At 38.2% G+C, this 144179-nt stretch overlaps 1 protein-coding gene and 1 non-coding gene across 4 annotated transcripts; both read right to left on the bottom strand.

Moving 5' to 3' along the window:
• Nucleotides 1-2605: 2605 nt before the first annotated feature.
• Trnav-cac (transfer RNA valine (anticodon CAC)) lies at nt 2606-2678 on the bottom strand. Its single transcript has one exon. It is a non-coding gene; the product is annotated as a tRNA-Val (tRNA).
• Nucleotides 2679-28637: 25959 nt separating this feature from the next.
• Nucleotides 28638-137920, bottom strand: Usp9x (ubiquitin specific peptidase 9 X-linked). Of its 3 annotated transcripts, XM_077107062.1 has the most exons (46): nt 137104-137920; nt 135047-135129; nt 113041-113294; nt 109705-109850; nt 108047-108126; nt 106885-106997; nt 104777-104995; nt 100850-100965; nt 100398-100649; nt 100183-100321; nt 99057-99209; nt 98093-98197; nt 94896-95102; nt 94092-94228; nt 92012-92160; nt 81864-81951; nt 78976-79318; nt 77236-77331; nt 76176-76387; nt 74809-75049; nt 74328-74477; nt 73235-73355; nt 67598-67728; nt 67115-67393; nt 65218-65343; nt 64348-64473; nt 63000-63166; nt 58121-58229; nt 57782-57928; nt 57074-57220; nt 56337-56559; nt 53567-53787; nt 49893-50083; nt 46783-46956; nt 44902-45043; nt 43123-43876; nt 42444-42567; nt 41713-41938; nt 40843-40972; nt 37351-37536; nt 36853-37073; nt 36677-36765; nt 35509-35665; nt 35123-35335; nt 34409-34504; nt 28638-32871 (listed from the first exon to the last, which is right to left on the bottom strand). In XM_077107062.1, exons 3-46 carry the CDS (start codon nt 113134-113136, stop codon nt 32734-32736), a joined length of 7680 nt encoding a protein of 2559 aa, XP_076963177.1. In that variant the 5' UTR covers nt 113137-113294; nt 135047-135129; nt 137104-137920; the 3' UTR covers nt 28638-32733. The 3 variants fall into 3 exon arrangements, with proteins under 3 accessions (XP_076963177.1, XP_076963176.1, XP_076963178.1); XM_077107061.1 differs by lacking the exon at nt 135047-135129; XM_077107063.1 differs by lacking the exon at nt 135047-135129 and having other exon boundaries at nt 92012-92145.
• Nucleotides 137921-144179: the final 6259 nt, after the last annotated feature.

Raw genomic sequence — 144179 nt, 5'->3', positions numbered from 1 at the left:
TGTTGGCCAGAGGCTGGCAGTGAGGGAAATGGGGAGTTAGGGCTGAATGGATACAGAATTCCAGCTTGGGAGGATGAAAATATCCTGGAAGTGGATGGTGGTGATGGTTGTATAATAATGTGAATGTGCTTTGTTAAAAGACAAAAAAAAAAAAAAATGACAACACATCTAATTTTGCAGACCTTAATTGGTTTTATTTGCAGTTCTAGAGTCAGACAGAAGTATGGACCAAAAATGGTTTAGAGCCTGGTGCAGTGGCCTACGCCTATAATCCCAGAGACTCAGGAGGCTGAGGCAGGAGGATTGCAAGTTCAAAGCCAGCCTCAGCAACTTATCAAGACCCTAAAGCTACTCAGTGAGATCCTGTCTCTAAATAAAAAAATAAATAAAAGGTTTGGGGATATGGCTCAGTGGTTAAATGCCCCTGGATTCAATCTCTGGTACAAAAAAAAAAAAGGTTTAGAATGCTCCATCCTCTATCCCATCACATGGTCAGGTTATATTTATAGTCAGACAAAAGGAAGTATTATGGGCTGGGGTTGTAGCTCAGTGGTAGAGCACTTGCCTAGCATGTGTGAGGCACTGGGTTCAATCCTCAGCGCCATATAAAAATAAATAAAATAAAGGTCCATTGATAACTAAAAGTAATAATAATACCAAAAAAAAATGAAGTGTTATAGTTTGGAAATCAGGTGTCCCCCAAAAGCTCCTGTATTAATCCAGGAATATTCGGAGGTAAGATGATTGGATTATGGGACCCTTAACCTAACCAGTTCATTCTACTTTGAATCTACTCACTGGGTGGTAGTTGTAGGCAGAAGGGGCTTGGCTGGAGGAGGTGGGTCACTGCATGAGTTCCCTGGAAGAGTCCATGTTTCCTGTGACCCCTTCCCTCTTTCTTTCTGCTTCCTGGCTATTGAGATTTGAGCAGCTGTCCTCCACCACCCACTCTGGCCATGATGTCCTGCCTCAGCTTGGGCCCAGAGCAATGAAGTCGGCCAACCATGGACTGAACATCTGAGATCATGAACTCAAATAAAGTTTTCCACTTCTCAGTCTTTCTTGTCAGGTATTTTGGTCACAGAGACAGAAAGCTGACCAATACAGGAAGTGATGTAGAGGAAAAAATGGAAGCAAGGTAGAGCCACAGCCTGTTGATTACAGGTCCAGTCTGCCTTATTCAAATGTGGTTTGAACTTTGGCTGCTTGTGGTTGGCTGAGACACCATCACTTGTTGCAAGAGCAAGTTGCATTCTGCTTAGACATCAAGTTAGGCTGCAGCTTACTACATAAGGAGAACCCTTTATGCCACATTTAAAATATGTCACAGGCTATTTTAGGTCAAACTTAATACCACTACATGGTACACTTAAAAAGGGTGAAAATATTCAAGTTTATGTTATGTATATTTTACTGAGACTAAAGAGGGGGCTCTAATGCTCCCCAAAAGGGATGACTTCTTTATTTTTCTTTTCCCATCTTTGACAGTCAGGGCTGCCCCCAGATGCTCCACAGCTGCTCAGAATCGTTTGCTTTGACCACAGTAGCTTTGGTCTCAGGATGTTCCAGATGACTCTGCCCCCACCCCCAGCCTCTCCGGATGACTCCACCCTCTGCAGCCTCTTCAGCTGTCCCCAATCAGGTTCATAAGAAGCCTCTCTAGGCCCTGGGGCTGTGGCTCAGTGGTAGAGCTTTTGCCTAGCATGTGTGAGACCCTGGGTTTGATCCTCAGCACCACATTTAAAAAAAAATAAAACAAAATAAAGGTATTGTGTCCATTTACAACTGAGGAAAAAAAAGCTTTTTAAAAAAAAATAAGAAGCAGCAACCCCTCTACCTACCCACCCATAGCTAGGCAGAAAGTCTGCAACTAGCTGGCAGGACACTGCCACATGTGTGAGCCACCTTTTATCTGCACGTCTGTTTTTTCCACGCCCCAACACATCAATCAGTGGCCTGCTCCTCCTTATGCTGCAGCATGATGCTAACAAAGCCTCTCACACAGGGATTTAATTTTGCCTGTTTTTTGTTGTTGCTGTTGTTGTTTTTGGTAACAGGGATTGAACTCAGGGGCACTCAACCACTGAGCCCCATCCCCAGCCCTTTTGGTATTTTATTTAGAGACAGGGTCTCACTGAGTTGCTCAGTGCCTCACTAAGTTGCTGAGGCTGGTTTTGAACTCGAGATCCTCCTGCCTCAGCCTCCTGAGCCGCTGGGATTACAGGTGTGGACCACCACGCCAGGCTGTGATTTCTATCTTGAGTAGGCTGAGCTGGTTGTGCTGAGGGCTGGTTATCTGAGCGTGGCTAGGTAACAGAGAACAGTAGGGAACAAGAAGAGCTGCTGGGAGCCACTAGAATGGACTGTTTGAAGAATTCTAGAAAGTTCCAGTAACTGCTGGTTTCAGCTTCCTGGAAAGCAGCAAGGAGGGCTGCTGACACCAAGAGCTGCCGGCATTCAAAGCTCAGAGTTGCTAACGCTAAGGGAGCTGCACTTTGCCCGTTGGTGATTTCTATCTGAACTGAGCAAAAGCCCCCTCAGCCAATTGGTAACATCATCACAAAAAGGATGTGAATTAAATGAAATTGAGATTGTGTGTGTGGGGCGGGGGTGCTGGGGATTGAACCCAGGGCCTTGTGCATGTGAGGCAAGCACTCTGCCAACTGAGCCATATCCCCAGCCCCTGAGATTTTTTTCTAAATTCTTACCTTTCTAAGACTAGCAAGTACATCTTCTATTTCTTTGGTGTCTATTAATTAAAAATATCCTTGGGATACTAACAACAACATGATACTGAAGAAGTGGAACGTGTGTACACAGAACTCATATTCAGATAAGTCTATATCTCTCTATAGTGTTTGCAAAAATGTATAGACACAGGGCCTGATGAGCAGTGACCAGAATTTACATGGGGATAGATGCCTTTTGCTATCACCTCTAGAGCAAATTTTTTTGGGAGGAGGGGGTACTGAGGATTGAACCCAGGGGCGTTTAACCACTGAGCCCCATCCCCAGCCCTATTTTGTATTTTATTTAGAAACAGGGTCTCCCTGAGTAGCTTAGGGCCTCACTGTTGCTGAGGCTGGCTTTGTACTCAGGATCCTCCTGCCTCAGCCTCCTGTGCTGCTGGGATTATAGGATGGGCCACTGCACCCAGCCTTAGAGCAAATTTTATAGGTTATCTGAAGGGTCAGGTGGTTTTCTATTCAGCTTCTCTCCCTATCTGCGGTAGTGAGCCTTTAAGATGACCCTCCAGTGATCTCTGTTTCCCTGAATTCATGCCTTTGTATCATCGCCTCCTGTTGAGAGTGCACTGAACTTGATGAGAAGCCAGACACAACGGTAGTGACCTGGAGAGTCGGCCATGAGGGAGTGGAGCTGGGGGGTGGCTCGGTAGTGGGGAGCCCGCACAGTGTGAATGAAACCCTGGGCTCGACCCCTGGTGATGGGGAAAAAACCAACAGTGGCTCATCTCCCCGTCCGTATCTCTCAGTCTCTCTCTGTGTGTCATTTCTCCCACTGGGGGAAGACTTATCCTAAGCCCACATGGTAAGGAACTGAGACCTCCTGCCAACAGCCACAGCTTTGATGTTGGAGGTGGATCCTGTAGCCCCAGTAGAGTCTTCAGCAGCTTGACTACAACTTTCCCCATGTGACCCCCTAAGCCAGAAGCATCCAGAGCCTAACCCTTAAAAATGATGTGAGGGGCTGGAGTTGTGGCTCAGTGGTAGAGCGCTTGCCTAGCATGCATGAGGCACTGCATTTGATCCTCAGCACCATATTAATGTAAAATAAAAATATTGTGTCCACCTAAAACTTAAGAATAAACATTTTTTTAAAATGATGTGAAAAAGCTGGGCGCCATGGTGCATGCCTATAATTGCAGCAGCTTGGGAGGCCGAGGCAGGAGAATCTCGAGTTCAAAGCCAGCCTCAGCAAAAGTGAGGCGCTAAGCAACTCAGTGAGACCCTGTCTCTAAATAAAATACAAAACAGGGCTGGGGATGGGGCTCAGTGGTCGAGTGCCCCTGAGTTCAATTGATGGTATCAAAAAAAAAAAATGTCTGGGATGATGAGTGTAGATTTTATACAAATACTATGCCATGTTATATAAGGGGCTTGAGCATTCTGAGATTTTAGGATCTGCACAGGGCCTGGAACCAGTCTCCCAGAGATACCAAGAAGTGACTGTCCATTTCCAGCTCTTTTGTTCTTGTTCTTAGGTTGAGGGAGGATGCTGCAGAGAGCGTGGGGACTAAGTGAAGGCAACCCCTGCCAACAGCATGATGATCATGACCTCCAGAGAAATAAGACGCCATGAGCATTGGCCGTTGTTCCTGAAACAGGGCCATGCCGCAGAACCAGAAGGAGCCGCGCTGCCAGGGGAGGACACACAGCCCTCAGAATGGTTCCATGGAGGCCAGGCTCCAGGGCCTGCCAGAACCTACCAGAGAAGAAGTCAAAGATGATTTTTGCTGGGCTGGGGCTGGGGCTTAGTTGTGCAGCACTCGTCTAGCCTGCGTGAGGCACTGGGTCTGATCCTCAGCACCACATAAAGCAAAATAAAGATACTGTGTCTACTTACAACTAAAAATATACATATAAAGCCTGCTTTTGCCAGGTTGGGTACAACTGAAATCAGAAATGCCGGGATCTCTAGTTTCCAGGATTCAATAAATATTATTTTCTCTTTTCTCAAAGAAAAAACAGCTGATTCTAGTTTACTCAAGGTCTAAAATAAACTTTTCCCTTAATTGGATGATGTTGTGTATTGTGTACACTAAATGAGAGAAGGGTTGGGGAAATATAAACAGGATATTCTTACCATAAAAGTCAAATGAATTGCTAAGTGAAAGGAACTAAACTGAAAAGGGTACATGGTCTGAGTTCAACGGTATGACATTTTGGAAAAGGAAAGACTATGGAGATCATTTTGGTGGGGAGGGGAGTGGGTACCAGGGATTGAACTCAGGGGCACTCGACCACTGAGCCACATCCCCAGCCCTACTTTGTATTTTATTTAGAGACAGGGTCTCACTGAGTTGCTTAGAGCCTCGCCATTGCTGAGACTGGCTTTGAACTCGAGATCCTCCTGCCTCAGCCTCTTGAGCTGCTGGGATTACAGGCAGGCACCACCACACCTGGCTCTTTTTTTTTTTTTTTTTTAATCAGTGGTTGCCAGGGGTCAGAGAGAGGGGAGAGATAAATAGGCTAGGCATAGGGATTTTGAGGAGAGTGAAACTCCTCTGTATGCATCACAAATCCATCAAATATACACTACCAAGAGCAAACCCTAATATAAACAATAGACCTGGGGTTCAATGATGTGTCAATGCAAATCCACTGATGGTAATCAATGTACCATTCGGGTGGAGGGTGTCGACAGCTGGGGAGGCCGTGGGGGGGCGCTGGGAGCATGTGGGAGATCTGTATACCTGCTGTTCCATTTTGCTGTGAATCCAAAACTGTTCTAAAAAATAGAGTGGAGGGGCTGGGGTTGTGGCTCAGTGGTAGAGTGCTCACCTCGCACCTGTAAGGCCCTGGGTTCAATGCTCAGCACCACATAAAAATAATAAATAAAATAAAGTTTTTTAAAAAAATAGAGTGAAAAGGAAAATGATAAGCTAAGCTTGGCTTTGACGGCACATAATTTAGAAGTCACAGATATTTCAAGCCCACTTAACCTCAGAAAGAAGTTAGAGATCACAGGTGCTTTGTGAACCAGAAGACAGAAAATCACTATGGATGATGGGAGGATGTTGGAGCGGGGCCTCAGCAAAGTCTGGACTCCTTCCCTGGGCCAGCATCTCTTTATTCTCATATTCTTCTCTTTTCTTCCCCCCAACTGTTCCCTCTGCCTCCTCAGGCCTTTAGCTTCCCACAGCGCCCCTATTTACATGGAACAATTTGTTTTTCCTTCAGTGTTTATTCTTTTCTGGACCAACCCTATTTTCTACAACAAGCATATATTTTTATTATCTAAATACAGCGAGGGGCACCTGTGAATCCCAGCACTTGGAAGGCTGAGGCAGGAGGGTCTCTCGAGCCCACAGGTGGCCGACCAGCGTGTGCAACAGAGTGAGATCCTTAGTGAAGTTGTTCGGCCAGCCTGGCTTTCTCTGATTTGAGACTCCTTGTAACTGGGCACATTTTGGAGGACCTCTGAGTTATCACAAGGTTATCTGGTCAGATCCAGCCAGCTCATTCTGCCCTGGTAATAGAATTTCCTCACAGCCATATTGACTGCTTGGAGTGACAACACAGAAAACCAACACAGAACATGTTTGACTCTTAGATACTGTTTCCCCATCCTCTATCCCAGTCAGTATCTTGGGGGCAAAGGTGTGTGCCCAGTCCCACAACTGTGGCCCTGAGAAAAGGGGTGCTGGGCCCTGGCACCAAGGAAGAGGCCTGGAGCTCACCATCAGGGGGAGTCGGTGGGCACCCAGGCTGCTGGGAGGGTGTGGGCTGGGGGCTCTCAGGTTGGCCTAGTTTTGTGACCCCCCAGCCAACTCTGAGCAGGGATGCCAGGGTAGCTTCCAGCTGAGCGCTGGCCCACTGTCCCGGCTGACTCCCAGCCCCTGCAGCCTGTGCTTAGGAGCCGTGGAGGAAGTTCACCGCCAACTGACCTGCAGTCGCCCTCTTATGTAACCAACAGCGACCGTGGGGATGTGTGCATTCCGCCAGTTTTCTGTCTTTTCTTTCTTTCTTTCTTTCTTTCTTTCTTTCTTTCTTTCTTTCTTTCTTTCTTTCTTTCTTTCTTTCCTTTCTTTCTTTCTTTCTTTCTTTTATTTTTCCCTGTTGCAGTAGGTTTTTTAATTTATTTTTTAATTAATAAGTGCAGAAAATATAAAGGAAGCCACAGCCCCCGCGCTGCTCTGCCCTGCGAGCTGCGGGCTCATTTTCCTGCAGCCTGGCAGCCAACCGGACAGACGGGCCCTGGGGAGGGGGCCGGGACACGGGGTGCCAGCCATCCTGAGCTGCAGAGGCGACAGACCAATGCGACTCCTTCCTTTCCGTCCCTGCCTGGAGCCCTGCGTCCCCTCCCTTCCTTGCCCTCTCCCCCGGCGGGTTCTGGGCGACCTTGCAAGGAAAGGACTTCAGAGGGTGGCTTCGAGGCCCGAGAACTCGCATCGATCATTGCAAACGTCGCTTAAAAAGCGGGTGCAGGCTCCACCAGGCGGTGGAAACTTGGGTGGCACTCGTAGAGAAGCGACAGCGCTCCCGATCTCGCAGCCAGCCGGGGACGCCCAGGCGCCTGCCTCGTTGGAAGCGCGCTCCTGGGCTTCAGGGGTGCAGGCGGGGACACCCTGGCTTTCACAAGAGTGTTTACAATGGGCCATGATCTAAGCTCAGAGGGGACTCAAAGGGGCAAGCGGCCCCCTCCCATAAGGCCACAGGCGAGCAGGAAGGGTGAGCCTTAAATCTGGTTACAGAAGCCTTCTGTCCCCTCCTGGAGGGATGTCCCTTCCCTGGAGAGGTGGAACTGGTTTGTGATTCTGCCTGACCTGCCTTTGCCGTGGTGGCAAGGTAGAAGGGCCTTGTCGCTCCTCTCAGCTCCCACGTCTGCCACCTTCAAGCAAGCTGGTCTGGGCCTTAGTTTGCACAGTGACCAACGTGAACAGCTGCACAGGGAGCTCCCGCCCTGATGGAGCAGAAGCACCTGGGGAGACCTTCCTGGATAGGGGCAGGCGGGGCTCCCCATGTCATTCCCCAGAAAAAATGTATATAAATGTCCATATTTGCACAGCTCAGGGTTGGGTGAGCAGAAGGGCATTTGGGAGGTCAAAAGTGGACCTGGTGGAGGAAGATGGGCTTGCTTTCTGCACCAGTCGCAAGCATGTACAGAAAATGCACTCAACCAGAAAAGGCGTCAGGAGCAAGTGTGCAGGTAAATTTCCTAATAAAATCTCTCCAACCTCCCCCCTCCCCCACTTTGTTCAACTCTTTGTTATGGAAAATTTCAAAAAATGATAAAAGCAGATGACTAGATAATGAATCCTCGGCGTCAGCAATGACCAGTGTAGGGCCCATTTTGTTCTGTCTCTGTCCCTCCCCACTCCCTGTCCTGGTCAACCCTCTGGAGGAGCTGGGATTATAGGTGTGCACCACCTGCGCCCAACATCCTTTCCTTCTATTTTTTTTTTGGTACTGGGGACTGAACTCAAGGGTATTTAAGCACTTAATCACTGAGCCACATCCTCACATCCCCAGCCCTTTTTTGTGTGTTTTATTTACAGACAGGGTCTCACCAAGTTCCTTAGGGCCTCGCTAAATTGCTGAGGCTGGCCTCAAACTCACAATCCTCCTGCCTCAGCCTCCCAAGCTGCTGGGGTTTCAGATGTGCATCCCTGCTCCCAGCCTCTTCTTGTTTTAATGATAGATTGAGGTTCTGTTTTAGTTAACCTTTGCTGTGTTACAAACTGTTAGCAGAAAGAGATTGGGCTGGATGCAAGCTTCATGGGTCATTTCCGCCTTTATTCAGGAGCGGGACTATAGCTACAGGATGGACCCACTTTCCCGGTGGGAAATGAGCCACTGAACAAAGGAGGGGACTGGGCTTATACAGATTGTGGGTGATTGAGTGAGCATGTCAGTCTGGGTACTCAGGAATTTGGGTCTTTGGCTTGGGGGTGAGTAAGCCGGGGTTTATTTTGGAGGCGGTCATCTTGCCTAGGTTTCATGAAGCACGTTCTCCTGGCCTGCGGCCAGCATCTGGGAAGGATTTATCTCGAAAGAGACGACAGCTATCAATGTATGGCTTTCTTTTTCACTTTCTTCTCCCAGGCCTCACTATTCTGGGGTTTTTCATTTTCCATATCCAATACAAACCAACCCCAGAACATAATCGCCCCGAATCATAGTTTTTCTTATTTCCCACCATTATGGGGAGCAGCCATCCTGGCTTCCTTTTGTCTGGGCTGACTGCAGAGCTGGGGACTCAAACCCAGGGCCTCTGGCCGGCTAGGAAGGCTCTCTACCACCAAGCTGCATCCTCAGCCGAGGTGTGCCAGCTACTGCAGGGCTGCGGCCGGCACCCACCACTCTCCCCTCCACCACAGCCACCCCCAGAAGGCTCCATAGGCTTCTGTATAGAGCAACCAGCTTCCTCCAAGAGAAGCCAGACGGAAGCCTCAAGCTTCCTGATGCGTAGGAGTCCCTTCTATTTGAGCAAAGCAAGTCACAAAACCAAGCCAGCCTGGGGTGGAGGTGGGGAGAGAACAAGACCCCCAGTTCTGGATGGGGAGGAACCAAGGGCAGAGACACTTTGCAAAGTGATGCGCATGCTAGGACGAAAGGATTTGTGGCCTTTTAATAATTGGCTGCAGTTTGTGTCCCATGAATGTCCCTTTTAATTAATTTATTTATTTTTATTTATCTATTTTTGTGGTGCTGGGGATTGAACCCAGGGCCTTGTGCATGTGAGGCAAGCACTCTACCAACCAAGCTATATCCCCAGCCCACTCAGCATCTTTTCATTTTTATTTTGAGACAGGGCCTCACTAAATTGCTGAGGCTGGCCTCCAATTTGTGATCCTCCTGCCTCAGCCTCCAGAGTTGCTGGGATTGATTACAAGCAAGTGCCACCACATCTGGTTGTAAGGCCATTTTCTTACTGTTACATCTGTCATATAGGTGATCTGGTGGTGCGAAGCTATGACCATTATTATTCATTTTCTTTTTTCTTTTTCAAAAGATATTTGAAATATAACTTTATTCTGATTCTAATTAAAACAGAATGAAAATGGTATTAACAGACAAGATTTCACAGGGTGTGGTGGTACACTCCTGTAATCCCAGTGACTCAGAAGGCTGAGACAGGAGGATCTCTAATTCAAGGACAGCCTGGACAATTTAGCAAGACATTGTCTCAAAATAAAAAAATAAAAAGTTTGAGGATGTATCTCAGTGTTGCCTAGCGTGTTTGAGGTCCTGGGTTCAATCCACAGCACTGCAAAACACAGTTTCACCATGGAATATTGTGACATGACCTTAGTAAAAATCAAGAGGGAAATAACTACATCCCAAAACATGTAGGACCAACAGGGTTTAGTGGCACACATCTATAATTCCAGAGACTTGGGAGGCTGAGGCAAGAGGATCATGAGTTTGAGGCCAGCCTTAACCCTGTCTCAACATAAAACATAGAAAGGGCTGCGGATGAAGCCCAGTGGTAGAGCATCCCTGGGTTCAATCCCCAGTACTGCAACCGATCAATAAAAATATGTAGGGCTAGCTGCATGTGGTGGTGTGCACCTGTAATCCCAGTCACTCAGGAGGCTGAGGCAGGAGGATCACAAATTCCAAGCCAGGCTTGGCAACTTAGCAAGGTTCTAAGCAACTTAATGAGAACCTGTCTCTAAATAAAATATATTTTAAAAATGGGCTTGAGATGTGGCTCGGTGGTTAAGCAATCCAGGGTTCAATCCCTAGTACCAAAATAAAATAAAGTGTGTGTGTGTGTGTGTGTGTGTGTGTGTGTGTATAGAGCTAAAACATGAAGATTTTTCTTTTTCTTTTTTTCTTCTTCTTCTTTTTTTTTTTTTTTTTTTTTTTTTTTGGTACTAGGGATTGAACCCAGGGGCAGTAAGCCACTGAGCCCCATCCCCAGCCCTTTGTGTATTTTATTTAGAGACAGGGTCTCACTGAGTTGCTTAGCCCCTTGCTAAATTGCTGAGGCTGGTTTTGAACTCGAGATCCTCCTGCCTCAGCCTCCGGAGCCGCTGGGATTACAGGCATGCGCCACTGCACCTGGCTTAAAACACAATTAATTGCCACATTCGCTCTGAAGCCCATGCATATCCTTCAGCACCCTGAAGTTGAAGCACACATCCATTAGCTGTGCAATCAAGTGGCAAACACACACACCACCAAACGCACAGCACAGTGGCCAGAATGAAGGAGGTGTGGGTGAATGAGAGTCCAGCTGAGGACTCAGTCCCATGGTGGTGGGTTATATGGAGAGGGAGGCGGAGAGGCCCACGTCAAACTGGCCTCCCAAGAAGCAAGCTTGGGGACCCTCCAGCATCTTATGCAGGCAGCCCTGCCCTGCAGAAGACAGGGTTTTCCCTGTGGGAGGGTCAGACACGCCAAGATTCATGCTAAATGTGGACACTCTTCCTCAGAGTTCAATACTAGCTTAGTTTTTAATAAACACAACACTATTTTGGTGCCATAAACCTATTTTTCACCATCTGGCATCTCCTTCTGCCTCTTCTAGGACAACCTAACTGAAAAGAAAAAAACTGTCAGGGAACCAGAAACACGCCACCAACCAGGATATCACTGTCTCTTTCGAGGGGACAGGGGACCTCTCTTCAGTTTGCATCTGCTTAACTTTGAGCAACAGATCTTTAAAAAGCTCTCTTCCTATAAGTGTCTAGAGAACAAAATAAAGAAATTTAGCTTATGAAATGTTAACGAAAAATGAAAGTTGGATTTTTTTTTTTAACATAACAGATGATGATAGTCCTAAAATACCCCTAAGACTAAAGAAGAAATCCACCCGTTCTGTCTGAGAGAATGGCGAATCATGGCCCTAAGCCATCCTCTGTGATTTCTTTGGGGGTGACACGGAAGGAATGGAAAGCACGGCGGGGGGGGGGGGGGGACCAACAGGAAAATTAGCTTAATTAGTCAAATTAGCTTAATTAGTCAAATTGGCTTAACTAGTGGAAAATCATTCTCCTTGGAATAAGCTTTTAATCCGTCTGTGGTAATGGTGTGATTCTATGAATTTTCTAGAATACGTGCCAGGTGTGTCTGTGGGAGTGGGAGTGTTTGTGCCTGTGCGTGTGTATGCACAGGTGTGTGGGGGCAGGTCCAGCTTTTGTGCTGCTTGATTGTACAATTTGAGTGGCCCTTTAAAAAAAAAAAAAGAAGAGGGGTTGGGGTTGCAGCTCAGCTGGTGGAGTGCTTGCCTTGCATGCACAAGGCCCTGGGTTCAACCCCCAGCTCTGCAAAAAAAAAAAAAAAAAAAAAAAGAAGAAGAACACAGGGTTGGGGGTGCAGCTCAGGGGTATCCCTAGGGCCTGCACCTAAGCCCTGGATTCCATCCCCACACCACTAAAGACATGCGCACACAGGCACACACAATACGAATACAAATAAGGAATGCTTATGTATATGTTTTTAAGTTTTTGGTACTGGGGATGGAAGCCAGAGACGCTTTACCACTAAGCTACATCCCCAACCCTATCTATCTATCTATGAATGACAAGGTCTCACTAAGTTGCTTAAGGTCTTGCTAAATTTCAGAAGCTGGCCTCGAATGTGTGATCCTCCTGCCCCAGCCTCCAGAATTGCTGAAATCACAAGCGTGTGCCACTGCACCAGGCAGGAAATTTATTTTTCATTATGGAGGGTTCAGAAAACTTTCAGCTTCAAAATGGGTTAAAATGGGTTAAAAGTGCTTTACCACTGTGCTATACACCCCAGGCCCTTTTTATTTTTAATTTTGAGACAGGGTCATGCTAAACTGCCAAAGCTGGCCTCAAATTTGTGACCCTCCTGCCTCAGTCTGCTGAGTTGCTGGGATTACAGCTGTATCACCTGGTCCAGCTCCACTCTGTGTACATTTTAAGGATTGTTTTCAAATTTGGGGACCCTCTATAAAGTTTTTTTCATATAAAAGCTGCAAATTTGCTGGGCACAGTGGCTCATGCCTATAATCCCAGCAGCTCAGGAAGCTGAGGCAGGAGGATCGCAAGTTCAAAGCCCACCTTAGCAACTTAGCAAGATCCTAAGCAACTTAGCGAGACGCTGTCTGAAAATAAAAAAAATAAAAAGGGCCAGAGAAAGCCAGGTGTGGTGGTACTTTCCTGTAATCCCAGTGGCTCGGGAGGCTGAGGCAGGAAGATCACGAGTTCAAAGCCAGCCTCAGCAACTGTGAGGCCCTAAGCAACTCAGTGAGACCCTGTCTCTAAATGAAATACAAAATAGGCTGGGGATGGGGCTCAGTGGTTGAGTGCTCTCTGGGTTCAATCCCTGGCACAAAAAAACAAAACAAAAAAACCCAAATTTTTTCCTTTTTTTTTTTTTTTTTTTTTTTTTTAGCGTTGCAGATTTTACAAGGTATCTTTTTATTTGTTCTAATAAATTATAAATGACAGCAGAATGCTTTTCGATTCATTGTACACAAGTGGAGCACAATTTTTCACTGGTTACAATGTATTTCTTGATGTCAGAATGGTTTCTTTTGTTACCCATAAAATTTCTGAAAAATAATTTTATTGTATTGTAAGCATGCAACTATATCCAGTGATAACTCTTTTTTTTTTTTTTTTTTTTAATGGAGATTTGGATAGTTTACCACTGAGCCACATCTGCAGTCCTTTGTCCTTTATCCTTTATTTTTTATTTTGAGACAGGGTCTCCCTAACTTGCTTAGACTGGCCTCCAATTTATCATCCTCCTGCCCTGGCCTCCCGAGTTGCTGGGATTGGAGTCTTGCACCAACACCATCTGGCTTTATTATATTATTCTTGGGAAAAACTTTCTTTTTGATCTGCTCACATGTTTTCGTATACAATGGTTGGAAGAATTTTCCACAGGACCAGCTTCTGGATCTATCACTTCAAACCTTGCTTCTCCTCCACCACCCACGTGGCAGCTGCTGTAGCTCAGTGTCATGATGCCAGGCGGGCAGCGGGATTATTCCTGGAAGTCATTCCTACCCCAGAATGGCCAGTAAAAACAGTATGTGGAAACACAGCCCATTAAATCACCCAGAATGTATCTTTGAGGCAACTTCTCCAGGTCCCAAAGTCCCTCAGCCTTTCTAATGCTGCAGGACCCCTGGGAGAGGTCACAGTGGGAAGAGATAGCAATCTTAACCAATAACAGTTCGAATTGTTGTCTTTTGCACATTTTATAAACCTTTGTGATTATGTGCATTCATTTCAGGCGTCCCCGAAGTGTCCTCTGCAAGGGAGCGACCTGATGCTTGAGCTTTATTAGTTTCATAGAGGTGTTCTGGGTATGTGTGCGTGCCTAAGGATTTTATTGTTTTCTTTTTCCAATTATTTATTTGATTTGTGGAGGTGCTGCGGATTGAACACAGGGTCTCCACACTCTAGCCCTGTGTCTTCTTTCTTTCTTTCTTTTCTTCTTCTTTTTTTTTTTTTTTTTTTTTTTTTTTTTGGTACCAGGGATTGAACTCAGGGGCACTCGACCACTGAGCCACATCCCCAGCCCTATTTTGTATTTTATTTAGAGACAGGGTCTCCCTGAGTTGCTTAGGGCCTCACTGTGCTGAGGCTGGCTTTGAACTCACCATCCTCCTGCCTCAGCCTCCCGAGGTGCTGGGATTCCAGGCGTGTGCCACTGTGCCGGGCCCTGTGTCCTTTAAAAAATAAAATAATTTAACAAGGGGCAGCAAAATGCCAAAGGGCTTGGATCTAAGTGATCCTGAATGAGTCTCTCCACGTCGCCAGACCCCTCATGGGCCAGGTAGCCCCGCGACCTCTAGAGGGCACCAAATACTAATCTTGGGCGGCTCGGAGGGCGGCGCGCGCTTGGTTGCCAAGGAGACTTCCGACCTGGCGGCTGGCCAAGCTCCCGGGCACTTCCGGCGCTTTGCGCAATCGTGCTTCACGCACGACGTCGGTGGGCGGAGAAAACGCCCACCGGGTGGGCCTGGCGCAGATCCCGCGTGATTTGGGCGGAGGGCGGCCCAGCTGCCGGGCTGCGGGGGCGGGGGCGGGGGAACCGCCTGCCCCCTGCCCCCTGCCCCCTGGGGTCCGCTGAGCCGCGGTCCGGGCCCCTTCCAGAAGGCCTTGGCCCTGTGCCAGTCAGTAAGGGCCTCTTCTTGAGGGATTTCCTTTTTTGCATTTACAATCATACAGTTATAATTTGACATAAAAATGGGGTTCATTGTGCAATATTCGTCCGTGCACGTTACGTAATTTGGTCAGCCTCATCCCCCAGCATCTTCCCTTCCTGGGTACTTTGATCACCCCTTAGACTTCTGGAGCACACAGGACACTCCTGCTCTTGATTTGTAGTGTCTGGGGCAGCAGGGGTCAGTAGGTGGCGCGGGGAGTGCTTTTGACCAGGAAGGGCCACCCCAGGGCGGGCACACAGTCCAGGCAACACGTGCAGAGCCTCACACGGGTGTTGGGGGCTTCGGATCTGATGGGGTCTGACGAGCCTCATTTGGAGGTTGGGCCATTCTCAGGGAAGGACCAATTTACAGTGGGGTCCGCTTAGGAGGGGGGCCACCTTAGGTCAGGGAGAGTTGGGGGCGCAAGAGACTGCAGAGTCCCCCCCTGCAGCCTCCTGTGGGTGGAGGGGCACAGAGGACTCTGATGATAATGATTGTTGTCACCCCTGTGCAGGTATGCCAGCATGGTGGCGGTGATCCTCTGTGAGCAGGGCCCAGGTCTGTCATTGCTTTGGGACCTAATAAAGTGCTCAGTTTTGTTTCAGATTAAGGAGTCAATAGGTACCGGGAAGGGCTGGCCAAGCACACAAGATGTAGGGGACTGTGGGTACAGGAACTAGCGCGCACCAGGCAGAGCAGGGCGTGCATGCGACAGCTCCTTACCACAACTGCAGGGAAAGTCGCATCTTTAAAATTTATGGCAAAATTCATGTAACAGGCAATTAGCCATTTTAACCATCAATTTGTTTCAACCATAAAACATATACTATAAAATTGACCATTGTAACCACTTAAAAAAAAAAAAAAAAAAAAAAAAAACACTGCAGTACTAGGAATTGAATCCATGGGTGCCCCATCATTGAGCTCCATCCCCAGCCTTTATTTCTATTTTTTATTTCAGTGTCACTAAATTGCCCAGGCTGGCCTCGAAGTTGTGATCCTCTGCCTCAATCCCAAGTACCGGGATTACAGGTGTGCTGGGATTACAGGTGTGCACCATCTTCCCTGGCTGTAACCCCTTGAAAGTATACAATTAGCCCTGAGTGGTGGCACATGCCTGTAATCCCAGAAGCTCAGGAGGCTGAGGCAGGAGGATCACGAGTTCAAAGCCAGCCTCAGCACAGTGAGGCCCTAAGCAACTCAGGGAGACCCTGTCTCTAAATAAAATACAAAATAGGGCTGGGGATGGAGCTCAGTGGTCCACTGCTCCTGAGTTCAATCCCTACTACTTCCCACCCGACCCCCCAAAAAAGAAAGTATACAATTATGTAGCATTGAGAACATTCACAATGTTGCACAACCATCACCTGTTATCTAGTTCCAGAACATTCTTGTTTCCTCAGAACACCCCCCCATTAGCAATCCTCCCCCTTTCTTTATCCCCCTTTCTTTCCTCCTCTGGCCCCGCCAGCTGTCTCTGCTTTCCATCTATGTGGATTTGCCCATTTTGCAAGCTTCATAAATGGAATCAGATAGCATGTGGTCTTTTGGCAGGTTTCCAAGGTCCATCCGTGTCGCAGCATGTGTCATCCTCATTCCTTCTTACGGCTGAATAACATTCCATTCTGTAGACATAATCCATTTTCTTTATCCATTCATCCATGGACACTTGGGCTATTTTTTTTTTTTTTTTTTTTTTTTTTAGAGAGAGAGAGAATTTTAATATTTATTTTTTAGTTATTGGTGGACACAACATCTTTGTTTGTATGTGGTGCTGAGGATCAAAACCGGGCCGCATGCATGCCAGGCGAGCGGGCTACCGCTTGAGCCACATCCCCAGCCCACACTTATGTTAGAGTCTGTAAACAAGTCTGGATGGCCCGTGGCAAAATGCTAGAGGGAGTGGTTTGTAAAGTAACAAAAGCGAGCCATTAAGTATGGAGATTCTTGATTGGTTGACTGCTGTATCTAGTTTATGCTAATTAAGATAAGCTGTGCAAAATGTATAAATACCTCTGTTGTCCTACAATAAACGGCTTCCATTCCTGCTGCATCAACGTACACAAGTTATTCGTCACCACCCGTTATTCTGCTGCAGCCGGACTGCGGCACACTTAGGCTATTTTGACCTTTTGGCAATTGTAAACAGAGGCATATGAACCTCTGTGTCTGCATCTCGCCCTCATGGGCAGGCCCCTCTGAGTCCAGTACCCTCTGCTACTGCTGGGCTTCAGTGCACCTTCCCTTAGCCCCTATCCATTCCCAGGGAACTTTTTTCTGATCTCCAGATTCATCAGGTGTTGCCTCAAGCAGAGAGTTAGAGTTACCATGTTTCAGAGGTAAGGGCCCTTTAAACTTGGATGTTAGAAACACCTCCTTTTGCTCTACTTCTGCTAATACATCCCTAAGGCAAAGAACAAGACTGGCCTGACTGACTGCTGATGAGAGGGTGAACAAGTCAGGGATTGGACATCGGGGAACAAAGGTGACAGTTTGAAAATTGGATTTCATGTATTTTCTCCTTTGGATTTTTAGATTTGTCTGAGGATTGAACCTAGCAGTGCTTAACCACTGAGCCTCATCCCCAGAGAGAGAGAGAGAGAGAGAGAGAGAGAGAGAGAGATAATTTATTTTTAATATTTATTTTTTAGTTCTCGGCAGACACAACATCTTTGTTTGTATGTGGTGCTGAGGATCGAACCCGGGCCGCACACATGCCAGGCGAGCACGCTACCGCTTGAGCCACATCCCCAGCCCCTTCATTTTTTTATTTAGAGACAGGGTCTTGCTGAATTGCTTAGCACCTAGCTTTTCCTGAGGCTGGCTTTGAACTCACAATTCTCCTGCCTCAGCCTCCCGTGCTGCTGGGATAACAGGCCACTGTGCCTCGATGGTTTTCTAACTTTTTGGTGTGTCAAGAGAAAAACAACAACAACACTGTTCTGTCATTTCATGTAAGGGTGGATATTTGAATTAAAGATGATTCAGGCCAGCACAGGAGGCTAAGGCAGGAGGATCACAAGTTTGAGGCCAGCCTCAGCAATTTATTAAGGTCCTAAGCAACTAAATGACACCTTGTCTCTAAAATATAAAAATAAAATATAAAATATAAAATGTAAAATATAAAAAGGGCTGTGGATGTGGCTCTGAGGTTATGTGCCCTGGGTTCAATCCCTGGCACCAAAGAAAGATGATCCAAAGGTACCCTCTTGTGGCATAGTATTCTAGGGTTGGTTTTCTCTGTCTGGTGGTGGTTGTTTTTGCAGTGCTACCACCAAACCTCCAAGCAAGTTCTACTGCGGAGCTAGATCCAGGGCCCTGATAGTCATTTAAATAAAGTGAATTCAGTTTATGAAAATCTTACTCCATTGTCTTGTGGGAGCATAAAATATTCCATTGAAAATATGCTTATTAGCATATTTCCAGGGGGTTACGCAGAGAAAATTCACACCACTGGCAGAGGAGAGGATAGTTCCCAAAATCTGTTTTTTTGTAAAAGAAAATTGACATCTATCTGCATTAGTGAAGTAAATAGTGAATGCAGATGGCTCTCGCTATCCTTTACCCCTTTCTGCATAGGAGAGCTTTTTTGTTTGTTTTTGGTTTTGTTTTGTTTTGTTTTTCCAAAGGAGGAAGAGATGGGGATCTTACACCTGGCCCAGACAAAGACCAAGCAGGTGGCTATTACCTGGAGAGCTCCTCTGCATCACAAAGCAACCCTGGGCTGCTGGAGCCTCCTCTCCTTAGCCTCCCCCACACTGGCCCACCCACCAGCCTTCACCCCCAAAACCAAGCCCCCCTCACCTTCATCTCTGTATAAGATGAAAAAGAAAAAAAAAAGTTATTAAGGCTCAGCGGTCTTGCCCCTCTTTGGGTCTATACCCCCATCCTTTAGGCATGGAATATGTTTTGTATATTCCTTTCCCCATTATCTGCCTACTGTCAGTGTCCTTGTAAGTGATCAAAACTTAGGACAGAAAAGAGTGCATTTAAAGCTTCCCTCCTGGGCTGAGGCTGTGGCTCAGTGGTAGAGCACTTGCCTAGCATGCATGAGGCACTGGGTCTGATCCTCAGCACCACATCAAAATAAAATACAGGTATTGTGCCCGCCTATAGCTAAAAAATAAATACATAAGAAGGTAAAACTTATTTCTAGTTCTGCATCATCCCCCCCCATTTTTTTTTTTTTAATGGTGCTGGGGATTGAACCCAGGGCCTTTTGTGTGCAAGGGAAACACTCTACCAACCGAGCTATATCCCCAGCCCATCATTCCTTTTTTAAAAATATATTGTAAGGGACCGGCGAACGATGGAGGAAGAGACCACCAAGAGACCGACTCATGCAACTGCAAAAGGGGGTTTATTGAAGTTCCAGCTAGCTGGGGCTCCGTGCTCACTCAAGAAGGGAGAGCGGCCAAGAGCCCCTGTTGAGAGCCACAGCCGAAGGGGCCCCAGCAAACTTTCAGACTGCCAGCTGATGAGCTGAAGGGGACCCAGCAAACTTTCAGACTGCCAGCTGATGATTGGCTCACAGCGGCCCCAGCAACATCTAGCTGATTGGCTCCTCTGTGGTGATGCTCATTGGGCTGTTTCCCTGCCCTTTCAGACCACGGAGCTGTTCATTGGGGGACTTTTTTGGCTCCGCCCATGCAACCCAGCCAATCGGCCTCAAGAGCAGGAGGATTGTGGGAGGAGGAGGCTGGGTTGGGGTGTGTGGCTTGTGGGAAGCCGGTGGTGGCAGTTGGGCTCTGAGGGTTTTTTCCTGAGGAGCTGTTTTGTTTGGCGTGTGTGGTTCTAAAAATAAAGTTAGTTTCTTTTGACAAGTGGCTCCTGAATTGTGCCCAGCCAGTCTTCGGCAAGCCCCGAGCAGGGGTTAGGCAGTGCTTAAGTACACTTTTTTGGGGGAGGGCGGAGGCTTTGCATACATCAGAGCAAATCATCATGAGGTGCGGGAAAATCAAACAACTCTCAAACATGATTAGTACATTCGTTGGCGGGAACAGGTCGGGCGGGGGTGATAGGTCAGTCCTAAAGCGGGGTGCACATTCAAACTGATTGGTTTAGGCCCCGGGTGCATACGTGCTGAGCTGCTCAGGGTCCGGGTTGTTAAGCAACTAGGTAGTCAAGGGGGGGGAATCCGACACACATCTAATGGGCAGTTCCGGGAATTGTCTTAACTGCCACAGGAATTTCAGGTTCTGAGTGCAGTTCAGAAACTTTACAATACCTGGTTCTTTACATCTTAACTTCAGTTTCTTTTATCCTTTCATTATATTTTTATTTTTTATTATTTTTTTTTAGTTGTCGATGGACCTTTTTTTTAACTTATTAGTTATGTATTTATTTATTTATCTTTCTGTGATGCTGAGGATGGAACCCAGTGCCTCCCATGTGCGAGGCAGGGACTCAGCCACTGAGCCACACTCTCAGCCCTAATTCTGCATTATTCTGATCATAGAAAATGCTCCAGGGTTCTGAGGTCTGGGGACCCGCTCCGGAGTTTAGAAACCACCTCCCCAGGGCACGTCCCATCTGGCTATCTTGTTTCTATCTTGAATTATTCTTCCCAGTTTCCTTCTTGAGATAGTCCTGGGGGCTTTGGCTGCTTAGAAAACGCACTGCTTCTTATATCAGAGAAAACACTCAGCATTTGGTTTTTTGGGGATTGGCATTTAATAAGATAATGCTAGAAGATAATGCTAACTTCACTTAGCATTATGTTCTCCAACTCCATCCATTCACCTGCAAATGCCATGATTTTATTCTCTTTTATTGCTGAGTAATATTCCATTGTGTATATAGGCCACGTTTTTAATCCATTCATCTACTGAAGGGCATAGTGGGGTAGGGAGGGGGAGCATGGGAGGAATAGACGAACTCTAGATAGGGCAGAGGGGTGGGAGGGGAAGGGAGGGGGCAGGGGGCTAGCAATGATGGTGGAATGTGATGGCCATCATTATCCAAAGTACATGTATTAGGGACTGGGGATCTAGCTCATTTGGTAGAGTGCTTGCCTTGCATGCATCAAGGCCCTGGGTTCAATCCCCAGCACCACAAAAAAACAACAAAACACAAAGTACATGTATGAAGACATGAATTGGTGTGAACATCCTCTATATTCAGAAATATGAAAAATTGTGCTCTACATGTGTAATAAAAATTGTGATGCATTCTGCTGTCATGTATTTAAAAAAAAGAAGAAAACACACTGCTTAAATCAGAACCTCTTGTAGCATCTAGAAACCTTTCTATTTGTGGTGAACAGCCTTTATTTTCCCCCCACAAGAGCCAATGTAGGGGGAAAACATTGCTTATGGGCTGCATTTCTTTTCCTTTCAAATGAAAATAGCTTTGGATCCCAGGGCGAGGAAATGGATTCTCTTCCAGGGCAGAATGTTTGTAGGATCAAGTGGATTTCTGCTAATCATCAAGCGCCGCTGCTGGGCAGCGGCTAAAATGTGAATATCCCCCAGCTCTGAGAATTCCTCCCAGGGAGGCAGCTTTCCAATTCTTTACCCTAAAATTAGTTGACAGACTGAAGATCGGGATAAATAGAAGAGCACAAAGCCATTTATCACCAGCCACGTGCTTCATTTCTCGCCCTTGGATCAGCCCCTTAAAGTTGTTCGGCTCCAATACAGGAAACCAGCCAATTAAGAATTCTGCTTGGTGTGAATGCATTGCAAATTGTACATCTCAGTCAGACCTCAGATGTTTGCTAAGGTTTAGTTGTAAATGCCAGTGCTCAGAACAGCTGCTCTCCCCAGGAAGCCAGGGCTTCCTAAGTCCTTAAGGGAGCCCAGAGCGAATGTACTGGAATTGCTTATTTGGAAGGTTTTTCTTTATTTATTCTTCCTTTTAATTTTTTATTTTTCTTGTTGTTGTTACTGGCGATTGAGCTGAGGGGTGATCTACCATTGAACTGCATTCCTAGCCCTCTGTATTATCTTGTGTGTGTGTGTGTGTGTGTGTGTGTGTGTGTGGTGCTGGGGATTGAACCCAGGGCCTTGTGCATGCCACGCAAGCACTCTACCAACTGAGCTGTATCCCCAGCCCCTGTATTATCTATTTTGAGACAGGGTCTCCCTAAATAGCTGAGGCTGGCCTCCAATTTGTAATCCTCCTGCCTCAGCCTCCCAAATTGCTGGGATTATAAGCAGGTACCACCGTGCTTGGCTGTAGTTGAAGGCTTTATAAGAAAATAAGTAACTGCTTATGTGTTAACAGGATTTTTTTTTTTTTTTTTTTTTTTTTGGTACCAGGGATTGAACCCAGGAGCACTTAACCACTGAACCACATCCCCAGCACCCCCACCCTTTTTTTTTTGGTATTTGATTTAGAGACAGGGTCTCACTAAATTGCTGAGGCTGGCTTTGAACTCACCATTCTCCTTCCTCAGCCTCCCAAGCTGCTTAGATTACAGGTGTACACCACCAGGCTTGGTTTAACAGGAAAATTTTTACATACAGATCATGACTCAAAGTATAAAACATCTGTTAGCTAAATCTTTCATGTCATACACCCTAGGTGACCAAGGCTATGATACAAAGAGGGATAATGTGTTTGATCCTGAGGCATCAGGTTTGTAATCTGGAGTTGAATCAGCTGGGTTCAAATCCCTGCAAAAACAGTGCCATTTAATTTACTGACTACTATGTTCTGATTCCTAGCGCAGAGGGACTTAAAAAAATAGGACTAGTGCAGTTAGCGAGTTTACAAGATCTGAAATATGGGAACCACTAGTAGTGATACTGCAAGGGAAAGACAGACACAGCATACAGAAAACTTGAAGAAATCACATGATCTAGGAGAGACTTCAAAATCTATTCCCTGACTGAAGGGGTGCGATGGAGCACACCTGTAATCCCAGTGACTAGGGAGGCTGAGACAGGAGGATTGCAAATTTGAGGCCAGCCTCAGCAACTCAAGAGAGACCCCATCACTAAATAAAAACTAAAAAGGGCTGGGGATGTAGCTCAGTGGTTAAGCGCCCCTGGATTCAATCCCTGGGACCAAAACAAACAATAATTTTTCTTTCTCTCTTCCTGCTGAGCAACCAAGTTGTGTAAGGTCTTGGAGATGAGATTTCTTGGTGTATAAAATGAGAATATTTCTCCTACCTCATAGGGTTTATGAAGATTAGAACTAACCCATTGTTTTTAGAGGACAAAATAAACCAACTTTTCACGTAGTCCTATTCCAACAGAAAAGTCAAAAGACTGTCTTTAAATGTCATTTAGCAAATCACTGCGGAAAAAAGTCACCAATAGCTAAATTCCAGGATCATCATTGCTCAAGCATTATGAGAATTCATTTGGTGGCCTAGTTCGGCAGATGCGACATAAAATTCTTACTGCTATTCTCAGCAACAAAGCTAAATCTAAACACAAAACGGCAAGCCCAGACTTGTGGCACCCCCCTTTTCTTTAAAAAGGAGAGACGCCTCTGCACTAGCACAGTCCCCGCGTTGGATGCTGTGAAGCCACCACTCATGATCAAAACATCTTGGACAAAAATAAGTCATGTTTCTTTCTGAGATGGAAATTGCTTTTGGCTGCTCACCCGACCATGGTTTTTGCTAAACTCTGGGCTTTGTTTTTTGCTTTTCGATCGAAGCAGGTTTATAAACAACAGAGGCAAAATTCACCAACTCAAACAGATGGCTTCAAGTGCTATTTCATTTGTCATTATTTGTTCAGGAAAGATTGTAGAGTTGGGCTGCTGGAATGGCAGCCTTAAAGCCAGAGGAATTGTCTTGGGCCAAATCAAAGCCCCCTTGTTACAAGGATCTACAAAGCTGAGCCGCAGCACTTTCCTTTCCTGAAATCACAACTCGACAGACACAAAAATATCCTTTTCTTTCTTCTTCTTCTTCTTCTTCTTCTTCTTCTTTTTTTTTTTTTTTTTTTTTTTTTTTGTTATCAGGATTGAATCCAGAGGCACTTAACCACTGAGCCACATCCCCAGCCCTTTTTATGTTTTATTTTGAGACAAGGTCTTGCTAAATTGCTGAGGCTGGCCTCAAACTTGTGCCTCCTGAGCCACTGGGAGTAGAGGCATGCACCATTGTACCTGGCCCTTTTTTGACTTTTAGACAGGGCCTAAGTTGCTGAGGGTCACTTCCAACTTTAGATTCTCTTGCTTGAGCCTCCCAACTTGCTGGGATTGAAGGCGTGCCCATTTCGCCTGGCTGCACACTTAACATTTATATGCCCACCCTGGCTCACAAAGTCACTCCAAGTACAGAATGCTAATAAATAATAACCAGGAAAATGTTGTGACCACCTCTGGGTTTCCTTTTTCTTTTGGGGGTTGGGTAGACCTCATTATGTGCTAGGTAAATGCTGTATTACTGAATCACACCCCAGCCCCTGCCCCTGGCTTTCTATCAAGCATTTTTCTGGCTTGCTTTCATCATGACATCTAAGATTGGGTCTTTAGAGCTACATCCCAGATCTATTTTGTATTTTATTTAGAGACAGGGTCTCACTGAGTTGCTTAGGGCCTCGCTGTTGCTGAGGCTGGCTTTGAACTCGTGATCCTCCTGCCTCAGCCTCCTAAACTGCTGGGATGACTGGTGCACACCATGGTGCGAGGCTACTTCTTTCTTTTCAGCCTCTGATTTTGTAATGACCGTCTCTCCTCACACTTCTGGGTAGCAGAATGTCAAGTAAAAGTTTACATGTGGGGCTGGAGTGTAGCTCAGTGGTACAGCACTTGCCTAGCATGCAGGGGGCCCTGGGTTCCATCCCCAACACTCTCCGCCCCCACAGCTTAAATGTGGATTACATATTGATAAAATTATTACTGCCCCCCAAAACCTGTTGCTCTTGATTTCCCACATAACCAGTTTTTCTAGAGACAAAAACACAGCATGAGAGGTACATCCTGTAGCCACTTCTATCACACTTGGTAAGATTTTTCTACTAACATTCTTCTCCAGCCTGCATTCCTTGTGTAACAATGGGCTTATGAGAATTGGATATTGGCTAACATCAGTATAAGCAGCCTATTTCTACAGTCTAATGCTGTGTTGATAATTGAAAGACAAACCTGTTTATATTTTAGTGCAAGTCTTTGTGGTTTTTGCATTTTTATTAGTTAAAAAATTCTTGGAGCCCGGAGCAGTGGTGCATACCTGTAATCCCAGCAGCACAGGAGGCTGAGGCAGGAGGATTGCAAGTTCAAAGCCAGCCTCAGCAACAGCGAGGTGCTAAGCAACTCAGTGAGGCCCTGTCTCTAATCAAATACAAAATACAAAATAGGGCTGGGGATGGGGCTCAGTGCTCAAGTTCAATCCCCAGTACCTCACTCTCATCCCCCTCAAAACAAAAAATTCTTGGAGAAATAATAGCAAAGGCGAAGGACAACCAAAGAGTTTGGTATTTAAAACTGACTTAAGGCCAGGGGTTGTGGCTCAGCGGTAGAGCTTCGATCCTCACCTCAGCACCCCATAGAAAACAAATAAATAAAGATATTTTGTCCATCTACAACTAAAAAATGTTAAAAAAAAAAAACTTGACTTTTCGCTTTAGCTTTTAAATTTCTTTCTAGTCCATTCGTACTCTTCATCTTTGAGTAAGACTTCCTAAATAAGTGATGTTTAACATTATCTCTTGGGAATCTACATAAAGCCCTGGAAGGATTCATCATAAATGCTTAAGAAAACATTCTGAAAGTAGATTCCTAATTACTAATACTACTGATTAATATTTTCAATAAAGAGGCTACTTATTCATCAAAGGTAAGTAGGTACTATATATGTTTCTTATTTTTTAAGCACAACCTGAAAACCTTGTTTCCATTATTACCCAAGAGAACATACTAATTTATACATCAAGAAATTTGTCAGGGACAATCCAAAGCATTTAGACACTTTAGGAAAATGGATTATGATGGGCTTTCGCTCAACACTGTACATGCCCTATGTTGACCTACTTCCTTGGCACCCTGGTTCCCAATGTCTCCTCTCCCTAACAGCCATTGTGCAGGCAGTACATTTAGGTGGGCAAGAAGGGAAGGGGCTTCTGAACCTTCATGAATCAAAATGCCTCCTTCTCTCTGGGTCCACCTAAACTATTGGATGCAGCCAGGCCTGGTGCAGTGGTGCATGACTGTGATCCCAAAGACTCAGGCGGCTGAAGCAGGAGGATGGCAATTTTGAGGTCAGTCTTGGCAATTTAGCAAGACCTTGCCTCCAAATAAAATATAAAGCGCTGGGGATGTAGCTCAGTAGTAAAGTGGCCCTGGGTTCAATTCTCAGTACTGGGAAAAAAAAAAAAAAAAGACCCAATGAAAGTTATCCTTACTACTGAACTCCAAAGGAATACGTATTATTCTAATGGTAGGGGGAAGAAATAGATGAGAACATGACCAAATGGCAAGCAAGTTAACCTGACTTGAGAGGCATAATTCTGTTAAGAATATATTTCCATTCCTCACGCAACACAGTCCCTTCAAAGGACTCCATAAAAACTCTTTCCCATTTCCAAAGCGCCCATTTTGAACTTTTCTCCATCTATACAATTGAAAAGAAATAGAACATAAATACAGTTCTTACTGTCTTGCAAGGTCGCCCCCTCCAGGTTTTTTGGTGAGGGATAGCAGTGTGAAGCCCAACTTATTTTTGCAGTACTGGAATTGAATCCTGCGGCACTCAAACACTGAACTGCATCCCTAGCCCTTTTTGAGACAGGGTCTCCCTAAACTTCCCAGGCTGACCTTGAACTTGCAAATTTGCCTCAGCTTCAGTCACTGGGATTACAAGCATTATGGGGTGCATCACCATGCCTAGGTATTCTCTCTCTCTCTCTCTCTCTCTCTCTCTCTCTCTCTAATCCCAGCAACTCAGGGGGGTAAGGCAGGAGGATCATAAATTTGAGGCCAGCTTTGACAATTAAGAAAGACCCTCAGCAGCTTAGTGACATCTGTTTTTTTTTTTTTAAAGTATGGCTATACCATTAAGAATTTTTCTTCATAAATTTGTGAACTGGCCAGCTTTGATAGTAACTACTCAAAAATAGCATTTATAAATTTTGCTAATAGAAAATAAGCAAAGTAAAATCTACAAAAAAATCTATTTCTAAATGTTAGATGGGGGTTGCCACCATATGGATAATTATTAGATGGATTCCCCACATTTTGATCTCTCAGTGAATTTTCTTAATGGTGCACCTCATAATAGATGACATCTTTGATTTGGTAAAACTCAACGATTCTCTAGTGTTAGTGGGGTAGAATTCGAACCTGTTGGACCCAAGTTGACAGCTAAAACCACACACACACACATATATATATATGTAATAGAAATTGAATCCAGGGGGCACTCAACCAGGATCCCCAGACTTTCATTTCTTGAGACAAGATCTCACTAAGCTGCTGAAACTGGCCTTGAAATTTGTGATCCTACTGCCTCAGCCTCTGGAGCCACTGGAATTACAGGTATATGCCACCACGCCCAGCTACCACTGATTGTTTCTGTTTGGTACATTTAAATGGAATGTCTTAAACCATTGTTTTAATTTTGCAGGGGATGGAGGGGGGAGTGGGGATTTAGCCCAGGGGCACTTTACCACTGAGCCACATCCCTGGCCCACTTAATGCACCATGGCACCCCGCAAAATAGCGAACTTTTTGATGTCTGAAATTTTAGTTTCTGGGCTGGTGTGTGGCTCAGTGGTAGAGCTTGCCCAGCATACACCAGATCCTGGGTTCCATCCCTGGCACTGGGGAAAAATGCCTAAGGTAAATCATAGGGCCACTAAGAATATTGTAGAAAATTATTCTCAGACTATGTATGATACATTATGAAACATAAGTGAATTTCGTATTTAGGTAGGGTCCAAGTTGCTGAGGCTGGCCTCAATACTTTTTTTTTTTTTTTTTTTTTTGGTACCAGGGATTGAACCAAGTGGTGTTTAACCACTGAGCCACATCCTCAGCCCTTTTTTATTAGGGTCTCACTGAGTTGCTGAGGCTGGCTTTGAACTCACGATCCTCCTGCCTCAGACTCTCCTGAGTAGCTGGGATTACAGGTTGTGCCATCATACCTGGATGGCCTTTGACAACTTTTTTGTATCAGCGACTGAACTCCAGCACTTAACCACTGAGCCACATCCCCAGCCGTTTTTTGTTTGAGACAGGGTCTCACGGAGTTGCTTAGTGCATGGCCGTTGCTGAGGCTGGCTTTGAACTCCTGTCTCAGCCTCAAAAGCCCCTGGGATTACAGGGGTGCGCCACCACATCTGGCTGCCAGCAAAGCTTTTGATCCACCTGTTCAGCTTCCCAAATCACTGGGATTACAGTGTGTACCCCCATGCCTGTCCTGCTGTTGAAAATTATCAATAAAATTAGATAAAAATTGGGATATTTCTTGAGCGGTACTCTTTGAAGTAAACCAACTTTAGGGAAACACCAACAGATGTCTGGAGAAGTCCCAGTTCCCTGAAACATGACAAGTTACTTTTTAGATACTAAGAGCAGATGGCATGTTGAGAAATGTTTCCCTCCTATTACTTGCCTCAAAATATGTGACCTGGCTTTTATTTCAGATCTGAAAGAACTCTGAGACACCCAACTATTTAAATCTTGGTTTTAGAAGAAAGGACTAGGTCAGCAATTAGATCACAACTCAATCTCAGAACTGCTTAGGTAGGAATACACTTTGATCAACCAAAACATGGCAGAGTTCCTTTAAAAAAATTCCCTTCAATGGGGTGTTGAAGTCCTGGGTCTGATCCCTAGACTTGTGGAGTGGAAGGCGGAGAATTCCCTTCTGAACTTAGAAGTTTTAATAAATAAAAGGAAAACCCAAATTTAATTTATAAAGTTTTATTTTTGTATATGTGCTAAATCTTAGGAACTGTGGACAATCTTTATGTCAGTCTGTTGGTTTGTAAAAGGCTAGGAATTGTGAGTTGGGTGGTGAAATTTCCTTTTGGGAATCTGGATTTCAAAATAAAAATTTGCACTCACGCGTGACTTTAAAATGTGGTGTACCTCTCCCCACCTTTTCTTACACCTATCAATTTGGAGGAAAAGTGCTACATTTCTGCAAGCATGAAATAACTGTTATATAAATACAATCGGCAGTTAAGTTCTTAATACATTTAGCACTTCTTGTAGTGATTCATCACACCCAAAACCTTGTTTTCAAAGGCTAAAACATGGAGGTGTAGGACCAATTCTGGTTGAGCCCTACTGCAAATCAGTACTGTTCTTTTTCTTGGTAACACAAAGTGGGGGAGTGGGTGTTGTCTTCCTATATCGGCAGCATGTATGTAGTACCTTTAAACTGGAGGCCAAAAGTGGGCACTTAAAATGAAAAGGCAATTTTCTTATCCAGTTATAATTCTAAATAAGGCAGGATATAGCCACCAAATTAACCACAAAATCCGGCAAAGTAAAACAGTTCATGGGAGAACATAAGCTGCAAAAATACTAATAAAAAACTCAAAACTATTCTGAATTCATCTGAATTATCACAAACTGTGGTTTTCATTTACAAACAATTCAAATAAAAAAGGCTCATCGATTGAACCACTGAGAGGATTAAAGACTTATCATTCACTAATAAAAGTTAATCATGAAAAAAATAGAAAACACTTTAATAATTCTAAGTTTGTATACATCATAACTAAAAGACGCAAGGCTGGGAAATGATAACCAAGAGAAATTCAACAAAAAGAAAAGTCTCCAAATATGATTATGTTATTTCTGCCTCTACCGTGTTGAACATGAAAATTTTGGTTGGTGGAGGGCTTAGAAACAGCAGCAATACGGTTCTTACCAAGTTGTACACTGAAATACTTAGATCCAGCAGGGCAAACCCCTAGTTCACATAGTTTTACAACTAAAACATCTTCAGTCTTTACGTTAACAGATTCTACTGTCTTCTATGCGAGCAATCATGCCATTTAGAGTTCCAGGAATATCTCTTTCAAAGGAAGACTAGTGATTCTGCAAGAAACATTTAAAGTAGGAAGTATATGGCTCAAAAAAATCATCTGAGGGAGAATTAAATAACCTTTAGGCACTTTTGAAAACTTGAAATTGAAAATGTGCCGTGTGTGTTCAGAAAAAGACCTCAGAAATCACCACTATGGTTGCTCTTACGATAACATGCATCTTAAAATTTGCCGTTCTACACTAATACTTAAGAGATAAATACAGAAAATAACTTGCACAAACAAAAATAACTGTTCGCGCTCCCTCATTCCTGGTCACAAAACAGGCCATTCTTCCTCAGAGAGAGGGGAAAATGACTCTCAAGCCCTCACCTGGCACCATGTGGGGAGACGGCTTGAAATTCAAAGCAAAGTTGGGATCTCCCTCCAGAGAGAAAAATTCACAGCCTATTAAAATGTCAAGTTTTTTCTCATCTAGGAAGTCATTACATTTTAAATTAAGCCCATTACATACTTTTGTTAAGGACCAGGAAATTTTAAAATCACCTCTCAGATGGTGAGATGGTATCATTAACAATAATGGGAACTTTTCCAAATAAAGTTAACCTACTTTGCTAGTTGAGAAAGCTTGTGACTAACTTTTAAGTTAAACTACCAACTGGAATCGCAAACACTGTACAACCCTTGCTCAAACAAATTCAGGCTGGGGATGTAGCTCAAAGGTAGAGCATTTGCCTAGTATGCGTGAGGCCCAGGGTTCCATCCCCAGCTCTGCAAACTACAAAGGAAAAAACACAAACTTAAATTCAGATATAACATACTTAAAGTAAAAACAAACTATCTGCTGTCAAAATTTCCTAATACTACAGAAAAACCTAGAAGCACAGATTTACTAGAGTACTGCAAATAAGATACCCAAAGCTTTATCTTAAATACCTGCCCCTTTTAATCACAAAATAATGCAATGCTGTTTGTTTCTGCTTTGTTCAGTTCCAACTATTGCCTTTTGACAAAACTTTTTCCCATTAACTGAATTGTAAAAAATACAACCTAGCTTGTGCTCATTAAATATACATGTGTATAAAAAACATACAAAAAGTACAAGAGTGATTGTTAGGAAACTTCTACAGTGTCAACATTTTTTCTCGAAGTATTTAATTTTGGGGGACTGGGGACTGAACCCGGGGGCACTCTACCGCTGAGCTGCATCCCCAGCCGTTTTGATTTTTTAATTTGGAGACAGAGTCTCCAAATTTTCCAGGCTGGCCTCCAGCATGAGTTTGGGATTCTCTCGCCTCAGCCTCCTGAGTAGCTGGGATTACAGGCGCGAGCCACTGCTCCAGGCTCTCTGCAGTCTTTAGTAAAGGGCCAAAGGTCAGATCTTTCTGTGCACAAAAATGTTAACTGAAATCCTGAATTAAGTGCCATGGCTATGCATGCTATGCACAGCATTTTAATATGCAGTCCTTAAAAAAACAAAAACAAAACCAAAAACAGGACCAAAAAAGTAACCAAAAAGCCAAACACACCACAGGACAAAAAGTTCTTCTTAAATCAAATTCTATTTGTGAATTCAGCAAAATAATTTCTATAAAATAAAACAGCAAAATATTTAAATAGAATAGGGTGGGCTGTATCTGTTTGCAGGGGTATTTGGTTTTTCGACAGGTTCCAAAAAAATTACACACATTCAAGTCACCAATTCTCTTTTAAATACAGTATTAACCGATGAGTTCCTTACTTTAATCAAATGTTTATTCTGAAATTGTGATACTTCAATTATATTAACTAACCAGTAGTTTCTTTTTAAATTAGACCCTGCTTTGAACGTTAATATTTTTGGAATAATGGAAAATGAGCTAGGACAATTCTTGCTTTCAAGTAAAATTGTGACTGAGCAGAAAAATCAGTCAGACATCTTGATGCAGAGGTACTCCAAGTACTGTGGGATTCTGACGACTTCCACATCACTGGGATCCAGAAGAAAGGTTTTAGAAGACTCACCTAATAATCTCTACCAAAGAAACAAAAACAAGCATACCAAATACAGTCTTCTATTATGCTCCAGCATCCTGGCATAGCAAATTTTTGCATATTAAAAAAAAAATCTTTCAAAATTCCCATTACTGATACTTAAGTTTTCTTTATCCCACCCAAAGACTGAACTGTCAAATATGAGAAAGAACATAAGTGCAACTGAAAACTGCCTGTCACATTTCTCCCCTCGCTTTATTTTATATTCTAGGTGTAAGAAGGAAAAGCTCTGAGCAACACAGCTGTCACTTCCGGACAACTGCAGTCGTTATGATAGTTTTTTCCTCATTGGCTACACTAACGTGGTGTGAAGCCATGCTAAATGTTACAGCATAACTATAGCCTCAAAGTGATTAACCTAATATCAGAATAAAAAGGCAATGAAAAAGATCTAGAAACAATGTTACATCACCAATTTTCCACATCAACCAAATAATTTAAAGGTTACCAGCCTTACATTGCTCATAGTTAAAATTGACTTCAGTGGCAAAGAATTAACATGAAACTATTGGTGTGGCTGACATGAATGGGCTGTTTTGTTGCTGTTGGTTTATTTTTTGTTTTTGTAAAGGAGTTGATCCAACTGCCAAGAGGCAGGCAACACTGGTTGCAAAGTGCAGTGGGTATAACAAGAAAATTAACTTTTGTAGTAGTTTTTGTAGATCTGTGAGTCCCATCAAGAAAAAAGTTTCTTGCTTAAGAATTAACAGTCAAACATTAATATACTATATACACCTTTGCCATTTACACATTAGCATCAGGCCATTTATTACAAAACACTATACACTTTCCACTGCAGGCGGGTTATATATTGACAGCAAATTTCTGCAGATAAGACAGTGAATAAACTCTCCACTCCATGTTGATTAGGAATAGTTTTCTAGTTTTAAATATTAGCCAGACACAGAAAAAGGTTGGACTGTAAGGCCTGGGTGCACAGTCTTGATGGAACCAGTTAATTATGTGCATTTCACTGATCCTTGGTCTGAGGTGGGGATACTTCTTCACTGCCTTCGTAGTTTTCTTGTGCTCGTTGGCCAGTTCTCTGAGGGTTGTTCATGTGGTGTGCTGCTGGGCCTGTATATGGCTGTCCATGCACATGGTTATTCTGGGAGGGGAGAGGAGATGTGCGTGTTAAAATTTTTCCCAGGCTAAACAAATTTTAAAATCACAAGCTCAAGTTTGTGAAAATGTAAACATTTCTTTCATTTCTGAAACTTATCCTTTAAATACATTTAAGACTAATAGTGAAAAAATTAACCTGTTTGAAAGAAAAAAAGCTAGTGTAAGTACAAAGCACAAGCCCCCCCCCCCAAAAAAGAGCGATGATTGTGTAGCTCTGTATAAATTTTGACCAAAGTTATTTTCACTTGTTTTGTTTTATTCTGGGAAGTACTGGGGATTAAACCCAGGGACACTCTGAGCTACATACTCGGCATCCTCACCCTGCCCGCTCGCCCGCCCGACCCCCGAATTTTAAAGTCACAGTCTAAGTTGCCCAAGCTGGCCTCAAACTTGAGATCCTCCTGCCTCAGTCTCCCAATATGCTGGGATTATAGGAATGCACCACTACACCCAGCCCAAAGTGACTTTTAGTGTGAAACACTAAAAGCCTAATAAGGGATTAGCCCATTATTGTTCTTGGCCAAAATCTTCACAAAGAATGATTAGTGAGTTAGAATACACAGAATTCAAATTCTTCCATATGATAAATGACTGTCCATAATATGAGATCTGCAGGCACAATAACCATTAACACAAAACAATGTTAGTGAGAACCAAACAATGTTGAAGAAGATAATAAAGCAACCAAGCGTGCTTAATATGAGCATTCTCAGGGTCAAGCAAGTAATTTTCTCCTGTGGATTTGGTTAATCTTTTGAAATGCCAGAACCCTATAGGCACTCGTTCTCCTATATATCCCCACTAGCCAAGCCAAGATTTTAAGTTTTATTTTCTATATCATTTGCATTACAAAAATAATTTGTGTTGAATATGCACTTCTTAACTATCCGGCATGCTTCTATTTATACCTTGAAGCCTAAGAAAGAATGACTTACATGTGTCTCAAACAGTTTTTTAGACCAGCAGTGGGGAATAGCACACTGTAGGGGGAGGAGACCTGAGGCTCTGGGCAGGGTCTAGCACCCTGTCCTCTAACAAGCCCTCCAGGAGACTCCAATACTTGTTCAAGTACCACTGTCCATCGCCCATTGGAAAACTGCCAAATCCTTATTTTTTTTTTTCCTCAACAATTCCCACTCACTGAAATCTAGGGTTAAGTAACCAAGGATCCCTTACTTCATCACCATACCTGAATGTCCTCAGAATCCATTTGCAGGCTTAGCCTAACAGGAAATATCATTCTAATCCTTTGTACTAAGCAATGGTTATCATTTTATGTTGACATGAATGAATACACAGATTTACCAAGTAAATTATCAGTATCAGAAGGACACCTATGTGATGAGAAATCTACCACAGGGGCCAGTTGAAATGGGCACCATGATCCCACTCTTACCATTTCTCTTCTAATCATGTCCCCTAGACAATCCCTCCATAACTTCAGTCATAAAAGATTTGGCCACTATTTAAGCCTAAGAATTGGTTCTGGAGACTAAAACCAAAATCTGACTCCTGTTTACCTGTTGATACTGAGATCCAGGTGAATGGGGGTATAATGGGGCATCTTCAGGGGGAGGTGACTCATGCTCATCTGGGGCATCTTGGTCATCTGGTTCCTAATTTAAAAAAAAAAAAAAAAAAAAAAAAAGAAAGAAATTATAAAGGCAAATTCAAGCTCATTTTTAACCTTTTCTATTTTAACTAAAATTTACGTATTTGTTTTTGTGGTACTGGGGATTGAACCCAGGAGCACTCTAGCACAGAGCCACATCACCAGTCCTATTTATTTTGAGACAGTGTCTTGCTAAATTGCTGAGGCTGGCCTCAAACTTGCAACACTCCTGTCTCAGCCTCCTAAGTAGCCAGGATTACAGGTGTGCCTCACTTTGTCCAGAATATTTTATTTTTTTTTTTGTTTGGTTTTACGGTGCTGAGGATCAAACCCAGGGCCTGTGTATACTAAGTAAGCACTCTACCACTGAGCTACATACATCCCCAGCCCTGAAATAAAATTTTAAAACCTACAAAACTAACCCATTAACAACTTCTTTTACTGCAGATAAACAAAGGAACTGGAATCAACACAACATACACTAACAAACAAAAAAAACTTCAATATAACTTTTTTTTTTTTTTTAAGCACTATTGCTAATACATAAACACTGGCCTATAAAGTAAAGAATTACTTTGCTTTCTTCCATTTCTATCTGCTGCATACTGGTGGCTTTTTTTACCTCCTCTGGACAGAGTTCACAAGCTTTTGCAAGTGTCATCCTAGCGCTATGTGATCTCTCCAAGAAATAGCCATTTGATGTTTCATTGCTTTGTACTGGGGGAGACCAATTGTTGTAAGTGTACTGAGGATTGCCAGTATATGGTCTTCTTTCAAGTTCGTCTCCAAGCCATTCCACTGCCCAGGTCCACTTTCTTTTCAGATCACCATTACCCTTCAAAAGAAAATAAAAACCACATATGTAAGAGGACTTGGAACACTTCAAACTTTAAAAAAAAAAAACAAAAAAAAAACCCCTAAATTCTCAGGACTCTCTTCTTTAAGAAGATAGAATCCTTAATTCTGAGTCAGATCTCTACAGAAAAAAAAATAAATAAAAATCTTCACCTGTAGGATTTGGTAAGCAACAGGACAATTGCTGAAGAGAGCTACCATACATTTTATACATTGGTAAGCTCTTTTCTGATAGTGATTCTTAGAGCGCTGGATTGTGTCAAACAGCCCATCTCGGTCATCTGGAATTCCCTTAAGGGCATTATGAATTCTGAAAGAGAAGCAGAATGAAAGATTAAAACTTCTAAAATCTAATATAGCAGCTTATATTTATTGCTTATTACATACCACTTATTTAATGTCTGATCTAGTCATTTAATCTAATGCTAGACTATAGGTATTGTTATTACACTCATGAACAGATGAGAAAATGTATCAAATAATTTATCCAGGCTAGCACCAAACTTGTGGTCCTCCTGCCTCAGCCTACCAAATAGCTATAGGATTATAGCTATATGCCACCATGCCTGGCTTGCAAGCTCAATGCTAGTCAATAATGTATGTTATACTGATAGGTGGATAAAAATGTAAAAAGAGGTTCAAAGAAACCAATTTCCTAGCAGAAGTAACAGTTTATTATTTATTACCTCAGTGTCTGAAACAACTTTATAGACTGCTGAGGACTACTTTTAAGTAACCAAATATTTCAAGCGACTAATTCTAAAACTAATGCGAACTAATCCTAAAAAACTTCAAGGGAATCATCAATGAACTTAAATATTTACCAAATGCTTATGCTGGAGGGAGAAAGAGAAGTATAGGGCAGTAATATTGGTCAAATTACTCTATTATGTGCATGTATAAATATGTAACAATAAATCCCATCAGTATGCATGACTATAATTTAAAAATTTGATTCAAAGAAATGATGTTAGAATGTTAAGTATGAAACTCGGGCAACGAGAAGAAAAAAACAAAACAAAAACCAACCAAACAAAAAAAACAACAAAAAACAAATGAAAAATATCATGCTGGGGGCAAGCACTATCACTGAACCACACCCCGAGCCCTTTTTAAAAATCTGAGACAGGATCACACTAAATTGCCTAGGTTGGCCTTAGCCTCCTGAGTAGCTGGGATTATAGGTACATGCCAATACACCTAGCTGTTTTTGAGTTTTTTAAGATGAAATATTCACTAGGACTCTAAAGTGGTGACTACTGCAATTATGTCTAACACCTGGGCACATATAAGCAGTCCAGTAATGAAAACAAGTATCCACCTGTGAGTCTGCCAGGAGTCCTCAATCAGTAAGATTTGTAGAAGGAGATCCAAATAAGGCCGAAGTTCGTAGGTGTAGGAATATGCAACCTAAAAACAGGCCAGAGAGAGTGAACAACTTAAAGGAATAACAAATCAAATCACAGAGATTTATCAATGTTTATATGTTCCTTTAACCTGCCAGAGAAGTTCACTGAGGACAGTAGATGAGAACTGAGGATTCTCCCAGCAGCAAAAACGAAGCAATTTGACAGTTTCCTCTGAGTTACTGCAGTCTTCAATGATTTTCTTCACATAACTTGTTCTCACAAATAAAATGTCTGCCACATTCTGCTGAATTGGCATTATAGGTTGTGATAAATTGGGATCACCAAACGGATTGGGAAGAGGAGGATTACCTAGAATGTAGATTTGGCAATGAACAACTAATAAACTTTTCTGTAATAACAATACACTGATTTCACCATAAAGGTAGCCTATGAATTTATTTTTGAAAAGTAACTTCATAAATCATGTTTCTTAAGCACAATGAATATTATGTTACCATGATTAGATATCCCAAGATGACATAATACAAAAAGTTAACTCTTTAAGTATGCCATAAACAAAGTGTCAACTTGACTAGCAAGCAGACAGAAAAGAATTCCCTGTTAAGAATGAGGCTTTCTACTTTACCATTTATTGAAGACTGCATCCTTGATGAGACATTGCAACAGCGGATCAGCTGTGACACTACTGAGTATAATTTGCCCAGTTCAGCATACTGATATTTGATTGGAGGACCTGGCCCTTCATCTAAAGAAACGAGCATAAAGGTAGCAGGTACACTTAGTTTGAGCAGCTGTGTCTTTTCTGCCACACCTACATTGAAAGAGGTGGTAGAAGGAAGAGAGGAAGAAAAGCATTAGGATAAGGGCTTTGTGAATAAAAAAGATAGTATTCAATAGGTCTATCATTCTTATGTCAGAAGTGTATCACATTTCCTTAGCATTCAGACTTAAATTGGGATAGAAAATTCACAGATTAGGTATAACTAGACTTACATATTAAAATTGATAAACAGCAACCATGACTATAACCTTCTGGTTATACTGGGCTATGTGGAACATGAGCTTTCTGGGGCCTGGAGAGCCCAAAAGGACTGACGAAGATGGCAACCTTTATCATAGGGATGATATGTAACTACTTCCTTCTTAGATTCTTAACTACCTTTTTCCTGCTCCCATCTTTTATTCTTTTCTTTTTTTGCAATACTGGTTATTGAACCCAGGTGTGCTCTATTATTGACGTACATCCCTGGCTTTTTTTTCTGGGAGGGGGGGGACCAGGGATTGAACCTAGGGGCGCTTAACACTGAGCCACATCCCTAGTCCTTTTTATTTTGACACGGGGTCTCAAACAAGTTTCTTGGGGCCTTGCTAAATTGCTGAGGCTGGCTCTGAACTTGCAATCCTCCTGCCTCAGCCTCCTGAGCCGCTGGGGTTATAGGTGGGCGCCATGGTGCACGGCGTCCCTGGCTCTTTTTTGAGACAGAGTCTCACTAAATTGCTCAGGCAACTGGGTGTCACACAGGCGCAAACTGAATCCACCCAAACTGAAATCATCCTCTTCCTCCATGCTTTTCCTCTGGAGTTTCCCCAACTCAGTGGCACTATTATCTTCTGAGTTGGTCAAACTGGAATCCTGGGCATCATTCTTCTTCTTTGTTTTATTTATTTATTTTTATATGGTGCGGAGGATCTAACCCAGGGCCTCTCATGTGCTAGGCGAGTGCTGTACTGCTGAGCCACGACCCCAGTCCCTGGGCATCACTGTTAACATCTATTTCATGCTCTCTCCCCTGAATATCCAATCACCAAATGCCACAGACTCACTTTATCAAGTACCAGAATTTACTTGCAACTTCCCCATTAAATCTTCTACCCCAAAGATACACATCCATAGTACTTTATATTTTCCCTATTATAACCATGAACATATTTAACTTAATGGCAACTACGTTTTGGTTTGCTTCCATATCCTATTAAGACAGTAGACTATTTTAACACAATAAATTCACGTCTATTAACCCTTATCTGAAATCCTGAGAAAAGTTATTATAATCAAATTTCTTTCATAAAGTTGATATCAAAAATATGTACTTGATAGGAAAACCTAGCCTGAACTGAAAACAGGCTATTTGCAGCCTTCCCCCTCCCATCCCCATTTATTTATTTTTAAATATATTTTCAGTTGTAGATGGACACAATACCTTTATTTTGCTTATTTTTATGTGGTGCCGAGATCCAACCCAGTGCCTCATGCATGCTCGGCAAGCGCTCTACCACAAAGCCACAACCCTGGCCCCCGTTTATGTTTTAATAAACATACAACTCTCATTTACATTTTACTCCAGGGATATTAATGTGTTTAGTTATAAGGAGCTGTTTAGACTCAGATACATTATATATGGCATATGCACTGTCTTATTTTTCTTAAACCCAAGCAATTTTGAATCACATAAGCATATTTTTTAAAAAAATTTTTATCTTTATGTGGTGCTAAGGATCAAATCCAGGGTCTCACATATGCTAGGCGAGTGCACTACCACTAAGCCACAATCCCAGCCCAGCATAACTGTTCTTAAGGCTTCATATTGAGGCTTATAGACCTGTATTTGCCTTTAGCAGGGAAATTTTGTTAGTGAACAATGATATGTGCTTTATGAATATGCAATATCTAAAGGGGAAGTTGAATAGAATAATATTTTTGTGAATGCCTAAATTTGGAATTTCTAAGTTTGGAATACAGATTCTAGTTAGTGTTTGTGTAATATATTTCCTCTTCTTTCTCAACTACAAATACCAAATGCCTCTGGTATGGAAAGATAAGGGAAAAGATGATCAACTACAGAGACAAACGGAAAGTAAAATGTTCCTGATGTATCAGCAGAGCGAGCTCATACAGAAAACACGGGAAATGACAGGGATGCTTGGGTACAGAACTTAATTTTGGATAGATCAGTTCCTAAACTGGCCCAATAAATATTACCATCACTAAGATTTTAACTGGAATGTCTCAATAATCATTTTGGGATCAGAACACTATCATCTCATTAGTAATTTTCATAATTTCAATAATAAGAAATTTACCTACCCTAAGTCAAAACAGAACACCCGCCCCAATTAACAATGAAAATATATTTTATGATATTCCTCACCACCCATCCATTCAGCAAACAAACATTTAACAAGGGCTACTGTGCAATCTAGTGGGGGGAGCAACAGAAAAATTTGGTTGCTATCAAAATACAATAGAAAAAGTAGAACCAAGTATAGCATAAATTTTTAGGTCAATTTCAGTAACCAATGAAAAGAAATGATCTAGTGATGTCAGAGTAGGCTACTTTGAAAAGGACAGCTGTCATATAGTGGCAATAATAGAGTAATTTAAGCAAATTCCTAAGTTTTTCTTGTGGTGCTGAAGTGGAACCCTGGGCCTTATGTAGGCTAGGCAAGAGCTCTATACCACTGAGCTACATCTAGTCCCTTAAATGAGGCAAGAGGGGAATTTTATATTTATATGAAATATATAAATAATAAATAAACAAAAATCCAGGGGTCACTCTACCATTGAATTACATTCCCAGTCATTTAAAAAAATGTTTTTTAAAATTTGAGACAGACTTTTGCTAAGTAACTGAGGCTGGCCTCGAACTTGTGATATTCCCGAGTGCTTAGCCTCCAAACTTGCTGGGATTACAGGCGTGCATCACCACATCCAGCTAAGCAAATATTTATACTATCCCTCATTTTAATTGTTTACTTCAAGAAAAAGTTATATGTAGACCTCTGTTCAAAACTTGGGAAGTACTACAATCATCTAGGGACCTTTATAAAATATAGATTCCATAAATTAACTTTGGGAATTCTGATTCAATCAGTGTGAGATTGGGGCCTAGAAATGAGTATGTTCAAAAAGCAGCCAAATCTGGCAGTGTTTTAGGAGACAAAAATGTGACGACATAAGATTCTCATCTGTGTCTAATGCAGAGCAGTAACACATGAATTACTATAAAGTATAAGGTTTCTTGTACAAAATTTCTACATTAAACTAGGTTATATGTGATCAACTGACCTAAATGATTTCACCATTTAACATACAGATTATGAAAACCTAAATTCTTACCTAAATTGGCATACATTACAAACAAGTTGAAATACTGCTGTAAATGACGTCCATGCTCTGAAACTTCCCTTCTCAAGAGATTTAGTACTGCTCGTAGTAAGTGATCGCTCAAGCTTAAGTTGTCATAAGCCTGTAAAATATAAAACATAGCTGTTTCTCAGCAACAACGTGCAGGTATAACTCTCTTCACACAAGCATAAGTTTATGGAAGAACTGATTACACAAACTATTTGAAAGGGTTGATGGTTGGGAAAGGGAATAAAGATCTGGGTAGATTTCATTATAAATCCTTCATATTATTGTACATTTTAAGTCCATTAAAAAACCCTTTAAGATAGAAAAATTTACTCAAGTTTATATTTAAGCTTCTGTATGTATCTGAATAGTAAGAGAGAGTTTATTATTATTATCCTGCCTCAGCCTCCTGAGTTGTTGGGATTATAGGTACAAGCCACCACACCCAGCTCCCTTATGTTTTAAAAGCTCAGTAATCACTATTCATTTTTTTTTTTCCTGGTACTGGGGATTGTACTCAGAGGCACTTTACCTGAGCCACATCTCCATTCCTTTTTATTTTTTTCATTTTGAGACGGGATCTAAATTCCCTAGGCTGGTCTTAAATTTATAATCCTACTGCCTTATCCTCAGTCAGTGTGATTATAGGTGTGTACCACTGTACCCAGGTCACAGCCCCTTTTAATGCATTTCCATATAGTAATTTTCACGGAACTTGAGACATTAGATTCTGTGTGTGCACACATATGAAATAAACATATCAAAAGAGATGAACATAAGCCTGTGACTACAACTTCTAGCAAACATTATTCTTTGGTAAGCATTTAATCATTAGAAAGCAAACTGTACAATTACCTGACTAGAAGGTCCAGGAGACGCAAAAGGTGAAGGACATGGCCCATCTTGCAAGGAAAAATGTGCAATAAAAACTATAAGTTTTGCAAATGCACCCCTCACTTCTGCACTTGGGCATTCCAAAAGGTATTCAGAGAAGCGATTTGAAACATTAAAAAGGACATTATGAGCAAACCAAAAACGTACATTCTTGCTGTGGCGAAGGAGAATACACAATGCATCATACCTAAAACAAACAAAAATATCTATGACTATCAATATGGCTTATACTTGACTTATTTCATATACAAAAGGGATGGCTCTCTATGAACCAAAAGAAAAAAAGTAAAGGCCTCTACTGCTGGAGAGAGAAGCAGCAACTGGTTGCTTCTAGTACTAACATTAAAAGGATAGGTGAATACGATGACTTGGTCTTTTCTCAATGACTTAAAAAAATAAGCAAAAGCTTGCACTGTACTCTGAAAAATCTACTAAATTCTAAGGTTCCATGACAAAATAGCCCCCACTTTCCTTAACATCTTACTCTTGGATGAGTAAGTAAAACTAGCCATATTTAGTCTAAGTAAGTATTTTAATATAATCTCACCACTGCTACCAAGAATTTTTTTTTTTTTTAAACTCACTTCAAAATTGGAACAAGATCCTCATGGTTTGGAAAAAGTAAAAGAAGTTCTATTAAAGAACCAAATCAAATGTCAGTATACTAGGAATGAAAAGTCAAAGCAATGTACCAATCACTGGCAGAGCCACGGACTATTTTCTTTGTGTGAAATCCTGTAGTAAAGAGGAACCTAGCAGCAAGTTGAATACTAATCATAGTGATTTCTTCTGCTTCAGGCAACAGGTGATCTTGCCCTATAAATAAAATGCAGATATATATATATATATATATATATATAAATCAAATTTCTATTTTCAAGCCCCATTTTCCAACAAGTCTGCATTTATGAGAAGTCCTAAATCTGTTAAATACCCCTTTTCCCGATACTTAGAAAACAATTTTTTAAAAAATATTTTTTATAGCAGATGGACACAAAAATGCCTTTACCTTATTTTTATGTGGTACTAAGGATCAAACCCAGTGCCCCACACATGCTAGGCAAGCGTGCTACCAAATGAGCTACGGCCCCACCCCAGGAAATAATTCTTATTCCTTGATTATGGCAGCTCATGAAAGCATTTTCAAATCAGTGAGGAAAAAAATCCTTAAAACAAACAACTTCCTGTCTCCAAACAGTTAATTTATTGCTCAAAGGTATCAGCCATCTTAAATGTGACCTTAAAATAAGCAAAAACTTAGACCCACTTAAAAATATTAATATTTCATGAACTTAAACATGTCAATGCTTAGGAAACCCTTAAAGTATGAATTATTCTTTATTATTAAGAAACCAAACTCGCAACACTTACCTGGAGGAGGGTTTAAGTAAACACCATTACATGTAAGCAGTTTTTTCATAAACTGAAAATACTCCAAACTGTACTGCATTCGGTTATGCATGAATTGTACATTCTGTTTCCGTACACTTCTCTCAATGGCTGATGGCATTATTATTTGATGGGGTCTTGTGGTGATAGCAAGCTCTGATATGTATCTTATCAACTCATCGTCTTGGTCTATTGTGTCCATTCGTTCATAGAAAAGTATATAAGCATTCCACCACCTTTTCTGGCGCCTGTATGACATGCGCTTCATCATATGATCAAACACTTCTCCCATGTATTCTCCACCAAAACACTGATTTTTCATTTCCTCATCGTCATCCATTTTACATTCGGTTACATCTCCATCATCAAATTTATACCAGCGATTTCTCTCACCATCTCCACCATTCCTTTGAATGATGTAAGAATAATAATGTCCCCCACTTGCTTGACCACTGTGTACAAGCACACCCACAAGCCTATACTTTGTGCTTCCTGCAGTCTCACTTTCAGACTGCTCATTCTGTTGTATCAGCTGACTCTCTGGGTTTACATTATCTCCTTCCAGTTTAGCAACACCTGCAACTGTGTAAGGTTCCATGTCCAGCTCACGAGGAAATTCAAAATAATCATTGAACTTGATTGCACATTCTCTTTCCCAGTCATAGTCAAATCGTTTTAGTTGGATAGCAAGAACAGGAGGTAATTTTTTAATTAGCAAGCGCTTTACGGTATCAACCTAAAAATAAAGAGAAATCTTTAAATGATATTATCAAACTCCCTTTAAGACTTACTTGGATTTTTATGTGTAAAGAAATACATGATAATGAACATAAAGTAATTCTGCCATAGTTGACTTAAATGTTAACCAAAATTAATAACGTTATTTATTGGGCAATTAGATGCCAGGTAATATTTTAAATGCTGCATGAACAGTAACGTATTTAATCCTTACAACCCTCTCAAGCAGGTACCACTGAATCTTAAAGATGAGGATAAGAAGTTCCCGAGAGGTTAAGTGACTTGTCTCATGTCACAGAGGTGTGGGAGGCAGGCAAGTAGTATGGCTTTTGCAACCTCTACACTTTAATACTTCTCTAAGTGGTTGGTAAGGCAACATAATGCAGTAATTTGTAGGTGAGAGGGCCTGGGAACCTGAAAAGATATACAATATTTACTACCTATGAAATCATCTCCCTCAAAGAACTGCTAAGTTCCCACAGATAAAAACTAATTAGATCAGTCCAAATATCTAATCCAAGTGCTAAACACAGGTGGCAAAATAAATCTTAAGTGGTTAAATAAATTAATGGTTTTCTCCAAGTAAAGGACATGAGAGGTGAAGCATTTTCCTCTATTAGCAAGAGAATGTGGTGTCAAGTTATTATGACTTCTAAAAATCATCCACAGGTTCATCACCTCCAAGGTACTTTTTAACCTTCTTTGCCCAATAAATCATTAAATCAGCTGTCCTCTTCACTATCTCTCTATTATTACTATGACAAAGTAGGGTAGATATTTTTTCAAAAGAGTGAATTTTGAGGATAAACAAAAATCATGTCATCATAACTATATATATATATATTTTTTTTTAAGAGAATTTTTTAGTATTTATTTTTTAGTTCTTGGCGGACACAACATCTTTGTTTGTATGTGGCGCTGAGGATCAAACCCGGGCTGCACGCATGCCAGGCGAGCGTGCTACTGCTTGAGCCACATCCCCAGCCCCTCATCATAACTATTTTAAAGCTGGACAATCCATACCTTTTTATTGCATTTTTCACAATGATATGCATTTGCACCTTCTAATAAATCTCCTTTGACATACTGTTCCAAGGAATCAAGAAGATTTTGGTGATTTCTAATGTCTACATTCAGAGTCGTAAAAGATTCTTCACATTCGTACCTAAAGATTATTTAAGAAACAATCAAAAAGGACTTTATGCAAACTACATTTGCAATATTTATTATGTAATAATAATGAAGCTCCTAACTCACAGAATGTTACCAATACTGATAGTTAACATTTACTGATCATTTGCTCATGCTTGTCACTATATTTGGTCGTTTAAAACACTCAACATATTAGGTTTCTTGTTTTTATGACAAACTTGCTAGAGAAATATCACCGTCTCTACTTCAGAGATGAAGAAACCAACTGGGAAAAAAGTTTTGAAGACAAATATATTTGGACTTAATAGCCTAAGCTCCTTATAGTCTACCAGTGATATGTTTAGATAGAAACTATGGGTCCTATGGTCTCTGTGGTAGCTACTTAATTCTGCTATTGTAGCAAAAAGAGTCACACAATATAAAACTGAGTATGTTCCAATAATATTACAAAAACAGGTGATGGGCTGGATTTGGCTTGTGCTATATAGTTTGTTGACCTGTTTTATTATGCAAAGTAAAGCCCTATAACAAACAGTCTTGGGACTCTCTATGTATGGTTTGGCACGCAATAATAAAAAGACTAGTTCAGATATTGATCAGGCAGTAAGGATCTGACTTCATGAACATGATCTTTTACATTTTCATTTGGCAAAGAACACGAATCATTTCCAAGTAATTTGGTAAACTGTCCAAAACAAACTGAGGACAGACTGAAAAGATGAGCAAAAAGTTGGCCATATTATCAATAATTAAAAACAAAAAATTAAGCTGAGGACAGTGGCACATGCTTGTAATTCCAGGGACTCAGGAGGCTCAGGCAGGAGTATTGCAAGTTTGAGGCCGGCCTCAGCAACTTAGAAAGACCTAGCCTACAAAAACAAACAAACAAAGAAGGCTAGAGATGGTGATGTTGTTCAGTGGTACCCTTTGTTTAACTCCTAGTGTCATATTAAAAAAAAAAAAAAAAAAAAAAAGAGGTTAAAGTGATAATCTTATTGTTTTCCTAAGGATGTAAATGGTCTTTCCAAGAAGGCCAAAAGAGTTGCCCAGGCTAAGTACATACACCAATTCAGAATGAATGGTAAAATTATAAAACCATAAAATTATTATTTATAAAGTATTCTTTACCCTCATGATTTCTCTATGTTTAAAAACTAAGTGCCTCCAACAACCATTTACAAACTCAGGTCTTGGCTATATATATGACCAATTTGACTTTTAATGAGGTTTTTCTTCGGAAATAGCATCTTGCTAGGTTACCAAACCACGTCTTGACCTTGTGATCTTCCTGCCTCAACCTCTGGAGTTGCTGGGACTATAGGGAGGCACCATCATGCCTCATTGCTATTGTTAATAGGTATCATTAATTAAACACTTTACTTCCTTCCATCCATCTGGACTGGGGATGGAACCTGGGGTACTCTACCACACAGCTATATTTCCAGCCCATTTTGAGATAGCTGGAATTATAGGTATGATACCATGCCCGGCAACAGTTTCCACTTTTTAAGTAAAAAACTAAAACACACAACAAAGTACACAAACACAATTTGTTCTCTCATTCTTGCTGTACTGTATACAAACATTTTTAAGCAAAATGATAAATGATGTTATTTTACAAATGAGAATTTCACTTTAATAGGGAATACTACTCCAAGTCCACCATCTTTTAGGTTTAATACAGCAAAAATTTTATTTTTGTTAGTATATAAATAATACTACTTACACTTCCAATCTGTAATTAGCACTTACCTATGTGGACAGCCTTGGCAAATCTTCTGATCAGCAAAGGACCCTCCTAAGACTTTACTTAGCATAGCTGGATGTCCTAAGGCTTTTAAAGCTTCATCTAAACTATCTACCAATGAATTAAAAAATTCTAAAGCATCATGTTGTTCACGCAGATTAACAGGCTCGCCCCAAAGCCTAAGAAATGAATGAAATAAAACATTTAACATATGACACAACAATATATACACTGTACATACATTGTATTTTTGAGGGGGAAAGAAAGCAATGTAACCACAAATGACAGCATATGTACACTGAAATTTTCTTCCTCAACTACATGAGGAAAGAGGAAAGTACTGGTGTGGCTGACAGATAGTATGGGTCCAAGAAAGTTGAGGTTGCTTCAGGTGATGTGACAAAACAAAGTATCACTTATGTATACCACAAAATGAGAACTGACATTGGTAAAGCCCAAGCACTGCTGGAAACTATCAATGACATCCAATTTTGTTTTTACGTAAATAAACTAATACACGGAGTATACGTATTTATTCTAAGCAAGAGCTATGCTGAATTATATTTTAGACACTTCAGAAGAACTGTCTTTTGAAAAATACTTCTATCACTTGTGAAAATAAATTTGTTGCATTATTTGAAAAACCAGTCCATTTTATTTGTTTTTGGAAATTTGAACTACACATGACTTGCTATACTTTGCAATGTGTACATAGTCTAGATGTCAACTTATTAATTATAAAAGAGAAAAGTTACCCTTTACAATGGAGAAATCTGTTAAGACACTGGGGGATCAAAGTCATTACCATCAATAATTAAACACACGGAGAGCATATGCTTCCCAACTGGACAAACTGAGAAGCATAGAACATCATCGATGTAGTTTTCCTGCTTTCCTCCCCTAAAAGCTTGACCTGAATCTAACCATGAGGAAATAATCACACAAATCAAGACAGACATTCTATACGACAACTGGCCTGTGCTGAGCACGGTGGCATATGCCTGTAATCCCATCTCAGAAGGCCGAGGCAGGAGGAGGATCACCAGTTCAAAGCCAGCCTCAGCAAGTGAGCAAGACACTGTTGCTAATTAAAATATAAAAATGGGTTGGGGATGTGGCTAAGTGCTCCTGGGTTCAATCCCTGGTTTAAAAAAAAAAAAAAAAAAAAAAAGGACAACTGGCCTGTACTCTCAAAAAATTTCAATGCCATAAAAGTCACAAATTTGGAAGCTGATTCTAGACTAAAAAAGAATAAGAAAGTGAATTAAATTCTTTTTGATTTTTTTAAAAATATTCTTTTTAGTTGTTGATGGACCTTAATATTTAATTTATTTATTTATATGTGGTGCTGAGAATCGAACCCAGTGCCTCATACATACTAGGCAAACACTCTACCACTGAGCCCCAACTCCAGCCCCTCTTTTTGATTCTTTCCTTTGTATTCCAGATTGGGATATAAAAAAACCAAAAGCTTCAGTATAAAACCATTTTGAGGAAATTGGAATATGTACTGATATTATTAGAGATGATTAACATTAAATTCATTGGGTATGAAGTGTCATGTTTTCAGATTACTATCAAATGGTTTACAAAAATAAAACAAAACCCCAAAACCAAGTATACTCACGGAAAAACAAGCAAATATGGCAAAATGCTAGCAATTAGACAGATCTAAGTAAAGAACATAAAGCAACAGTGATGACTTCCTCTTTTCTATACTTCTGAAAATTTTGAAACTAAAAAAATTGGGAGACACACACACACACACACAAACGGGAAGTTTAGTTCACATTTTCAGTAAATTAAATAGACTGGTACTGTTTCTAATAATGAAACAAATTGATTTTAACAAATAATGTCTGAAGTGTGGTAAATTGAAAAGTGCTAGCTTACATGAAGTGTGAGCTCCACTAGCTTCAGGGGGAAAAAGGTATTGTAAGAGAGAAAACTGAGTGATAAAATCCAAGCTATAAACTTGAGTCACTAGTACAGATCAAGGAGGGGCCTAGTTAGGGGAATAAAATGTGGTAGTGATGGTGAAGCCACTGTATATTAGGCAGGGGGTTCACAAGAAATCTAAATATCCTCATATGTAAAAAGGGAGCCTCACTGCCATTCCACAAAATTAAAAACATCACTTGAATCTGCTCAAGTCTCCATCTTACATCTCTTACAGATGTCGGAGAATTAGGAAAATAGGAAACACTAAAATACCCTAGGGACCCCATCAACAAAATTCTGACTGGGAAAACTTGCAGTGTTATCTACCTGTTCCCCTCCATAAACAATTGTAAAAAAAAAAAAAAAAAAAAAAAAAAAAGGCAGGGTGGGGGGGATTTTGCAACAATGACCAAAAGAAACTTAAGAGGCATTATTAACCATTTGAGGCATATGAAGCTCATCCAGATCCTGATTATTGGGGCAGTACTAGGGATTATACCAAGTGGTGCAATCCTCTGCCCCAGCCTCCCAAATTACTGGAATTATAGGTGAGTGCCATTGGGCCTGGCTCTGGATCCCAATTTTAAAAAATACCAGTGAAAATAATTTATGAGGTAAGTGGGTTAAGTTCAAACATTGATCACATTTGATAGGAAGGATTTTTTTTTTTAAAAAGACATAGTAACAGTTCTATGGTTATGTTTTAAAACAGATATTAGAGACACATATGGGTGAAACTATCTGGGATTTACCTCCAAAACAATCTGGAAAGAAGTAGATTACAGAATACAGATTAAATAAGATTGGCTATGAGTGGACAACTGTTGAAGTTGGGTGATGAATACTAAGGTTTCATACTATTTGTGTACATATCAGACATTTGCATAACAAAGTTAGACATCTCAAAACATTTATCTATTTTTGGTGCAAGAGATTTAACCCAGGGGTGCTTAACCACCTTAACCACTAACCCACATCCTCGGCCCTTTTTAATTCTGAGATAGGAACTTGCTAAGGCATACATGACCAGGCCCGGCTTCAAAACATATATCATAGAAGTTTAATATTAATGTATTGAGTATGTTCATCAAGTTTTAAGAAATATCATTACATATTTAAATATAACAAAAAGAAAACAAAAGATGATCCCTATTATTATTCATTCATAGTTTACCTGAACTGTTTCCAAAATCCTCTGGGGACGTAGTATTGTAGTCGAGAAGCAGCTAAATGACCAAAGATGACCTGAAGGTGTCTCAGGACACCAATATTGTATTCTTTTCTATCTTCTGTTTTACTTAATGCTGGTTTGTCTTCAAATTGTTGAGGATAGCCAAAAACATCATCCCTGGGATCAACATTGCTCTAGAAACCAAAAAATATCATTAATTAATGAGCTAATCTAAAATGTAAAAAATATGGTGAGACAAATGCCAGTTAGGGAACAAATGATTTGTAGTTTACTTATGTTTCTTATTTCCAAAGCACTTAAATTCCAATTTATAAATTTATAAATTTTAATTATATTCATACAGCTATTGTGGGGATTATGAGGTAACATATAGAAAGCGGAACTCTAAACATCCTAAATCGTACATATGAACAGTACTAGTAGTACTCGTTAACAAACAGTGTTGGGAAAACCAGATACATACAAAATAATGAAGTTGGATCCTTATCTAAAATTTTTTATGTTTAAAAACTTAACTCAAATGCACCCAAGTCCTAAATGTAAGAACTGAAACCCTAACTTTTAAAGACAACAAGGTAAAAGCTTCAAGATATTGAAGTTGGTAATGATTTCTTAGATACGACACCAAAAGGACAGGTGACAAAACAGACAAATTTGACCTCATGAAAAATAAAAACTTTTTTTTTTTTTGTAAATACATTGAAAGGGCAATTCATGGAATGGGAGAAAATATTTGCAAATCACTTATTTGATGAGGGATTTAATCTCGAATAGAGAATTCCTAAAACTTAACACACCACAATTTTAAAAATGGACAAAAAGTTTTAGAGAGGTATTTCTTCAAAAAAGATACGCAAATGGCCAATAAGAATAGGAAAATAGGGCTGGGGATGTGGCTCAAGCGGTAGCGCGCTCGCCTGGCATGCGTGCGGCCCGGGTTCGATCCTTAGTACCACATACAAACAAAGATGTTGTGTCCGCCGAGAACTGAAAAATAATTATTAAAAAAAAAAAAAATTCAAAAAAAAAAATAGGAAAATAAACTTAAAATCACTAGTCATTAGGGAAATTAAAATTGAAACTGTCACAGGATACTACTCATGCTCAATTAGGATGACTACTATGATAGATAGGGTTGGTGAGGATGTGGGAAATGGGAACCCTCATGTACCGATGGTGTTAATGTAAAATGGTACATTTGGGGTAGAAAAACAAATTCCTCAAAAAATAAATAAATAAATAAATAAAAATAAAAATTGAAAAGAGCTGGTGCACATGAATGAAATCAGCTATTCAGGGGGCTTAGGCAGTAGGCAGGAAGATCACAAGTTCAAGTCCAGCCCAGGCAACTTAGTAAAACCCTGTCTTTAAATTAAAATTTTAAATAGTTAAAAAATGAGGAAACAACCCAAGTATCAACACACAAATGGATAAGCAAAATGTGGTATGTACATACAATGTACTATTATTCAAATATTAAAAAGAGAAAGTTCTGGGGCTGGAGATGTGGCTCAGTGGTAGAGCTCTTGCCTAGCATGTGCGGGGCACTGGGTTCGATCCTATTTTACATTTATGGGGCACCACATAAATGTAAAATAAAGATATAGTGTCCACCTAAAACTAAAAAATAAATATTAAAAAAAAAATGAAAAAGAGAAAGTTCTATTACATTCTAACATGAATGAACCTTGAGGACATGCTAAATAATGGAAGTCAAGCTATAAAATGGCAAATACTCTTTGATTCCACTTACATAAGGCACTTGGGAGTGGTATAATTCATAAACAGAATGGTGGATGTCAGCAATTGGGGGGACAGGGGAAAAAGAGGTTGTTTAATGGGGACAGAATTTCAGTTTTGCAAGATGAAAATAAAGAATGGTGGTATACAACAATATAAATATATTGAATACCGAACTGTACACTTAAAAATGGTTAAAATGGTCAATTACGTGTATTTTACCACATTAAGAAATTTAGTTGTGGTATATGTAACATTAAGACAGAATTGTTGAGCATCATAATCTAATGACAGTAAGAACAGCTGTTTGACCTCTGATATAGAAACAGATACTATCCAATCTCTGCCCAAAAGAAACTTACAGTCTAGGGAGGGAAACAAAAGTACAAATAGAATAAGCCCCTCCACCCCTGAAATCCTTATAGTGCAGCAGGGTGAAGACAGCATGAAGCAGAGGTACCACATAAGCAAAGGCAGGACACCTTAAGTTGATTCATATTCCATGTGCCTTATCTACTATTTGCCAGTACAATTAGCTCTATGAACTTGTGTTTAACTCAGCATCCTGGGGATGTATGATGGGCCATAGAAATAGAATTTGAACTCAGACTCCCCCTCAGAGCAGTGACTTTTAACCAGATGAGTATAAACATCCCCTTGAAGTCTTTTCAAAAAGTAAAATTGCTCAGCCCCCATTCCTTGGGTCATCAGGTCCAGTGGGTCTGTGGAAGAGTTGAGGCAAGGGTTATGTTCTAGCAGCCCTGTAAGTGGTAAACTGTTTCTTCAGAACAAATCCAATTCTGGTGACTGAAGGGAAGGATTGAGGAATGAACCATTTTAAGACATTTACTACCATAAGAATACACTTTGGATTTTCTCTTCAGTTCTAACACTACAAACAAGGAAAGATAAAATAAAAACAAAGTAGCATAGGGTATGTACAAACATGACTACAATTTAGGTCTTGCCATATTCTCTTCTTTGAAAAGCCACATCATAGTTATGTCAAATCTGATCCACCCCTACAACCTAACATTGCTTTATTCTGCACTGGATATGCCAAAGGCAGTCTACACTTGCTCACAAGATCATGTAATACTATTTCAAGTGTAGAGGAGTTTATCCTTTAAGCAAGAAGAGTTATGATCTGGGGTAAATGTAAGGACAACCTAAAAGCTAGAACATATAGTAAAAGTGGCAGATACTGTCCAACTTGTCATAAACCAATGGAGATATAATTGAAAATATGAAGTAGAAAGTGAAAATATAATTCAAGCTATTATCAAAAGGAGATGGGTACATTGTTACTTTAGAGACATACTATATCAAGAAGAGTTCAACCAGGAGAGTCCATTTCTACTTTCAAACATACTTTTAACAGTATAATATAGTCGGCCCTCCATATCCACTGGTTCTGCATTTGTAGATTCACCAACCCCAGGTGGGAAACATTGGGAAAATAATTGGGTTGGTGCTGAACATGTACAGACATTTTTTCTTGTCTAAACAATACAGTATAGCAACTATTTACATGGAATTTACATTGTATTAGGTATTTAAATCTAGAGAGGGGGCTGGGGTTGTGGCTCAGTGATATAGCACTTGTGTGAGGCACTGGGTTTGATCCTCAGCACCACATAAAAAATAAAAATAGAGGTATTGTGTCTTTACAACTAAAAATTTAAAAAAAAACTAGAAATAAAAAGTGAAGTATATAGGAAAATATATATAAAGGTTATATGCAAATGCTATACCTTTTTATATAAGGAACTTGAACATCTGAGAATTGTGGTATCCTCAGGGCATCTGAACCAATCCCCTGTGGATACTGAGGGATGACTGCACTCTCTTGGAAGAGAGAATAGTATCTGATATCAGAACTTCAAACACAAAAAACAGAAATAACTAAAATTTACCTCATTGTCCTGCTTCTCATCCCCAGACATATCATCATCTACATCACTACCTGTGCCTTCAATTGCAAGAATACCGTTCCTGATGGAAGGAATCATGTAGAGTTGCTGAATCACAGAATTCATGTAACAAGTAGCACCAGCATTTTTCAGCCCCACAAATCCTTTGGGTGGGCGGGGTCCAACAGGTGGCAGATATTCCCATTCAGTAAGTGCTTCACAAGCTGAAAGAAGGGAAGAGTCTTGTAGCATGAACATAACCATTTTGTACTTTCAAGCTCTATTAAGCTGATAAAGTAACAATAATGACAATTTTACCATTCCCACAGCTACCAGAGGCAGTGAATGCTCTCACTTTGCATCCCCTCAATCTAACATAGAAGCACAGGCCATTGCAGATTCTTAACATTAATGTCCACAAAGTCATGTTTTATCTGGTATTATTTATATGGCAGTCTTAAAAGTAGTCATACAAAATGGCTCAATCCTAATCTGTGTGCTAACTTCGGTTTTATCTTTACCGTAACCATCATTATTAATTTTCTTATCATTTTATACGCTTTTTAAAAAACATATATACTTTTTAGTTGTCAATGGACCTTTATTTTATTTATATGTGGTGATGAAAATAGTGCCCCACACATGCTAGGCAAGCACTCTACCACTGAGTCACAACCCCAGCCCATTCTCTTTTTTTAAACATGCTTTCAATCTCACTGTGGCATGAAACGTTATATAAATATATCAACACATGAGGCTTTGCTCAGTTTCAAATAATTCTAAAACCACCGAGGTTCAGTCTCAGTTGGACATTTTTTTTCCACCTTCAGGTGACCTTTTGTCCACTCCTACTAAGAGTAACATTTGCTTTGCCTATATCCACAGTGCTATTTTGGGGAGTAAACCAGAAAATGGATTTAAAAATTCTGTAGGAATTGTCAATCACCAAATATATGTCCCCAACTCCCTCCACCTACCTAGTATAAACCTGAAAACAACACAATCATCTTTTCTAGGGAACCAGTTAAATAAGTTTAAGTATATTGAATTGAAAAGTATCTAAGCCAATACATGGAATTAGGTCAATACTTACATGTCAGATAGGGAAAAATGACTGATATATTATTAAGGTAGTAAGATATATTATTAAAAACGGAGTGAAGAAGACTATTTTATTTCCATTTGTGGTTAAAAAGTTGGGCAAAAAAAAAAAGGTTTTGGCAGAGTGCAGTGGTGCATACCCATAATTCCCGTGACTCAGGAGGCCGAGGCAGAAAGATCACAAGTTGGAGGCTAGCCTCAGCAACTTGGCGAGACCTGGTCTTAAAACAAAAACATTTAAAAAGGACAGGATGCATAGCTCAGTATTAAAGGGCCCTTGGGTTCAATCACCAGTACCACACACAAAGATTTTATATGCTAAGCAACTCAGTGAGACCCTGTCTCAAAATATAAAAAAAGGGCTAGAGATGTGGCTCATGGTTGAGTTTCCCTGGGTTTAATCCCTGGTATCCCCCATGCATTTATATGTAGATTCTGCATACAGACAAGTGGGAAGAGAGACATGAACTGATAATAACGATTATAGCTTTAAAAGAGGACTGGGAAAATGGATGGGCAGAAACATACTTTTCACTGTATACTCAATCTTAAGTACCTGAAGTTTTCACCACGTAAATGCACTACTTAAAAATAAGCACAAACTCCTCTCCATTAAGTTAAAAGAAATAATGGCAACAAAAATCACCTCACTAGATTTGATAGCTAAAGGTCTATTCTTCTTAAAATTTTATATTTTCAGTTGTAGATGGACAAAATACCCTTATTTAATTTATTTTTATGTGGTGCTGAGCTACAACCCCAGCCCAGGTCTAATCTCTTAAGTAGTCTGTTTAACCAGAAACACTCAAGATCTTATTTTAAAACTTCCTTATATTCTGAAACATATTAAAAACGATTTATATTTATTTGTTTTTAATGGTATATAGGGATTGAATTCAAAAATATTTAACTACTGAGCCACATCCCTAGCCCTTTTTAAATTTTTTACTGAGTTGCTTGCTTAGGGCCTCACTAAATTGCTGAAGCTGGCTTTGAACTCAATGATCCTCTAGAACCAGCCTCCCAAGCCACTGGAATTAAAAGCGTTTGCCACCATGCCCATCTATATTCTTAAGTGGTGTAGATAAACTGGTTTTCTTCTTAAAATGAAATTGCCTTGGATTTGTTTGTTTTTACAGTTATTTTATATATGCATTCAATCCCTTTGAGCTTCAGTTTCATATCTTAAGATCTAGAATCTGCAGCTACTGTCATAGGCTTAATGTGGGTTATCAAGTGAGAACATGTAAAATACACCAAAATAGTATCTTCTCACATTCTAATCTTCAAAACTCCATATTTTCTTTGATGGTCAACCTTGTTTTCATATGAATTCTCAGTGAGTACCTGAGATGTTCTCTAACCCATGCAATTTAGTTGTAAGCTGTATTTACTTTGGCTACTCTGGAATTGGAATTTTACTTCAGATTTGAAGGCTGAAACTTAATTTGTCAAATATTTATACTACTTACAACAGTTAACAAACACTTGAAAACTTTTCTATATAAGGTTCTCTGCTTGTAATGATCATAATTATATATCCATTTGCTAAAAATGTCAAGCTAGCAACTGACAGAAACATGACAGATTTTTACTGAAAGAAACTTGGCAAATAAGAAATTGAAAAATTACAACAATTAATCATCACAACTTCATATTTTAAAATACTTACTAGTTATTGCTGTCCCAATGTAATACATTTCAGTTAAAGAATCTACTATCTGTTTGAGATTCCTCACACAGCCAACAGCTAATGCTACAAGTAACTCAAAACCGGCATTAATCGTAGCTGGTGAACTACAGACTGGGATAGCCTGCTCAGCTGGGAGCTCTCCATTTCTCATATATTGCAGGTAAACATTGGATGCAGGAAAGATGAAATCGTCAATTAGTTCCTAAAAGGAGTTGACAAAATGATTACATATTAACAACAATATATTCAGGAAAAGAAAAAAAATGTCATATCTTATAAGAAAACAATTTAAAAATTACTTATCAAACTTTAAGATCTTATTACAGCTCAGAAAACTTGGATTTTCTGATGAATGTCCAACTTAGAAAAATGAGTTAGTATAATTAAGAGACACATCCAATTTCCCATATTAAAACAAAGTATTAAAGACAGAATAAACTGCATTACTTAACAAAATTAACATTAATGCTTTATAATCAGATGTCTATCAAAATAAACCGATTTTGAATAAAAATTACTAAAATGACACTTTGAGTTACCACATACAAGAAAAACTCGAAATGATACATGACTCAGTCTTACAACAAAATGGAGGTTTGCCTCTTTTAAATAGTCTGATGAAATGATTAATCCAGAGACATTGATGCTATTAGATTTGATGGTGAAACATTTAGAAGGCTATGAAATCTAGTAAGGACCAAGAATGCTGAACTCACCTTAATGAGATTAGCACCTCCTTTTTCACAACCAATATGAAACTTTTTCTCAGGAGTTTGAAAGGCCAGTAACTCTTTTGTTACCCCAAGGTGGCCTTCCAAGATAGTCTCTTCAACACCCGTGTCACCTGTTCTTTTAACATCATCCTGCCAAATTAAAAAAAGAAAATAAAACAATAAATAAATGTCTAACTTTTAAAAGGGAGGCTAAGAGGGAAGGGAAAGCCAGTGCAAGACAGAGCTGGAGGGACATAAGATAATTTCCAAAAATTGATCCATTGAAGCAAGTTTACAGAATTTCTTAGAAACCAGGCTTTATAAACTATTAGAAAAACTGTTATTTTCAAGACTACAAACATCAGAAACAAATTCTCACGCAATTATGTCCAGGAGTTATGATCAAAGTGCTAGCCTATCAGATTCATTTTTTATAAGAACAATTTAAGAATGCTTTTATTTTTTTAAAGCTAGCAATTTGTAAAAAGGCCCAAAATACTAAAATGGAAGGAGGTGAATACCAGCATTCAAAGTTTCTAGTAAGAAAGCATATTTTATACAACTAATGAGATGTTTGTTCTACATGTCATAAATATCCACCAATCCTTTGGTTTGTTTGATTACTTTGGAGCTCTCCATTTAACCGAAATGCTCAAAACTATAAACCATCTCTTTGAACAATTATATATAACAGTATTAACTGCAACTTACCCTAATTCTTTTAAGCCAATCAATTTCATTATTGAGAAGAACTTCAGCATTGGGTACATTAATATTACTGTTATAAGCATAATTAAGAAGATGCCTTAAGAGAGTGAAGTAGTCGCCTGAATGTTTAGCTCTCTCTCTGGCGGTACTCTGAAAATAAGAAGGTATGAAAATATGAATTTATATGCCCATGCTCAGAATCTACTTTTTAAATACTCAGTAAATTAGAGCAGATAACTTAAACAGGGAAATTTCCATTAAATAAAAGCTAAGACCATAAATCCCTGAACGTCCCTGGTGAAAGAGGGAATCAAATGGTAAGCATATTAAAAAATGTCTCACCCCCAAAACGGTAAAGAGCAGAGTAATGAAGAAAAGTAGAGGCCTGTGTCCCATGCAACACCTGGTGCACATTAAAAAGAACTGCTCCTGTGCCACCTGACGAACAGTTCTGAAACAGAAATGTTTCACATTTAACACATTGCTTAAAAAAAAAAAAAAAAAAATTCTAACACTGTTTTCTGGTTTTGGGGGGGGGGGTTTGAATTAACAGTAATGATAACAAGGTAATCTCCCACTTAAGCAGTCTTGGCAATACTTAATAAACAAACTGTATCCTCAGGAACGTAAGCTCAATCCCTGTCTTCTGATATCTGTCTCGGAACAAGCTGGAAATGATCTTCTAGATACAAAATGTTCTAAAGTTAGCTTAATCCATGTTTTTGGCCTTCCAGAGAATTTTCATTTGGTTGTGCTTTAATACAACTACTTTGTGGGAATTCTGCTGCAATCACCCAAGGATACTACTGCAGATGTTCCTTACGTCATACTAGTAGTTTCAAGGGTATGGTCTCCAGATTAGCAACATCAGAATCATCTTGAAAATGCCTATTTTCAGGTTCTATCCCAGAATTCCTGAATCAGAAATACTAGGGGTGGGGACTGAATTAGAACAAGATACATTCCATGCTTTTATCATCATGTCGAAAAGGATTCTACAGATGTCATGAATAACAAAAAGAAGGAAAGAAAAATACTAGGGGTGGTGAGGCCCAACAATGGTTAAAACTATTTAGGTGGTTCTGATGAGTGCCAAAGATTGAGGACTACGGTATTATGCAATATTTCCTCTATGATAATCCATGGTGAAAACATGGAGCTTGTCTCAATCCTGGGAATTTAACATGATCATTTTGAACCCAGGGCTGCTTCACCACTGAGCTATGTATCAGCCCTTCTTTATTTTTTTTTTTATTTGTTTTTAGTTGTAGATAGACACAATACCTTCATTTATTTTTATGTGGTGCTGAGGATAGAACCCAGTGCCCCACGCATGCTAGGCAAGAGCTCTACCACTGAGCATTAACCTCAGCCCCAGCCCTTCTTTATTTTGAGACAGTCTAAATTGCTAAGGCTGGCCTTCAACTTGCAATCCTCCTGCCTCAGGCTCCCGAGCTGCTGAGATTACAGAAGTGCACCATCATCCTGAGCTTGGATCTTTTTTGAAAACAAGAAACAAAAACCAAAACTCTATTATATACTATACAGATTTCGCTAGAATAAACACTCCAAGAACCTGAAACAATGCGTGGCATACAGTAGGTGTTCAAGAACCAGTTACCAAATGTACAAATACTATTTGTTTATGAAATGGTAGTCTGTCTCCATTAGAAAGTAAGCTCTTTTGGGGTGGGGGGGGGCTTTGATTTGTTGATGCCAGAGTTCCAGTGAGGACTTGCTGACTGAGTATGTGTGTATTTTGCAGTTATCACCAACTACATTTCTGTGATAACTATTTTGCTAGCTGCTGAGCTCAGAACTGACTTTTTATTTCAATTGTAAAGGATCTGACAGTATACATTTTGTGCACTCACCTCCCTTCCTGGAATTTTTAGGTTTCTGAAAACTGCCCATGGGCCCATAAACCAGAAGGACTCAGAAGTTCCTAAAATTATTGTGGGTAGAATTTGGGAGTAACCCGAGTGAAGTCAGGAGTACATAAATTTCTGGGAAGAAGCTCCATGGCTATGTCAGATTTTCAAAGGAGTGTGTGTATGTTACACCCACTGCCTGGTTTAGTTTTAAACAAGTCAGGTATATAGTCCAAACTGGGGTGGAAGGGGCTGCCCATAAAGAGTCTGTCAATTCCTTAAAAGCCCCTGAGCACTGTCACACTTTTATACTGCTTGCAAAGAAACACATTTTTGCTTGATAAATCCTGTTGCTTCCATCTTTACGATGTACCTGGAATCTGATAGTTTCTTTCCACTTTTATTAATAGAAGAGTTTAGCTGCTTTTCCTAATACTCTACAACCCACACCCAACCACAAAACACATCAGATTTCTCCGCTCAAAACCCTCCAACAGATTGCCATCTCACAGTGATCATCACAATCCTCAGGGTGACTATAAAATCCTTCCAGACTATGTATTTATCCACCCTGGTCTCAGCCCCTGCTACTGCCCTCCTTTACCCTTCTACCCTTCAACATGAAAGGAATGTTCCTGCCTCAAAGTATCTACCTCTATTGCTCCTTCTGCTTAAAACAATCCCTGGTTACCTATATGGATCATTACCTTACTCTTTCAGACTTTGGAACCCAGGGGTGCTTAAACACTGAGACACAATCCCAGGTCAGTTTATTATTTATTTTGAGACAGGGCCTTACTAAGTTACTGAGGCTGGCTCTGAACCTGTGATCCTTCTACTTGAACCTCCTGAGCTGCTGGGATGACAAGCATGCGAATACACCTGGCCCATCCTCTAAATCCTAACTAAATATGAGCTCACATGCTAAATCCAGCATAAAACCTTCACTCCTGCTTCTTCCCAGGCAAAAGGTAACCTATTCCTTTTCCAATTCCCTAAGTACTTTATCTTTTATGGGGACTAAGACTGTTGTAATTGAAATGACTGACAAGGTCAAAACAAGAATCAAGCTTTTCTTATGTGTTAAATTCTGACTTGTTTCTGCCACAGAGTTTGATTCTGGGTATAATTATAATCTACCAGTAATATGTGAATCTCTACTATGTGCTGGGCAGTTAAAATTCAAAAGTCAAATAAGGAACTTTGAGACTCACATAGTTTTTTGGTAATACTAGAAATAAAACTCAGGGCCTTAAACATGCTAACCACTGAACTACATCCCCAGCTCATAAGAGAAATTTTCATAAATGGTTGAGGGCAGAAAACATGTTTAAACCAAATTCCTTAAAATTATATATATAAGTTGTTGATGGACCTTTATTTTACTTATTTGTATGTGGTGCTGAAAATCGAACCCAGTGCCTCACACATACTAGGCAAGTGCTCTTCCACTGAGCTACACCCCAGCCCAAGTTCCTTAATTCTTTTTTCATTAAAAAAAATTTTTTTTTTAGTTGTTGATAGATTCTATTTATATGTGGTGCTGAGAATTGAACCCAGTGCCTCACACATGCCAGGCAAGTGTGCTACTGCTGAGCCCTACCTAGCCCCAGCCCCAAGTTCCTTAATTCTTACTAGGCCAAGTTCATGAAACACATTCCTTGTGAATTACAGTAGATGGGGTAGAGAGAGAAGATGGGAGCGGAGGGGGGATAGTAGAGGATAGGAAAGGCAACAGAATACAACAGTTACTAGTATGGCATTATGTAAAAATGTGGATGTGTAACCGATGTGATTCTGCAATCTGTATACGGGGTAAAAATGGGAGTTCATAACCCACTTGAATCAAATGTATGAAATATGATATGTTAAGAGCTATGTAATGTTTTGAACAACTAATAATTTAAAAAAATTCCTAATAAAAAGTTTAAAAAAAAAGAATAAGAAATCTGCTATCTCCAGGACTGACTTCAAGTCTCCTCCCACCTCTCTCCCCAACTAATATCTACCACTGAGCTATGTCCCCAGGGATTGAATTTTTATTTTGAGACAGGCTCTCCCTGTGTTGCTGAGGCAGGCCTCGAACTTGTGATCGTCTTGCCTCATTTCTTACTGTAGGTGCCCGCCACCATACCTAGTTTCAAAAAACTTCTTAAACATTCCTACTTGAGAACCTACTACACATCAATTTTAAGCACCCTTGAGAGTAGGCAAGTTGAACACACCCTATTACATACATCATGTACATTTTTTAAGCTTTATTTATCCATCACTAGATTTCATTTCAGCAAACTGCTTATTTTGACTTTATACTAACCTTTCTACAACTAATTTTGTCATTACTGAATGGCATGTATGTAAGACAGATTAATCACATATTAACAGTGACACTAAAGTTTAAAAACTTAACCTTATATATGAAGGTCAGGATCAGACTGACGGAAATGGATGAAAACCAACATTTTCTACAAATCTGATGGACTTGCACAAAAGAGTGCATTTTGAAATTATTATCACTGACTAAATGCTTTCGAAAGGAAAGGCTTTATAATTAATTGATCTTTATTCTAGTGTAAAATGCCAAAATTCGTTCAGTAACCTTGTCTCATAAATTTTATATCATATTAACTTTGACTAAAGAAAATGTGGCAAGGGAAGGGAGGAGGAATGGGAATAGGAAAGACAGAATGAATGGGACATTATTATCCTATGTGCACATATGATTACACGATAATTTTAATCCTATATCATGAATAATTAGAAGAATGAGAATATGTCAAAATACATTCTATATCATGTATAACTAATTAGGAAAAAAGAATATGAAAACTTAAAAAAAAAAAAAAAGAAAAGAAAGCTTGGCATCTAAGAATCTAAGATAGGACAATATCCTAGTTAAATCTTACAGTTCAGATTTTCAAAGATGGGCTAATCCATATTTCTTAGTTGACCCTATGTAGAAAAAAATTAGTACTTTGAGAATTAATGTTGGCTTTTCTTTGCCTTTTTTTTTTTTCGGTACTAGGGATTGAACCCAGAATTGCTTTAACCCCATCCCTTTTTGAGACAGGTACAAGTTGCTAAGTTGCTAAGGCTGGCTTTGAACTTACGATCCTTCTGCCCCAGCTTCCCGAGTCACTGGGATTACAAGGCATGTGCACCTAATGCTGGCATTTGCAGAGACAAAAAAAATCAAATGAATTCAGGTTAGGCAAAACATTATTACATAAAATTTTCCTCAACACATGCTACAGAGATTATCTGATTTAAGAGATACATTATGCCAGCATAAATCAATTTATTTCTGCTTACAAAATAAAATCAATTTTTATAAAATTAAAGACACTTACTTGCTGTGACAGTGCAAAAGCAAGTCAATAATGAATGTCTGCCAAGCCTTTTCTTTACTGAGAGCATCTAAGGCTGTTGGAATCAAGGCAAAACATAATGTCATCACTTCCAGTGCTTCACAGCAAACCTGTTCATCTTCCAAGTCCAGCTCATTGCCTGCATTGGTCTGTAAAATTAATTGGGAACAAATTACCTAGAGATGCATTTCAGAAAAATCTCATGGGATTCTAAGACTCCAAAGTAAATGCTTACAACTTATCTACTTGCTTCAACAACACAGCCTTAGTCTCCTGCAACTCTTCAGGCTCTTTTGAAATAGTCTACAAAGAATTATAATGGAAAACAAAGTCTAATTCCAGTATTTTTCTGTCTAAAAAAGGGCTGAAGGAGCATATTGAGCATGACATGTACTTCTTTGTCCTTAAGGCTCCTTCTAAGTTATATACTTTTATACCAAAAACCATGCTTTTCTAAAGAACCACTCTAGTATAGTACTTTTGACTAGTTCATCTAATTTTCCTATTGTTCCATTTCATTCAAAATCACTTGTCTTGAACAATTATCAGGAAGATTTTGAAAGCAGCCTAAAATATGCTTGGGAATTTATTCATTAAAAATAATAATAACTATAGTACATGACTGCAACAGAATAGGCATTCAGTAACTTACGGAATGAAGACCCAGGACTTTAAATATAGACAGATACTATTGGACACCAATAAAGTAATGAAAATTGAGGGTTATAGTTGCTATAAAATACAAGTTCTACTGAGCCATAAAAGTACGTATAACTCAACCTCTCCTTCTAAATATGTAGCAGTATCTATAATAGGACTAGGTACATATGACAGAAAACCAAAGAGCCAAGCATAACTTCTGTTGTGTAAATAATTTAATACAAGGTCAGATATGATACCTAACTGGTTGATATTTTTCCTACTTTTTTGACTGCTTTAAGAGACTCAGACAAAAACACTTTAATGCCATGATACCATAAGATAATTAACCACAATTCACATAGTATTAAAGGGTGATGAAAGAATGACAGAATGGGAGAATGCAATTCAATGATATGATTTTATCCGATCCCTCAAAGTAGTTAGAAATAAAAGGGTGGGGGGGGGAAACAACACCAATTTTATTTACAAAGCAGACTCAGGGCAGGATTCTTAAGTATTTTCAAAACAAGATTTTTATTAAATTCTCAAATATAGATACCAGTTGATTTTCAGTCATTAACATGCAAGCAGATAGAATTTTTAAATATAGCAAACTTAATAAAAATTTAGCCACATACACAATTAGCAACATTTATTAAAAAGAATATATTTCTGTCACAATTCTTACCTTCTCATAAATTTTAGTGATTTCTTCATTTGGGCTAAACACTAGTTGTAATGCCCCACATCCTGATGCCCAGATGATTTTTTGTATAGCTCTAATGACACAAATATCAGGCATGTATCTTGACGCCTGCAAGATAATGAGTAATTAAAACTGTTGATAGAAATAGGAATTAGTGAGAAGTAGTATCACTGTCTTTAGGTTTTCAAGTTGCCTTTATCCTTTATTTATTTAGCTTTAACAAAAGTATGCTCTACAAATTAGTACCAGAAACCACACTGTTTTTATCAGGGTCTTAAAAGGACAACCATTCTTCTCTGTTGCTTACCCAAGAGACTTGAAACTCTATATCTACACAAACACATGCACAGAATATTAAATAGCAGCTTAATAGTCAAAACAGTCCAAGTGTATGGATAAACAAAATGTGAAATATCCACAATGGGATACTATTCGGCAACAAAAAGAAATAACTACTGATCCATATAACATAATTCTCAAAGTCAATAGTCTGACTTTCACATATATATATATCACATACATATGCATGTGAAAAAAGACACAGAAGAAGACATGCTATATGATTCAGTGTTAAAAAATGGAAACTCCTCTTATAAGGACAAAAAGATCAGGGACTACCTGGGATGAGAGTTGGAGGAAAGAATGGACTGTAGAGGGGCAGAAAAGACTAACAGAAATATTTTGAGTCTTGAGTCTTCATATACAATGCCCTAGATTTGATCCCAGTGCAATAAATAAACTTTTGGGTAGTGGTTTCACATGTGTGTACTTGTCAAAATTCACCAACCTATATACTTTCTGTTATCTGTAAACAAAGATATAAAAAACTCATATAATCCTTACAATACTAACCTCATCAGATATCTGCTGAGCAAGACGAACTGACACATTTCTAAGCATGCACTCAGATGATGGGTTAGGAATGCTCTGAAGGGCACTTTGTAGCACCACTGCTTGATCATGAGTAACCTGGTTGACCTGGAAAAACACTTTATTTAAGTAATTCGTACATAAGCAGACCCAATCATTTGCACTTCATTCATCAACATCCAAGATGACCACCTCTGCACAAATATAGAGCCTGTAGTGACTTAGACAAAGCACTTGATGCTGCCAACAAGGTGTGGGTTCCCTCTCCTGCACTTTGAAGTGCTATGCGCCTGTCTGCCAACTCCATTTTAGATTAATCCACCTTATGTCTCAATATCTGGGTTCAGTGTAACTTGCAGAGGATAAATGATAAACTGAATAGACTAGGTTCAACTTTAGGGACTCAGTAAAATATTACACATCTTTAATATACTTGGCCCCAGGCAGACCCTGCTTGCATTTTCCCCTATTCATCAAATTCCACTTTGTAAAGGAGAAAAAGAATGGAAAGGGGTGGGGGGGACTAACTTATGGGAAAGATATCAGTGTCATTCCTTCACAGAATAACCAAATTTTGCAGTCTACAAAACCAGATAAATTTTATTAAGTATTTAACAACACAATTCTAGCTGCCTTTGAGTGGTAACTTCCCTTGTATGTACTATAAATATTTCTATGTCATCATTTAAAATATTTCTATATTACTAATTTTATATATTTTACATATTTTACTTCCTATAGACTATGAGCTTCTTGAGATTGGAGGCTATTATGTACTAATGGCACATTCTCTGAAAAGGTTAAAAGCATTTTTTATTTTTGGACTTCATTAAACATCCGCATTAGGAATTATGACAAGAATCTGTTCTTATATCAAAACAAGAAATTGTCTTTTAGTGCTTCCCAAAAATCCCAACAAAACGGACCCACAACAACAACAAAATAATATAAAACATAGGTCATTTTATTTTATATTGAAAATTTCTAACACATATGAAAGCAGAGAGAATAATTTAATAAACTGCCACATATTCATTACTCTGCTTTAACTCTTATAAATAATGGACCAAATTGTTGTTATTATTATTATTCCTCCTAATTTCCAATCTCAGTATTGTTTTCAGTCAAAACTAATATAATAGCATTTACAAGTATTTCAGCCACTATTACAGAAATACGGGGGGGGGGGGGGCTTTTCCTTTTAAATGAAACCATAATATTATCATATCTAAGACATAATTATCTTATCAACATTCCAATCCTCCCTAATTAAGACATAATTTCTAAAGAATAAAATCTCATCCCTGAAACTTTTATATTCTGTCAGTACCTTTGTAAAATTATCACTTACAATGTATATAATACAACTAAAAGTTTAGTTTGACCTCTCATAAGTAGGTGTCAAATTCTGGCATATTTGGAGAACTTTAGTACTATGGATCAAGGATGCCACCAAGGAAAAGGCAGTCAGATAAAAAGCTCAGAAGTGGAGGTTAAGCTGATCAAAGTGGGAAGGGAAGCTGACAATAGGCTAAATTAATTACAACTGATCTTCACACGTCTGGCAAGTACAAGTTACTAAGAGACTCATAAGGGGTTTTTCTTAGATTTAAAGTAATTTAAAGTCAAGCAGGATGTAAGCAGCAAGGAGGGAACTGCCTTCTCAAATCAGTAGCATACTCAGTGAAACATTATTTACACTTTTAACACAAATATACTCTAATAGAAGAAGCTTCTAAAACAGGTACCCAACTGGAAAAAAAAATTGCAACATTTTGAATCAACCCTGAACTCTACTTAAAAGTTGCTGAGAAGTTTTATCTTAAGAATTATTATGATAAACTATTACAAAAAGAGTATTTTTTAAAGTCTGTATTACCGATGTCATGGGATTCACGCCTTCTACACCTGGCTGACAAGCTTCTGCCACTGCCCGAACATGGCCATAGCCAATAGCAGTTAGCAACAGTTTGGCTATTTTAAGAGCATTGAGGTAGGCACCCCTTCGAGTTTCCATATCTGCATTTGGTAGGAAGTTATTTCTGGTTAGCATACTTAGGACGAGGGGTAGGCCACCACTTTTCAAGAAGTGAAACTGAAAATCAGAGGAATCATCAGCCAGAGGCGCACCAGCAGGCATTAACAAGGCATAGACTACCTAAAAAAAAAAAAAAAAAAAAAAAAAAAGAGGGGTGGGGGAAGACACTGTATTAAAAGATTTAATAACTTCAATTTCTATCATCATTGCTAAGAAATACTTGACCAATTCAAAAATATCCCACCCATGTTCTTCATATTAACAAAAGATCAAATTTAAAGAACATGAATGGAATAAATTCAAAAGGGGGAGGGGGGAACCAACCTCTGTTAGGTATAGCACTTGTGAGGCTGAAGGACCAAAGAAAAGCGAGTCGAGAGATGGACTAAGGCTGCTCTCTCCAAGTTTGGCGTGGTCTAAACAAATAGCTCTTAATTTTTCTATTGTTGTACTATCTGTAAGAAAGAGAAGACACGGTCTGAAACAAAACATAATTCACATCTTCATAATATTTCAGTTGCCACAGGCTCTTTTAAACTAGATTGATTTAACCACACACACACACCGCCACCCCAACCAGGGCCCTTTAATCAGTCATCTTAAACATAAAGGGAGCAGTAGAGGTTTCTAGTGAACATGCCCTCCTAGGCCAACGGAGACTGGGGAAAAAAAAAAACCACTTCAAAAGAAGTGGTTCTGAAGCAGCACAGTGGAACATGCCTATAATCTTAGTGGCTCCTGGGTTAAAAAACAAAACAAAGAACAAAAAAATTATAAACCCTTTCCTCCAAATTCTCTGTGTGTCCTCATGACACCACTAGCAACTTGGTAAGGCCCTGTCTCAAAATAAAAAATAAAAGGGGTGGGGGAGGTGGGGGCTGGGGTTGAGGCTCAGTGGTAGAGCATTTGCCTCACATGTGTGAGGCACTGGGTTCAATTCTCAGCACCACATATAAATAAATGAATAAAATAAAGATCCATTGACAATTAAAAAGATATATATTTTTTAAAGGGGCGGGGGTGCTAGGGATATGGCTCAGTGATTAAGTGCCCCTGGGTTCAATTCCTGGTACCAAAAAAACTAAACCAACCAAAACTAGCTTGCTTCACTGAGAAAGACATGGTGGTACACAGGAAACATTCCTAAAATTTTTAGCCACCATTAATAATGCAAATGTTTACCTTAAAATAAGAACTTTGAATTTTTTCTATACTTGTGTAATTAAAATTTTTTGAGTTTCTTCTAAATTATAGTGAAGAGAGTTAAATAAAACAATAATTCCACAATACAATTAGGCATTTGCTACCAAATTTAAGAATAATTAATCAGGGGAATTCTGTCTCTTCTCACTTGAATCCATCTTATTCTTAATGCTTGGGGGCAGAGGGAAGAAAGAAAAAATAGTTAATTACCTTTAGAAAGTACTTTGATAAAGTTCTTTCTAAGTAACTGCCCTATAATTTAAAAAATTGCTCGATAAATTACTAACTACTTTTTTCCTACAGAAAATTAATAGTAAATTAAGTAATCATAAATTAAGTAATCATTTAATATGTGTGCATATATGCATATATTTTCCCCACATTTTTATCGGTGCATTATAGTTGTACTTATTCATGGGATGTGTTACGTATTATTACATGCCGCAGCCCGGCTGGCTGGGCAAAATATCCAGGGGGTGACGAATAACTTGTGTACGTTGATGCAGCAGGAATAGGAGCCGTTTATTGTAGGACAACCGAGGTATTTATACATTTTACACAGTTTATCTAATTAGCATAAAATAGATACAGCAGTCAACCAATAAGGAATCTCCACACTTAATGGCTTGCTTTTGTTACTTTACAAACCACTCCCTCTGGCATTTGGCCAGGCGCCATCCAGACTTGTTTACAGACTCTAACATTTCTCTGGCAAAATAACAGGTGCCAATCTGACTTGTTTACAGACCTTAACAATTACATGCATTAATTAGTTCAAAGACCTTATAACAGACTTTGACATATTTTAAAATATGAGCTGCCCGAAGCTTCTATAAAAAAAGCAACTTATTCTGCCTGGTAAATAAACAATTTAATCACTCAGTATCAAGCAAGTGTCTTTTTCTGCTGCACACAAAGGACACAGGAGTTAAGTCTAGTTTAGATCATAAGACATCAAATTATAAAGAATACAGAAGCTCCAAGTTGAACAGCAAATCACAGTAGAGGCCCACTTTACTTCAGGCAATGATCTGCAAATACCTAAGACATAAAATCAATTACTAGGACATGCATGCTATGTTTATAGCAGCATAATTCACAATATCCAAGCTATTTAATCAACCTAGGTGCCATCAATGAATGGATAAAGAAAGTGTGGTATATTATACACACTGGAGTTTTATTCAGCTGTAAAGAAAAATTAAATTTATGTCATTTTCAGGAAAATTTAAATAAGTCAAACTGAGGTGGTCAAGGGTTATGTATTTTCTGTCACATGTGGAAACTAGAGAAGTAAAAGAAAAAGATGGGGATGGATCACATGAAAAATCAATGGAAGATCGTTAATTAAGGAAAGGGACTAAGTGGCTGGAGGTGGGAAGCGAGGGGGAAAGTGCTGGGGAGAGATATTGGCCAAATTATACTGTTTTACTGTGTATTGTGTGCATGTAATAATACATAACACATCCCATGAATAAGTACAACTATAATGCACCAATAAAAATGTGGGGAAAATATATGCATATATGCACACATATTAAATGATTACTTAAATGTTACACAGCTGATTATCATCTGAAAAAAGCATCTTCTCAAAATTTCTGCCTGAGACTCCTGAAAAGAGCTCACTCTCGCCATCTGGTGGCACTAAACTCAAATCACAAGACCAAGGATTCTGTTTTGTATTTTATTTTGTATTTTTGTATTTTATAATGTCAGAAGGTTGAATTTGGATATATAATGCTACAACTATTACTGAGACATTAATGAATGAAATAATACAAATTTTATACAATAAAACATATCAGGATTAAATAAAATTTAGGTAAGTTTTATCTGAGAGGCTAATTTGTGAAGTGACTTGTCTCACTAATCAGAAAGTAAGATGAGAAAGCCAGTAAGGTGGTTACTAAGGCAGTAATAGAAGCATAAGACAGTTGTAAAAACTATCATGGTCACTCAGTGGTCAACGCCCCACACCCATTTCAATCTCTAGTACCAATAAAATATAGTTGGTATATTGTCTGGAAAGCTATGGATGAATATTCCTTGTAATATCTCCCTAGAAAGGAGATCAACTTTGAACTGATGACCATTTTCTTGGCTGAAAAAAAAAAAATCCATTCATTTGAGACAAAACACCATCCTAAATTGGTGGTAATGTAGGGAGGATGATTTATATATATAGATAAACCTTCTCAAAAGTTTTGTATTTCTATTTTTTTGATTTAATAGAAAGATATAAGGGCACAGGACAGAATTATTTACAGGGTAATTATCCTAGAAAAAAGTATGATATATTTGTATGAAATAAATAAATGTATGTGTATCCATAAAAAAACTATCATGATAAATTAAATGATACATATAACTATCAGTAAAGTATCTCCAAATGCCACTAAAATAAGAATGAATATAAAAATAAACTCAGAAGGACATAAAAACGAGAGGAAGCAACACTAGAAAGCTGTTAACAAATTATTAAAGATGTAAGGATGGAAGATGGTTTAGCTGAGCCAAGAAGTGCTTATTGGGGCGAGGAGGAAGGTAAGTAGGTATCTGAAAATTTGAACGCCACTCAATCCTAGAAAGCTAAGGATTTAATAACAAGTACTTAGAAAAGTATAGATGAATCAAGAGCCTGTGCACAGAGGAGTTAAAATCTTTTTAAGAAGCAAAGTTTCCAATCCCTCTAAAACAGATCGATTATATTGGATATAACCAAATAAATGAAGTAAGAATCAATGAGTAAAGAGTGACAATATATTAACAAACTGAAGACAAAGCGCTACCTTATAATATATAATGCCAGTTAACAGATGGAAAAGGAATGATGAAGTGAAAATAATTCTGCAATCATGATAAAAACTGATTTACGTCATAATCACAGTAAATAAGTAAGGCGAAAACTTCATCAGGAAAAGATAGGCAATGTCTCAAAACTATTAACTTCAGAGGAGAAACCCAGCAACTAAGTAAATCTGGGTTAATGTAACCAAAAGGACACAGTGTCTCCTGTTGTGATGCCCTGAGATAAACAAGGCATCAATGTAAGTTGTATTGTGTGGAAAAAAAAATATACAACCTATATAAAATCATGAAGATTTCTGAGATGGTCAACACCACAATTGATCTGTACTTTTCGAACACATCAAGGTGATGAAAGAAATGCTGAGTTGCTTTTTTGAATTAAGAAACAGTGCAAGGGGAGGAGAGAGTCCATACACAGAAGTAACCCAGCATGAAGATTTAACTCAAGCGATGTCAGGACAATGACCATTGAGTGGAGTGAGGCCCAGGATTGAGAGTAGAGTCCTGCATACAGAAACGGTTGGTGGTGATGACTTGTTACATGAGGAGGATAGATTAAATAGGAAAATATGTTAAAGGACAACTACCAGACATTTCACAAATACAGAAAGATAGAAAATTAGAATGAACCTGTCACAGGTGACAACTGGAGGAACTGACATGATCCGATGGTTTTAAAATAAATATACACACACATACACTATATGTATGTGTACAAGGACCCATAGGTCCTTGGAGAAATGGCAGATTCTAGACTAGGGTTACAAAATACAGGTTGTCAGCCTGAATTACCTTGAGCCAACAAGAACACAAGTGCTCAAAAACTGATGAGAACAAATTAAAAGAAACCAGCTTGAAGAGGTTTCTACTGACCAAATTAGAGATAATTTGAGCATTCAAGTAAATGTCAAGTAACAGATTATAATCCTTTGAATGTAACAGGAAACCATGAGTTCATACAGATATAAATGCATAAAAAAAGCCCAATGAGAAAAAGTATAAACAGATTCAAGGTATCTCAAAATACTTTATTACAAAGGGAAAAGAATAATTTTTCCAGCAGAGAAGGAAAAAACTCAAGTGCTTACAGAGATCATAAAGAGTAAAGAAAGAAACTGAAATCACATAGCATCAGAAAGAACACATGGAGAAGAAAAGAACATCACTTCTGTGGTATTCCCAAAGACTCAAATTGAAAGCTGTGTATGGAAGGCAAAGAACCGCCAAATGAGGAAGATGAAGAGGAAAAGGACAACAGCAGAGTTGATGGATTATATAATGAACAATAATGGAAAATTATTTGAAAGATTCAAGAAGGTATATGGGAAGAATTAAAGAGATATTTACACAAATTGGCGAGGATGTAGGAGTAAGAATTTTCATCTACATAGTGGACAATCAGTATACATCTAAAAGTGACAAAGAACCAGTGGTAAGAGGATATTATTTACAGATATAATGGTACATACATATGTAAGAATAAAAGTTAAAGTTTAAAGTGATTGTTTCTAGGGAATAAAGAAGCAACAATACTGTTGGTGACAAATGATCTACATAACAAGATATATGAAAGCAAATGTTATCTATAAAAGGCCTCAGAGTAAATATTTGAGGCTTGTGGGTCACAATTACTAAGCTATGCTATTGCAAAACAAAAGTATCAAAAGACAGTGAGTCTTTGAGTGTGGCTATATACCAATGTAATTTTGATTATCTACGTTAAAATTTAAATTTCATGGATCACAAAATAGCACTCTTTTGCATTTTTTAAAAGAAATTAAAAAATTTAGAAACCATCTTAAGGTATTTGTTTATTTAAAAAAAGGTATTAGGTTGCATTTGGCTTGTGTTTGTCAACCCTTAAGTTGTGGTCCATTCAGAACGAATTTGCAAACATACCCCTTTTATTGTTCAGCATGAACTTCATCATCATTTAAACATTCTTACCTGGTGGCATAAGTTTCATAAGCACTCTTGCTCCATCTCTAAGAGGTGGCATGTTTAGGCTACTACCCAAGTCTGCAACTTGCCAAAGGAAAGAGATGTATCTAGGATGCAGTGACATTATCTAGAATACAAAATACATGAATTACCTGTAAATCATCCCCCACAAAAAACATAATCCAAAGAAGTTAAACTCTATAATTTGTTCATCTCATGTCTACTCTGCTATAGTTAGCTTTTGGCATCTTCTCACCTTTACAAATCCTTCCTGATACGGACTGAACACCTTATCTAAGACACTTCCAGTAACTTCTTTGTGATGGCTCTTTTACTGTTCTATTAAATTTCTCCCACATATACAACTTAAAACTCTGGACATACAAAAGGATACTATTCGCACTACTCAATTCCTAATCAAACTGCTGCTGGGAGCCAAATTCTTCTGACACTGGAATAGCTGGTGTTACTGTAGTCATTAAGATTTTTGTGGAGAGGGGACAAAGGAGATGTCAAGAAAGGGAGAAATAACTGCTTCTATGGACGATACTCTGCTGAGAATCTAAGAAGACTACAGATATTTTCCTACATAAACAGTTTTAAATAAAGGACCCATTTTATTCTGGTACTAGGGATTGAACTCAGGGGCACTAGGCCACCAAGGCACATCCCCAGCCCTATTTTGCATTTCATTTAGAGACAGGGTCTCACTGAGTTGCTTAGTGCCTTCCTTTTGCTGAGGCAGGCTTCAAACTCGTGATGCTCCTGCCTCAGCCTCCAAAGCTGCTGGGATTATAGGCATGTACCACCACGCCTAGTGACAATGATATTTTTTGAAATTTATATATTTGAGTATTATAATTAGGCTCTAATAGATTACTTCAATGTAAACACATCATATGTACCTATAGGGAAATTGTTTTACACTTCAACTGAGTTACAATCACCATTTAGAGCAATCCATTCTAACGTTGATGGTCAATAGTTGATAACTATTGTAAACTCAAGAAAAAACAAGTATTTTGTATACTTCTTTATTCTCAAGATTCTAGCTAGCACAATGTCTTACACACAGAAAGTGACAACTGCATCTACTCACCACTCCGGGCAAACAACTTTCCACTTCTGGATTGGGACCATCACTGTAATGGTTACCGTGATTTCCAGGAGATCCAGTTGAGGAATCAGAAGAGCTATCAGGGCTTGAAGGCATATTGGAACTTATTTGCGTAAGTTTGGCTGTAATCAGCTGAAAAGAACATAATGTATTAGTATCAAAGACGAGGAAAAATATTTACACAAAACCCAACTCAGAACCTAGTGATATACCAAGAAAACACCCTAAAATGACATGCTATACTTTAAGAAATTTTTAAAAATATTTATATAACCCACTTAGTTTTTAGAAATATTTATTCTGATATTTTGTAGGTGTCAGTATGCCTGTTTTAGTTAGCAGTATAAGCCCAAACACCTACCACAGCCTTACGCATAATAAAAAGCATTTCTTGAATGAATTAATAAATAATCTCAGGTTTAGTTTTATCAAAAAAATTAGCAAGTATACATACTTTACTTACCGATTTATCTTTAAGGTTTAATTGTCCAATCAATTTCCTATCATCTCCAGGATCTATTAGCTCACCGCCCACAAAGAGCTCAATTTTTGTATGGGCTACATTGGCTTTAATGCGATTGAGAATACAACGTCGAACTGAACCAATTGTATCATTTGTATGAGACCATACCTCCAGGTCATCTACCTGTCTACCCTGGTTTGGAAATCGAACTACAAAAGAGAGGTGTTTGCCACGGAAAGCTCTGTGGGGGAAAAAATGGAAAACATTATCATATTCACCAGTCTTTCAAATCCAGTGGCCAAGAAAATAAAGCTAGAAATTTAACACTGAGTATTTTCTTATTAAATAAGGGGAAGTGAATTAAAGATACTTATTATTTTTAGTATCCTCAGAATGAAAAATGATCGCTCCTTTTAACCACAAGTAACTTCAAAACACAACATGTTCGTTAATTTTCTACCTACAGATGCTGAAAATGATGGATATGACTCAAGGAAATTAAGACAGTGACAGAAAAATTCACTTACTTTTATGCTATAAAAGCCAATTAAGACTTTATAAATGTGAAATGTAAACTTTACCTTGAGAACATCAACAAAAATGCTAATATATATTTTCCCTGAAAAATTCTAAATATGAAAATTCACCCGAAAATGATATTTATGTTAGCATATTACCTTCTTCTAGTTAAGATACAAAATACAAATCATACTAAAGGAGTAACTTTATCTAATTCTTAAAAGGCAAAACAAGATAACACTTTATATAAATGGCATTTAAATTACTAAATGATGAACCTTAAGAAAAATGTTACTTAGCCCCTATGAAAATCTTTTTTCTTTTTTCTAAAAATATATTTTAGTTGTCAATGGACCTTTATTTATTTATATGTGGTGCTGAGAATCAAACCCAGTGCCTCACATATGCTACGCAAGCGCTCGGCCACTGAGACACAACCCCAGCTGCTGAAGATATTATATTTCTTCTTATATTAGCTATCTATAATGGCAGCTTAAAAAAGTTCTAATTACTCCCCAATCTGACTAAGCTATTATTTTTAACAGTTAAAAAGGCCACTATTGCAAACATTCTGTATGATACAAATAACTCAGTTTTTCTATGTTTTGCTATGTTGCCCAGGTTGGCCTTGAATTCAGGATTCTCCTACGCTAGCTTCCCGAGTCGCTGGGACTACATGTATGCATCATCACACCTGGCACAAATAATGTTTTTAATGGGCAAGACACTAATATTTTGTAAAAAGATTAATTTCCTCACTCTTTTTACCTGTATTGTCTTTTTCAATCATGATTAGGAAAATACCCAATAATTAAGAATTAGCACTAGTTGATCAGTTATTCACAAACCTTGACATAGGTAGAATTGTTCTTTCCTCATGATAATCACTGTCACATTCATTTATATATTCTCTTAAAACAGTTAATACTCGAACCATTCGAACTGCTTCTTGTCTTGCACAATTAATACTGTCTTTGTCACCATCCAAAACACACAACGTGTCATAAGAAGCTTTCAAGCGATCAAAGCAAGACTGAATGAAGTCTTCATGGATCACCACCTACAAATAACAGGCCAAATAAAGATAGTTCAAGTTGCTCTAAGATGGAAAAATTAAACATATAACATTAACTTAATTAGAGATAACAATGGCTAATTTAAAGGTAGCTCTCAATGAGACTCGGTCTATAGTAATAAAACAACACAACAAGGTTTTTCTTTTCTGTCTCTTTTTTTAAGGTTAAGCTAATGTTAATGGAAATTACTAGGATAAAGTAGGTTTCCAAAATGAACTTTAAAAGATTAGGTACTAGTATCAAAACAAATTCAGTAAATCTCTTTGCCATTTCAACAGATGATCAATAATCATATTCAAACAAATTAAGCCAGCCATGTATGTCAAGATTCACTTATATGTTATTTTGTTTAACAGAAATATGAACTTTTTACCAATATTTTTGATAAGAGTTGGAACAAAACAATTTCTAGTTAATTCTGAATAAAAGAATAAAATTCTTGGGGCTGGGGCTCAGTGGTAGAGCATTCGCTTAGCATGTACGAGGTGCTGGGTTCAAGCCTCAGTACCACATAAAAATAAATAAAAGTACTGTGTCCAACTGCAACTAAAAAAACAAAGAATAAAATTGTTACAGGACACAGAGTGCCAAGTGTTACCAACTGGTACTGTAATATGTGGGAATTGGTTTTGTTTATTTATTTTGCTTGTGGTACTGGGGATTGAACCCAGGGCCTTGGCCATGCACAGCAGTTGAGAAAGGGTCTCACTACGTTGCCCAAGTTGATCTGGAACTTGCAATCCTCCTGCTTCGGCCTCTCAAATGGCTGGGATTACAGTCATGTGCCACTGTGTTTGGTGTATGTGGATGTTTTAAGCACACAGATTCTTACCTGATTAACTTGTAGCCTTGGACCAAGGTTTGTGTATATCTCTTTCAGTAGATCTATAGCTCTGCTGGCAATATCATCATTACTCTGAATCACAACCTAGGTTCAAAAAGATTGAAATGTTAATTCTCAAGACATGTTTAGTTGATCATATGCTCAATTATTTTTAATATACTCTTCAAAAATTAATATTTAATTATAATCTGACTTTAACAATCAAGTGAAACTGGTAGAAATAGACCAAAAGAATAAATGAAAAATTTTAGTCTTTGAATAAAGAAAACTAAGAATGAGACATTTTACTTAAGATAAAATAATCTTTGACCATTATTATTTAACTCTATAATTTTAACATCTTATTAACCAAGTCGTAAGGCATTACAGGAGGAATTCAAATTAGTTGAAAGGAAGGAAGAGAATAGTGAAATAGTTTAGCATACTCTCCTTCCATTCCCAGTTTCTAGAAAGCTTTATCACCCATCTAATTACATTAGTGGTTTTCAAACTATGTTCAGAACCCAAGAGGGCTTAAAGGAGGTGTTTCAGTGCTGACCACTCTAAGAGGCTTGGGGACACCAAACAACAACAAAAACCACAGGATTTCTTTGTTTGATTAGATTTACATTTTGGATTATTACGTGAATTTTGATTTTTAAAATCCATTTCTGCTGTTAAATTTTAGTATGTGCTAAGGATCCCCACTAACCTTTTCTGCTGCTACAAAAAAGCTGAGAACACTTTCTTAAAAATGTTTCAAATAGTCATATACCACACTAAACATCTTAGTCTACCTATGGTTTGTAGAACATAATTTCATAGAAATCTAAGAAAACGATATAAAGTGCTGTATAACAGGTCAGATTTAGTTCTTTTTTTTTTAGCTTTTTTTTAAATTTTATTTTTTAGTTGTAGTTGGACATAATACCTTGATTTTGATTTTATTTATTTATTTTTATGTGAGGATCGAACCCAGGGCCTTGCACGTGCTAGTTGAGCACTCTACCGCTAAGCCACAACCCCGTCCCCGATTTATGTATTTTTTTTGTGTATGATACTGGGGATTCAACCCAGAAACCCTAATTGAACTACATCCCAAGCTCTTTTTGTTTTAATTTTGAAACAGGATCTCACGTTGAACTTATGATTGTCTTGTCTCCCAGTTGCTAGGATTATTAAGTGTGTACCACTGTACCTGGCAATAGGTCAGCTTTTTAAAGATAGGAATAATATATAAATACTATAAAAGATGGAAAGATTAGCCTTAAATAGATAATATTATACTTCCCTAAGTATTTACCAATATAAGTTTAACAGTGCCCATAAAGTACACACTCATAATCCTGTCTATAAATAAAGTTTTCTTTTCTGTCCTCTGTTTTAGTGTCAAACGTACAATGAACTAAAATTAATAATGAAGGAAGATCTACAATGAATGAAACTGGGGTGGAGCGGATTAACTTCCATGGGGAAATTCATTAAAGATTTGTATGGTTAGTATACTCCTACACATAAATAAACACGAAATTTCAAGCCAGACAACAGGAACACCAGTGGCAGAATGAGGGAGATGGAAAGAAAGAATACAGAAAAAAACTCTCAAATGAAAAAGATACAGTAAGATCAAGATGAACCACTACCATCCCAGAAGCCTGGGCTATACATCAGAGCAGAATACATATATATCTATATGTAACTTTATAATTCCTACAGATAATGTTTACAGAGTTCCTACTTTTGACTTACCCTCCAAAGATAGTCTAATCCTATCAACTCCAAATCATCCATCATATAGGCTCTCCTTTTTGCTACTAGTTTTCCTTCTCGACAATTCACAGCTTTGAAGAATCGCTCAAAACATTTCATTCCATTTTCAGTTAATAGGGAAGGATCAAGCTGAAGCACATTACTTTCAAAGAAGTCCTTATTAATATCAGGATCTAAGTCTGGTTCATCCCCCATCAATTTGGAATACCACTTAAAACAGGCTTCACGATCACAAAGGTAAACTGCATTCTCAGCTAAGCATTTCCATATTTGTTTTGCCTGAGGAGCACATAGCCACAGTTGGCCATCCTTCAATAAAAATCTTGGAAAAACATAAAAAATTGGCAATTAGATTTACATAATTTTTATCCTGAAAGGCAATCTATCCGTATATGTATGAAATAATACATTTATTACAATTATTTTTTTTTAACTACAGATAAAAAGATGTCAGTTCTTTCACAGGAACCTATTTCTCAACTTTTATCTAGTACTAAAAAAAAAAAAAAAAAAATTACTACTAGATAGGAATTCATTCAACACGCCTGTACAAGGCACCCAGTATAAGCCCTATGGAACTTTACTAAATGATTATAAAGAAAACATTCATTCCTTGAATTGAAATAGGACAGTCTGTAAAACCAGCCATTTTCGAAGTATATTCAATCACTAATTTGAGTTTAAAATAATGAAGATTTGGCATTGTTTAAATGGCATCACTGGGAAATGAGATATTCATAGCTCGTTAATATTTATGGGTCAAAATTACTTCCATTTTAATACTTTCTGATGACCTAGTAGTCATCATTTGTTACCTGGTCACACTGAACACAATAACACGTATGACTTAAACAATGGTCAATAATCAATAGGATGCCTATCAATCATTTGGTGGTGCTCTCTAGGGTCTTTTAGTTTTCTGACTATTGGATTGGTCATTAAAAACAGACATTAACCAAGGTGAATTCTGCTATAAATAGTGCTTTTTGGTAAAGCTTTCTAATTTCCTTTGGAATCCATTAACCCACCCTGTTCTGCCATGTGTATGAGACAGGGAACACCTCACTTTATTCTGAGTAATGTAACATAATAATTTTTAGCTAACACCATAATGGTAGCCACATGCCCAATGAGAGTAAGGTACATTTACTTACATGTCAGGAGGTTCCTTTTCCTTTTCAAATCATTTTTGGATCTCAAATTAAGGCTTTTGATATTTTCACAGAACACACTTCTACCTAACCCTGACAACCTCTACTTTATAGATCAAAAAAATGGAGGTCCAATGTGGAAAAAATACAATTGCTTTCAAAGTTTATTTAATTTTGTTTTCTAAAGACAACAGCAGAAACCTTTTTTCAAGTGAAAATAACTTTTAGAAATCTGATACAAAAGCAGAACTGCTCCAATTCTTAGGAGAGGTAAAGAAAGGAATGAGAAATGGGGTTGAAACTTCTCTCGCTTATTTTAAAAATTTTTCACGGAATCTACTCAGAAGTCCTAAAACTCCAAGTCTGAAAAATTACTCATCTAATAGGAAGAACACAGACCTGTGGAGAAGTGTAATTCTATCCCATACTGTCTATGTGATTTCAAAAAAGCTACTCTAAGTCATTTGAATCTTGTTTTCTTCCGGATATCACCTACCCTCACACTATGCTATGAGGTGTAAGGTGTTTAACACAGGCCAAATACACAGCAGCCATTAATTTGATTCCTTTGCTTTAAATCTGTTGTTACAAGTCACACAGGTAAGTACTAATAAGTAGGGGTCACAATAGGTCCCTCTGATCGTGATCTTTAATTAGAGAAAACAGGGCTTACAACTGCTTTTCTGTTCTAATAAGCCAAAGGGATACAAGATACGCCAATCATTAATGATGACTCACTATTGCAGTGATTCTAAATCTGGGAAGCAGACACCTCTATGTGAATGGTCAAAAAACAAATTTAAAAACTCCCCCTAAAACTACTTCACATTAAACAAATGCCAAATTTAAAATCTGGTTGAGTTTTTCTTAAGTCAAAACCATTCTGTAATTACTTAAAAACAAAGAAAACAAAGTTCAATAAATAGAAGTCCCTAAATAACAAACCCCAGGAAGATACTCTCTCTAGAACTTGTAACAAAATAATAAATGTGATAGATTTTCTAAAGTACATAATTTGGGCATTTTTAGCACACTTATTATAAGAAAAAAATTCTGCTATATAATGTGTTTTATTTAATCCTTTAAGATACATCAAAAATTTTAACCACAAAGATATTTTTGATATTTTTCAAATTTTCAAATGTATAATCATTAAAAGCTCAATCACCAAGAAAATACAGTTTTGGGCATTTCACTTAGTGGAATAAACCTTATTTTCCTCATCCTAATTAGAAATCATGTTTCTAATGTGACCCCAGATTGCCCTTGCCAGGCATTGTCAAGATAAACAAGGCACTAAAAGACTAAAACCACTTTTCTTAGGCGCTGGCCCAGCAACCTTTTGTCTCAACTTTCTTGGTGTCTATAATATCATGGAGATAGGTGTGGTTCTCTGTCCAGTTGTGTGAAAATATGGAAATCTATGCTTTAAAAATAAAAATAATTCCCACAATGAATATGAGAAGTCTACTTTAAAAAGCTTAAAATGTGTTTTCTTTAAATACTGCAAGAAAGTCACAACTCAGTCATTAATTTTAGAGTATTCAGTAACAAAAATAAGGAGATGTTGTATGTCTTTTAGGCAATGATTTTCACCTTTAAAAAAAATAAGTGGTAAGGGGAAAAGACCACCCAATGAAGATATATCTGTACAGCATATTCCCTCTACATTTCTTATCTATGTCTTAGAAAACAATGGAATTATATAAAACAAACCTAAGGAAGTTAAGCCGTTCTTGGACTTCTTGAACATGACTATATCTACTTCCCAGCCTCACAGTTTGTGGGTCATAGTCTTCATGGTCTGCAAATTAAGAAAAATCATGCATTATACACATGGATACTCATATCAATTATTTCTATCAAAGAAATTTTCAATTAAAAAAACTCATTCATCTTTTAACATTAGAAAGCAACTTGAAATCTACTTATAAGTGGTAGTTTTGAGTATTAAACATCTCCTTTTTTGTCCCCATGAAAAAGAAACTTTCTATTCCTTTTACATGATCAAGAGAGATAAGGATCTGTTAATACCAGGAATTCTTCAGCATAACCCTTAAACTATACAATGAAGCAATTTATTATAGGCTAACACTCATCTGAGGGGTACGTAACAACAGGCAACCAAGACAAAATATATTTTTTATTCAATTTAGTACCCATTATACTGAATCTGTCTTTGCAGAAAAAAAAGAAAAACTTCAGTATAATAAACAAATCACATTACTAATTTATAATTGGGAGGACAGGGTAACACAACATGCTACACTACATGACCAATTTATCATACCCCCAATACCATGTCATGGATGTCGCTTCCCTTTAACATTAAATACAGATATGGCTATACTAGATTCTGGACTTCAGAGCATGCGTGCAGTATGCATGCCAAAGAATTCCAAATGCATGGTGCCCTTTGGAAATAGTATAGGTAATCAATGTCTTCAAAGAGAGTGAAGTTTCTTCTCTAAACAACAGCTGGATGTGCTGTAATAACAGGACATTTACAATGTTTTGGAAATATTGTTTTTGACGCTTTGGTGATGAAAGAAGCTCCATGTATTATGACTGCTTTCTACCTGCAAAAATATTATTAGCTGCCAACAGTCCTAAATACGTGTTATCTAATTCCAGAAAAGTCAATTTCATTAGGGCTCAGAACTTAAAGCACTATGTCAAGAAAATGGATAGAAAATCAAATCCTATTCTGTCACATAAAAATTTTCTTTTTATAGCACTAGACTGAGAAGTACTCTGACAAATGCTGGATTTAAAAAATCCACCAATTTAAATACCTTCCCCCACCACCTTAATATTGGGAATTCATGAACAGTTGTATTTTTGGCAGGTACTGTTTTTAAGGGTAAACTTTTTAATAATTTCAAGCAAGTTTTAGAAATATAAGAATTTCCTTATAATCTTTATCTGTATTCACCTATTATTTATATTTTGCTCCATTTGCTTCATTAGGTGCCATGTATACTCAACATGTATACTAAACTATTTGACAGTGAACTGGAGACCTGTCCTTTTACTCGAAAATATCTCAGCTCTTCCAAATAACAAGGAACTGAACAATAATAAAACACTATCATCTAGGTTTCTCAACTGCACACTATTGATATTTTAGGCTGGACACTTTGTTGTATGGGACTGTCCTGTGCACTATAAAATGTTTAGTAGCATCTCTGGCCTCCACCCACAAAGATTGGGTAGATTTGCTTCTACCCAAAGTTAAGAACTATCAAAAAGAGCTCACCCCACGAAAGTAACACTAAGGCACATCCTGTCACTTGTGGCAACACTTAACAAAGCTACCTTTCGCTACATGGTAAAATGGTTTCTACTAGGTTTCTCCACTGCAAAGTCATCATTTTTACTAATTTGCTTTAGCAACCAACCTCTGCTCTTGTAAATTTAATTACCAACCATAGACAAAAGATAGAATTCAAGAGTCAATGAAAGCTAAACAATAATCAAGAAGTAAGAAGGTCCCACTGTGCTAATTAAGAAGGATGAAGACGCCCTCTCACTACAGAGAAGCTTCCAGACAACGTAAACAAAAACACAATCTGGTTGATTTTGTTGTAAACATTCTGATGCAAATACCTTGATTCATTAATAGTCAAATAAGGAGGATGATCCATTTTTGACATGTTGCCAGAGATAGCAGATAACCCATTGAAAACGGGAGGAGAAATGACATGAGATCAAATTAAGTCAGGTGTCTGAAAATCGGTGGGAAACAGTGGTGAATCATGGCTGAGACAATATAAATTGTCTCTTGTCCTCATAAATAGCAAGTTGTCTAGGACCCATTTCAGAACTCATGAAAGAGAACTTTAATTAGTTAACATTTATTGAAATGTGACTCAATACCATAAAAATCCACCAATTTAAAGCATACGATTTGATTTTTTGAGCTGTATATTCACCATCACTGTCTGCCCATTTTTACCTACCTCCCAACCCTTTGTCTATTTGAAACAGTTCGTACAAAAGTAATCAATGCAACACCTAGTGTTTTCTGATTGGCTTTTGTCCACTTGGCATGTTTTCAAAGTTCATACATGTTGTATCATATATTCTTTTTAAATGCTGAATAGTATATATACATTGTATTTATTCAATCATCAAACATTAGACACTTTGGGGTTTCCACTTTTTGGCTATTATGAACAATATTGCTACGAACATTCACGTACACACATTTGCATGAATTTGTTACCATCTCACTTGAGTATATAACTGGAAACAGATCATAAGCTTTAACATTTTGAGCAACTGCCAACATGTTTAACAAGGTGGCTGCACAACTTTGCGACTCCACAAGCCATGTATGAAGCCTTCAATTTCTCTGCATCCTCACCAACATTTGCTGCTATCTTGTCATTCTAGTAGGGGCAAAACAGCTTATATTAGTATGGTTTTGATTTGCATGTCCTGAATAACTGATGATACTAAACTGCTTCTCTATTCAGATCCTTTGCCCACTTCTTAATTAGGTTGTCCTTTAATTGTCAAGTAATAAAAGTTCTGTATATAATCAAGATACAAGTCCCTCACTAGACATGATTGGTAAATATTGTCTCCTATTTTTCCTAACATTGCCTCTTCATTTTCTTGATTTTGCTTTCACTTGTAGCAGGTAATTTTGAGAAACTCATGTAGTTCAATTTACCACCCTTCCTTTTTGCTTTTTTCGGCTGAATCACTTTGCTTTCCCTAACTCAAGGTCATATAAATGCATAACTATTTCTTCTAATAGCACTATACCTTTAGCTGTTATTTTTGGGTCTATGATTCATTTTGAATTAATTTTTAACATATGGTATGAGGCAAAAAGACCCAACTACAGTCTTTTAGATGTGACTATCCAATTGTTCCAAAAACCTTTGTAAAAAAGGGGGGGGAGGCGCTGTTCATTTTCCACTGTTAGGTTTGGCACCCTTGTAAAACTCAATCATAAATGTGAGGGTTTATTTCTGGACTGTCAATTATACTTCACTGACAGATACGTTTATCTTAATGCCAGCACCACAATGTCTTATTGTTGCTTTGCAGTACGTTTGAAACCAGGTAGTTAGAGTCTGCTAACTTTGGTTTTGAAATTTGTTTTATTTGAGCCCTCTGTGTTTAGAATCAGCTTTGTCAATTTCTGCAAGAAAATAAAGCAGGCTGCAATTTTTATAGGGATCATGCTAAATCTGCAGATCTTCTTGGGGACTATTGTCATCCTTTATTCCATTTCACACTGCTATGACAGAATACCTGAGACTGGGTGATTTAGAGAGAACAGGGAGTTAATTACAGTTCTGGAGGCTGGGATGTGAAGTGTCCACAGCCGGTGAGGAACTTCTTGCTGGGTCATCTTATGGTGATAGGTAGGAGGGCCAAAAAAGAGCAAGAGGGACCAAACAAGAGGGTTTTTTTTGGGTTGTTGTTTTTGTACCAGGAATTGAACTCGGGCATACTCTACCACTGAGCCACATCCCCAGCCCTACTTTGTATTTTTGATTTAGAGACAGGGTCACTGAGTTGCTTAGTGCTTAGCAGTTGCTAAGGCTGGCTTCTGGCAATTCTCCTGCCTCAACTTCCCAAGTCGCTGGGATTACAGGTGTGTGCCACCACACCCGGCCAAACTAGCTCTTACAACAAGCACATTCTCACAACATCCAACTTGCTTTCTTGATGAGGACATCGGTTTACATGATCTAATCACCTTTTCTTGGGTCCCAGCTCCCCACACTGTTGGATTTTTTCCAATACATGGACTTTGGGTGACACATTCAAACCACGGCATTACCTCAACAATATTAAAGTTCTACACGCCATGAATACAGGATGGCTTTGAAAAAAAGAGACCTAAATAATTACAAAGTTTTGTAACTTCCTGTATACCAGTTTTGTCCTCTCGTTTATTTCTCATTATTTTTTGATGCTACTGTAATTAAAACTGTTTCATTATTTCATTTTCAGGTTTTTTCACTCCTCATGTATATTAATTTTGTTTCCTGTAATGCAGTTGAACACATTTACTCATTATGTTTTAAAATTAAATTCCTTATTATATCTTATGGTATTATAAACATATATAGTCTTTTACTTTGTCCATTTCAATCTAGAAGCTTTTTATATTTTGGTGGCGGTGGGGGGGTACCTAGTTAGCCTGCGTAAAATGTCAAACAGAGTGTTCAACAGAAGCAGCTAGAACATACAAACAGGTCTCACTCCCAATTCTAGGGGGAAAGTAACCAGTCTTTCAGCATGAAGTAGTACACTACTGTGAGTTGCTTTGTGTTCCTGGTTTATTGAGCATTTTTATAATAAGAGGGTCATAGGATTTTGTTAAATAGGTTTTCTTCATCTATTGAGATGATTACATAATACTGGTAGTTTCTACTATCATTGGGTGGAGCATTCTATAGATAACCATTACGATGAGTTGATTCACAGTGTTCCTCTTCGTGAATCAACTCAATCAAATCAACTCAAATCAAATCAATTCACAGTGTTCCTCTTCATTTTTTCCTGAAGATTTTGAGTCATTGCTGTCACTTGCTTTTCACTTAATTATTTCCTTTAGGATTTCTTGCAAGTCTGACAATAATGAATTCTTTCTTTGGACTTCAGTTTTACTGAACGCAAGAGTCTTGATGGTTGGGTCCATCCCTCTACACTGGTACTTCGAACATGCTGTCCTATTGCCTTCTGGCCTTTGATGTTTCAGACAAGAAGTCAGCTGTTAATTGTTACTAGGGTTTCCTGTGAGGAGGAAAATATTTTATCTATCATATCCAAGTTTGGGCCCCTCTGTATTTTTCTTACTTGGAATTCTATTTTCTTGGACTTATAGGGTAGGGTCTTTCACCAAATTTGGGAGGTTTTCAATGGTTACATCTTTTTTTTTGTTCCCTTTTCTCTTACCTATCTTCTGATATTCCCATTAGATGTATGCTGATGTGCTTATGTCTCATACCTTCCTGAGATTCTTTTCACCCTTTTTCTTCTGTTTTTTTATTTTATATAATCCCAATTGATTTGAGTTCACTGATTCATTCTTTTGCCAGCTCAAATATGTGGAATGCCTATGGTTATATTTTTAAAGCAAAGAATTCCCATGTTGCCTTTTTCCCTTTATTATTTAAAATAATTTCTTTGATATTGTGACATTGTTATTATTACTTTTTTTTTGTACTGGAGCTTGAACCCAGGGGTGCTTAACCACTAAGCGACATCTATAGCCTCCCCCACCCCATGCCTCTTCAACATTTTGAGACAAGGTCTCGCTAAGTTGCTGAGGCTGGCTTTGGACTTACGATCCTCCTGCCTCAGCCTCCAGAATAGCTGGGATTACAGGCTTGCACCTCGCTACTACTTTAATTGTTTGGACATGGTTTCCTTCGGTTTTCTGGGCATCTTTGTACTTTTTAGTCTTTTACAAAGTCTACCATCTGGGCCTGTTCCAAGGCAGTTTCTGCTGGGCCACATCTTTCTGTGTTTAGAAGCCTCGTTTTTCATTGAGATGAAGATGTTTTAGAAATATATTGCAGCAAATTGGACACTGTTTACTGGGTTATCGGAAGTCACAGTGCTCAGCCACTGACATCTCCGTTCACAGGTTTTCCCCTTGTTTTTATCTTTTACCATGGCTATGTAGGGGTCGCTCCTTGGTCAGTATAACCCTTTATTGGTCAAACTTGTACTTGAGACCCCTTCACTAGATTATTATCCATAACCACTGGGTATATGTGAGACTCAGAGGCTGTTATTACAGTTATTACCTTTTTTTGGTCCTACATTCAGTCAGGCCTAGTAACTTGGATGCTTCCTTTTCAATTGTTCCAGAAAAGAGGCAGTTATTCCAGACTGCTGGGGATACATGCAATTTTGAAGCTTGGCTTCCTAGGAGTTCTTCCTGAGTCAGGGTATCTTATTGTTTATCCAGTGTTCTATTGGGTCAGGAGTTGCATATGAGTTCTCTGTGCCCTTTAGGCCTTTACTATTTGCTGATGAATCCTGGTACAGCTTGGGAGAACTATTTTTAATCTGCCCCACATCCTGCTCTGATTGCTTTTGGGTGAGTGGAGCCTAGTGTACACAGCATTTCTGTCATTCTGAGTGAACTGTGATCTCAATATCTAGCCTTTCTCCTTATCTAGATCTAAACTTTTGGTTGCTCTCTTAAGTTTTGCTTGTACAAGAGAACAACAATCACCCTCTTAACTGTTCTTCAAGAAATCTCGACTTTTTTCATTAGACATGGCATGCTCTGGACTAAACAGTCAACCCTTTAAATCTAACTGCTGAGCTTTTCATCCTCACAGCTTCTCTTCGTCTGGGCAGAACACCTGTGCCACTATAGGTAGGATAGCAACCAGCTTTTCCCAGAATGATATCCCTGATTTATGAGCAGGTGCTGGTGTGGGGTAAAGGGGAATCCACCGATTTTCTCAGATTGTCCCTTCTCATGAAACTTTCACCCAAGGAGTAAGTAGGGATGGACCCAAGTTTTCTAAGCCTATAATCCCTGGAATAAGGTTTCACATTGTTAGTGGACACTGCACAGGGTAAAAGAGCTTCAGTCCTGGCCAGATCTGTCAGGAATGGAGCTTCTGCCGCACAGAGCTGAACAGGGTAAGAAACATCAGTAGCCTGCAGCTTCCCCAGGTAAAACTGGAGCCCTACAGGAGCAGGTGTGGGGAAAAATGAGCAAGTGTGGTTCACATACTAGACTTGCTTTTTTCCTCTCCTTAAATAGATTTTCTGGAGTACATATTTCTCCATTTGCTATTACCCCCTGGTGACTATTTCTAGACACTTTAAGTGATTTTTCTGTGCTCCCCCAATTAACTGGCAGTTTCGTTAAGAAGGTCTGCCAGGCAGCTTATTCCAACATTCTAAAATTTAAACCCCTCATCCCTTGGTTTACATGCATTTTGTTTTGCATTTATTAGTTCATATTTTCCTTTATGCCAACACATTCACATTTTAACAAATGGATTTAATTATTTTCATTATTTTGACTCAAGTTTTAGTCAGCAAAAGCCATCCACTCTGTCCTTTTGACTTGTGTCTTGACTACTTTCTTGCTTTCTGGAATAAGATCTTGAAAGATCACCTTATATTATCTCTGCTCCAGACCTTGAAATAGCTATTTCTCCAGAGAGATGTCTACTGTTTATAAAATGGCTAATAATGGTTCATTTTTTAAAACCACAAAGAAGCCACACAGACCTAGTACTTCATGGCTGACAGGTAGGAATGTTTCAGCCCAGTATCTGCATCCTAACAGAGCAATAGTAGTTAATGCCACTTAGGAAGAATCCCACTGCCCACCTTTTTTTTTTTTTTTTTTTTGGGGGGTACCAGGGATTAAACCCAGGGGCATTTAACCACTAAGCATCCTCAGCCCTTTTTGACGCAGGGTCTCACTAAGTTGCTTAGAGCCTCAAAAGTTGTTGAGGCTCGCCTTAAACTTGCGATTCTCCTGCCTCAACTTTCTAAGTCACTGTAATTGCAGGTGTGTACCACCATGTCCTGCCCCTTTCCTCCTCCTTTTAGGTGGAAAAATGTTCCTAAAAACTGTCAGAGTTGGATATATAAGAGGCTGGGAATGGGTAATAGAAGTGGCAGTCCTTAGAAAACAGAAGGCAAAAATGTGATCTACAGCAAATGTAAGTCATTAAATTCTATCTAGATATGAGGTAGAATTAGGTGACCGCGCTTAGGAAATGTTCTTTCCCCAAATGTGAAGATGTTAGTGGAGATGAAATATGGGCAGAATACTTAATACTAGTGAAATGGTTATCCAAAATTAAGAATACCAGTGACTGTGCAAGTCTGATGTTATTCGGCTGAATAATGTGTCAGTCTCATACCTAATGAAATTCATGCCACTCTTATATTATGCAGAGGACAAAAAAAAAACATAATTTACCATAGAACTGCAAATTCAGAAATCTTGGTAGACAAGGTTACCACAGAAATGACTTAATGTTGTGAAAATTTGAATAGGATTTCACTAGTGTTAAAAATTATTCCCCCATACTAACATGCTAATCAGTATTCATGAGAAGAACAGTATTATAAATTAGAGGAAGAAATGGTGTCAGGGTGAGTTAGGAGGAACAGAAGGTATGAGATGGTCCATGAATTTAGATAAAAAGGTTAATAAAAAAAATTTAAAATTTACAAAAAAAAACTCGAGTGCTTACTCTGGGCCATACATTACTTTAACATAAATAACTTACTAAGGTTGTAGAGCAATACATTTAGGTCAATGTTTCAAACTTAGACAATCTGATCATGCAGATTCACATCTCTGGGTTTGTGGAGATACAAACAGCAAAAGGAGGGGAAATTAAAGAATGCAAAAATTCTTATGGCCCTGAAATTGAGATGAGGCAGTAACTTGAAAATGAAATGAAAATTTGACAATGAGTCTGAAGTGCACATGCACTACCCGAGTACCCAATAATAGCACTGAAACATTCATTTATATGGCCCCAACTACGAGGGACGGGCTGCACTGGCAACTGTTAAGGCTTTGTACCACAAAGAAATGAGGTCGTAATCAAAAGTCTGAGTTATGTTAATGTGAGCACAAAAGTATGGGTGTTTGCGTATTATGTATACTGCACTCAACCTAGTTTCTCTCACGATTTTGGCTGTCTTTGGTATAGAACGTGTATCACACGTTTGAACGCCTATACTGCCTTCACTGTTCTAGACTGCTGCTTATAAGGAACACAGGACAGAAATGATAAAAGGTCACTGTCTGATGCCCATCATCTGCCTAACTCTTAGACTGCTTGTCCAGTTCTACCATCTGGAAATGATCCAAAGAGAAAAAAAAGGAAGAACAGAAGCAACAAAGTCAGTAGGGCCATCTGAAGAGTTGCTTAATTCTTCCTTTGTGTTTATCTGAATTGTAAGGGTTAAGCAAAAGTCTGGTGATTTATAAGTACCATGGAATTTTATTCAACAATGTTGAGTCTACTCTGCTTCTCAAATAATGAGTATTGCAAATGTAATTATTTTTCACATACACTATTGGCTTCTACAGGTCCTAGTGTAACATGTTAAATGAGTGCTATGTTTAGTAAATATTATGTTCAAGTCTGTCTTTAACAACGATGATATACAGTTATCTATGGCTCTGGGAACAAACTATAAGGTGATGGTGGGGGGCAGATGTGCATTAACTCATCTATACTCTAGCACACAAACAATCCTGACACAACTATTAAAAAGCAAAAAAAAAAGCATTGACACGGTTCCATATATGGCAAGCACTTAAAAATGGTCTGTTGAAACCATAGGAAACTTCATTCCAACATGTTTAAACAATTTCACATTTTTAAAGCAAATGTAAACATCCAGGTTTCTGTAGCTTTCCATTTCTCCCCATAAAGTCTGAATTCATAAAGTCTGAAGCACTTATAAAACAGACTTAGGATTATTAAAAAACTAATATGTGCAAAACCAGACTTAGAAAAAACAAGTTTTCTTGAAAAGCTAAAGGTGGTAGCAGTATATATTCAAAGGTTGAAAATGAAGTCAAGTACATACCTAAAAAGATAGCAGCCAAGTGTAGTACAGAGAAGCAGAGTGCGCCAGATAGGGAAAGATAAAGAAATCAACAAGAGGAGAAGGCAGGCCCTGAGTCAACAGGCTCAAAATGTTAGACTGGAGTTTAGGATGTGTAAGATTTGACACTGAAAGTAATCAAAAGTCCATAAAGGAACATGATTCAAAAGCCAACTACCATGTATCATTTAAAATAGATCAGTCATTTCTAATGTAATTAATGTAAGAAAGAAATCACTGTTATTTCCCATAATTTATCTTATAGTACATACCTCTAGCATAGAGTCTCATGCTTTCCATGTAAGTTGCAAGATTTTCAGCTACCAAAGTAACTAGGGCATGATTGTGCTGGAGTTGATTGATTAAATCATGGCGATAAAATACATGGGGACTTCGCTGAGTTTGACTGAAACGAGAAGAACTTCACAATATAATTAGGCAATTAAACTCTGTTGTGTTCAAGAGTTTACACTTCTAAAGTTTTAGCTAGTAATTAAAAACCTTTAAAAATAATACTTTCGACCATTTACTTCCTTTAATAGAAATATTAAGCAATTTTTAAAAAAGCAATGCCTCAAAAAATAAAAATTATTCTAATTTAACTGAAAAACATGCTTCAGTATTCTCTACCTTCACCCCACAGGGAGTCTAGTTCAACGACTGATTTCTAGTACCATACTACAATAGTACCAAAGTATGTGTGTCTGGTCTCATGATTATTTCAGAATTATAAAAACCGAAACATTCCTTCCAAGACTATCATTGTAACTGCTAGTGGCGAATTTAACCAAAGAAATATATTCATAAAAATCTGTTACTCATTCAAGGTACATACTAGGATACTCAGTTTGTGGCCAAGACATTTTCTGGTGACACTCGTTGGCAAACTTGGCCATAGGCAACCAGTCAACTTTCATAGCCATTATTATTCATCTAGTGAAGATTGCTACCGGTCCTTAGAAGAGTTTGGGAACTACTGTCTATGTACATGTACAACTATATATGTGGTGGGCCAAACATTTGAAGTACGTTCTTCAAATAAAATGGTACTATTAGTAAGATAAGAGTCTGAATTCTTCCCACTAATTTACACCTCTAGCTTTTCTAATTTCCTACTATTTTTTTTCGAGATTGAAGGGGAAAAAAATAAGACAAAGTTCACCTCTTAACATCTAAACATATTTATGACCTTTTCTATTTAGGCATAATCATAGTAATTCAGAGTTGTAATAGATCTTGCCAATCATTTAACTCCCCCCCCATCCCCCAACAGTACTGGGGATTAAACCCAGGGGCAATTTACCCCTCTATCTACTGAGCAACATCCCCAAGTCCTTTTTATTTTGAGATGGTCTAGCTAAGTTGCCAAGGCTGGCTTCAAACTTGTGATCTTCTTTCTTTAGCCTTCTGAATGGCTGTGATTATAGGTGTGCACCATCTTTTTTTTGGGGGGGGGGGGGCGGGGGGGTACCAGGGATTTAACCCAGAGCAGTTTTACCACTGAGCCACATTCTCAACACTTTTTATTTTTGAGATAGGGTCTCTAAATTGTTTAGGGCCTTGCTAAGTTGCTAAGTATGGCCTCAAACTTGCAGTCCCTCCTGCCTGAGTCTCCCCAGTTGCTGGGATTACAATTGTGCACCAGCATGCCCCACTCCATTATTTCATGTTGTACCAAAAAAAAAAAAAAAAAAAAGATTCTTTAGAGAATGTTCATAAGCTTAAATGACTGGTTTGACACAAGGTTCACATTCCATTGTGAATATTCCTTACTAAGCTCTTTCTGTCCATATTATTTTTCTTTTAATATTATCAGTTCCAATTCTATTATCAGAAAATTTAAAGACAAATCATTACAGTAAAGCAACTAAAAGGAAACTTCACTAAAATAAAAATTTTAGATCATATTTTGTTATCTTCCATTATTTAAATGTCCATGAAGTCTAATGTTTGAAATTGACTTAAAAAATTTACTAAAAAAGCAAACTATTCGGTAGTAGTATGGTGATTCAAACAATGAATGCAAGAAAGATAAAATCAAATGAAGAATGAGATCAACAGATACAATACATGCCATAAAACTGTCTGGCCTACTTGCTGGAAATAAAATACCTCTGAATAGAGAACCACAAGGCAGTATTATCAGCTTGATTCTGACATTTATCCGTTAATTGTGCCTTACACTTTCTCATCAATAAAAAAAGGAGGCAGATATGACAAAATAACCCTCCTCTTAGTTGGTCACCACACTAAAATTTTAAAATCTGTTTTTTACCATTTGTTATGCTATTTCTATCCAACAAAATACATACATAAAAATATAGTAAAATTGGCTAGGTTTAAAAGTCTTACCTCAAATTTTGAGGTGCTTCACCAAACAAACTACAAATTTCTCTAATCTGTTTCAGTGCGGGAATAACCCATTTGTCATTTGTGCGAAGTTCTTCTATAAAGCGATCTATCCACTGGATCTTTTGTGTGTCTCGGTCCTTAAACAAACAATTTCAATGTTTTATATAGAACTATAATTGGAAGAATTCTACCTTCACACTTAAGAGAATTATAGTAATTGTAGTAAACAGTTTAATGCTTTTTTAAAAAACTATGTTTTAATTTCACATTTACTACCAAAACTCCAAAAAAGTAAAGCACTATTAAACAAATGTGGTATAATGTATGTTTGCCAGAAGGTATTGCCTTTTATCCAGTGTTTTGAGATTTTACCATATCACAGGATTGAACATTAACATATAATACCCTAAATGAAATGTTGTACGATTGAGGAAATTATATCAATGTTTCTTACCTCTCCTATGAGCAAAGAGAACCTAATTTCTCTTAATTCTGAAGTCCCTAATCAGCATGTCTTATGATCTATTTGAAACTGATATTTCTGCATTGTATATATGATAGTACAAACAAAAGACTACTTAATGGTAGTATTATCTTTCTCCCAAGGAGAATCAGATGATTCACAAAACCTTGATGTAAATACCTAAGTAAAAAAAAAGGCAGACTTATTCAAACAAAGTCAATTCCTGAAGATAATTTGAAAAATAACAATGTTAGAATATAACCTGGAACTGTTCTACAGCTAAGCTATCCTAACTGTGAAAGAGAAGGCCACAAAAATTGAGCAAAGCAGCACACCCTTACCTGGGAGCAACTATAATCCAATATTTTTATGTGGGCACTGAGGGCCAGGTCCATGATATCTACAGGCACATCATCACTGTGGGCCAGATTCCACAGAAGGTTCAACACTTTGTGTGCCATCACACCATCTTTATCATCTTCTGCAAGACGACGAATCAGCTCAAGCAGCTTTTCACGTTGCTTTTTACTAGCATTCGTCCAACTGGCCTAAAAAAATAATTTCAGTGACGTGAAAACAACCTCTATTTGGTTGCTGCTTCTTAAATGCACTGTTACCAAGTTAACTGAATTTAATTCATCAGGGAAAAAAAAAGAACATAGATGAGCACAGAATTATATAAGTGATAATATGAAAGACAACAATAGTATTCATGGAGCAGAGTCAAATTCCAGGAAAATAGAAAAAAGTCTCCTTTTAGAGTTAAACATCTTACCTTGGGTTTCCCAACTTCAGTATTACTGTCATTTTGAGCAGGAAACTTCTTTGTTGTAGAGACTGTCCTATGAGTAGCAACCCCCACCCTCCTGTGATAACTATTTCCACACTGCGTGTGTGTGTGTGTGTGTGTGTGTGCGCGCGCGCGCGCTCTAGGGGTGGGGGGCGGATAGTCTGTTGAGAATTAAGATTTGACCCTCTACTTGTGACTTTATAGAAGAGAGCAAAGACAAATTCATATATCAACATTTTCATAATGAATGCAAAAAGGTGATAGAACAATGTGCATTACATGTTTGAAAACAAAAGAGTCTGTGACAAAGTCTAAATTATTCACAAAGAAAAATATCACACAGGCTGAGGCTGTAGCTCAGTGGTAAATTGCTTGCCTCGCACGTGTGAGGCACTGGGTTTGATCCTCAGCACCACATAAAAATGAAGATACTGTGTGTTCATCTACAACTAAATAAATATTAAAAAAGAAGAAGGGCTGGGGCTGTGGCTCAAGTAGTAGCATGATCACCTAGCATGTGTGAGGCACTGAGTTCGATTCTCAGCATCACATAAAAATAAAAAATAAAGATATTATGTGTCTACCTAAAACTAAAAAATAAGAAAATTTTTAAAAAAAGAAAAGAAAAATATCACACTAGGATCCTGACTCAAACATACTTCTAAAATCAAGTATAACTTGAGACTCAAACATACTTCTAAAATCAAATATAACCTGTAAGATTTTACACTGCTTGATGATGTAAAGAAATGGTTATTTCTTTTGGTGATAATGGCATTGTAAGTATTCATATGCTCATCTTTTAGAAATGTGGACTCAGATAACTAAATATGAAAAGAAGAAATTAAGGACATGTGTTCACCCAAACAAACCATAAGGTGATTGAAAATGACAACCACAAACTGGGAGAAATTTTAACTATTGAACTGACAAGAACTAGCATTCAGAATATGCCAAAAACTTCTATGATTCAGTAAGAAAAAGACAACACCATAGGGGGGAAAGGTAGACAAAAAGACTTAACACAGGCATTGAGCAAAAAAAATAAGGAGAAGAGCTCAAAAATACCCGAAAACATGCTCGATTTCTTTATTGATCCAAGACATAAACACTAATACCATAAGGTAACTTTTCACACACAGATAATCAAAAACAAGTTCTGCCAAGGATATGAAACCCTTGATGAAACTGTAAACTGATGTATTAAAAAATAAAGACTTTCTGAGAACTCAAACATTTAAAAACCAGACTCTGGGCCAAGGACCTATAAAGTCTAACCAAGAAAGTTTGGATCATTTGGTTGCAATCTATGAAGAACTACAAAATGATCCAGACTTCACACTTCCTTTAATCATCTGTACTAGAAACTTTCGATACACATTCCATAAGAATTGCTAGATTTAATCAACGTCATAAAAAAGAGAAAAGGCCGGGGAAAGGGGCGACAAAATGTGCTTGCTACAAAATGACAAATGCTTTCCCCACCTCCAAAAAAATTTTTTTTAGCCAAGGGAGAAACCATGATTGTTATATTTAGACTTTAGTGTATTTAGACCACCCTGAGGAGGATCCAGCGAATGTAATAATAACCAATTCCTCTCTTTAGTCCATGATGGCCATCACTGGTCATGTGCCATCATTTTAGAAGTCATCACAAGATTAAAAACGAATGGCAATTAACTATAGGATACCCATGACAGTCTAAATTAACTGTGGGGTGCCCATGGTAACGAATTCCACTTTTTCCTCAGCAGTCTTGATGTAATTCAATGGACAGGAGAAAATGTATAAAGTTTTACTTCTACAAGTATGAAATACATAAAAATAAGGTACTAAAAACTGCATGAAAGATTCACTCAATACTTTATTCCTTCAAAGTGGATTTTTGGATGAGGCTTTAATTTACAACTTTAATATCCTTAGGATTCATCTGAGAAATCTGCTTACATACATACTGCCAGGCTTCATACCTAGTGATATATATATATCTTTATTTTATTATCTATTGTTACGTGCTGCTGAGGATTGAGCCCAGAGCCTCACATGTTATACAAGTACTCTACCACTGAGCAACATTCCCAGCCCTATTTTGTATTTCACTTAGAGACAGGTCTCATGGAGTTGCTTACAGCCTCACTTTTGTTGAGGCTGGCTTTGAACTCGTGATCCTCCTGAGCCTCTGGGATTACAGGGGTGCAACACCTCACTCGGACAGGTCTTCTATTCTTAATCCACAAATTCACTAAGCACTTGGGATTTTACAAACCAAACCCCACCAACCGATGAGAGACTATTACACAACATGGCCTTAAAACGCACAAGATGGCACTGATGCAAATATGATTATAGGGGTGTTGGGTTACCTTAAGAATTCTATTTCCATTTAGTCACATGCAGCTTGGGCATTTGTCCTCAAGACCATGGTATTTGCATACCCTTCCTTTCTACTGTAATCAACCTTCCTGTAGCTCTATAGTTTGCTTAAGCCTATTACCAAAATACACATCATGAGGGGAGGACAACCCAAAATAATAACCGAGTTTTAAAAAGAATGACATTCCTTATTTATAAGTTATGATTACCATTGCAAAACATGAAGTCCTCATTGGAAAAAAAAACAGTGGCAAAGTCCTTCACACCAGAGACAGTTTGATGAGATTTCTATGAAAGTATTTTTAGTTAAGAACAACATATCAATCTGATGAATCAATTCTATTTAAAATAAAGTGGTAATATGTTAACAATTACCTTAAAGCAATCAAAAAGATGATCAAGTTGTTCAGGAGAAAAATCCCATGCTAATTTTGCCAATAGGTCATGTACATTCTTTACAATGGCTTCATGTTTCCCCGCCTAGTAAGAAATAAAACCACAAGCATATTAAAATGTGAACAACAGAAAAATAGTATGAACTGCTGGTAACTATCAAGTTATTCCATCTCCTTCATTTAATTGTGTTATGTAAAATTCCTAACAAAACACTTTAGGTCTAAAATCTGGCAATTCAATTTCTGAATACACACAGTTAACGTGTACTTTGACAACTACAGTTTACTGAATTTAATATATCAATTTTAATATTGTAAATAGGAAAAAATAAGGCACATTAATGATATTATTCCAAAATCAGAACCTAAAGTACTCAAAAGCAAAACTACTCTGTTGATTTCTACAGACTTAAGAAAACCCAAAGCTTTGTCATCTAACACTCAACAATGCTTCCAAAGTGACTTACAAATAAAAATCTATCATTAAGATAATTGAAGGATTTATGCATTTTTACATCTCTGAAACTTTCCAATTCTCCTGATAAATTATAAGATCTTAGGAATAATCACTACAGGTCTTTGTAAATAATTGAATGATATAACTATCCTGATATTGGAAGTTTCCCACCCCCTTCTAAATCTACAAAGGAATCAGTTATAGTTGTCTTATGCTCTTCCAGATAATGTTATTACTTTATTATTTGCATCTTATTGAAAACCACCTACAAAATGCCAAACTTTACCAAATACAAATTGCTAGAATATTTTACATTTTAAAATATTAATGGCTATTAAAAGTTTTCTAGAAAGATTTCTGTAGGAACTATTTAAATGTACAAAAAGTCACATAACACAAGCCTGTGTCCCATTTCATGACTGCTGTATTTGAGATTTTAAGCAACTTCTTTCAGAAACAATATAACCCACACCCTAAATTTCCTTACCTGTGCTGCCCAGATATTATCAAGATCTTGCAAGGTCAGAGCTTTTTCTTTGATGACAAAACGAAGAATCTTTTCCAGCTTCTCTACATACTGTGGTTGATGAAGACTATCTCTCAAGACTATGGATAAAATATTGTTCTGCTGTATCCATTCCTAAATAAATTTTAAAATGTGCTTCAAAAGCAGAAACTACAAAATGTAGGCTTTATTTTTTTTTTAAGAAGTTTTATTTTCATCTTGGGTGAAAAGGCACTCTTTATATATTTTTTACTTTATAAACTGATTACCATGTGCCAGACATGGCACCTGCTTATCGATCAGGTCTGTCATATTCTAAATGAACCTAGTGAGGGGATATATTACCCTATTACAGAAAAGTAAAGGGGTTTGCAGGTGCTCGAATTAGAATCTGAATCAAGTCTGCCACCTTACATTGACTGTTCCAGTAGCATTATGCTAGGTTGCTTCATTGACGTTCTATTTAAAATCCAGCATCCATAGCAATGAAGGACCAGGTAATGATTAAAAAAAAAAAGGTAGTAATCTACAACGAATGGCTTTACAGTATTCAGCTGACTGAAAATAAGAAGTAGTAAGGCCCAAAATGTGCTATAGAACTACACTTCTCAGCTGTTAAAGGGCTGTTAAAACAATTTTTAACCCATTATAGATATTTTCCTAAACTACAATAAAAATGTAACTAGGTTAAATTACCACTAAAGTTTCTATACATTCAATGCTATTTTCTGTGCCAGACATCACACCTGCTTTCTCAAGGCTGAGAGGGACATCACATGCACAAAATCAGACATTCATCTATCAAAACACCTCCCAATTTTAGGATTTAGTTTAGAAAGTTCCTATTACTAATTTTATCTTAAGTGGATTCTTGTTTATTAAAAAAGAATCATGCTTGGTCTGGTGGCAAATACCTTTAATTTCAGCAATCTGGAAGGCTAAGATAAGAGAACAACAAATTCAAGGCCAGCCTAAGTAAATTATTGAGACTCAAAATAATTTTTACAAAGGGCTGTGGATATAATGCAGTGGGTGAGTTCTTGCTCAGCACATATTGAGGCCCTGTGTTCAATCTCAGCACTGAACACAAAAAAAGAGCAAGACTTACCGCCATTCGTTCGGCTGTGAGCCACTCTTCCTCCTCAGGATTACCATGCCGATGTGTATAGTATGACACACTAGATATCACCTTGTTGACTTCATTCAGTGCATTCATCTTTCCATTGAAAGAAGAAATTTGCAATAATCTGTAGGAGAAATTCAGCGATAAGTATGATTCTCAAAATTCACACACATGATTACTTCAAGAGAAAAATAACTTACCTAAGTATCATTTTTAATCTAAATATTTCTAAGTTTTTTACAGTTTCTTCTTGTCCTGGAACCCTTGAAGCTAAATTCTTCAAAGATTTAATAATCATTGAAAGGGCATCATTTTTGGCTTCGTTCTTTGCTTCCTTTTTCAGTTCTTCATCAGTTAAGTTTTCTAAAAACTGTGGAACCATTTCTATTATTGGAAGAAAGTATTTTTTCACTGTATGAAGAGTAAGAAACTCATAGCATTGTCCAAATGGTCTGAAATAAAAAAGACAAGACTCCTGTATTAATTCCTTATAATCAATTAAGATAAAATTCTCAGACTATGTATATAACATTTTTTAAAAATCCAAGTAACATAAGAAAAACCCACATTTGAACAACTACATTTTTAAATCAAGCAATAAAAAATAACAATTTCTGCGTCACAGTGATATTCATCTTAAAATATAACTTACTTAATAAGGGCTGCAATTATTTGAACATTTAATGCTGATCCATTAATAAAACGATCATGCAATATCTGGAACCCATTTAAAGTGCCAAATTTGTTGAGAAGATCCACTAGCCAACCCTGCAATACAATTAATGAAAAAAGTTAACTTCCTGCTTTTAGGGGGGAAAAACTACTACCTTGACTGATACATACTAGAAATAGTAAATTCAATAAAACAAAATTATGTCAAATCATCTTCGAAAAGACCTCAGAATACTGCATTTTATTCCATCAACCCACTTGAGATATGAGCAACAGAAGTAGTAAGTACACTGAGATACAGCTCTTCACTCATACCATACAGCCAGCAAACAGGTATTAGAAGCCATGCTTCTATTTCAGCAATCTCACCATAAAAGAATGAGTATCTTCTAAATATCTGCAAATGTTCTACATTAAAAGCATAAAGACTTCAAAATTTAAAAAATCAAGAAAAAGCTACTTAGTAACGTAGTATAATGAATTCTGAATCCATTTCTTATTGTAATTGTAGATACTAAAAAGTTGCTATAAATATAATTATTTCAAAGCCTGAAAGCAAATTGGCCATTAAAAACTAATCCTTGGGGGGCTAGGGTTGTGGCTCAGTAGTAGAGAACTTGCCTAGCATGTGTGAGGTACTGGGTTCGAGTCTTAGCACCACATATAAATAAATGAATAAAAGTCCATCAATATCTAAGAAAATACTTAAAAACAAAAACCAAATCCTTGATGTGCTAGGGATGTGGCATGATGGTAGTATACTTGCCTAGCATTAGCAAGGCTCTGGATTCTATCCCTAGGACCACAAAAAATCTAACACCAACTCAACATACCAATACCCCTGAACCCCTGAGATTAATGATACCTGCAGTTCCTTTTGCTAAATTTTAAGAATGCATCTAGTCCTCCTCGTCTTAGAAGCAGCACCATACAATAATACAGTCTCTCATCCTCTTCTTTAAGGAACAGTGGTGACTCAACGTACAATGTAGCAGGGGCAGGCAATAGCTGTACAACTAAAACCATGTTTATATGTAAAAGCTTTAACGTATTGAAGGTTAAAGCACCTAAGACAACATTTTACATCTTGCCTTCTTCAAAGAAGCCACATTTTAGAAGCCTCTGAGGGAAAAACATGGAGGAAAAGAGGCACTCCATTGAGCCTTAAGGAAAAATAATTTCTACTTAGAAAAAAAATTTCCCGGAAAAAGGGAAAATGATATCATAGCTTTTATTGTTTGTGTGTGTTTTAAAGAGAAAATATGGTAGCTGATAGTTTTGATATTGTTTTGGGATAACGTAAATCAACTACATTCTCCCCTAAGTCTACTAGCACATTTCCATCGAAGTTCATGTGGAGTTTTCCTTTTTATTTGGTCTTAAAAGACTAATTCAAAACAATTAAAACTCTACTTAGTACTTAATTCATTAGACATTTTTGGGATTCGGTAAGTGTAAGAAATTACATGCTCTTTTTTAAAACAAAATGTTTTAATTGTGGTTAGACATAATACCTTTATTTTATGTGGTGCTGAGGATCGTTTGCCAGGCAAACGCTCTACCACTAACTACAACCTCACTCTAGTACATGCTCTTTATATAATATATTGTTATTTTTTCAGTAATAAGAATGAGACTATTGGACTGATATGCTAATGTTACAAAGATAGCGTGTGTGCTCACAGTAAAGACTAGTTAAAATCTAATCTTTCCATATTTCTTCAGCTGCAATGTTTACATAATTAGGAATACTGAAGAGTACTTTAAACTGAAGTGTACTTAAGATAGCTTTAGCAATGGAAACAAGAGCCCTCCTTATCTCAAAGTTCTCAACACTGACAAGGACAGACCACTCACCCTAAATAAAAATTCACATAGTCCATAATTCGTTATATTTTTCAAAAATACATGCACGCGCGTGTGCACACACACACACACATATTTGGTTGTAGATGAACACACAGGATCTTTATTTTTATGTGGTGCTAAGGAATGAACCTAGTGCCTCACACGTGCAAGGCTTTACCACTGAGCTACAGCCCCAACCCTTGTTACATTCTTTAAATGTAGTTTTAACTACACTATTGCTTCAACCTATCAAGTTTCTACTATTTTTTTTTTTTAAATCTTTACTTATTTTGCCACTACTGGCTCAGCACCCCTAAGCTCCAAATCCAAAATCCAAAATCTAAAACCTTTTGAGCAATAATGCACTTCAGATTTTCAAACTGGGGATCCAAAAAAAAAAAAAAATCCCCACATGCAAACTTGAAATCTGAAACTTTTGCAGTACACAGATACTCATGCTCAATCTATACCATGGGGGGGGGGGGAGCAGGTGGGTGGTGTCGGGGAAGGGGACGTTTACATTTCCTTCAGGTTCTTCTTTATATCACCGTACCTGCACCCAACTAAGGACACGGTTAAAAATTTTGCCCGATGTATCTTTCAAATTTTGCCCGATGTATCTTTCAATCAATTTTCAAAAAGTTGATAAGACATATTTAACAATGTGGAAAATGTGAAATTTCTCTGACTGCAGTAGGAGATAACTGAGCAGGTTTAACTCCACAGAATAGGTTTCTCCATGATTTAGTACCATAACTTTGGCTACATTCAAAAAGAGTTTATATTTTTAAAGACTTCAAAAGGCTAAGTACCCTGAGAGCTATTTAAGAACTAGACTTCAAGATACATCTAAAAACTCCAAAAAAAAAAAAAAAAAAAGTACCAGCCAAGTTAAATCAAATTGTTCCTTGAGTCTTTTAAGACTTGCAGATTATTGATCCACTGAGAAAAAATATAAAATAAAATTTAAAAATACAGGTATGGATAAAAATTGATTAAGACTGCAATTATTTTTTATATTAATCTGATCTACTCAAGGAAAAATAAGCCATCTAGTGACAATAATATGAACTGAGAAGGATCAGAAAACCTCTCAAGTTCAATATATTTTTAATGATTTCAGCTTCTTACAAAATAAACCAAGTACATGCCTTCAAATTTTTGTGGCTCATCAGAAAAAATGAAAATTTTCCTAACAGTCACAATATTACAAACATCTCCCTAAATTCTAAAATAATATCATTGATAGTAATTAAAAGAAACATAATTTTTAAAAATTTACAGTAAGGGGATGGGGTTGTGGCTCAGCGATAGAGCGCTTGCCTGGCATGTGCAGGGCCCTGCATTCAATCCTCAGCACCACATATAAATAAATGAAACAAAGGTATTTTTTTTAATTTTTAAAAAAATTTACAGTAAAAAAGACCCACATTTGTAAAAAGTATATAGTCTGTTTGCACTGATATGGGAAATTTACATTTATGTATGGAAAAAAATATAAACCTGTGTATGTTTGTGTGTGTATAAGCATTTATAGGATAAACTCGATTTGAGTGAAACAATCTTAGAATGTAGAAAACGTTAAGAGCCTTATAGAGCAACACCTGAGGTTTTCAATACAATATCCTACTCTGTTCTTATTACAAAGGAAAAACAGTCTGTTTCATATTAACCCAGATTATGATTACTCCATAGAAGCTGAGTAGAAAACAATGAGGACTAGTTATACATAGAGAAAAGTTTAAAAGATGCCATAAGCACTGAACTAGAATGCTGTGTCTATGTAAAAAGGCTCCCAGTTTCTTATGTTTTCATTTAAAGTCTCAAAGCAAATTTGACAGACCATATATTTCAACACAGAAAAACTTACCAGTAGTACAAAAAAGACAGAGCACAGCTTTGGTACAAAACAAAGAATTCAAAACACGGAATAATGCAAAATCCCTCTAAGAGCAATGGGAAATAACTCTTTGCCATATTAAGAGGTTCGGGTTACAAATTCTGTGGCAAAGCAAAACAACTGTAATATTTAATTTTGGAAATAACAAACCCAACACACTTTTGGTGATCGAGGGTCTGGAGAACGAGCGAAGAGTTCATCTTCAGGCAACTGAACACTTGAGGAAACTGATTCGCATGGACGTGTACCATTGTAGATATGAAATTTGCAATGAGGATTTAAGGCCATGGCAAGAAGTTCCAAAAGTGGAAACCAGTCTTGGGACAACTTTGCTACACATAGCTCCACCAGGCGATGAGTATTGTTAATAATACATCTCTGTTATATGGGGGAAAGATGATTGAAAATATCAACACACTGCACTTTCACACAAATACCTTATGATCTTACTCTCCATTTTTCTATACTAATCATCTGAATTATATTTGATTTCACTTGTATTAGGATCAAACTACCAGATGACAAATAGCATTTATTTACTTCATAACTTACAGGGTATCTACTTTGAAAAGCCATTTCCTATGAAATAGGTGCCCTAGGTTATCAATTCCTGCTCTACATCCTTAAGAGGTAAACTACCATTCTTTATCTTTGGAATTTGTAAACCACCAGCAGCAATTCTCTATTTTTTCCCCTTGATAATGGGGACTGAATCCAGAGGTGTTCTACCACTATGCTACGGCACTTTTTATTTTCTGAGACAAAGTCTTGCCAAGTTCCCAAGGCTGCAATGAAGAGTCAATGGCTCATTATTCTTTTGTTTAACTGCTGGGAATTGAACCTAGGGCCTCCCACACTCTAGGCAAGGACTATACCACAGAGCTACATCCCAGCCCTTTTTATTTTTAGATAGGTCTCCTTATGTTGCCCAGGCTGGCTTCAAACTTGCCATCCTCCAGCCTCAGCTTCCCAAGTAGCTGGGCTTACAGGAGTGTACCATGATGCCTGACTCAGAGGCAGCCATTCTAAAACTCTACATAATGTCAATTACCCAAGATGAAGATTTGTTATCCTCAATGACACAATTTCTAGTTAAATCAGAAGATGTTGGGATTTTTATGCCATAGTCATAGTAGGGAAATAGTTCACAGATGACAAAAAAAATATCATCTGCTTTATAATCTATGACATTTCCATAGCCAAATAAGGAACAGACTTGGGGTAATTACAATATTTCATCAGTCTAAGATATATCTTGTTTCATTTTTTTAGAGATCTTTAGAATCTCCATCTTATAATCATTGATTAATGAAGTGTTTGAGGATGATTTGTTTGCCTTTGCTAGTTATAGAGAACACCACCAACATAAAACCATTTTAAATTCTCTACTTAATGTTTATTTTTTTAATATGACAACTGTAATTTGAATTCAGACTATGAGGCTGAGGATGTATCTCAGTGGCAGAGCACTAGCCTAGCAATGTATGAGGCCCCAAGTTCAATTCCTAGTACTGCCAAAATAAAAAAGTTTGTTGAATTCAGACTATAAAACTTAAATGACAGCATATGGTTTAATTCTTTAGGAGGTTTTTTTTCCTCCCTCCACCAGGTGGCAAGATTGAAACACACATGCTTCTTTGCCATCCCCTTCTGTATTGAGTTCATCTCATTTACCTCTACGCTGTCCTAGATATATGTTACATTCTTGGGTATTTTTCTTCCTTAATGGTACATAAAACAGTAATGCATCTTATAATTGATAACAAAACATTTTCTTTTTGGTGTTACTGGGGATGGAACCCAGTGGTGCTTTACTACTAACCTATATCCCCAAACCCTTTTACTGTTTTACTTTGATAGAGGGTCTCACACTAAGTTGCTTAGAGCCTTGCTAAGTTGCTGAGGCTGGCCTCAAACTTGTGATCCTCCTGCCTCAGCCTCCTGAGCTGCTGGGTTCAAAAGTGTGTACCATTGCACTTGGCTGACATTATATTTTTAATGAAATGTGGTAGCCTAAGGTCACAAAGCACTTGAGAATCCCACATTTTCTAATTCTAAACCTCAAGCTCACTCTAAATGACCATGCTGCCTTCAATAGGCAATAATAATAATATATTTTACAAAATTCTAAGTTTCATTTTTACTCTATTTTAGTTAACCAGCCAAATACATAACCAAATAAACCACACACACACACCCCTGTACTTCCTTCCCAACCAAAAGGGGATCACTGGGCAAAATTATATAAGTCACATGCATCAACTTACATGTATTTCAAACTTCCATCCACTCACTGCTTCATCTGTAAGGATTTTAGTGAATGATATTGTTAGCCCATCTCGAAAAAATCGCTGACAGGCTTCACTTTTAACATCAAGGCCTAAAAGGTGGGGTGGGGTGGGGACAAAATTAGAATGCAACATAATATTTCTCTGGTTATTTTATAATATTCAGTGATAAAACGTTACAATTGGATCAAATAACTGTGAACCAAAATAAACCTTTTCTCTTTATAATCTGATTACCTCAGTAATTTACTACAGGAACATTAAAATTGATTAATACACATAGCTATATTTCAAAAAATGAAGTTTTACCTCATTTAATTTTAATCTCCAATGACCTAAAAATTAAGTGCCTAGTGTTGTAATAGTCCTCCACTAAGAGAATTAAACTGCACCTAAAGTAAACCAAACAACTGAAATGAAAGATAATTAACACTAAGCTTTTACTCCTAGACAACTGAATATAAACAAAATCCCTTTTTACTGGCTTCTAATGTATTTAACATTGAACCTTATTTTTCCAAGTGTTTTTCTTTTTGGGGGGGGGCAGGAATCACACCTGTTTTTTGTTTTTGTTTTTTTAAAACCACATGTAAATAAGATAGTTTATTTTTAAAACACTATTAATGAAATGGCAATCTTTATTCAAATAACCATAGAAGATGTACTAGGTACAAAGACAAACACATTTCTTGATTCTGTCATTTTAGTAGATCAGTCAGAGGGCAAATGTAAATACTTTGTCAATTTACATAATGCATGTCCTGAGATTGGAAATGGCTCAGGATAAACACCTACACAGTTAGCTATACCTGAAGTTCATACCATCACCAACAGTAAAATGTTATTTTGTGTATACTATTTCCCCATAATGGACAGAACTCTACATTATAAAGGTTTTTTCACCTTTGAGTGACAATCCCTTTATGAATCTTAAGTAACAGATCTGTTCCTTAGAAATATATTCATAAATTTTGTCTATTAGACAGTTCATAAATAACTCTTGAAGGCTGTCCAAAGATTATGAGCCTTGATCCTAAGCCAAAGAATGTCTTTATAACAGGAAAACAAAGTCTTCAAGGAGATAAAGGGAAAAAATGTATCTAGTAGTATCCATTACAAAAAGCATAATATCAAAACTTACCTTTCTTACTAAGATCAATAGCAGCTTCTAAAAGCACTTCTAATTCCCCTTTCGGCAAAACAGGAACCACCCATCGAGGCCTAAGAATTTTTTTGAAATAAAAGATACTTATTGGCTGTGCACTAAAAAGGGCATTATAAATAAGTTAGTAATTATAATTACTCACCCTACCATGAAAATATTAATACTAAAATAACATTAAAATATTAAAAACAGCAAGGTGGGCAGAAAAGCTGCTTTGTTGGACTAAGCACCATCTATTGTCTCTACAATTTTTGAAGGTATTGTAAAAATAAAAGCAATGAGGGAAGGAAACAATCATTCTAAAAAAGGCAAAAAAGAGTCTTTTGAGATTCAGAATAGCGGAGACATTCTTCAACTCCCTCACTAAGAACAAAAAAATTAGGAGGCAAAGGACTAATTTAGGCCTCAATTCAGCAAAATTCATTCACTTCTTCTGAAGGGTAAGTGAGTTGTGGGTCCGCAGTCTCCATGTTTCCACAGAAGCCCTCTGCCCTGCTCTCTCTCTGCTCTCCAGAAGACCAGCCTTCTTCCATCCATCCCTTAATCTGCTTTAAGAGCTGGCTTCTTCAGAATCCCCAAATACTCCCACACCTTAAAAAAAGGCATTTCGTTTCCAAACAATCCACGAAACAAATGTATATTACCTGTCATTGTTTTGTTTACATTTTAAAACATCCTTTGTATTTTTCTTCCCTTAAGGACTGTTAATAATTTTTGGTTGAATGTATGAAAGGGGAAGATAAAGAGAAATTTACCTGCATGATATAGTTACATGTTTAATAATATATGTTCAGGTATTTTTTTTTTTTTAATGCAAAGGATTTTTATCTCCTCTGATATTTAATAGTGATTTATTTTCAAAAAGTGAAAATACAAGGGGAAAAGTAAAGCAAGTGCCTATAATAGGATTTGTGTGTTTTTGTTACACTCCCTTTTTATGGGGCTGGGGGGATGCATCACAACTTTCTGGCACTCATGTGTTGAACCCACAGCCCAGTGAAGATCATGCCCATGTGGATTTCCTTAATATGCTGTTCTTTTATCCTTTTAAAATCTTTTTCTTGCCCTTCACAGAAGCTTAAAGCCTCACTTTTGAGGGCTCATAAAGGGCAGGCACTGATGAACTCAGTCTTCTCATGACCTGGGTTATCCCAGGGCCATTGAAAAACTATTGAAGTCATCCAACAACCAACATACTTCATAAACCCTTGAAAACAAAGTACACAGGTAGGGCTGGGGTTGTGGCTCAGTGGTAGAACACTAGCCTGGCTTGTGTGGGGCACTGGGTTTGATTCTCAGCATCACATAATGAAATAAATATAGTGTCCATCCACAGCTAAAAATATTCTTTTCAAAAAAAAAAAGTGTACAGGTAGTTCTTCAAAAACATACTAGCTAGGGTGGTCATGGGTCTAAAATCTTTGATATTCTCATTCCCTTTATTAAATCCACTTAAAACCATGTTCTACAAAGTACTTAGCAATGAGTAAAGTGGAGACTCTGAAGGTGGGCAGTGGAGTGGGTACCTGTGATATTCTTCTTCACTCTTTTCTTGTCCACTACAACACACAATGCTGAGAAAGCTAACCAGCTTTCTCGTATGTTACAAACATTAAAAAACAAAACCAACTCACCTGTTGATCATATCATCCAACTTTGCCAAGTCAGTATGTGGAAATGCAGGTTCCTCATCTTCAACCTGTGGTGGGGCATCACCTTGACCTTGTTCATCTGGAGGAGTTGCCGGGGAATTTTCATTGGAAGAATCAGGCGACGAAGTCTTAATTAAAAATTAAATATTTCAGACTTAAGTTTCTATAATATATGTACAATATCCATTAATAAACACCAACAGAGATTAGTATTATAAAAATTTTATAAAAATTACATACTTTTACTAAAAATATTACTGAAAGTTTACAATGTTAGTTTTACTTAATCCTCAACAGCCCAAGGAAGTATCTATTCTACTGTCATTTAATAGATAAGAAAACAAGCTCAGTTAAGGTCACACAGCTCAAACTGTTATCAGGACTTGAATCCAGCTCTATTTTAAAGTTTGTGCTTTTACCCATAATTTATACTGCCTCTCCACTAATACTTTTTCACTATATGAACACTATCATGATACAGAAATTATGGTATAAATATGAGACCTATTATAGATTAAGAAGTTTGATTTTCAACTTCCACTTTTTTTTTTAAAGAGGAAAAATATGTTTTTCTGTGAATATGAAATTCTCAAACTATTATCAAACAATAATTAGTCAGGCAAAGTGGTGAGCAGCTGTAATCCCAGCTACTCGGGAGGCTGAGTAAATGAACTTTTATGACCTATATTTTACTTTTTTCTTTCTTTACTTCTTTCCTCCCTCCGTCCTTCCTGTGGTTCTAGAGATCCAACCCAGGGCCTCTTACATGTTAGCTACAAGAGCTACACCCCCAGCCCATGAACCTTATTCCTAAATTTAGAGAGTAGGTGTATTTCTCTTTCAAAATGAAATCAATCTAAATTCTAAATTGATTTTTACTCATACTTCTTGAATTTTCTACTCACTGTAGGTTGATGGGCCTTTCAGAAAGAGGGCTGCACCTCTTTCACTATCATCAAAGTGCCTACCGAATAGTTACATAAATAAATGCTCAGTCAGGTATACCACCTTAATATCTTTAATATGGTCTACTTACAAAGTTTATATATAAACTTATATGGCCAATTAGCGAGGGAAGGGTGAACTTTTACTGAAGATGTTCCAGAGAACACATCAGGTGCCGCAAAGTGACTCTCCAGGCACAGAATTCAAATGTTAGAAGACCAACAAAAATAACTTAAGTATATAACTTTAGAAGCCTGTTTCTTTTGTTGTTGTTGTTGTTTGAAAAAGAAGAAAGAAATCTTTCCCCTGGTATATATGTGATATTTTAAATATATATGAAATACGTATATCTCACAGAAAATGTAAAGATAAAAATAAAAGTGAAAACATCTGTAATATCACACCAGATATGAACTTATCAATGATACTGCACTGTAATCTGTGGGCCAAAATAAATCCTGTCTATATCTATGTATAAATTTTTAATAAAATTGGGATTATACCTGCTTATGTCTGTGCCCTTAAATTCAATACCTGAGTAGTAAATTTTTAAAATTAAGACTCTATAAAAAATTAATGACCAGACATTATTACCATGAGGGACATTCACTATCTTGTAATTTTTGCTGCTAACAAATAAAGCTATAATTAATCTTTTTATGACAAATGTTGCATTTTTGCTTAGGATTGGATACTAGAAATATAATCACTAAACAGAGTATAAACAATTTCTTTTTATAACACTGACATATATGTTCCCAAATTCCATTCTAGCCATAGATTTATGACACAGGAAAGACTTAACTCTGTCCAAGAACTATGACCATACACGTCAGTATTTTATGTCTTAAAAGTGGCAACTGGAGAGGAAAAGGAATTTTTAAAGTTGGCACATTTGTTAGGGGGACACCTGACCTGCACATTTCTCTAAAATATCAGAGAAGGAAAGAGAGAAAGCAGCTCTGTACCATCAGACTACTGATAGAAGATCTAATCTGTCACAGTTGGACAGTAAGAACTTATCCACAAATGACAAATATATTGTACAATAAAACACTTTTGCCTTAAAACATTTCAGATTCTACAAAAACAAATACCAACTGTATGTCTGTGACTCCCAAACAACTTCAACTCATTTATCTCTAGATGCTATTTGAGCTGCATATCACAAATCTTAGTGCTCAACTTATTCAGTTTTAAAACTCCCCAATATAAAAACTGTATATTAGGGGAAAAAAGCTGAAATCCATTACCTAAGCTTCCATTTTAAGAAATGAGAAAAAGTACAGCAGACTGAAATCGAAAGAACAGAGATAAGGGTAAAAGCTTGGGGGGAGGGGTCAAAGCCCCCACAAAAGCTGCTTTTCTGAGATTTTTAATGAGATTGATAAATCCCTAGAAAAATCAGGAGAAAACACAAATTAACAGTATCAGAAATGAGTAAGAAAATACTACCATAAGCCCTAAGACACAAAAACATAATAAAAAGGATAAAAAGATATCATCAAAGTTGGTGGGGGCGCATAGCTAGCTCAATGGCAGGGCATGAGTAGGCCCTGGGTTTGATCTCCAATGCATGTGTGTGCTCGCATGCACACCCATTATTATAAACAACCATACCTCAATAAATTTGACAATCTAGAATTTGAAATGGAAAATTCCTTGAAAAGCACAATAAAAGACATTTTTTAAAAAAGAAAATTCCTCTTTTTAAAAGAAGTTGGATCTGCAAGCAAAATCTTTGAACAAATAAAAAATTCCAAGCCAAACCATTGATGAAAAACTTAACAGAAACCTTAGATAAAGTCATCTAATCAAACAGTAAAAGAATATTATTCAAAAAGAGTTTTAACCTTGACACCAAAATCTATGTTAAGCCCTTTGCAAACATTATTTAACTTGTAGTAAGTTATGCTATTAGTATATCCGCTATATAAGTAAAGAAACAGACCTAGAGTTGAATCTTGAAGACAGTATGGTGCAAAGCTGCAACGTGATACTAGCAGTATGATTTGAGTCCATGCTCAAACATTCTGCTGTAAACTGACAAGGAATTTGTGTATATTTACAGGATACAAAGTGAGGTTATGATGTATGATGGTTCCATAGACTATACTTCACAATATAATATTTTTCCCCAAAATTGACACAAGGCTTAAATAAATTTTAATGATGACTGACTATATTAGACAAGAAAAAGATGGGCTACATAGTCAAACAGCACTGTCTAAAGCAGTTGAGCTTTCTTATTACTGGGCAAGACCTGTTTTCTTTTAAAACAAAACTTATTTATGATTATTTCACTAATCATTTAGAACATGCTTCATACCATATCAGTATCATATAATAGACATACCAATTTCAATGTCCTACCTGATTCTGTTGGAGGGGGGGCTGAGACTGTCCATCAGGAGCCTGGCCCTGGTTGTCATTCCCTCCGACTGGAGAGCCACGAGTCGTGGCTGTCATACTCGACACAGGGCAGATCTTTGCAATTTTGTCTGCTTATGTAGTTGTCTTGAGAAAAGAAATTATAGTCCACTTATACAAGATGAAGTACCAGCATTTGTCAGTCTTAAAAAGCTCCAATTCAAGAATAAACCATCTTGCAGAGACCATTGCATAACCTACAAGTAGAAGGGGAAAAAACTGTTTTAGCTATAAAAAACATGAATTAAACAACTGTTCTGGGCTGGGGATGTGGCTCAAGTGGTAGCGCGCTCGCCTGGCATGCGTGCGGCCCGGGTTCGATCCTTAGCACCACATACAAAGATGTTGTGTCCACCAAAAACTAAAAAATAAATATTAAAAATTCTCTCAAAAAAAAAAAAAAAAACAACTGTTCAAATTTAGTACCACCAATAAATGAATCAGTTCAGGAGAAGGTGGCTATATAAATGAAAGAGAAAAGTAAAAAGCTCAAGTTTCATACCACATTCAACTTAAACTGATAATGGCACATCAAAATATATTAAAAATAATAGCTTTATTATGTAATATTTCAGTTTTCTTCTAAACCTGACTCCAAACATAGTAGCAAGGCACTTACTTAGTTGCCACTTGATTATTATGGAGTAACAAACTATCTGTCCTCAATTTGCCAATGCCTTAAATATACCACAAAAATGTGTGTAAGAGAAAGCAAAAACAAGATTTTTTAAAAACATTTCGGGAAAAACTGCACATCTAACACTTATCATTGATACTAGGGGATCATGATTGTTTTTAGTTTCTTTTGCAGTGCTGAGAACTGAACCCGGAGGGCCTCTCACATGCTAGGCAAGTGCTCTACACCTCCATCCCTTAGAAGTAGTTTTAACATAAGCTTTTTCATGCTTTGGGAAGAAAACTCCAAGAGTGTGCACATACAAAGGAAAGACTACATGAAGGCAGCAAAAAGGAGACCATCTGCAAGCCAAGCAGAGACTTCAGAAAACATAAAATCTGACACCATGATCCTGGACTTCCAACCTCCAGAATTTTTTTTTTAAATTTATATAACAGCGGAATGCATTACAACTCTTATTACACATATAAAGCTTAATTTTTCATATCTCTGGTTGCCAACCTCCAGAATTTTAAGATAGCAAATTTCTGTTGATTAAGCCCACCCCACTCCCAACCAAAAACAAAAACAAAACAAAAACCACTCTTTGGGGGACTTCTTAGGAAAAAGCAAACTATTTCAATACAAGTGAACATCAAGTGACTTTAGCTCTACAACGTTGGCAAGGTTGAAACCACAGGGAGTCCTGAAGCCCTGCAGGGCTATAAACCACACCTAATTTTAAGGAAATCCTAATTTTAAGCAAATCTTTGCAACCTACCAAAAGTACATAGGAGAATACTACCAAATCCTCAATTGTATATTCATTAGACCAGTGAATTCCATATTTAGCTAAATAGTAAAATCACCTGAGATATTTTAATAACACTGATGCCCAGGTTCCTCTCTAGATGGAATAAATCACATCATTTCTTTCCTGTGATTGATTTCACTGTGCCACTAGATGGAGAAACTTATTACTTGATTGATTATAAGTACTTGGTTAGAAGTAAGGTGACCACACCTCCTATTTTTACCCAGAACAGTCCATGTATGCCTAAAAATTGAAATATAATCACTTAACCCACAGTCAGGCTATAAGAGATATTATGGTTTGAATGAGGTGTCCCCAAAAAGCTCCTATGTAAATACAGGAATTTTCAGAGGCAAAATCATCAAATTACAAAAGATAACTAGTCTGAGTAGGCTGACTGGGTGGTAACTGTGGCATGGCTGGACAAGGTGGGTCACTGGGGGCATGCCCTGAAAAGGTACATCTTCCCTATGACCCGTTCCCCTTTCTCTGCTTCCTGGCCGCCAGGAATGAGTGGAGCATTGCTCCTCTGTGGCTCCCTTTGTCCATGATGCTGCCTCACTTTGTGCCCAAAGCAACAGTCCATGGACTGAACCTCTAAAACTGAGGCAACATACACTTTTCTTCCTCTTCCTCTAAGTTGTTCTTATCGGGTATTTTGGTTGTAATGATGAAAATGCTGACTAATACTGAGACTGAGAGAAATTAGCCACAAACATTGGAAAGTTTCATTTCTATGTTTTCTAATCACAACCTTGCCAAGATACTCAAGACCAAATTTAAAACATGTATATAAAACATACCTAAGGCTCATCTGCTTTAGTAATATTAATACCCAAGTATTTATCACGAGGTACTTAGGTGTACAGAATGTCACATCTATAAAGTGGTTTCCACCACATGTCCTACTATGCCTCACCGATTCTCACACCCAGTCTACACAGCACAGAAAAGTGGGTATTATCATCATCCCCATTTTATGGAGTCAAAAATAAGATCTGCAAGAACTGGTCCACATTATGTAGAGCCAACTCTAATTCAGATCTGACTATATGACTTCTTCCACTTCAAGGTTTCTATCATTTTCAAATGAATTGTAGGTAGGTTAATGGAAAATGTAAACAGGAAAACTATAAATTAGAGAACATGTTTAAAACTTATTTAAAAAGCACACAGAAGTTCAATTTTAAGATACACCTTCCTCTAAGCAAAATTCAGAGACATCAGGGAGAAAATTGATATTGGTTTCTGTAAAAATCAAAAGTAAGGGCTAGAGATGCAGTTAGAGGTAGAATGTTTGCCTAGGACACTGGATGCCCTGGATTTGATTCCAACACAGTAAAAAAAGTAAAATATTTTATGCCAAAGACATTACAAAAAGAAAAGGTAGTTAAAAAAAAAAAAGGATATAAAGTTCTCAGAAATACAAGCAACCAATAAACACATGAAATAGACAACTTTAAAATAAACCTTTGTGCCCATTTACAACTTCAAAAAAAAATCTTTTAAAAAATTAACAGTTTAATAGACAAATAAGAATTCATATTAAGCTGTCTGAAATGCACCATTTTAAAATAGCTGCCATCCACAGCCAGAAATCTAAATAGCTAACCTTAAGTAATTTTAAAATGAAACCTTCCTTCTTAAAGTTTTCCTTAGCTCCACCAGCACTGCTATTATCATTGCTATAGAAGTTACCATTCTTATCCACATTATGTTAAATAAGACACAAAGAAAGTGAAGGCAACTATATTAAGCAGGGCCCCCATTCCACACTAGTTCTAGACAGCTTCACCTCCAATCAATAATCCAGAAAATGCAAATGAAGGTGTCCAATTAATTTTTGTTAAATTCTAATGTTACTTGAACTAAACGTTCATATTCTGTTTCCAACATTAATTTTTTTAAAAATCCACCCCTAATTTTTGCACTTGATCACTGTATATATCTGTAGCTATTTCCTAGGGCTAATTTCCTAGAAGTTATACAGTCACAGAACTGTATCCTGAGCTCAAAATTCTTTATGGCAGCAGAAATTTATTCATTTAGAAATGCTTGCTAATTGGCCAAATACTCCTATTCAAAACTTGTCCATCCTGAAGTCTATCAAGTAATGTGTACACAATTAGGGTACTAGAAGCTTTAATGCTTAAAAAGCTTCAAAAACTTTAAGCAATTTTTCCAAGGCATTCTCAAACAGGAATTTTTAAGTGGTCATAGTCAATTTGAATAAAATTTAAATTAAAAATGACTTTTGGAAAGGTTTTCTTTTTTTTGGTACCAGGGATTGAACTCGGGGGCATCATCCCTATTTTGTATATTATTTTAAAGACAAGATCTCACTAAGTTGCTTAGCGCCTCACTGTTGCTGAGGCTGAGTTTGAACTCATGATCCTCCTTGCCTCAGCCTCCTGAGCGACCCGCTGGGATTCAGCTTAAAAAATGACTTTTGGGAGGCTGGGGATGTGGCTCAAATGGTAGTGCGCTCACCTGGCATGCGCAAGGCACTGGGTTCAATCCTCAGCACCACATAAAAATAAAATAAAGATACTGTGTCCACCTAAAACTAAAAATAAATAAATATTTTTTAAAAAAATGACTTTTGGAATGGTGGCATCAGAAGCTCTATGGGCAATTTCCCCAGTGAAACCATAACAGGTTTTAAAAAAATTTAAATAAAAACATTTAAAGTCTCTGGAAATTGTCCTAAGGACATACAGGAAGGCAAGAAACTTTTAATCAAAAAAACCTACCATATACTAAAGTTAGAACACAGCCTGGCACGTAAACCAGCTCAGCAGGACAGAAGCTCCACTTCAGATGAGTACCAAAATTCTGGGCTCCTCCCTCCCAGTTGGTGGTATCTCCCCCTGTAGAGGAAGGCAACCAGCCTTTCTCATCCATCACCCCCAACTGCAGAGCCTCCAGTGCAAGCCAGGAGTGGCTGAAAAGCCTGGGGTTCTTATTTTTCCCATCCAGGAAGCACTTTTGGGGGCAGAAGATCAACCCTGGGTGCAGCAAACCAAGAATACTGCAGTCCTGATGGCCATCACCCCACCTCACCCACAGAGCCAAGGTTCTAAGACAGGAGATAAGCTGAGAAGACCAGAGGCTGCTGCTTCCACTCAGCACCCTGCTCAAGAAGCAGGGCAGTTAGAGAAATGAGCTACCATCCTGCACCAATTCTGAAAGTTTTTGCCAGGGGAAAAGGCTGCCCGTAAGAATAGAAAATTCTAAATTCAAAGTAAACTGACTCTGCTTGGTTTAAGAGGGGGGTGATTCAGTTTACCAGAGAGAACCAGGGAAACAGAGAGCTAAGTATAACTTTCCTGAGGTCAAAATAAACTTCCAACACTGATGTGGTAATTTATCCCCCCAAAACATAAGAATTTCATAGAATAAGACTATGGGGCAATTTATATCCCAAGGCATCATGTAAAACAATACAGCAACCAAGCAGCAATTAGAAGAGGCTAACATAGCATGTCAATGGGGCAGACCTGCCCCAAGACAGGAACTTACCAAGAAAGCCTTGCTAAACTAAAACCACTCCCACCCTGAGGTGGCTACTACGTACAGGACTAAGGTTATGCCCTCTGAAGAACATCAGAGCCTGCATAATGGTGGTGGGTAGGGGTTTAGATAGAATTTAAGATCACTTAGGCAGTCACCAAATAAACAAGCAAATAACTACAAAGGCCATGGTGATTGGGGTCAATGAGGATTCAGTATCCAAAGTTACATAATATGAATGGTCCAGTATTAAACACAAAATTACAAGGCATGCAAACAAACAGAATATGTGGCCCCTCATACAGGGAGAAAAAAGTATACAAAAGAAACTGGCTTTGAGAGGGTCTCGATGTCAGACTGTTAGTAAAAACTTCAAAACAGCTATTATGAGTATGTTCAAAGGACTCAAGGATAAACACTTCAAGGAAAATACGATGAAAATTTTTAAAGACTATCAGAGATTAAAGAAAAAAACACAGAAAATAAGAGTCAGGTACAATAACTGAAATGAAAAACTCCCGAGTAGTTCAACAGCAGCTGAATCATCAGAGGAAACAATCAGCAAACTTGTAGATTGTTAGATACAGCAATCTGAAGGAGGGAAAAAAAATGAGCAAAGAATTAGAGAAATGTGTGACACAATTTTAAGCACACTAACTTTTACAATTAGAGTCCCAGAAAGAAAGACATTAAGAAATTATGGTTAAAAACTGCTCCAAATTCAATGAAAATCACTTATTAAACGGAGAGATACAAAATGAGAAATATCAAACTGCCAAAGGCAAATACAGAGATTTCGAAATTGAAAATTGAATTGAAAGAGCAAGCGAACCATCTCAATAAGACTAGCTGAAGATTTTTCAATCAGAAACATGGAGCAAATTCAATGTGTTGAAAGAGAAAAACAAAACCATCAACAAAACTTCTTTCAAAAATGGAGTTAAAAAAATCAATTTGCAGCAGGACAAGGTGGCATGTGCTTGTAATCCCAATGACTCAAGAGGCTGAGGCAGGAGGCTAGCCAAGTTTGAGGCCAGCCTGTGAAAATGAGTGAGACCATGTCTCACAATGAAACATAAAAAGTAACTCAAGTGGTATAATGTCCCTGGGTTTTATACCCGATAACCGCCTTCCCTCTCCCAAAAAATTCAGTTGACAGCATGAGAGTTTGGTAGGTATGATCACTAAGAGCACTGGTAACTCCAATTATGCAATTATAAAAAAAAAAAAAAAAACAGCACAGGAGCTGGGGATATATAGCTCGGGAGCAAAGTACTTTCACAAAACCCTCATTTCAATTCCTAGTACGGCAAAAAGGAAACAGTATGAATGTGTTTCTTCTTTCTTAACTCATTTGAAATGCATTGTATAAAACAACTACCTGTATTTAATGAACTGTTGGGATTATTACATATAAAAATGTTTCCCATTAACAGCACAAATTAGCTCAAAAGGACCTAGACATACGGTCAAAAGCTCAACAATCTAGGATGTGGTGATGGATTCTTACAGATAAAACATCAAAATCAGGAAGAATAATAATAAAACCAGTTAAGTTAGATTTTATTAAAACACTTTGCCAGGCATGGTGATGCACGCCTGTAATCCCAGCAATTCAGGAGGCTGAGGATCACAAGTTCAAAGCCAGACTCAGCAAAAGCAAGGTGCTAAGCAACTCAGTAAGACTCTGTCTCTAAAGAAAACACAAAATAGAGCTGGGGATGTGGCTCAGTGGTCAAGTGCCCCTGGGTTCAATATCCGGTATCTTCCCCCACCAAATTAAAAACTTAGAGTGGGGGTGGGGAGTGTAACAGTAGTAGAGTGTATGCTTAGTATGTGAGAGGCCCTGGATTCACCAAAAAGAATAAAAACTTAAAAAAAAAAAAAAAACTGTGGCTCAAAGGTCACTATAAAGACAGTGAAGAGAGAACTCACAAAATGGAAAAAAATTATAAATCGTGTATCAAAGACTTATATTGAGAATATAAGAATTCATAATAAAAAGACAATCCAATTAAAAAATGAGCAAAAAATCTGATAGGCATTTGTCCATAGAAGAAAAACAAATGACCAGTAAGCATATGAAAAGATGCTCAACTTTTGCCATCAAAGAAATGCTAATAAAAACCACAATGAGATACCACTTTGCACCAAGGAGGATGGCTACAGTTAAGTGCTGACAAGAATGGGAAGAAATCAGAACTCTCATGTATTGCTGACAGGAATGTGAAATGGTGCAGCTGCATGGAAAACAATAAGGCTAAGCCTCAAAAAAAGTTCTAGAATTTAACCATGACTAAGATCTGGCAATTATTTCTCTGAGTGTCTTAAGACTTGAACAGATATTTGTACACCCATGTTCACAGCAACATCACTCACAGTAGCCAAAAGGTGCCAAATGTCCAAGGCAAATGGGGAAACAAAATGTGGTATGTACAAATAACACAGTATTATTCATATTTTAAAAGGAAGGAAATTTTGTTACATTAAAGATGGTTGAACCGTGTAGATATTACATTGAGTAAAATAAGCCAGTCACAATAGAACACAAATATTGTATTGACCCCACTCATATGAAGTACACTTAAAATCATTAAATTTATAAAGAAAGTAGAATGGTAGTTGCCAGCTTCCCCCAACATATTAATGTTTTGTACCAGTGAGTATGTATTTTAAAATAACCAAAGCTGAACTCGGCGTAGAGGCAGAGGTTACAGGTCTGGACCAAATCTCTATCCCCCACATTCTTCCTCTTGGCTTTGCCCACATGCTGTTTTTAAAAGCATTTATGTGGTTCTATCTGATCTTTATGCATTTCAGCCTTGTCTCAACTCAATAACCTCAATCCTTCTTTATACCCCAGCCCTTCCATCAGGTTACCATACCTTTTTTAAAAATTCATGTTATTTATTATAGTTTGTCATGAATTTAAGACCTTTTAAACTATCCTGCTTATTTTATTACAATTTTTATCATCTTGCTAGTACTCTAATTGCAAAGTAACATCACTTTTGAGCAGTTTGCTCTTAATCCCCCCCCCCTTTTTTTTTTGGTGCACAATTTTGTAGAGTGCAAGGGTTTTTTCAGCCATGCATATATACTGCAATATAAAAGGCCTTCAACAGATGATGTTTAATTTTCAAATATCATCTTTTTCTCTGAAGGTGGCTAACACCTCCAGAAATTGTTGGAAAGCTTTAATGAGAGAATGTATGTGAAGTGCCAGGTACACAGAAGGAACCCAGTAAATGGTAGGTGTTTTAACAAGTGCTGGTTATTTCTCTCTTGAAATGCTAATCAGATTATTATGACTCTTGACAATTCTTATATTTGAACCTTCAGAGGCTCCTTATGATCTCCACACCAGCTCAGGGGAAAATTATTCTCCAAACTATAAATTACCAGGATTTTCTCCCAATATAAGCGAACTCCAACAGTTTTAGTAATGTAAACTGTCTTTATTATTCTATTCCATTAACACAAAATCCTACTATACTTTAAAATTACTTAGTCCTACTTTTTTAAAGGTACATTTCAAGTCAAGATATCTTACCCTATATAAGACAATTCATAGCACAGTATTCAGAGTTTGTGCTGGCTCCCAAGAAAATGTGATGGGAAGAAAATGCAACAGTGGGGAGATTAAAGAAACCATAACAATTTGACATCAAAATTATGCAGTGCTACACAACTTAATATATTATCCCTTAAATGAAAGGATAAACAAATGAACTATCCTTTTAGGTGGAAATATAAGTATCTTTCCCAAACACAGAAATAACCTAGTAAACATTGGCATTGTAGTTTCAGTTCCAATAATCCAACTCCAAGCACCAGGTTCCTATCAACAACACCAAGCTGGCTCAAGTTTACTAATTCTGTTCTACTTTAACAGATTTTTTTAAAGCTAATTCAGTTACTTTCTATTTTAATGTTCCTTAAATATATGCAGAAATGAAATTAGGATTAAACTCCTTGTGTTTACTGCTCTTACATAACTATAAAATCAGTACAAATTTTTAAACTAAATATAAACAAAATCATTAATATTAATAGAATGTGACAGATGGCAGCATATTTCTGCTAAGGCATGGGTTCCTCTGAATTTTACATATCATATCACATGGGAGACTTAGCTCTCCTACTTCTACTTGAATTACTATACCACTTTGTATACATGGTGTGCTGTGACATCATTTGCCCTTGGAGCCAACAACTCAGGTGTTAAGTTTATCTCTATATTCCCACAAAACAAATGGTACAACTGAGCACCAAGATATTAAAAAACCAGAGGTAATAAGTACTGAAATGCTGTCAGTTCTTGATTATAAGGCAAAATCATTCAGGTAATCCAAAGTACACATACTTATGATCAACAGTATCATAGAAATGAGAAGACTTGCTTTTAAAAAAAAAAAAAAACAACTTTTAATTTGAACATAAATTCAATGTTCAAGGTAAACAAAGAGATACTTAAAAGGCCAGAATCTTGCAGATAATGGGAGGGATGGCTCAAAGGATATTAAGATTTGGATATTAAGTGCTCCAAATTTAGGAAATGCTGTATCTTTTCTCCCCTTGGACATTTTGCCACAACACTGAGGTCCACTACTGTGTGCGAAAAAGCCCCCCGCAACCCATCTATTTCCTTTGTCACTGATACACATTACAGTTCTAACCCTGGAACAAAAAGTTAATATTCACCATCATCTATATTATAGCCCTTTAAAATATGAGGATTTACCATGTACATACCACTAGGTCTCTTTTCAAGACAAAGATACATTTTTACATATTCCTTTATTTACTACATACTCACAAAGGGTGTGAGGTTCCAATAAATTCCAGTCCCTAAACAAATCAGTCAATTAAAAAAGTGAGTAATGTTGACCTAAAATATTAAGAACAAGTCACATATCAGGTACTCAAACCTTCTGTAACATTTATCCTTCTACTCTGTTGAAATGACAGGTTAAGATAAACAACTCAATTTCTGTTAATAGCATTTATCATGTTTGTCAAAATTATCTTAACACTTTTAGAAGTTGTAAATCCAGTCATGAAATGCTGGTCCAACACAATGAAACAAAAATCTCATTTTCATCATAGTCAACATTTCAAAGCAAATCATTAATTATATGCATTTTGTGTGCATCTTTTTGCCTGGGATCTTCCACGACTAGTTTGCTTAAGTTGCAAATGTAGAGGTGTAAAGGATCTGAAAAAGGAAACCAAAGAATTTCAAATTCCTTTTCAATGAGATTACCTACCATGTATTTAATTGCCATGTGATCTAATTCATATAACCAAACCGTTTGATGAAGCGTACAATTAACTGGGTTTTCATATATTCAGTTGTACAATTATTGCCACAATCAATTTCAGAATATTTTTTTCACCCCCAAAAGAAACCCCATACCAGAGCTGAGGGTGTAGCTCACAGGTAGACCACAGGCTTATGTGTGAGGCCCTGGGTCCAATCCCTGGTGGAAGGAAGAAATCCCATACCCATCAGTAGCAATCACTCCCAATTCCCTCCACACCCCTTTCAGCCCCAAGCTAACCTATTCTGTGTCTCAATGAATTGAAATGTTTTGGATATCATATAATATGATGGCATCATATAATATGAGGTCTTTTGTAAATGGTGTTTTTCACTTAAGAATGTTTTCAAAGTTCATCCAAGTTGTAGTATGTATCAGTACTTCATTTCTTTTATTCCTAACTATTCCATTTTATATATAATATATACGTATACATTCATCACTTGATGGACATTTGCCTTGATTTCTCTAATAGAGTTTTAAATACATAAATTCCATTAAGCTGCAAAAGGATGGCAAGTTGAAGGACATCTCAGCTAATTAGCAAGGCCTCATCTCAAAAGTTAAAAAAAAAAAAAAGCTGGAGATGTAGCTCAGGGGTAGTAAAGCACCCCTGGGTTCTCAGGTATCACACACACACACAAAAGAAAGAAAGCACACTTTATTATATGTAAGTTATAAATTTCAGTTTAAAGAATTTACAGTAGATAAGTAGTCACTCAAATAATACTGAATTCTCCTGGCTTGGCATTCTATTGCACTGGTTCTCTCAAGAAAGTGTGGTGTAGGCCTTTAATCCCAGCAGCTCTGCAGGAGGATCACAAGTTCGAAGCCAGCCTCAGCAACTTATGGAGACCCCATCTCTAAATAAAACATAAAAGGGCTAGGGATGTAGCTCAGTGGGGTTAAGCGCCCCTAGGTTCAATCCCTGGTACCCTTTCCCCAAAACAAAGTGTGGTGTAGGGACTCCTAGAGTCTCTGAGATCTTTTTTCAAAGGGACTGAGACCAAAATTACTTCCCTAATAAGACGTTTGCCGTTTTCACTGTCATTCTCTGTTACAAAGGACTTCATCCAGAGGTTACATGAAATATTATATCACAACAGACTGAAGTCAAAAACAGAGAATCTAGCGCTTCTAGAGATTTACAAAAATTGTAAAACAAAGTCACCAATCTCACCAAGGTTTTTCTTTTGGAAAAATTCTTTATCATAAAAATACACTAACATGCAATGGGTTATTTTAAAATAGATACATAATTTTTAAAGATATATTTATTTCCAAAATAGGAAATATTGATGGATGTAGTCCCACATAAAATCTCTCTGGGGTCCTCAATAATTTAAGAGCATAAAAATCTTGAGACCAAGTTTGAGAATGACTAGGCTAAGAAATACAATTAAAAAATAAGTTTCTTTTGCTGGCTCTATTACAATAATGAAAATGAGGTCTGAGTATTTTCTCTAAATCATCTATGCCAGACAAAACTCACTGCTACTGTACGTACCTGTATACTTTCATCTTCAATTCCAAAAACATGATTCCCCGGTAAATATTATTTTCCCTAGCTGGCCATATCACTTTAACAGCTGTAATGCTCTTAAAAGTTAAGCCAAACTTCAGATAAAAACTTAACCAAGCTTTGATCTAGGGTTGTAGCTTGGTGGTAGCCTGTGTGGGTAGATTCCCAGCACCCTGCAAAAAACAACCAACTAGAAAACAAAGCAAAACAACTCTAAACCTTAACCAAACTATAAGCTGCTCTGCCAGTAAAAAAATTATACCCCTGGCTACCAAGTGTATTGTCCTTAAATTCACTCTATGAGCTATTGGCCAAGTACAATTAACCCATTCTAAATAAAACAAAGCCTCCCAGACCCCACAAAGACAAAGAATCATAGGGAAGGAAACATTCAAATTGTTACACTATCCTTGTGCCAATCCAACAACTCCTAAATCTATTAACTTTTTACTTTATTTTGCTTTAATTGAAATTTTCTCAAGATTCCAGTTTTATCCACCTATCTGCTGATAAATGTAAAATTTAAAAAACTTAAGGGTAAAAACAAAAGACCTCCCTTAAGTCGTGTCTTGTATACACACCTTGATTTTACACATAAGCATAATAAGAACCCAAAAAGTTAGTGAAATGATTTTATACAGAGAGTGGGATAACTGGAACTATAAAATACAGCCCTTCTGACTGGAATCCAGTTACCCCTCCACTACATCACTCTCACATAAAATATGAATGCCATTAAACATACAGAGATACGAAAAATTGTACTCTATATGTGTAATAAGGATTGTAAGGAGAGCCTAGAGTTAACACACTCTGATGCCAGATTCTAGTCCCCTGTATTTGGGAGGGATGAAGGTGAAAAACACGTATGTTAACAATCCACTTCTATAATCCAGATTCCTTTCTCTCTCTGCCCTTTCAACACACCTCAAACAGCAACAGCAATCACTGAAAGAGAACTGGGGTTAGGAGAAGGAGTTGAAAGAGAAGACAAGAGAAATATTTTGCTCAGGACTCCAATGGTGAAGAGAAGCCAAAGTCAAATTAGCAGCACATCCCTCATACAATGGGAGCCCTGTGAATCTCATTCCTCTATATTCCATTCTCTAAATCATTGTTTATCATCACTTAGCAGAACTATTAAAACATTGTCCCAATACCCTGCTATCTCTATTCCAACACAATAAATGTGGGCATCAGAATTACCTTAAAAACAAATGCACACACACAGTCTCACTTAAACTTGAAGGCCTAGCTCATTATCTCAAAATTTAAGTGCCCTAACATGACACTCAAACAATCCTTTGTGAACTTGGTCTCGAACTACCTTTGTAGTCTCATCTTCATGCCCCATCCCTCTCAGTAACTCCAATGTTCCTTCTATATTCTGCTAGTTTTTCCTCCACAAACATTATCCTTTCACTTTTCATTGATCCTTTATCAAGTAATGATTCTCAATTTTGCTCTTAGGGCACATCTGGAAATTTCTCACGTAATTTTTAGTTGTCACAATTTAAGAGGAATGGCACTTGTGGAGAGAGGTCAGGAGTGAATAGGACAGCATCCCACAACAAACAATAATATGGCCAAACAGTGTCATGGTATATAAACCTTGCCTGATCTCACATCGATCCTTTGCCTTCCTGGAAGTCCCTGTTCTAATCTATAAAAGCCATCAAAATGGCACACCTCTGGGCTGGGGTTCTGGCTCAGTGGTAGAGTGTTTGCCTAGCATGTGTGAGGCACTGAGTTAGATTCTCAGCACCACATATAAATAAATGAATAAAATAAAGGTCCATCAACATCTAAAAAAATTTTTTTAAAAAGGCACACCTCTGAGGACCAGTAAACCACACCCAAACCCAAACCGAATAATTTCTTCAACTCTTTTACCACTGCATTTTCTACTTTTGTTTTGAGGTGCTGAGGACTGAACCCAGGGCCTCCTACGTGCTAAGCACAACCTCTACCAGTGCTCCTCAGCCCCTCATACCACACAGCTCTTACTCAACTGGATAGTTGTCTGTCTGGCCCATTTGACCTAAGAGCCTTGAAAGTAGAGATTAATTATCTTTATACTCCCCCTGCATCAAATGTTATTGAATGAGTTCAATTTAGTCATTACAGTAAGATAGCCATCACCCAGTCCAAGTTCTTCATTTTACAATCTTATGGAGGTTAAACCACTTGCTCACTAGTTAGTAGTTACAACTATAAGCCAAGCCTTTTCACTGAGATTAGAGCTCTTTCTTACCCATTACTCTCTCACAATTAAACTAAAGAAAGTTGCAGCCACTCATAAAAGACCACTCAGAGCCATGAGTGGTGGCACAGGCCTGTAATCCCAGCTACTTAGAAGGCTGAAGCAAGAGGATCATAAGTTCCAGATCAGCCTGGGCAACTTAGTGAGATCCTGTCTCAAAATAAGTAGCACAGCACATGCAAGCACAAACCCTTGGGTTCAATCCCCAGAACTAGGGAGGTAAAGGGAAACCACTCCTCAGGAAACTTCCCACAGCCACCTTCCCAGGAGCTGCTTCTGAAGAAATACAAAGAAAAAATAGAAGAGTTTAGAACAAAACAGAAGCATAGGAAAAATGCTATCCAAATTCAGAGAAAATAAAGACTACTTCCAATTGGAGAGAATTAGAAAATACTCCTCAAAGATGGCATGTGGCTCAAAGGAGATGGAGCTCCAATAATAAAACCAGGGAATATGAAGATTGGAGCACCGGGGTCAGCTATGGACCCTTTGATTAGCTGGGGAGGTTAAGAAAACCTTGCACTGTAGTACATGCCTGTAATCCCAGGAACTTGGAAGGCTAAAGCAGGAGGATCACAAGTTAGAAGCCAGTCTCAGCAATTTAGGGAGACTGCCTCAAAATAAAAATGACTGGGGATGTAGCTCAGTAGGAAAGTGCCCCTGGGTTCAATCCCCAATACAAAAGAAAAGGGGTAAGGGGGATGATCTTGTTGACTACCTGGCACAGTAAGAGTTTTGAGTAATTTTGGGGGAGAGAACACACTTGGAGGTGATTCTTAAGGCTATGTACCTGAATAGAAACCAAATAATCTTCCTATGATTTTATGATTCATTGACAGGATTCCCCTTCTCACAATGAACTGAGTATCAAGGCAATCCTTAGCTTTTACATGGCTCAAATAATGACATGCTCTGACATCAGACAAGGAATACACCTGAACACACTCCATTAGGTTCTTCCACCAACTCTAGGTCTGGCCCCACAATCCCTTTTGCCTGAGCTCAGGGAGCTCCAAGTCAACAACTCATTAAGAATTCTGGTAACTCACTAATATACTTCTACAAAAGACACAGTAAATAGACATATACACACTGATTAAATATATGAAAATGAAGGCTGAAGCTGTGGCTCAGTGAGTGGTAGAGTGCTTGCCTAGCATGTGTGAGGCACCGAGTTGGATTCTCAGCACCACATATAAATAAATGAATAAAATAAAGGTCCATCATCAAGTGTATGTGTGTGTGTGTGTGTGTGTGTATATGTGTGTATATATATATATATATATATATATATATATATGTAAGTGAGATTTCCTGTAGTCATTTCCCTAAGAATCCAGACAAATGCTATACATTGGCATCATCCTTTAATTTACAATGCATTCCTGAGCTGGGCGAGGTGGTTGCATATCTGTAATAACCAGCTACTCAGAAGGCTGAGGTGGGAGGATGGCCAGTTCAGAGGGCAGCCTGGCAACATAGGCAGACCCTGATTCAAAACAAAAACAACAACAACAACAAAAACTCTAACAATTTATTCCTGAAAATGTGACAGAAGTCAAATCTTTCAAAGTCAAACAATAAAGTCACATGGTTTTAGGGGTTTTTCCCTGCTCCCAGAAAGCAAGAAAACAAACCCCCATTACCTTCATCTTTCAATAAGCTTTATCACACATTTGCCATATTTTTCTACTTCATTCACCACCACCTAACAAGGTCAAAATAACCCAACTAGCACAACCTAAACCACTAAAGTTAAAGATTCAAATCCCTAATCAGTTCCCTGACTCAAAGATACTCAGTTTGCTTTTTCACTCATTTTTTATAAAAATACACCTGAACTTGCAAGTAAATAAGATATAGCTGTAAAAACACAGTAAAGCTTTTGAAACCAAATTGTTCTCCAGCAGTACTATTTTGCAAAAAGAAAAAAAAAAAAATCTCTTTCATAAGTACTGCACAGAAGTCTGAACTTGACTGACTTAAGAAAGGAGAGGCTTGGGGTTGAAGTTGAGACTATACAAAAATTAAATCTATCACAACTGAAGACTAACATTTTTTCAATGGAAAAAAAGGTATAGTATCCAGAAAGCAGGGTTCATTGTAAAGTTCATATAAAAGACCCTCGCTGTATCCAACTATAATCTGCACTGTCATCTCATTTCCCTAGTTCACAGAACATTAAGGAAACAAAGACCAAAACTACAACTTACAAAAATAAAAATGTATTATCAAGAAAACAAAATCATTTAAAAAATTTTAATTAAGAAAAAAAAAAAAGAGAGAGCCTGGAGTCTTTCGGTGTTCATATAAAGTATCCTGTACACATCAGTAACTACTTAAGAGAAAATCAACAGACACGTAAAATGAAACAGGCTTAAAAGAATTAAATTATGTTCATAATATAACTGCCATTATCAAACAAAGGGAACTCCTAAAAAGGATACTGGAGGGCTAGGGCTGTAGCTCAGTGGCAGAGCGCTTGCCTAGCATGTGTGAGGCACTGGGTTCCATCCTCAGCACCACATAAAATTTTTTTTAAGTATGTTAAAAAATAAAGGTATTCTGTCCATCTACAACTACAAAAAAAAAAAAAAACTTTTTAATAGGGTATTACAAAAACAAAACCATAGAAGTGGGAACACATGGAAGGTGGTTTATGGAGAATTGGGAGAGAAGTAAAGGGGGAATAGGGGATCACAAGAAAAATTAAGGGAAAACAAGTAGTAAAGTTATATTAAAATTAACTATGACGAGAGTTTTGAACAGTCTTTACAAAAGTTGTCTCTTAAAAGGGGGGGATATAAAAATAATGTCTTTCATCTGGGCATGGTGGTGTGTACCTGTACTGCTTGCTACCTGGGAGGCTGAGGCAGGAGGATCCCTTGAGTCCAGGGGTTTTGGACCAGCCTGCACCTTACCATATTGAGACCATGACTCAAAACAATACAACAAAAAAGCCTTTCAGGATGAACACATGGCACATACTCAAGTCCTGAGGCAGAAGACAGAAGATCTGTGAAAATGTGACTTATTAAACTGGTTATGTAACTCAAGAGGATCTTTAATAATTAGAAATTCAGAGGTAAGCATTTACCCCAAAAAGTTCATCACAGCATAACCAAAAAAAAAAAGAAAGAGAAGAATTTAAAAGACATGGAGGAAGTTATATAACGATAAACTCATTTAAAAGATTATAGGGCTATGAAAAATATTTATAGAAAGTTTAAAAATAGAATGGGGAGGGAGTGTACCTACAGTATTTCCCATCTAATTAAAGATAAAAGATAAATGAAAATACACCTTTCAAATATTATGGGTGCTTCTATATGGTGAAATTTGTAGAGGTGGGGTTTTTGTTTACCTTTTCTCTTTTACCCCCTTATGCTCCCCAATCTTTTTCTTAATGACAGAACATACTAACTTCATAATCAGATACAAATTACAGAAAGCATGACATCTTTAGAAAGCTTTCCATTAAATATTAAATTATGGCTTAAGAAGCAAGCTTTGGTATTTTGAAAATTAATTTATACATAACATTATCCGCCAAGACACCAAATTAATGAAATATTACTGTGTTTGACAATGCCCTTTTCCAATTTAGCTTACACCATTGGCCTGCTTTCAAAATGGTGTTGTCTCATAGACTCTTAACCTCTAAAGTGTTTCTGGAAATTGATTCTTAAATTCACTCTAACCAGTATATATGACAGGGACAATCCTTTCTTACCTTGTATTCCTGTTACCTTGTATATTACCTAATACATAATACTATACCCAGTACATAATAGGCAATTTAATAGACAATTACTGGATTTAATATAAAATACAAAATAAAAAAGATTCAAGATAGATTTAGACAAAGTAATAAGCCTGAAGAAAAAGTATGATATGCTGGAATTAACCTTTAAGTCAGCATTTCTCTAAGGATGATTCCCAGTGTGGAAATTTATTAGAAATGCCTACTCTAGGGACCCACTCCAAACTTAAACAGGATCAAACTCTGAGGGTGGGCACAGCAATTTGTTTTAATAAGCCCTCCAGTTTGGGAACCACTGCTAGTAACCAGGAGCCAGCAAACCATGGTCACAGACCAAATTCATCCTCCTGTTTTTATTTAGTCCACAAACTGAGAATGGATTTCACACAGAAACATTTGTTAATTTGATAATAGGGATTAAACCCCAATTAAGCAAAATGGTATATTACCCCCTACACAAACACCAAATTCTATTGTACTCAGACTTGAATTATACATGACTATCTTTAATTTCATTAATACAAAATTTATCCAATGTCCTTGATTTTGCCTTAGCCCACAAAGTACAATATGTTCATTATCCGGGCCTTCACAGAAAATGTTTGCTGATCTCTGCTCTGAATTAGAGGTCTTATCACGAGGAATAACCAAATCCTTCTAACATTATCTTGATCACAGACAAAACACTCTGTTAAGGTAAAATGTGGGCCTAATACTATAAGACAATTTCCGTACTCTGAGGTCAAAGTTAAGGGGTAGACTTAAGAAGTTCCAAGTAGGGGCTGGGGCTGTAGCTCACTAGTAGAGCACTTGCCTGGCTTGTGCGAGGCCCTGGGTTCGATCCTCAGCACCACCTATAAATAAAGGTATTGTGTGAAACTATAACTAAAAAATAGTAAATATTTTTAAAAATAATAGAAAAAAATGTAACCAACAACCAAAATTTACAACCCTCAATAACCAGTCAACAGGAAGGAAATGGGCATAGAAAGCAGGAATGGGAGGCTTCCCCCGCTCTCTTTTTTGGTTAAATTTCTTCTTGTCCCAATTTGGACTGCAGAGGATGGGATCTAATATCCAAGACTACCAAACTCAAAATCATCCCAAGGCAAACAATTCATTTGATAATGGCTAACATGCTAGTCTAACATGTACAGAGCTCGTGTGATTGATCAGTTACAGTTATTGTGAACAGCATTACTCTAGGTGATCTGTAATATACACACACAAAAAAAGGACAGAATCCTGGACCATATCTATTAGGAGGGAGAAAACTCAGTGTTAATTTTATAAATTACAAAGTAATTTTATAAATTACAAAGTAATGGTTTAGAAAATAATGTACTTTATTGCATAAATAGCTTTATGAAAAAGGTGATCTATACGTGCCTATCTTAGACATGCTATTGCAAGTCTTTGAGGCATGCATTTGCTTCATCTGAAAAATGAGGGGGTCTGACTATCACCAAGATCTATTCCAAGACTCCTCACAGAAGGATTATTAGGGTCAAGTGACTCCAAGTAGTGAAGAGTATAAGCAAAAGAGTGAAGAATTTTAAAAGATCATACCAAGAGCTAGGGATGTGACCCCAATAAATATTTGAATTTTTAAAAGGAAAGCAATGCCTTCACAGATATTTAAAATACTAATTTTGGAGCTGAACCATAAGGTTCCCAAAAGTGACGAACTAACGTTATTAGATACACGTATGTGAATGAGATTGTGTGTGTGTGTGTGTGTGTGTGTGTGTGTAATCCCTGACCTGACACCTATTAATCTAGTGTCTGAATTTTTCACTGTTTGTGTTTGAGTCTGGAACTTTTGGCAATGTGACTGACAAAACTAAATTCATGCAAGAATACTGCTGCCTAGTGGTAAAAAACAAAATGCAAAGGGTCTCACCTCCCTTTTCCCTAAAATGAACTGCAAAAAAAAAAAAAAAAGAAGCCAAACAAACCCTAGCTATACCTTAGTAGCTAACTACACCATAAGTTTATTTTAAATGCCCAGGTCCTGCTCCAAATCTACTCAACTACAATCTAGAGAGAATAAGACCTAGGTAAAAATACTTTGAAAAAGCTCTAAAGATAATTCTGATATACAGTTGAGGCAGAAAAACCCTGTTTGGAAGTAATTAAGAATCAAATTGGAAACTCATTTCCTGAATATACATATAGGACACAGGGGTGTATGTTAAAGGCCTCAGGACTTAACATGGGTATGTTAGAATAAATTTTAGGTCAAATATCTTAATAATACAGTATCACATTCCATTCCTTAAAAAGTATATTATATGGGGCTGAGGCTGTAGCTCAGTGGAACAGCCTGCCTCACACATGTGAAGCACTGGGTTTGATCCTCAACAGCAAATAAAAATAAAGATTAAAAAAAAAGTATATTACAATGATCATCACTTTATAACCAATAGTAATAACTGAATGATAAATTCAAGCCCCAATATATATGTGCAAATATTTCCTTTTCCTTATGTAAATTACATTAACTTTAATACTGAAATCCTATTTTCTATGATAATTTAACAAAGAGCTTTGAATAATCTTATGTCATATTAAGAATGCTCATAGGGATAGTTGTACAGCTTACTGGTAGAGCTACAGCATGCAGGAGGCTCTGGGGTTCAAACCCCAGCACTGAAAAAAAAAAAAAAAATTGGAAAAAAAAAAAAAAGGAATGCTGAGAGATCCTACAGTTTCTTCTTCCCACACAGAATGTAGCAAAGGGGATCAAAGAAATTACACAAACACCAAACAAATGTCTGTTATTGCTATTTTGTTCATTCCACAAAACAATTATCAAATGATGCCACAAAAATGCAAAAGCAAAACCCTTAGTTTTGAAGTTTTTTGTGAAAATTAAACTAGTTTTAAACTAAATAAAACTCAGAAATTTTCAAGTTGAGGTAAGAGAATTTCACAATACTAAACATTCGATTATGGGATAATTTAAATAACCTATCAGGCACAAATGCCTGTTTTACATCTTTTAGGAATGTTAAATTATCTAACATTATTTTAGTCATAACAAACCCAGCAACTTAACTATCACTCTGAACACTGTGGCAAACATATGGAAGACAAAGAACCTATTTGCTACAAAGTTTCAACGTCTCCCTTGCCAAAGATATTTCTCAAATTACATTTTGATAGTCTAAAAACTAAATGTAAAGGTATTCTGGTATAGCAAACAATTCAAAAGATCTAATTAAAAAAAAAACAGTAATCAATATGTTTTCACTAACATGGCACATTTGTTGAAGCACCACTGGTTGAGCCCCATAGACTTCAGACCCTCACCTGTGTAATGGAAATAATACTGTGTACATAATAAATGTAAATGCTTAATAGTGCTGACATATAATTAATCACTCAATAAAAGTTAATTATACTGATAACTGAAAACAGTTGGGGAAAATCCATTCACTTATTTATCCGCTTAAAAGTTTTCAACTCTGCATATCAGAATCATACACAGTGCTTTCAAAATATACCTTTGCCCAAGCCCCATATCGGACACCCTGAGGGTGAGACACAGGAATCAGGTTTTTAAAAACTCCCAACTGATTATAAGAGTTGAGGTCAATGTATTAACTCTTTCCTAAATAGTTAAAAAAGACTATGCTAAAATATACAAGAACTTAATAGACGACTTTCAAATATATAGCTCTTAAAAAGAACCAAATGGAAACCAGAATCTGTTTCTCAATTTTTGAAATGAAAACCATTTCAAGATTCAGAAAACCTACCAGCAAGAAGGGAAAATATAATGCAGGCAATAAATGAAAGCATTACTTTCTTTTAGAACAAAAATCAACTAGTAGCTCAATAACCATGGGATAAGAACCCCTCCCACCACTTACTGCCAAAAGACTCAAAAGAGAAATAATCCTTTAATGCACATATGTATGTATTACAAATAACATTCTTTAACCTGATTTAAGGATTGGTTTCGCTATTAAAATTCTGAAACTAGTGCATAAAGACATTAAAATTGATCTCATAAAATAAAAATACGCTAGAAGAACGCTTGCATATATCCAATTAATCAAGAACTGGATGACTGGCAAATTCATGGCAAACATCCATTTTCAAAACTATAAGCAGCATTATTAATACCACGTCAAAGAAAAATGATCTCTGAGGAGATATCCACGAAATCTCTCGTCTTCTTGAGATATCAGAAAAGGTATTTCAAGATCCTGGAAGACAAAAGAGCCGAGTAAATCCTACTTGAGCATTCACCGATATTAAAAATAAGAGGGCTATGGGATACCAACAAGATACCTCAATAATTTGGTGAAAGGTAAAATCTACCCATCGAAGTTACTTTTTGAAAGAATATAGATTCTCACATGTAGTGTCCTTGCTGTTATTTAGTCCCTCCAGAAATTCTCAGAAACTACCAAGGTCAGCAAACAAAAGAAACAGCAGAACATTAAGATAACAAGAATTAACAACAGTTACATGTTCACAGGGAAAAAATTTTATGAAAAGGAGTCAAGAGAAGAAACGCTATAGTCTAAAAGTTACGTTTTTAAATTAGAGAAAGCAAAACATGTTAGAAAATATCAAAAACATTTTTGAGTTCACCCTTGGACTATCGATTCAGAATACTTCAGGTTTTCCCTCAAGCCAAACACTGGAACAATAGTTTTAAAGGTTACAGTTACAAATATGACAAAGCACATGAATTTAAAAATTGAGAAAACAAATACTGACTTGTTTGTAAATTTATTGCATATTTTTTTCCAAGAATTTGGAAGGCATTTTGCTGAAACCAAAATGGCAGCCCCGTGAATCAGTCGACCAGTGAGATCTAAAGGAGTTTGCAGTCTCTATTTTTAAGTTCAAGTGTAAGGGTTAAGAAAGCCAAGCTAATCAAGGCTAACTAGTCCTCTATCATAAAGGTAAATAATCAGCTCCAAGAGAGGGTTAAGTACCTGCTGAAAACTTTAATGCACTCAAAATGACTCTTCCTCAAGAGTGAAATTATACAAACGGTATTTAGACTCCGGGGTTTCCAGGTAAAAGAAGGCTACACTCTCTCCTCCCAAAAGAAAGCATGAATATTTAACCTAAACCTACAACTCGGTTAAATTCAGACAACCTGAATCAATTATACACACCTGTAAACTGCACCATGAAAATGCAATTAACGTTATAACTACGGAACCCCCCCGCCCAAAAAATAACACTTAATTTAAGCAGGAGCTACTTAAAAAAAAAAAAACTTTCAAACCCCAGGGTAAGTTCCAGTCTCTGCAGAAATCCACACCAAACACAAAAAAAGCCAAACAAAACAAGTAGACACCTGCTCCCTAACTCTTTAAATATTTCACAATGAATGAAAAATAAGTCATTTATCCAACCCGAAGCCTCACACCCCAAGAATCTCAAGGTTTTATCACTAACCAACTCTCACATGCTAATATTTTCGCAGAAACAGTTAAAAATAGAAAGGTGGTAGGTCCAAGCTCACTTGGAAGCGATTTCTGCATCAAAACATCTTTCGCGGCTCGGGGCCTGGGCAGCGAAGGGGGGCGAAGGAGGTGCCGGGGGGCCGATAACCCGGCTCCGACTTCCAGACCACAGGGCCGCGGAGAAGCTGCGGGTTATCGCAGGAGGGTGGGGGGAGGCGGACAAGTCATCAGGCCTGATAGCCAGGCGTAGCCGAGGCCTACCGCTCCAAATCACTCCACCTCAGTAATGGCGTTTGGTGTCAAGTGGAAAGAGACTGGGGAGAAGAGCGGCCGAGACTCCGCGGGGCAGCAAGGGCCCGGGCGGGGGCGGCTCGCCCCTGGCGCTGACCCGGCCCCCGGTGCGGATGGTGGGGGGGGGGGGGCTGCACGCCGCGCCCGGAGACTCCATCCTCCTACTCGGCCCCAGACAGGACGGGAAGGGGGAGGAGGGGGAGGAGGGGGAGGGACGGAGCCGTCAGCCATTTTCCCTTACAGTCCAAAACACACAGACACGCTCTCGGGACACCGGCTAAGCAGAGAACACAACCCCGCGCTCGGCCGGCCAGTCCGGACCGAGAGGGGGCCGCGGGGAAGCCCCCGGCCCGGCCGGCAGACATTGAGGGAGGGACTTCACACACACACCCCCCTCCCTTCACCCACATCCAGCTGTTGGCCCCGGAAAGGCGCGTCGCCCCGGCGCGGCTGGCTACTTACCGCACGACACAGGCGTCTTCTTCCAGAACCGGGACACGCGGAGGCGGGACGCAGAAAGGGAGGCAAACCTCGGTCCCGGGGCAAGGCCTAACCTGGGAGCATCCCAGGCCCGCGGGTGACGGGCGACAAAGTGTTGAAGAGGCTGCGGCGACCGGGCTGGGGAGTGCGGGCGTTAAAACTAAGGGGCTGCACACGAGCGCTGGAATTCGCTCCTCACCGTGTCCACCCTGCAGCAGCGGTGGCCGCAGCCGCCTCCTCCTCCTCCTCCTCCTCCTCCTCCTCGGCCGGCAGCGGCCCTCTTCCCCCTTCTCCCCTCGGGCTGGGACTCTAGCTGAGCTCTGAAGGGCTCCGGGCGGTGCGTTTCTCCTGCGTCACCTCCTCCCGCTCCTCCTCCTGCAGCGGCACCTTCACCTTCCCCTAGACGCCGCCTCTGTCCCCGCTCCAGGCCTGGTCGCTCTGCTGCGGCTACCTTCTCGCTGCCGGCGCCGAGCCGAGCACCGGGCGCTAAGGCGGCCGCCTCCCGTGAGAGAGAGGCGGCAGCAGCGGTCTCCCGCGAGGCCTGTGGGCTGTGCAAGGCGGGGAGGGGCTCGGCGCGGCAGCCGCCCAAACGGGCCGGGTGCGGAGAGGTTGCGGCTCCGGCGGCAGCGGAGACTAGCTTCCGCAGCCGCGGATACCCGTCCTCGTCAATATGGCGGATCCGGCAAACCAAAAGAAAAAAAAAACCGCTCGACCAGTGGCGGCGGCGGTAGCGGCGGCGGCGGCGGCAGCAGCGGCGGTGGTGGCGGTGGTGGTGGTGGTGGTGGCGGCGGCAGCAGCAGCAGCGCGGCGGCGCAGACTCCCACTACCCCCAGCACCGCCCAAAGCCCCGAGGTTCTCCGCCCCCTCAAGACCCCGCCCCCTCAAGACCCCGCCTCTCGATCCTCCCCCTGCCCCTGCCCAGCCCCCTCTCTTTCAGCTACCCCCTTCTTCCCCTCCACCCGGTCTACAGAGCCTGGGAGAACCGCGTGAGCCGCCTGGGGGCCGGGCCTGGCGAAAGACGCCCAGAACCCTGAGAGCCGGTTGGGGGAGGGGGAGACAATGCGGTAAAGATTGTTCACGCAGTACCGTTTCTTCCGGCCAGCCCCTCCAGGGTCATGCTACGGCCACAAAGTGTTCCATACCCCTCGGCTTGGGAACTGAACGAGGGCAGAGGTGGCACGAGGACGGACCGAAAGGGGGGGATGGGAGGCCCGAGAACATCTAGCATACCACGCTGAAGAAGGGGCTGGGCGGTGGGGACTGGCTGGGTATGTGGCGAGGACAGGGTTAATCGCGTGAGCTGCAGCCGCGTCGCCGAGTTTGACTCGGAACGCTTGTTTTGTTCCATTGTGAACCGTGGCCCCGCCGACGAGTGCCCGGATGATGACGTCACCGGTCTCCCCCTTTTCCGGGATTGTGGGGGGAGGGGCGGAGGAAAGATGAGATTTCAAGACCTAGCGCTGGGCGGTCGCTGCCGCGGTGCCTGGGGGTCCCGGCGGCTCAGCTGACCCGTGTCACGTGACACACGAACCGGCCGGGCCAGGCCACCGGTGGCGGCAGCGGCGGCGCGATGTCCCGAGAGTTTGGCCACCTGCTCCGTGCCGATAGGGGGAAGGTGTGGCTATATCTCCACGGAGGGAGGAGGGGGTGTTGGGAGTGGAAGCCTCCTTCCCACCCTATGAGGGAGGCGCTCTAAGAAACTCATTCACAGGATCCTGCAGCATCAGTACCCACAAGCATTTAGGCTTCCTCACATTCCGACCAACCATTCTTTGGCCATTGGAACCCTTGAAATCGACCAGCAAAGACAAAGATTACGCAGTGCCACCGACAGCACAGCGACTGGGCAGCACTAAATGTGGCAAGATTAGCCTCTTGACAAATCATCAGCATGATTCTGTGTTAGAACCCGGAAGGAACTTATGAACCCATCCGCTATGTCATGGACTATATTCTCACATGTTTATAATCCAAAATGCAGGCCCTATAGGGAAAAATTATCAAGCTAATCTCAAATAAGGAGTGCTTGGAACAATATTATACAGGCTACCTAAGCTACCCAAATGAAAAGAAAACAAATGCAATCCCTAATTTACCAGATTTTCTTTTCACTTAAAGTTGCCTGTGGACACTGATCGGATGCAAAATTGTAGTAAAATTCTATAAAACAAGATGTGTTATATTTTGCATAGGAAAAGGGTTGGATTTAGTTATGCTATAAATATATTAATTTATAATAAAGAATAAATGAAATGGAATCCAAACCAATCTGGATGACGGCCCATGTCACTGGTATCTTAAATTTTGAAGCCATTTCTCTATGTAACACTAAACTGTTTTTGCCACAGAAATTAATGGTGTGCCAAAACATTCCATTCATAGCCCTAATCACTCTAAGCACATGTTATCTTGCTTTTATAATTACGTCCATGCATAGTTTGCCTCCCCAGATAGCTTATGAGCTCCTAAAGAGTAGACACTTCACCCATATACACTGTAAAGTTTGCTAGCTTCGTGGTGGTTTTCTTGAATCCTCAGAACCCTGTGAGGTAGCCAGAACATATATTGATGTCCTTGATTTTCTAGATAAGGAAATGGTAAATAATTTGTCTACAATCAATAGGCAGGATTGGTAACTGTTGACCACAGGTATTTTAACCCTATCAAAAGTACCCTTTCAAAAAGCTGTCTGCTCTCACCAATTCTTTCAACATTATACCTGAGGTTCTAGCCAGGATAGGAAAAAGAAATGAAAGATATCCACATAAGAAAGGAACAATCAAACTTTCTTTATTTGCACATGACAAAATCTTATATATAGATAATCCTGGCTAATCCACTACAAAAAGTATTAGAGCTAATAAACGAGTTTAACAAGGTTGCAGGATGTAAGATCAATATTTAAAAATCAATAATATTTTTATCTAGCAAGAAACAATCTGAAATGGAAATTATGGCTCACATAAAAACAATAAAATAGGAATAAATTCAACAAAAGCAGGACAAGGTTTGTACACTGAACAAAATATTGCTGAAAGAAATTAAAGAACAGAATAAATGGGAAAACATCCCAGGCTCAAGAATTAAAAGGCTTAATAATGCCAAAGTCAGTGGTGCAAACCGTAATTCCAGCTACTCCAGAGACTGAAGTACAGAGCAAAGTGGTACACGTCTATAATTCCATTGACTGGGGAGGCTGAGGCAGGAGGATCTCAAGTTAGAGGTCAGCTTCAGCAACTCAGTATAACTCTCAGCAACTTATCAAAACCCTGTCTTAAAATAAAGGACTGGGGGTGTAGCTTAGTGGTATAAAGTGCCTCTGGGTTCAATCCCTAGTACAAAAAAACAAAAATATAATAATAATTTTTGAAAAAGAGGCCTCAATAGTTTGAGGCCTGAACAACACAATGACATGCTGTCTCAAAAAAAAAAAAAAAAAAAAAAAGGCAGTGCAATCTCTATTAAAATCCAGGCGGGCTTTTTTGCAGAATTTGACAAAATGATGACCCCAAATTATCTTTAAAATAAGAACAAAGTTGGAGAGCTCCTATTCCTGATTTAAAAAGTTACTGCAAAGCTACAGTAATCAAAACAGCACTGGCATAAGGACATGAATGTACACTAATGGAACAGAAAGGAGAATCCAAATATAACCCTTCAGTCAATTGATTATCATAGTGTCATAGTGTTTTCCCAGCAATATATATATTGCATATATATATGCAAAACAATGAAGTAGGATCATCACGTCACATTGCATGCAGAAATTAACTCAAAATGAACCAAACACCTAAACATAAGAGGTAAACTTATAAAAACTTATAAGGGTTATAAAACCCTTAGAAGAAAACAGGGGAAAAGCTTCATGACATTAGATGTGGTAATAATTTCACAAGTAAAATTATAATAATAACATAGGCAACCAAAAAAAATAGATAAACTTGACTTCAACAAAATTTAAGACTTTTATACATCAAAAGACACTATCAAACTGGGCACAGTGGTGGGTGCGTATAGTCCCAGCTACTTAAGAGGCTGAAGCAAGTGATCCCCTGAGCCCAGAAGTTTGAGCTAGCCTGGGCAACAAAGTAAGATTCTGTCTCAAACCAAACAATACCAAAACAAAAACAGATACTACATCACACTATAGAAATATATTTAATTACTATATGTCAATTAAAAAATCAAAAATATTTTTTAGAAAGAAAATGTAACCTACAGAATGGGAGAAAATATTTGTGAATCATACCTGAGAAGAGATTAATAATACCTTTATTTAAAAAGAGGCAAATAATTCGAATAGATATTTCTCCAAAGATATACAAACGGACAATAGGCACAGGAAAATACGTTTAACATCACTCTCATTAGAAAAATTCAAATCAGCAGGCTGGGGATATAGCTCAGTTGGTAGAGTGCTTGCCCTGGGTTCAATCCTCAGCACCACAAAAGAAAAGAAAAATTCAAATCAGCAAGGTACAGTGAGTGGCACATGCGTGTAATCCTCAGGAGGCTGAGGCAGGAGGATCTCAAGTTGGAGGCCAGCCTCAGCAACTTAGCAAGACCCTGGCTCAAAATAAAAAATAAAAATGGCTAAGGATGTAGCTCAGTGGTAGAGCACCCCTCGGTTCAATTCTCAGTACCAAAAAGAAAAAGAAAGAAAAAAACAAAAATTCGAATCAAACACCACAATGAGTCACACCCATTAGAAAAGCTATTATCAAAAAAAAAAAAAAAAAGGAAAATAACAAATGTTAGCCAGGATGTAGACAAACTGGAACCCTCTCTATATTGCTGGTGAGAATGCAAAATAGCTGCTAAGAAAAATAGTAGGACAGTTCCTCAAAAAGCTAAATATAAGTCACCATATGACCCAGCAATTCCACTCCTAGGTAGAGGTATATCCTAAAGAATCGAAAGTCAGGTCTCAAATAGATTCTTATGCACTGACATTCATAGCAGCCTTATTCACAATAGCCAAAATGTGACAACAATTCAAATGAAAGGATAAACAAAATTATATATACACACACACACAATGAAATCTTATTCATCCTTAAAAAGGAAAGAAACTCTGATACACACTACAATATGAATGAACCATGGAAACATTATGCTAAGTAAAAGAAGTTCAAGGCCAGCCTCAGCAACTAAGCGAGACCCTGTCTCAAAAAATCAAAAGGGCTGGGGATGTGGCTCAGTGGTAAAGTGCCCCTGGGTTCAATTCCCGGAATGGAAAAACAACAGGTTGAGGATGTAGTTCAGGGGTGGAGTGTGTGCATGTGTGGGGCCCGGGGTTCAACCTCTAGTACCTGCCTCCCCCCCAGAAAAGAAGTTAAAAAAAAAAAAAAAAAAAAAAACAGTCAAAAACTGGTGATTTCCTATGATGGAGTCTATAAATTAGACTCGTACCAGCAGTCCAAGACTCAGTTCTGAAGTCAAACTCACCCACAAACTCCTTCTCAGGCCCTGTGGAGCTACCCAGGTAGTTCTGCACCTGGCTCCAAGGTGTGGCCTCAGATACTGCCCCTTTTTGACACCTTCTGTTCAGTAAATGAGATAGGAAAATGAATAGTTCCAAATAAGTTCAATGCCACGGTGCAACTCAAATTAATGCATATAGTCCAGGCTTTCTTCCAACTTTCTTTTTGTTTCTTTTTCTAACACATGTCCTTTAGCTTTAAAACTGCCTTTTTTTTTTTTTTAACTTCCTGGTTCTGCCTCATTAGGGCAAAACTTTATTACATTTCCTTAAAAAATTTCCTGTTGCACTCTCTCCCCTCTTCTCCACCCCAGCACCAGAAATATTTGACAATTATACTCATTGTTTACTAGGATACATCTTAAAGAAAAGACAGAATTTCCTGGGCAAGTCGATAGTATTTATTACTTTCAGAGCCACAAATTTCAAAGTTTAAGTTCTAGAGGCAACAGGGGTCAATGCTCCATGCCTGTGGAAATACCTTCTAAACTAATGCCCAAACTAATATCGAAGACAAAAGAGGCTTCCTAATAAGCGCCCCAGAGAAGGTTTCGTGATTGAATAGAACGAGGAAAGTCCTCAACAAATGACAAATTATTATATAAAAATACAATAAGTGGGAGCTGGGGTTGTGGCTCAGTGATAGAGTGCTTGCCTAGCACGGGTGAGGCACTGGGTTCGATCCCCAGCACCACATAAAAAATAAACAAAATAAAGTTATAAAAAAAATTTTTTTTAAATACAGTAACTAGGAATCTAAATAGGTGGTCCCATTTTATCTTCCTTCATGATAGCAGACAGGACAAACTAGGGAGAGCAAGGGACAACATAAAAGCTCACAATTGCCAGCACACACCTGTAATCCCAGTGGTTGGAGAGGCTGAGGCAGGAGGATCTCCAAGTTGAAAGCCAGATTCAGCAATTTAGCAAGGCACTAAGCAACTCAGTGAGACCCTGTCTCTAAATAAAATACAAAATAGAGCTGGGGATGTGGCTCAATGATAAAGCACCCCTGAGTTCAATCCCTGATGCCCACCCCCCAAAAGAATAAAATAATCAAAAGCTCATAATAGATAATGTGCTGGGTCTTATGGCTAGTTAATGGAATTTTAAACACCAGTGTCTACCAACATGGTTATCTATCTTGCTCTTTGGGAACCTCTCTGAAACTGATCTATTCTGAGACAAGAATTTGAATGCAGAGTCCTACAAGGACACCAGGAGTAGGCCCAGCTTTGGATCACCCCTGTTTTGGGGATGCACAGACCTTTGAAGCAAAATTGCCCTATACCTGTCCACTGGAAGGAAACCAGGTACTTGATCTTAATAGTGGTACATTGGGTTCAGTCACCATTGCCATTATAAGGAGAACATCAAAGACAAGCTAGTTAATGAGTGTTCCCATGTCAATGAATATTTAAAATTAGTAACTGCACAAAAGTCTTAAGAACTTGCAGCTCACATATGAAACTTGATAGTTGTCTCCAATTTGATAATAATTTTTAAAATGTACTTGATATTACTAACAAGTTGTAAAGCTGAACATTTTCTAAATTATTAATCAAAAATTTTTTGA

The sequence above is a fragment of the Callospermophilus lateralis genome, chromosome X (assembly GCF_048772815.1).
Source record: "Callospermophilus lateralis isolate mCalLat2 chromosome X, mCalLat2.hap1, whole genome shotgun sequence".
Lineage (NCBI taxonomy): Eukaryota > Metazoa > Chordata > Mammalia > Rodentia > Sciuridae > Callospermophilus > Callospermophilus lateralis.
Note: the sequence above shows the minus strand (reverse complement) of the source record. Positions and strands in the feature narration are given on the sequence as shown.

Coding starts and splice junctions, on each gene's coding strand:
- Usp9x (XM_077107062.1), bottom strand. CDS start 113,136: ATGACAGCCACGACTCGTGGCTCTCCAGTCGGAGGGAATGACAACCAG. Junction 46,957..49,892: donor GGATTTTGGAAACAGTTCAG/GTAAACTATGAA, acceptor TTCATTTCTTAG/GCTTTGGGGCGAGCCTGTTA. Junction 35,666..36,676: donor GACTCCTGGCAGACTCACAG/GTGGATACTTGT, acceptor CTTCTCTTTCAG/AATTCATAATGCCCTTAAGG.